The following is a 141,794-nucleotide window of genomic DNA, read 5'->3' as shown; positions in this document are numbered from 1 at the left end:
GTGTGTGTGTGTGTGTGTGTGTGTGTGTGTGTGTGTGTGTGTGTGTGTGTGTGTGTATATATACTTTTTTTATGGGTTAAAAGTTTAACCCATAAACACTAAATGTCACAGGCAGCTTTCACGGATGACTCGGAGGCTGAAGTAAGGGTTAAAGACTCGCCCATTCTTCTGCAGAGATGTCGGTCAACCTGACCCGCGGGAGGAAGATCCGCCAAAAGGCTGGAGGCAAAGTGAAGCACGTTCATGAGCCGTCCGTCAAGGATGTGTCTGAACACAGTGGTGTTGCCAGAAGTGAGTGCATTACAGTCTCAACATTCTACTATCACTGCTGTAACATGTTAGCCTATACAAATTAACCTCAAATTGAAATGAACTTTGCTTCAGTGTGACAACTTGCAGTGGTGTAATGTAATCTAAGTACATTTACTTAAGTACTGTACTTAAGTAATAATAATGAATTGCATTTTTATGGCGCTTTTCTAAGTACTCAAACTTACTCAAAGCGCTTTACAATAAATAAAGCGCTTTGAGTAAACCTTTGAGGATTGTTTACTTTATTGGAGTATTTCCATTTTTCAATACTTTTACTTCTACTCCACTACATCTCAGAGGCAAATATTGTACTTTTGCTCCACTAGAATGATTTGAAAACTTTAGTTACTTTGCAGATATAAATTAATCTATTATGAAACATACATGAACCACTTTAGCCCTATTTCATACATAGGCTGTTTGAAAATAGCAGATCTACAAGCTTACAACGCGTCGCATCGCAACGCGTGTAGATCTGCTATTTTGAGCTTGTAGATCTGCTATTTTCAAACATTTTTGTACTTTTACTCAAGTAAATTTTGAATACCAGACTTTTACTTGTAACGGAGTATATCTTCATTGTGGTATTGATACTTTTACTTAAGTAAAAAAAATGGTACTATTAGTTTAAAGAAAATAAACATGTTCTACTAGCATAAGTACACTACTACATGTATACACTACATGTGCTGTATATGAAAGTAATGTTAATTGATTAAGTAATGCCATTTCTAAATGTAGCATAATAGCCTTTTTTGATCAAACAATGCCTTTTTCCTTCAGTGAGAAACAGCGGAGGCAGCATCGATCATCTCTCTCGCTACATGAAGGCACTCAAGGCCTTCCAGGAAGTACATTCCATGAGGGCCGCTTTTGGACCGCGGGGGAGTCGCCCCGTACGTCAGCGACCGCAGAGCTCAAAATGGCGTCTCCAAGAGGTCTACCACCCAGGAACGACAGAGAGGAGACGCTGGCACCGTACGCTGATACATGTCGTGCAGCCATGTCTGTTGACATCAAAGAGAAGATACCCAAAATGAAGATCGACGAAGAGCTGCTTCCTTTTGCCCTGATGCGGTGATCTCTTTCTACCCCCCCCCCCCCCTCCCTCTCTGCGTTATACTCGTGGGATGCATAGCAAGTGTTGCAGTTCAATTTTCATCACCTCCTCCACCCATCATTTATGGGTAGGTGGCACCTATGGGTAGCCTGGCATTGGCCAGACCGATAACGTGGATTCACTCTCACTTTCCTCCCCCGGTATCAGTCTGGACTTCGGCCCATAGGGAGCGAGCAGGGACGTCACGGGCTCTCAGAAGGTGGGGGGGGGGTGGACTTTCGGCGGACCATACCCCTTATTTTACACTTTGGCTATTCAAAAATAGCAGATATACAAGCTCATAGCGCGGCACCGAGTGCCGCGCTATGAGCTTGTAGATCTGCTATTTTTGAAAAGGCGTGAAAAACAGTTGTGACTGTCAAATGTAAACAAATTCTGTATTTTCAAAATGTCGTGTTTTTTGGGCGGATTTTGTTAGTTTGTTTTCGTGTTTTGGTTACTTTATTTCGGTTTTAGGGTTAGGTTATTTAATTCTTATTTTTGCTTGATTCTACCGATTTATTACCAAAATATATATATATATACATATTTTTTTTTCAAAAAGTGGGGGGTATGAAATCACGGATCTGTGAGAGTGAGGGTGTTGCGTCGCAATCAGAAAATGATCAGGCCAACCAGTGACTACGTTTCAACTGCTGTCCGTACAACAGTGAAAAGCATTAATAAAAAAAAATCTGATTTCTCATACTCGCTCCCTATGGGCCCAAGTCCAGACTGATACCGGGGAGGAACGTGAGAGTGAATCCACGTTATCAGTCTGGACAATGCCAGGCTAACCTATGGGTGGCACAGCCTTCTTCCAACTGAACAAGATACATTTTAGCTAGTAATAATCAAGAGAATGCTACATAGCCTTTAATTAGTGTGGTTTTCAAACATTTCCTTACCCGTGAAGGTCCATTTGGTTCCATTTGTGCACTCTCACAGTTATGGGGGTCCGTGGCCCTAACGCATAGCAGACTGGGGACCCTCGAAATTAAAACCTTTGAGAATTACTGGTGTTGAGTGTATAGACCCTGTGTATAGACACCTTACGACGTCACACTGGTTGCAAGCGTCATACTGGTTGCAAGCGTCATACTGGTTGCATATGAAACCCATTCTGTCAGGTCTCGCTAGGGCGCGCAGCACTAGCCAACACACAAGAGGGGGTTGGGGTGTGCTGAAACCAGCGCACCCCGAAACAACAGGTTGAGAATTGATTGCATGAAACAATCACCTGTGCGTCCAGTCTCAATGTTAGTAAACAAATAATTGGTCTATACTGTAGGCCTGTGTAAGACTTACAGTCTAGTGCCCCCTGTAGGGCAGAGACGGGGAGGCAGAGGGGACACGACATGGGAGCAACAGAAGAGCAGTTGTGGAGAAAGTTTTTTACTTAAGTAAAAGTATCAATACTGCAATTTAGAAATACTCTGTTACAAGTCCAGAATTAAAAATACAAAAGTATTGGTATCAAAATGTACTTAAAGGACCAAAAGTAGAAAGTACTCATCATGCAGAATGTCCCATTTCACAAGTTTTCAAATGTGTAAAATGTATACAAATCTACAAGCTCAGATGTGTCGCATCGCAACACATTGTGAGCTTGTAGATCTGCTATTTGCAAAAGGCCGAAATGTATACAGGGCTGAAGTGGTTTGTAATAATAATCAAAATCTAACAACAAAAGTTTTCAAATAATTGTAGTGGAGTAAAAAGTAGGAATAGTTTTTCTCTGAGATGTAGTGGATTGGAAGAAAAAGTATTGAATGTTGGAGATACTCCACTAAAGAAAAAACAATATCTCAAAATTGTACTTGTTTACTTTACAACACTACAGAAGAGACATTCAAATGCAATTTTTTTAAATGTTCATAATAGCAGTCTGGCACTAGATGGCGCTACGTATGTATATTGGTGTAGTTGACACTAAAGCAGGCCTCTAGCAGAAAGGTGACTGGATAAAGGATGGCTGTCATAACACGTCTATAACAACACACAAGGGTTTTAACAGTTGCACACACTGGCACACCGTTTCAAAGCTGTCATTGACTGGGAGGTGAGCTGACAATTGTATTTTCGTATACATAGTGTGTATATAGATGTTCAATACATAAGTACATACTTATCAGAGAGTCATACAGGCCTAGTAGTCACTGTAACGTTTCTTTAAACTAGTCTTGTAGTTCATAGGCAAATGAGTAGCCTACTGCATTGTTTGGCTTTGATTATGAACCGTTTGATAGATATTTCATTTATGCATCATTATATGAATTAGCCCTACCACTCTTTTTCTGTGTTTGATTTTCTGAAATAATGAACACAAAGTATGTTTTGTCAATATACAAACTATCTAATGTGAAAACCAGCGGTGTAAAGTAACTAAGTACATTTACTAAAGTACTGTATTTAAGTACACTTTTGAGGAAGTTTCACTTCACTGGAGTATTCCCAATTTGTGTGCTGTCAGAGGCAAATATTACACTTTTACTCCACTACAATTATTTGACAGCTTTAGAAAAAACAAAACATACATTAACCACTTCAGCCCTATATATATATATATTTCGGCCATTTGAAAATAGCCGATCTACATGCTTGCACAATGCGTCGCACTGCCACACATTGTGAGCTTGTAGATCTGCTATTTTCAAAAGATGTGTATACATTTTGAACCTGAGAAATGGGACATTCTGCACAATGAGTACTTTTACTTTTGGTACTTTAAGAATATGTTGATGCCAATACTTTTGTATTACCCCTAACCCTTATGTCTGGCATTACCTTTGCACAAAATAACCGGATTTCTCATACTCCAACAGCCTACAATACCAGGCATATGCAGGGTTAAGAATTAAGATCAATTGTATTTGTAAAAGGAATGAATAAAATAATGAGTCTCATCGTCCAATGCTAAACATGATGAGATGTTTCTGCTGTATTAACACTATAAATCTAGGCTACTAACAATTTTAACTAACAATTACAACATTTGACGAAAGACCTGGAAAATGTATAGGTTGCTATAGAGTCTACAGTATGAAAAATGGTCTTGTTTCTAGAGATCTAAATAAGACCTGTTACAGACCAGCTATCGCTTGCAGAGTAGCCTAATAAGTTACACTATCTCTTGAAAATCTCTCTAAAAAAAATAAGGCAGCAAATTAAGTTAATTATTTTTATTTGGGCCCAGTGTTAAAGCAGCACTATATAACTTTCCTCTTCTACCCCGGATTTGAACCCGGTTTTCCTGCTCAGGTGCTGACATTTGTACCATTGAGCTAATAGAGCCTGCCTGCTTGATCAGGGGATAAATGTAATCTTGACCATCAGGTCAAAATCCGTGTCAGATCCTGTGTCTAGGTGAGACATGACCTTTGATACGATCTAAATGTCTCAATAGAAGAGCAGGGAGACAAAATACAACCACCCTGATTATATAAGTTATATTGTATTTACATACTCTACCATACAGATTAGACAAAGTTACATAGCGAGGCTTTAACAGCTATATGTGAGACATAATTCATGGGTAAAGGCTACTAGATAGAAAACTATTTTTGGGTTTGATAATTATATATACGTACATGTATATTAAGAGAGGAAAACCTAATCTAACATCATGAGATGCTTGCATGACATCTTTCTTTAAATAAATAAGCTGCCAAAATAAAATATATATTTTTTATTTAGGACGTAAAAAACAAAAGCAAAATGTTTCTATGTTTTATTTTGGTCACTCCAGCAGGAAACTTTGACATTATTGCCCCCATTTAGAATAGTTACATTTGTACACTCTTACAAATGGTTACATTTTTCTATCACAATTAAGAGGTCAATAAATCACAGCTTGAACCACAGGCATCATTACTGCAGCCAGACTTTGTCTTATTAACCACATGGACCCTAGAGTCCTGAAAATAGCAGCTTGTAGAGAAAATGAAATGAAAGAACGCAAAGAGATTTGGTGTAAAAGGGAGGGAAACAAGCCTTGGGGGACCCCCGGTCAAAAGTAGGAGATCTGCAAGCTCGAAACGCTTGCAGGTCGCTTGTAGATCTGCTACTTTGGGTGCTAGGGCGTTAATTTATGATCATCATGAATTCATCATTTGTATAGCATTATGCATACATTACTAAGCATTATCAAACAACGTTTCAACTATAAACTATGTAGCATTAGTTAAGCATTTTCTACATCACTGCTCCCATCTCATTTATGAATGTTTTATGGGCCAGATGGGCTCACACAACATGACTAGTAACTACCTTGATAAATCCCGAGTTTGAGTATGAATAGGTGCATAAAACGTGTATTAACACTCACTAACCCCGTCTAAATATGTTACATATTTTTTACATACATAATACACATTTTATAAACACTTAATCATACTCAAACTCACGATTTATTAAGGTAGTTACTAGTCGTTAATGATGTCTTTTGTGTGAGCCCATCTAAAGTCAGGACTATCTATGCCTTATAAAGCATTTATACATGAGATAAAAGCAGTGATATATATAACTAATGCTTAACTAATGCTAACTAGTGTATAGTTGAATAATTAATGCTATGCAAATGATGAATTCATGTAGAATTCAGTATACTATTGCTTAACTAATGCTCAATAGTGTATAGTTATTACAAAGTGCTAACCAAATCTTGTATGGGGGTCCCTGGCACAAAATGTTTTCAGACGGGGGTCCACAGCCAAAAGCAAGTAATTTTGGGGGTCCTTGACATGAAAACGTGACAGTTTAGTGAGTGAGGGGAGCATGGCCAGAGGGTAGAATAAAGTGTGCAGCCCACAGATAGGTAGAGGGCTCAAACGTTGTGTATATTTTTAGAAGGAGTTTGGGGGGCAAGAGAGAGATACGCCATTCTATATCTATGTACTGTATGACAAAAAACATACGTTGCTGCTCCTTATCAGCAGACAATATTCTATCTTTGTACCAACCTTGCAACTAAACTAAAAATAGCTCATTTTAGGGCTGGTGGCTGCAGCTTCTGCCAGAGCTGAACAGAGTTATGGATGAACTGCGTTAGAGAAGAAATCAAAAGAAGAAATCAAAAGAAGGAATCAAAGAATCACAGGACGTTCAGACAGTTTAAGAACATTATTGTGCTGTATAAGTGGGGAGCAAATTGTGGTTTAAAATAAAATGTGCCCATTATAATGTCAGTCAAAAAACATGGCGTTTCAGTCTCAGATGGTACCGAATTAAAACAGGATGGTCTGGTTGAAGACTAAAAGTTTAGTTATTTTGGTTGCGACGCGTGGTGAGCTTGTAGATCGGCTATTTTCAAACAGCCTATGTATAAAATAGGGCTAATGGTTAATGTTTGTTTTTATATCTGCAAAGTAACTAGTAACTAAAGTTTTCAAATAATTGTAGTGGAGTAAAAGTACAATATTTGCCTCTGAGATGAAGTGGAGTAGAAGTAAAAGTATTGAAAATTTGAAATACTCCAGTAAAGTAAAAAGAATACCTCAACTGCACACCTGTCTGTCTGTCTGTCTGTCTGTCTGTCTGTCTGTCTGTCTGTCTGTCAATCGCTCCTTGAGGGGGTTCCAGGGAGTCCCCAGCAAAATTACATGTTGTGAGCTTGTAGATCGGGTATTTATTTTTTTGAAAAAATATGAAAAATAAATGTTGTCACATGAGGGTCTGTGGCCCTCGTGCCGCGTTGTGAGCTTGTACATCTGCTATTTTCACTACTTAAACGCTTACATTTTTTATTTATAGAAATAATTTGATTTTATTTATGAACTACTTTTGAAAAAAAAACATTTTTTTATTTATTATTTTTTGAATCTTTTGAAATAAGAAATAATACACTGTTTGGGAAACAGTGTAAGTGTAGATATATAGTAAAAGCTGCTCAGAATGGATGAGGCTGGCAGCTGTGATAATGGCAGGATAACTATCAGAAGTGCTATCTATCAGTGGCAGAGAGAGAGCATAGAGATGGTCAGGGTGGAGTCTGTCTGTCTGACGTTCTATTTTTATCACCTTTCCTTCCATCTTTTAACCACTGGAAACCTGGCCTCACTATGTTGGGCATATGGGCATTACTGTATAAAAGACACTTTTATCCAAAGCGCTTTACATAGATTGTGCATTACATTCACACACACACACACACACACACACACACACACACACACACACACACACACACACACACACACACACACACACACACACACACACACACACACACACACACACACACACACACACACACACACACACACACACACACACACACACACACACACACACACACACACACACACACACACACAGATGGAGGAGGAAACCATGCAAGGCACCAACCTGCTCTTCGGGAGCAATTAGGGGTTCAGAGTCTTGCTCAAGGACACTCCAACACTTAACTCTGGGGGAGCCCGGGATCGAACTGGGAACCAGTGGGAACTATTCTTTGAAAGGATGTAAAATATTTTCCACATTTTGCTACAAATAACTAAAATAGCTGATCTACAAAAAATAGAAGTAATGTATAAAATATGGCTAAGGCAGGGGTCTTCAAGTTTTTTCAGGCCAAGGACCCCTTAGCTGAGAAAGAGATGAAGCATGGACCCCCAATGGCTTTTGGTATATTTCAGACATACTGTACACCTGCATTACTTGGTAAACTTGACTTTGGCTCTGTACTTGGTCTGCTCCTTTTTCCCTTGACACCAAACCTCTCTGCCGAAAATAGCCGATCTACAAGCTCACAACGCCTCACAGAGCGAGGCGATCTGCTATTTTTGGCTAAAGTTCTCATCAGAATAGGGATGCTAGGGTTTAAGTGGTTAAAGGGTCTACACCATGAATTTTAACTTTTTCTTCATTTTTGTGTGTTTTTGGTCTCCCCCACCTCTCTTCTGTTCCAACAAATACCCGACTTCGAGCATGCAGGCTTTCATAGGCTATCTGTGTTTTTTATGTAAATTGGTCTGAAAACAGTCCGTCAGATTTGTTCGTCTGGGAACAATTCCTCCCGTTTTTCAGTTCTAACCAAAAAAAAAAATCCAAAAAAAAAGTTTTTTTTTTTTTTTACATTTTTAATTCTTTTTACATTTTTTCTTTTTTTTTTTTTTTTACTTTTTCCACACAGAACCAGGACATAACATGCATACAAACTGGCTCAATAGCGCCCCGTGCCAAACAGGACAATGTGGTATTGCAGGTGAAAGTGCTTTATAAGCCAGAGAGAAGTTAGTTGGAATGAGTATATCTGAGGCTTGATTTAGGCTCAAACCTTTTGAAAAACGTTTGAGGGACATAAACAATATGATATCAAATATTATTATTAATTTTTAAATTCATGGTGTAGCTCCTTTAATATTTAAAAAAAAAAAGGTTCCTATCATATAAAGATTTGGCGACCCCCCTGTGGTAACTCTGAGGACCCCATAGGGGTCCCGGACCCTTGTTGAGTATAGGCATAGAAGGACTATAGCAGGGGTCTTCAACAGGGGGTCCGGGACCCCTAGGGGGTCCTCAGAGTTACTACAGGGGGTCCGCCAAATCTTTGTGTGATAGGATTTTTTTATTTTACCTTAAACTTGAACCCTAGCATCCCTTTTCTGAGGAGAACTTTAGCCAAAAATAGCCGATCTACAAGCTCACAACGCCTCGCGCTGCGAGGCGTTGTGAGCTTGTAGATCGGCTATCTTTGGCAAAGAGGTATAGGTGTAGAGGGAAAAAAGAGCAGACCAAGTAAAACAAAAAATGGTGAATCTGAAACACAATTTTATACGATACAGAGGGGGTCCCTGCTTCATCTCTCTCTCAGCTAGGGGGTCCTTGGCCTGAAAACGTTGAAGACCCCTGGACTATAGGCAATAAAACCTATCATGAGCCCTACCATGAGCCAAAAGTTTGATCATTTTAATTCTACCATTTCTGTGTTAACTTGTGAAATACGTGTGATGGAAATACTTGAGCTTATTTTTGTCAGCTTTCCTTCCAACAGAGGTTGATGAGATGGACCAGCTGAGCTTTGCCAAGCAGCTCCTGATGCAGTTGAACCAGCAGAGATCTAAAGGCTATCTGTGTGACGTGATCATAGTGGTGGAGAACGCCTTGTTTCGAGCCCATAAGAACGTCCTGTCAGCCAGCAGCAGATACTTTAAATCTCTGCTTCTGCACGACAACCTCATCAACCTGGACACAGAGATCATCAGACCCAACGTCTTCAAACAGGTGAGTTCTCCTGCAGCAGAAAATCGAGTTTGATTTGTAATTAAAAAAATCACACCCAGTGTGAAGTGGGCGGTGTGTGGTCATCACAACATGACTCACTTTAAAAAAAAGGATAATGACTTTTTTTTAAGTCCATACTGATATTCATAGGGCTGCACTGCTGTGTCATGTGTTTCGCTAGCCAATCACAGTCCTGAATTTGCAAAGTCAGCCAATCACATTACAGCTAGTGGTGATGACACTAGCTGTAATGTGATTGGCTGACTTTGCAAAAGTATAGATTTGCATTGACTGTGGAAGGGTTAGGGTTGTAGACTGCGTTGTAGACTATTGGCCAATCACGGTGCAGGATTGGTCAGTGTCCAAAACTCACTTATAGGGGGCGGTTACACCGCCCCAAAAACGACCGCTTAAGTCCTATATAGTTCTTCGAAAATAGACAATCTACTATTAAATAGCGAAAATAGACAATCTACAAGCTATATTTGGTATTATTTTTATTTTTTTTATATATTCGGAGAAATTTGCCCAAAATAAGGATAGCATACATTCATTAAATTGTTAAATTGTTATTATTATCAAACATATCAGACCGTCTACATTTCCCTAAAGGATGCATGTATTTAATTAAGCCATTCAATCCGGGAAAGAATCTGTATCATTTTAGATTTTAGCTATATATAGTGTGTGTGTCATGATTAAAAAATAATAATTGCAGATATACAAGCTCATAGCGTGTCACTTCGTGCTTGTAGATCTGCCATTTTTGAAAAATCATTAAAATTTGTGCAAATATATATTTAAAGCAAACATTTTTTACTCAAATCTTTGCTTCTGTGGATCCCTGGAACAAAACATTTTGAGATGGTAGTCTGCAGCCACATACATACAGTATCATTTTGGGGGTCCTTCACATGAAAAAGTTTGAGTCTTTCAGAAAACTGTTAGGATTTAGAAGACATTCTAACACACACACACACACACACACACACACACACACACACACACACACACACACACACACACACACACACACACACACACACACACACACACACACACACACACACACACACACACACACACACACACACACACACACACACACAGCAAATCAAGCACTGCATTTGAGAACCAACTCAACAGCATGAGAGTGAACCTTCCTCTCTTACGTTTCCAGGTGTTAGACTTCATCTACACGGGCAGCGTTCCCCACCCTGACCGCGTCAGTGACCAGGGCGTGGCCGACCTCCTCGCGGCCGCCTCCTACCTCCAGGTGTCACACCTGGCAGCCTTCTGTCACAGAAGACTCAGAGCGCCAGGCTCAGGCAGGACTACTCCCCCCACCTCCTCCACTGACCTTCTACAAGCCCCTCCTCCTAACGGGCACCTCCCCCTCATCCCCTACCCCTCCTCCAACAACCCCAGAACCAACCACGGCCACCACCTCTCCGCCATGTCCACTGGTGTAAAGTAACTGAGTATATTTACTCAAGTTCTGTACTTAAGTACACTTTTGAGGAATTTTCACTTTAATGGAGTATTTACAATGTTCAATACTTTTACTTCTACTCTATAATATAGGCTACTTTTACTCCACTACAATTATTTGACAGCTTTAATTACTAGTTACTTAGATTTAGATTATCACAAAACATACATTAATCACTTCAGCCCTATATATATATTTTGGCCATTTGAAAATAGCCGATCTACAAGCTCACAATGCGTCGCGATGCGACGCATTGTGAGCTTGTAGATCTGCTATTTTCAAAAGATTTTTATACATTTGAAAACTTGTGAAACGGGACATTCTGCATAATGAGTACTTTCTACTTTTGGGTACTTTAAGTACATTTTGACACCAGTACTTTTTACTTGAGTAAATTTTGAATTCCGGACTTTTACTTGTGGTCCACATTGCAGTATTGATACTTTTACTTAAGTAAAAAAATGTGAGTATACTTTTTTCCCACCACTGTCCATGTCCAGGGGAGCGGAGAGGAGAAGGACAGCCCAGGAGGGACACCACCGGAGCAGGGACACAGGGTCAAAGGACGAGGTGTTCAGCTCACGCTGGGCCTCGCTCCATCCCTTTGAAGGAGGAGAGATGGTGGACACCAGCAGCGTTGAGATGATGAGAGACCTGGGTCTGGACCTGACCAGGAAGAGTCCAACAGGTAGGGCTGTCACCATGTGATGGAAAAAGTACTCAGATATTTGACTTAAGTAAAGTGGTATCAATACAGCAATTTAGAAATACTCTGTTACAAGTAAAAGTCTGGAATTCAAAATTGACTTGAGTAAAAGTACAAAAGTATTGGTATCAAAATGTACTTAAAATTACCAAAAGTTAAAGTACTAAAATGTTTGAAAATAGCAGATCTATACATGCGACGCGTTGTGAGCTTGTAGATCGGCTATTTTCAAATAGCCTATGTATAAAATAGGGCTAAACTGTTTTTTTAATAATGTAATAATTGATATCTTGATAAGTAACTAGTGACTAAAGTTTTTGCCTCTGAGATGTAGTGGAGTAGTGGTAAAAGTATAGACAATTAGAAATACTCCAGTAAAGTAAAAATCACACCCTGTGTGAAGGTAGCGGCGCCTTTGATACATTTTGTCATCGATATGTGTTTATAATGTGTTTATAGCCACGTGTCACGTGAAGCTTGACCAATCACTTTGTTGACGGGTCTGACCAATCAGAGCGTTGACGTGTCTGACCAATCAGAGCGTTGACGTGTCTGACCAATCAGAGCGTTGACGTGTCTGACCAATCAGAGCGTTGACGGGTCTGACCAATCAGAGCGTTGACGGTGAACACGGACAAAGTCAGGTATAGAGCGGCTAGCGCCGCTAAAAATACCTGTACTTAAGTACAGTACTTGAGTAAATGTACTTAGTCCCTTTACACCACTGGCGATTCTGTAATAACAGTGACAGGCCTACCAACAGGCGTTGGTGCGGCTACAGAGGAAGTGAGCTTCCTAAACGGTCTGATGGGACCGTCTCACCCTCCTGGCTCCAACACTCCCACCAGCACCAACACCAGCCCGGCTTCACCTGACCTCCGGAGGCAGGAGGAGAACACCGAGCGGAGACACAGCCTGCTACGACGACCAAAGAGCGCCGCGGAGCGGCAGCAAAGGGCCGCTCATCATCGCAAGAGGGCCAGAGCCTCCGGCGGAGGCGAGGGCCCCTCGTTGCCGAGAGCGCTCCTCAACGGACAACCAGGGAGGAGTCTGGAGGAGGAGGAGGCCAGAGATGAGATGATGGTCCATGGAGAAGATGATGGAGCGTCTCCGGAGGAGAGAGCAGGAGATCTGGGCCCGGCTCAGGAGGAGGTGGGACCAGATTTCTCTCTAGGGTTGTCACCATTACATTACATTACATTACTGTCATTTAGCAGACGCTTTTATCCAAAGCGACTTACAATAAGTGCATTCAACATAGGTAGGGAACGAAACTACTAATCACCAGAAGTCTTAAGTGCATTTTCTGCAAAAACAAGCAACCAAGAGTATACCTAGCGCTAAGGTAAAAGTGCAATATATCAGCTACCTACTTTCTTAAACACATGAGACAAAATAGCAAAATCAAATGAGCACGAGCTAAAACAAATAATTGTATCGACTAAACAAGATCCGATAAAACAATACAACAATAAAACAAGAGTTCGTACAACTAGTAGGCCAGGCAAAGAGGAAGGGTAGTGTTTCCTGAAGAGGTGGGTTTTCAGTCTGCGGCAAAAGATGGGCAGTGACTCTGCTGTCTTGACTCCTGACATCAGTGGGAAGTTCATTCCACCACCGTGGGGCCAGAACAGAAAAAAGTTGTGACCGTGTCGATCGACTAGAAGGACCCTTGAGCGACGAGGCAATCAGTCGCCCCGAGGTGGCAGACCGAAGTGGTCGGGCAGGGGTGTAAGCATCGACCATAGCCCGGAGGTAAGAAGGAGCTGTTCCTTTCACTGCCCTATAGGCTAGCACCAGGGTTTTAAACTGGATGCGAGCCGCTACGGGGAGCCAGTGTAGAGAACGGAGAAGGATGGTTGTGTGGGAGAACTTGGGGCGGTTGAACACCAGACGAGCCGCAGCTTTCTGAACAAGCTCCAGAGGTCTGATGGCAGATGCCGGAGCACCAGCGAGGAGGGAGTTGCAGTAGTCCAGGCGGGAGATGACAAGAGCCTGGATGAGCACCATTACAAATTTAAGTTGACGATTAATTGTCACTCAAATAATTGCGATTAACGATTTCATTGTGTGTTTGGCCATTGAACACTGGAACATATGAAGAAAAACAATCTAAACTTGCACAGGGCAGATATGACAAATAACTCAAAGTTATAAAGACATATTTAATAATTTTATACATGTAAAAATAGCAGATCGACAAGCTTACAACGTGTTACAAAGTGAGTACATCACAAAGTGAGTACATCACGAAGTGAGTACACCACAAAGTGACACATTGTAAGCTTGTAGATCAGCTATTTCTGCATTTTTTTAAATATTTTAAAATGTGTGGAAAATGTTGAACATGGAAACGATTATGACGATTATGCTAAAATAGCAATTAGACGATGATTTAATAATTGTGACATCAGGCATAGTTCTCTCAGAATTTTTACTTTCATAATGTTTCCAAAATAGAGGAAAATAAGTCGATCAACAAGTTGCTTGACTATTTTCTCTTTTTTAATGACGTATCTTCCCATTCCGGTGGTTGTGGTTATGATGGACCCGTATAGAGAGGTACAGCCTGTACTCTAACTGCATGCATGGCAAAGAGCTACTTTATTTCAACACGTTTGACAAGGTTTTTCCGATCCCCAATGTATCTTCTTCAGGTCAGTTTAACCTTTAGACCTGGACGTTTAGACCTGGCACGCATCCGTGTCACTTTAGATTTCTTTGGCTATTTTTGAAAAATCGTGAAAATTATTTTTACTTTTTATTTTTCCAAAAAATTGTTAGGATTTAGATTTTTTTAGGCGCGGCCCCAGGTCTTAATGGGTTAAGGAACAAGGTGTTTGACAGACAGAATATACAGGAAAATGTGGGCGTATAGAAAAAGCAGGACAGAAGGCTGAATGTAACGACTGAGGTTGGTCGATCACTCAGTGGTATGAATAAATAATTGTAGTACTCCATTTAGTACATGGAGGAATCACATGATAGCAGCCACGCGAGGACGCGTCTTCACATGACATGCTCCCCCGGAAGTGTCTCTCGACAGACAGGATATACAAATACACTAGAATAATGGCCTGTCTAGGTCTGTGGGTTGTCACCTGACTCTAACATTCCCTTCAACTCTTAACAAAATCCATCACGAATCAATTTTTGCAAAACACATTTTGTTATATCACTCCTTCATATTTGGTCCAAACATCATGCAAATCGGTACGCAGGATCTCTATAGTCATGTGATCAAGACGGATCTGTCCGACATTTCATATTCCGCCCTGATTGGCTAAATTGGCCTCCAAAGTTTGTACTGTAGGAGTGGTCTGTTTTTTTTCTCTATGCACTCTTGATGTGTGTGTACTTACATTGCAGGAGGTCTCAGCGAATCACATGGAGCCTTGTTGTGGTGACATCATCAGCATCCAGAGGGAGAGCGAGGAGGGAGGGGCCGCTACCTGCAGTTACCCCCGGTTCCCACCAGGGGGGCATGATGACGATGATGAGCCTCCTGTAGGCGACAACCTGTACGTTTGCATCCCGTGTGGACGAGGTTTCTCCAGCTCAGAGCAGCTCAACGCTCACGTAGAATCACACACTGCAGAGGAGCTCTGTGTGAACGTCAAAGAGGAAGAAGAGGAGGGTAAGTGTCTAAAGCAGAGGAGAGTAGCAACCTTTTTGACATGAAGGGCCATGTTTTTATTTTCTTGATAGTCAATGTGCCATATTATATCACCCTTAAAGGGATATTTCACTTTCAAAAAAACTTTTGGTCATTTTATCGTCTATTCAGGCTTTTGTGAGCCCCCCAGACCGTTTTTAAGTTTGCTCTATTCAGTATTTAGAAATTTTATATTCATTTTATCAGACACGCCCCCTTCCTATACAAACCCATTGTAACTTCAAACTCCATTTTAACCATGTTAGATTCATCAAAAACACCCGTCCTTGGTTCACCCAACTCATACTGCCCCCCTAATACGCGAGGGGGCCATGTTTTTTCAATCACTTTTTTCATTTATTTTTAATATGTTTTTTGAAAAATGTAATACAATAAAAAAATAAAATAAAATAAAATGATGAAATGAATCGGAAAAACACGGCCCCCTCACGCATTAGGAGGGCAGGATGAGTCACCAGAACCAAGGACGGGTGTTTTCGATTCATTTAAGATGGTTAAAATGAAGTTTGAAATTACAATGGGTTTGTATGGGAAGGGGGCGTGTCTGATAAAATGAATATCAAATATCTAAATACTGAATAGAGCAACTTAAAAACTGTATGGGGGGTTCACAAAGGCCTGAGTAGACGATAAAATGACCAAAAGTTTTTTTGAAAGTAAAATATCCCTTTAAGTTTAATGACACCACATCTGAGAGAGAGAGATGAAGCAGGGACCCCCTACTCTATATTGTATAACATTGTGTTTGAGATAAACTTTTGCTGCTCTTTTTTCCCCTCTACACCTATAACTCTTTGCCAAAAATAGCCGATCTACAAGCTCACAACGCCTCGCAGCGCGAGGCGTTGTGAGCTTGTAGATCGGCTATTTTTGGCTAAAGTTCTCCTCAGAAAAGAAAAAGGATGCTAGGGTTCAAGTGGTTAATGTAAAAAAAAAAAAAAATCATATCACACAAAGATTTGGCGGACCCCCTGTATTAACTCTGAGGACCCCCCTAGGGGTCCCGGACCCCCTGTTGAAGACCCCTGCTCTAAACCTTGGAGGTCCTCCTTCTTACATCGGACACACAAACCCTAACCCTGAATACTTTTCGTACAATGAACATAGTTGATCTACAAGCTCACACAGCACGTCTCAATGCAACACATGTGTGAGCTTGCAGATCAGCTATTTTCACTAGCTCTGGAACTTCTTTTGAAATCTTGAAAAATGTAGATTTTTTTTTTTTTAAGAGTATTTTTGATGATAATTATAATTACCCCAAAAAATCCAAGTTAGGATGTTGTGCAACATGTTTAAAATGTCATACTACCTCCAAAAACAGACATGATGGCCTCACGGCCTCCCTGTGATATCTGGCGCCCCCACCAGGCCGGGGGCCCGGCCCCGGTGGACCCCAGGTCTGGAAACACCGACGTAAAAGATGAGGAGGAGGAGGAGGAGGAGGATGCTGCAGACCCCGAGAAGAACCCGCCAGAAGATGATCATCATCATCCCACCAAAGAAGAAGAAACGGACGCAGAGCGTTCCCTCCTACACCACCGCCACGTGTGTTCCGTGTGTAACCAGCGCTACGAGGACGCCGCCTCGCTGCGGCAGCACGAGAGGAGCCGCCACTGGCCGCTCGCCGGCGCCGCCCCCGCCAGGGCCTCCTTCCCGTGCGCGCTCTGCGGGAAGCTGTTCACGCAGCGCGGCACCATGACGCGCCACATGCGCAGCCACCTGGGCCTCAAGCCCTTCGGGTGCCCCGAGTGCGGCATGCGCTTCACCCGCCAGTACCGCCTGACGGAGCACGCCCGCGTCCACTCCGGGGAGAAGCCCTACGAGTGTCGGCTGTGCGGCGGGAGGTTCACGCAGCAGCGCAACCTCATCAGCCATCTGCGGATGCACACGCTGCAGAGCGCCTCCTGAACTCCCCCCGCTGCTTCATTTAGGCCAGCGGTTCCCCTAATGTTTTCAGCTGAGACCCAAAAGATACATTTTGGTGTTCCAGATCTACAAGCTTTTTTTTTGTGTCCCAGATCTACAAGCTCGTAGCGCGGCTATGAGCTTGTGATCTACGCGCTATGAGCTTGTAGATCTGCTATTTTTGAAAAATCGTGAAAATGTGTGCAAAGCGAACATTTGTAACTCAAATCTTTGCTTCTGGAGGTCCCTGGAACAACATATTCCTACAAATGTTCGCTTAAATATTTGGACACATTTTCACGATTTTTCAATCGTGAAAATCTACAATCTGCTTGTAGATCTGCTATTTTTCAATATCCAAAGAAATCTAAAAATGACACCAATGCTTTCCCGGTCTAAATGGCTTTTTAAAAGCCTTTAAGCTATAATTAGGCTAAGTTTGAACTTAGTGTGAGGTGGAGCAACTGGCTCCAGGTGCCTGACGCCGTGCCCTGCCAACCTCATCCTTCTCTCTCTGACCTTGTCTGTGACCTGTGGTACAGTAGGTCCATGTGACACCTAGTGCCACTCCTGAGCATTCTTGTGTTCTTCTGCCAGCAACAGAAACGCACACATTTCAATGGAGTTCTACATAGATGCCCATACACATGAATTATGCCCGTCATGAGGACAACAGATAACTGGTCACTTGTAGTGCAGCTTGATAAAAGCTTTTCAAATTCATAAAAATGTATATATTTTTTAATTGAAGAAAATACATGTCAACCGAAACGTATTTGCATTTCTTTGTTGGGTTAGTAATGACATATCCCAGTGTTATTTTGTTTTTATCTGAGATTTAAGATGATTGTACTGTGTACCCACTTGAACGTATTAATGCAAATCAATTAGCCTGTTCTTATGAATAATATTCCACTGACATTATGATCAGGAATGCACTGTTATAGAGGGTCAAGTCAAACATAAAGTTGTGAAACTGTGAAAAGACAAACTTGGATGTATAAAATATAGCATACATGTGTTTTCTCCTTTTGAACGTTCAATGTAACTTACTTGCTTGCTTTGTTACACAGTCATATACATTGAATCTTTGAGTTTAAATGAGTAAATGATCGTTTTTAATAAAACACTATACTTTTTGGGCCTATTTTTTTATCACTGATGTAGTGAAAGGCAGTGATGTGAAACAGACAGAACAGAATGGTGAACACATTTAATCTGTGACAGAGATTTGAACAACTGATTCATCACATAATCAAAGAAACGCCAGAACAGGTACAGTTACGGTACTTCTCTCTACAAACAACACTAACGTCTGATTTATACTTAGTTGTGTGTGTGGCTCATGTCCCTCCCGAATCCCCCTGCACCACAAACAGCAGATCTACAAAGTACAAGCTCATAGCTGGTGTGAGCTTGTAGATCAGCTAATAATGTGTATATATACCAGTGGTTCTCAAAATTGTTCATGTCAAAAAAAAACAAATGGATTATGTTCTGGCCCACGGAACCCCATCTGGAAATATTAAGGTCCCAGGGCCGCCAGAAAAACAGATTTGGGCATTAAACATTTTAAAACATATCAAAAAAAGATCACAATTATTCAAGATGTTTCAAAATCACATCGCGATCCGTTGTCAACTTTTTGTAGATCTGCTATTTTTGAATAGCCAAAATATTAAATATGGTCAAAGTGGTAAAATGTATTTCGATGCCAGTATACAGTATGAACACATTTTGCTGGGGACCGCCTGGACCACCCCCTCCCACCCCTCAACGACCCCTGGGGGTCCCCGGACCCCACTTTGAGAACCACTGATGTATTGTTATGTAACTCTAACCCACGAGCAACTACAGTAACTTATCAGAAATAACGGGCAAAGTTCATTTACCCACGATCACACGATCACTGACAGACGTGCACACGGTTACGTAAACACACACACGCACACGCACACACACACTCAGTGGTGGAAAGTAACTAAGTACATGTACTCAAATACTGTACTTAAGTATTTTTTTTAGGTATTTTTTACTTTACTGGAGTATTTCCAATTTTCAATACTTTTACTCCACTACATCTCAAAACATTTACTTTTACTCCACTATGATTATTTGAAAACTTTAGTTACACACGTTAACCACTTTAGCCCTGTTTTATACATAGGCTATTTGAAAATATCAGATCTACAAGCTCACAACGCGTTGCATCGAGCTTGTAGATCTGTTATTTTCAAACACGTTAGTACTTTTGCTTTTGGTACTTTAAGTATATTTTGATGCCAACACCGTTGTACTTTTACTCAAGTAGCATTTTGAACACACGTCTTTTACTTGTAACAGAGTATTTCTACATTGTGGTATTGCTCCTTTTACTTAAGTAAAACATATCTGAGTACTTCTTCCACCACTGGACACACACTCATAAAACAGACTACACAACCACATGAGCAGAAAGTATCAGGTGTTCAAAACACATCTTACAAATATACAGTATTGCTCAATTGGGGGGGGGGGGGGAGAGATATGAACTATAGCGTCAGTCATTCAATCAATAAAAGATTGAACTTATATCAAGAAATGTCAACCATGATGATGAATACAGTAATAACACCTCCCTATACTGTCTGTCTTTAGTTTTTACAAGCAATTCAAAATATGTTTTGAATACTTAAAGGGTAAGAGCACTTTGGTAGAGGTTCGGGTTGTGTAGTTACCTTGCCATGATGTAACTCCAAAGGTGGGCAAGAAATCAAAAATAATTGCTCCATTGATTAGAAATTGATAATTCACAATATGCTCCTCATTGACTTACATTGTACGATAAAACAGCTCTCAAAGTCACTCTTTTAGCACATCAACGAACGCAAACAAAGCTGATTCAGACAATATAGAACATCACCAAACCCACTACTGTTTATTTTTTTAATAAAAATGTCAACTTCCTGTTCATTTTACTATTTGAAGATCTGGATCCGGATCCGTGGATCCAGTCCAGGTTTTCTACTTATTAAAAATGGCAAAATCAGCAGGAAGTTGACATTTTTATTTAAAAAAAAAACAGTACTGGGTTTGATGATGTTCTATATTGTCTGAATCAACTTTGTTTGCATTCGTTTACGTGCTAAAAGAGTGACTTTGAGAGCAGTTTTACCGTACAATGTAAGTCAATGAGGAGCATATTTTGAATTATCAATTTCTAATCAATGGAGCAATTATTTTTTATTTCTTGTTCACCTTTGGAGTTACATCATGGCAAGGTAACTACACAACCCAAACCTCTACCAACGTGGTCTTGCCCTTTAAAGGGTTCACCTTCTAAATAAGATCATTACCGACTCACACACAAACACACTCACACACACGTAAGAATTCACAGAGATACAGTGTTCCACACAGGATTTAGTAAACCATTATTTGTCGTACACTACACACACATGGATATGGATCATAATATACAGGGTTGGTTATATTGCATAAGGTTGTGTTGTTCTCAAGTATAACACTATTGTTCTTCCGTTTGTGCCACAAAGTTAAAGAGAAATGGCTTCTTTTTTTTTTAGGTCATAATAGTCTTTTTTTTTTTTTAGTAACAAGAGAAACTAGCAAAACCCCCAAATCTCAGAGCTTCAAGTACAGATTTGGACATAAAGGTCATATTATTATTAATGTCTCTGTTGTACACAAGAGTGGAATGTGTCTAAACAACACCCAACATAATGATAGTAAAGGGTTAATAGGCAAACATGTAATAACGACGCTCGTATCCGGACGAAATAAACGTTTTTATGGTCAGCTTAAAAACAAGAAACAAGACCTATACGGTTAATAAAAGATATTTAAAGATAAACGCCTGACTGACTGTCGTACGAACGTGAAGAAATAGCCGATCTACAAGCACAGCTTGGAGATCTGCTATTTTGGCCGCGTGACATCAGCGTCCTATGCGTTTAAATCAAGTATACAGTGTTAATAGATGAGATAGTTAATTTCCACCTATATAACGACATGGTTAACCCATTAGACCGGGAGAGAATCGGTGTCATTTTTAGATGTCTTTGGCTATTCAAAAATAGCAGATCTACAAGCTCATAGCGCGGCACCGAGTGCCGCGCTATGAGCTTGTAGATCTGCTATTTTTCAAAAAAAATCTTGAAGGTTTGTGCAAATCTTTTGAATATGTATATTTTTTTAAAGCAAACATTTTTTACTCAAGTCTTTGCTTCTGGGGGATTCTACAAATGTCTTCTAAACCCTACAGTTAAAGAAAAAAAACGTATTTTTTAATATCAGTGGTTCTCAAACTTTTTCATGTCAAGGACCCCCAAAATGATATGTACGTGGCCACGGACCCCCATTCTCAAAACATTTTGTAATGTTCCCTTTAAAAAAAACAAAAATACTAATTTTCACGGTTAAAAAAAAAAAAGCCAAATTAATCTTAAAATGACACAGATGCTTTCCCGGCCTTAATGGATTAATGAGGTGATACTGCAGCTAATGACCACTAGGGGGGGTTTGATCACAGCTCTATCAGAAGGAAGGAATGGAGCCTGATAAGTCTGACTTCAAAAGTAAACATCAGCAAAAACAAGCCATTACTATGTTTTTAGTCACTATCCTAACTTAGCTTTGTTCCATCAAATCAAAGACGGTATGTTTGGATCGTTGTGTGATTTAGTAAACAGGCATGCAAACAGCCCCGAGGTGAAAAAGGTGACAACATGTTGTTTTCTTTCGGGTCAGGTGTCACACAATTGCCCTATTTGGGTTCAAAAAGGTGACTGTAGCTGAAAAGTGACACTTTTGCATGTCTGAGTAAATAATGGTATAATAATTTGAATTTGATTTGATGAATCAGCTTTAAATGTAAACTGGAGAGAGAAATTAAATTGATTGTGTACTTATGATTTAAGTAAATATAATCTAACCACTGATAATCCTATATAGCTGACCGGGGTCCCCCAGGGTTCTATGCTAGGGTTCGCCTAGTATTTCCTTCAACGGCCAAATGCGGCTATTTTCCCGCGAAGATATTTGATGTGTATCAAAGACAGACACGACACTAGCACAGAGCCCTGAGGGACTCCGATTTTAAGTGGTTAACTGATCAGTTGATTACTTTTCAGTTTGTTCTATTCAATCAGAGTTGTCCTGATTGTATACAGATGAGACCAATGTAATACAATGATATATATATATATATATAAAGTGCTTAAAAGTGAATGACAGCATCATCATAAATAACAATATATTGGAACCTGCGTTTAACAAAACTAAATAAAAACAATAGTGGCTAGAGTAACTTCATGGTCATCTTACCTAAACTGTGACACTCGTCGTGTAGGCCAGGGGTCTTCAACGGGTTTTTTTTCAGGCCAAGGACCCCCTAAGCTGAGTTAGAGATGAAGCAGAGACCCCCCACCCACTACATATTGTATACATTTTTTTTCCTATGGATTAGTGTTGACTTGAATTCATGGATATATTTTTTTGTTTTTGTCGCATTCCTAGCCAATAATTTGATGTCTCCTTTGTGTCTCCTACCGGAACCGCTGCTTAAACTTGTACTTGATCTGACCCCCACCCCAAACACCAAATCTCTTTGCTGAAAATAGCAGATCTACAAGCTCACAACGCCTCGCGCTGCGAGGCGTTGAGAGCTTGTAGATCTGCTATTTTCGGCTAATGTTCCCACAAGAATAGGCATGCAAGGGTTCAAGTGGTTAATGTAAAAAACAAAAAGTTCCTATCACTCAAAGATTTGGTGCCCCCGTAGTAACTCTGAGGACCGCCCTCGGGGTCCCGGACCCCCTGTTGAAGACCCCTGGAGTAGGCTTTTGTTGCGTCACAAATTAACAGCAAAACACAGAACGTTAACAACAACAGCGCTATAATAACAAACTAAAACCTATAAAAGGGGGCGTACGTGATATTTCTTTTGGTCAAAGTAAGTGTTAAATAGCTGTATATTATAATAGTAATAATCACTATAGACCACCGAAGTCCTGACGTCACTCGTTCATCCCCAGGTTCGTAAAGTAATTTCTCTATGGAGAATAACATTGGGTCATCATAGAATCGTCTCATATAAGAATTGTGGTCCAAAAATAAACAAACTGTCTCTGTGATATTGTCAGGGAGGAGGTTCTGTATCGTTTATGATAGTCAGTCACTCATATTTGATACAGTCTGTTTCTGGCGAAAATGTAACTAATTCGGCGGAAGTAACATTATCGTTTTCTCAGCGTCAGTTGATGCTTCATATCCATAAGAGTCAAACCACGGGGTCATTTGTTTATTTTTGGAACACAGTTCTTATTTGACGCGATATTAAACACGTCTATGGGATTCAGAATGGGGGTGGAAAACTGCGAACCAGGTAGACAAACCAAGGATGTGTAAATTACGTCAGACTTCGGTGGTCTATAGAGTGTTTATTCAGTACCAGGGTTCTCACCATCTCTCCAACTCTTAAAGTAAAACGGAAAATACATTTTCACGTCGGGATACCGACTTTGTCCATTCAAGAGAGAGAGAGAGAGATCTCATTACAGTACAAGGATACAGGATACAAACGAGTGAAAGTGGAAAGTAATAATAAACAGGAATGAGCAGACGGAAATTGGAAATGGAACTTTATAAAAAATGTACCCAGATAAATGCTCTTTGTGAGGTTCTCTCTCCCGATTGGATACAATTTGGTATCCCACAGCTGAAACATGAATCTTCTGTTTTACTAAAAAAGCTGAAGAGACAAGCCGAGAGAGAGATCCATTACTGAACAAACACTCTATAGCAGTGGTTTTCAACCTATTTCATGCCAAGGACCCCCAAATTGATATACATTTGGCCGCGGACCCCCATTTGAAAATGTTTTGTGCCAGGGACCCCCCAGAAGCAAAGATATCAGTTAATTTTCGCTTAAAAAAAATATGAATATTCAAAGATATGCACACTTTTTCAAAGTTATTCAAAAATAGCAGATCTACAAGCTCATAGTGCGGCACTCGGTGCCGCACTATGAGCTTGTAGATCTGCTATTTTTGAATAGCCGAAGCTAAGTGGTTAAAAATGATTGTGACGCTATGTTAACTCATTTTGCTGGGGACCCCCTGGTACCCCCTCAAGGACCACTGGTGGTCCCCGGACCACTGGTTGAAAACAACTGCTCTATAGCAATGATTTACTATCGGAATATAAAGCTTTCACTTTATAACTAAAAACAAAACGTTTTTATTTTGGCATAAAACATATCACATAAACCCCATTTGAAAGAAACACACGTTCCGTTGGTGATAGTCAAGTGGTTCTTTGACAAACTCGAATGTTACAAGTTACACGTATTATCACCCGTAACGCGACTGTGTTTTTTTGTTTTTTTGTTCTATTCTCTAAACTTTATACAGAATTTCAATAACAATCAAAACTGCGCTGGAGGAATAATCTCAGATCTCAGACAACGCGACAAAAGTGTTGAAATTATTGTAACGAGGCAGCCAGCTTGCCTCCGTTCTCGCCACTAGAGGATATGCTGTGTCTCAACTATTGCACACCTCTATATTGCTTGTTTAGTATTTTGTCTTCATTGCTTTGATATTTAGAAACAGTGGTTTTAGAACAAGCGGTTCTCAAAAAAATAGCAGACGTACAAGCTCGTAGCGCGCCACTTCGTGCCGCGCTACGAGCTTGTACGTCTGCTATTTTTTTGAACATTCACTGAAAAATCTTGAACACACTTTTTTTTTACCAGCGGTTATTTTAGTCCTATTTTGTGACGTTTTTTTTTTTAAATCGGGAAACCAGGATGACATTGTAAAGTTCATCCAGTACGCAGTAAAGATTCTCAGTGTTAATTTAAATATTTTACCAACTGTGAGAGGGTACCAAATGTAACCACAATACACCCGGAGTTAAAGGTTTCATGACATACTGGTTTTACAAAACATTAAAGGTCTTTATCATGGTCCTTCAAACGTGTATTAAAAAGGTTTTAACTGAAAAAATCCACTCCAGTGAGCCATGACAGGTTTGTTTCTCTCTGTGTTCTGAGGGCTTTTCAGCTGCAATGAAAAAAAAAAAAAAAAAAACGTATTTGCCTGCGAGTGTCGCTGTTGAAGGATTTTGCCTGTCAATCATCGCCTCTGCTCCCCCCCCCCCCCCCCCCCCCCCCAAAGGAGAAGGATAGGGGAGGGGAGGAGAGGGGCGGGATCAATGGACTGTGACATCAAAGTCAACGGGCCAATCCCAACACTTTTCTGAGGCTAATTATTCAGAAAACCCCAGACCACAGAACATACACTGAATGTTAAAAGTTCATTTTTTGGGGGTGTAATTGAGGTCAGAAAACCTATACAATAAATTAGAAATTTGATGTCATGAAACCTTTGAAACACTGAGGATTTTACTGTGCACTCTCTACTGAATCAAAGCTTTGCGTCCTAGAGGAACCTTCCCACGTTTTGAGCAGAAATGGTCCCGTTTCTGTACAGTAAGTAGGACGTTAGGCAGCAGGTACAGTAGGTCCTTCAGTATGGAATCTGGTTCTGGTAATACTGGAGCATGTCGTACGTTTTGCTCCTGTTGAGAAAAAAGAAAAACATACAGATCGCTGTATTTGTCATTTTGTTTTCCATCTGCAAGCAGCTTCAGGGAAAAATGACTACGAGATTATGTTTCTACTAGTTAAAGACAGCAAATAAATTCGTAAAACAATAAATAAATACTGCATCAATCCAAATGAATAGATCCTAAATAATTCATGTCATAAAAAAAAAAGCATAACCAGGTAAAAACAGTAAAAGAAAAAAAAAAATCAACGTTTTCAGGCCAAGGACCCCCTAGCTGAGAGAGAGATGAAGCAGGGACCCCCTACTCTATATTGTATAAAATTGTGTTTCAGATTAAAGTTTTTTTTTTACTTAGTCTGCTCTTTTTTCCCTCTACACCTACAGTATAGCCTCTTTGCCAAAAATAGCCGATCTACAAGCTCACAACGCCCGGCTACTTTTTGGCTAAAAGTTCTCCTCAGAAAAGGGATGCTAGGGTTCAAGTGGTGAAGGTAAAAAAAATATCATATGACACAAAGATTTGGCGGACCCCCTGTAGTAACTCTGAGGACCCCCTAGGGGTCCCGGACCCCCTGTTGAAGACCCCTGTAATAGAGTATTATTACATTTTGTGAAAATATCAACATGGTGTGTATTAATTCTTGTGTGTGTATTACTCACTATACAACAGGTAGTTCCGACCAAGCAATCTGATTGGTTGAAATAGCTATCTAGCCGTGCTTCAAACCAGCATGATAGCACGGGCCTAATCACATTAATAAATCACTCCGCACTGCAGTCCGCACCTGATTAGACCATATATGGCACAGCTGTGCTGTGACGTCACGCTGTCCCACGGTATGAAAACAAACAGACAGTAGCCTGACCCACCGCCGCCACCGGTGAACAAACAGATCTACAAGTTCACAACGCGTCGCCATCGCGACGTGTTGTCAGCTTGTAGATCAGTTATTTTGGCCACGTGACACGGTCGTGCGACGGAGTATATAGCCTACTGGAATCAGCTGTGTTGATGAGACGGTGCGTCAGAGCGCTGCTACAGGGACTATTTAATGTCTCAGTCAAATAAACTCTTCTCTTTACAGGGAAACGGATAATAGCAATAATGACGGTAAAGTACACCCTCTCGTGTAATATTGCTTAAGTGTCAATGTCATGCTCACTGCAGTAATAGGAGCTTAAAACAAAACATTGAAAATGAACACTCATGTGGCAGTAAAGAAAAATAAGGGATTTATATCAATTATATTAAAAAAGTTCTTGTGTATCTTACCTGCTGCTGAGGAAACAGCTCTGTATGATTTTGATGATGTAGGCTGCTGCTTCCTTCTCACTCATCTGAGGGTTAAAACGTCCTCTGAAAAACAAACACACACACACATGGTCTGTGTTGACAGTAAAAGCCTCATTTATACTCAGTCGCGCGACGGTGTCATGTTGGCGAGAACAGCCGAGCTTGCAGACTGAGCTTGTAGGTCTTCTATCCTCGGTGCAAGACATCTTCGCAAGACCAATTGAGGCTTAAGAACCGTGTTGATTTCATCGACTAAAACTATGACGAAAAATGTTTGTCAAACTACCTTTTTTCACTGAGGAAAACTAAATAAAAACTAAATAAAAACTAAATAAAAACTAAATAAAAACTAAGCTACGATGACTAAAACTATGACTAGATAAATTGACAATTTCGTCAACAAATAAAAACTAGACTAACATGTTAGTGAGGGACTAGAGGAGAAGAGATCCAGTAGAACTAAAAGACAAGTCATTTGATGCTTGGTTGCGCTCGGGTGTTGCGCTCTGACAATAGCGACGCGTTGAGCTTGTAGATTGGCTATTTTCAGTATGCAACAAGTGTAAAATCAGCCCCCACACACACACACACACACACACACACACACACACACACACACACACACACACACACACACACACACACACACACACACACACACACACACACACACACACACACACACACACACAGCTGTAGTACTCACTTGAGGAGTTTAATGGTTTGTCCCCTGAAACATGGCAGTCCAGTGTCCAACATGAGAGTGACCAGAGAAACCACAGCATCCATGTACGGTCTGAAGGTCACAGTGAGACACAGGACATAACATTATGTACGGTCTGAAGGTCACAGTGAGACACAGGACATAACATTATGTACGGTCTGAAGGTCACAGTGAGACACAGGACATAACATTATGTACGGCCTGAAGGTCACAGTGAGACACAGGACATAACATTATGTACGGCCTGAAGGTCACAGTGAGACACAGGACATAACATTATGTACGGTCTGAAGGTCACAGTGAGACACAGGACATAACATTATGTACGGTCTGAAGGTCATAGTGAGACACAGGACATAACATTATGTCAGCAACAATGTTTAGAAACCTTGGCATCCACTGCTAACCACCTAGCATCCACATAGTAACCACTTTAGGAACCATTGACCACTTAAAGGACGACTTCACCCATTTTCAACCTTATATGTGGAACCGAGTCAAACTAAATTTAGCGCCTCAACTCCTACAATCACTACTACACTATAGACATTATAAAACAGATGTATTGTACACTAACTACAATATAGACATTATAAAACAGATGTATTGTACACTAATTGTACACTAACTACAATATAGACATTATAAAACAGATGTATAGAGCACCGAAGTCTGACGTAATTTACACATCCTAGGTTTGTCTACCTGGTTCGCGGTTGTCCACCCCCATTCTGAATCCCCATAGACGTATTTAATATCACGTCAAATAAGAATTGTGTTCCAAAAATAAACAAATGATCCCGGTGGTTTGACTCTTATGGATATGAAGAATCAATTGATGGTGAGAAAACGATAATGTTATTTCAGCCCAATTAGTTAAATTTTCGCCAGAAACAGACTGTATCAAATATAAGTGACTGACTATCATAAACGATACAGAACCTCCTCCCTGACAATATCGCCGAGACAGTTTGTTTATTTTTGGGCCACAATTCTTATACGAGACGATTCTAAGATGACCCAATGTTATTCTCCATAGAGAAATGACTTTACGAACCTGGGGATGAACGAGTGACGTCAGGACTTCTGTACTCTATTGTACACTAACTACAATATAGACATTATAAAACAGATATATTGTACACTAACTAACTACACTATAAACATGATAGAACAGAGGTATGGTAGCTCATAACGTGTCTCACCGCACGGCCAGGTATCCGCGGACACACATCTCCATGAACCATTTGAAGGGGGTGGCCTCCATCTTCCCGCCCATGATCATCACCATCTCGTCGGTCAGCTTGATGTCCGGCTCCCAGCCCAGGTTACCTCCAGGAGAGCTCTCAAACATGAAGCCAAAGTCTGTGCACACACACACACACACACACACACACACACACACACACACACACACACACACACACACACACACACACACACACACACACACACACACACACACACACACACACACACACACACACACACACACACACACACACACACACACACACACACACACACAACACACACACAATTATCCAGCTTATTAAACGGCTACTTAATAAATAAATTGAGCCAAAAGTAACAACAAATCGAGGTATTTCCTTGCTTAAGGTAATGAAAGTATTCCATACGTGTTGCGCTGGCCGTCCGTCCAGCTCAACACGGTCGCCTCAAAAAACAAGTGTTGATCAAATATAATAAATGTCCGGTTACTGCATCGTCTATTTCTCGCTTCAAATGTTTTCAAAAACATTCTTGAGAGCAACGTTTAGTTGTAAATGACACGGTGTGTTTGTTTACATGGCTGTCATGTTGGGTACAGCATACATTTCAAGCAGCGCAGGTTGATATGAGCAGGTGCTCTGAGTCTTTGATTAGACAGGTTGATATGAGCAGGTGCTCTGAGTCTTTGATTAGACAGGTTGATATGAGCAGGTGTTCTGAGTCTTTGATTAGACAGGTTGATAAGAGCAGGTGCTCTGAGTCTTTGATTAGACAGGTTGATATGAGCAGGTGCTCTGAGTCTTTGATTAGACAGGTTGATATGAGCAGGTGCTCTGAGTCTTTGATTAGACAGGTTGATATGAGCAGGTGCTCTGAGTCTTTGATTAGACAGGTTGATATGAGCAGGTGCTCTGAGTCTTTGATTAGACCGAGGGCTGTTATTGAGCTCATCGGTCATTATCCAGAAATAACACAGTGCTGGATTCAGCGATTGACCAATCAGAATCAATAATTAAACCAAGCCGTGTAATATATTGAGGTATTTAGTCATAAATATGCTGATATTTTATTTTGTCCATATCACCCAGCCCTAAAAAAAATATAGCTTGCCATAATTATTATAGCTTGCTTCCACAAGCTACTGGTTGAAATCTGAATGACCAGGCTTCGCATGACGTGTGTCCCTTCTATGTCCCTTCTATGACGAAAGGGGGACAGACTTTTTTGGCTGGGGGCCGGGGGACAAAGTGACCATGGCCATGTATGGAGAAAACGGATACAAAGCCTCATGTAAGCCCGACCCCTTGGGTCTGACAAAAACCTATAGCAACACATGTTGCGTGTCAAATACCAAAACAATCAAATAGATGCATCATATAATGCTGTGTATAATATGTTCAGACTTGCAGTGGCGTGCACAGACATTTTGAGGGGCAGGTGCTCAAGTAAATTATGCTTTTTTTTTGTTGACTTGGTCTGCTCTTTTTTCCCTCTACACCTATACCTCTTTGCCAAAAATAGCCGATCTACAAGCCCACAACGCCTCGCAGCGCGAGGCGTTGTGGGCTTGTAGATCTGCTATTTTTGGCTAAAGTTCTCCTCAGAAAAGGGATGCTAGGTTTCGAGTGGTTATGGTAAAAAGAAAAATCATATCACATAAAGATTTGGCGGACCCCCTGTAGTAACTCTGAGGACCCCCTGGGGTCCCGGACCCCCTGTTGAAGACCCCTGCTGTAAACTGAAAAAAAAAAAAAAAAAAAAAAACTTTTTTTTTTCTTTCTTTTTTTCAAAAGGGCACTTCTGGTCAAGAGGGCAAAGGGCAGGTGCTCTAGCACCATCTAAAGTCTATCTGTGCACGTCCCTGCAGACTTGGTATTTAGGTGATATAAAGAACATGTGCAGTACCTATATGGATGAGATGGCCCTTGCTGTCCAGCATGATGTTGCCGTTGTGTCTGTCTTTGATCTGAAGCAGGAACAGCAGCAGGCTGTAGGCTGCCATGCTGCGGATGAAGTTATAGCGCGCCTAGTGGAGAGAGAGGGGACGACAATCACACATGATTTAAAGCAGGGGTCTTCAACGTTTTCAGGCCAAGGACCCCTTGGCTGAGAGAGAGATAAAGCAGGGACCCCCCATTATATATTGTATTAAAAAAATGTTTCCTATAGATTTCATAGGCAGCTTTCATAGACTTGTTTCACAGCACTATCATGTTGGATTCATGTTAATGTGTATTTCCAGACATTTAACCATGCTCTTAAACAATACTTAGTAAACCTGACCTTTCACTCTGTACTTAGTCTGCTCTTTTTTCCCCCTATACCAAACCACTTTGCCGAAAATAGCAGATCTACAAGCGCAGTGCGAGGCGTGTTCTTGTAGATCTGCTATTTTTGGCTAAAGTTCTCCTCAGGAAAGGGATGCTTGGTTGAAGTGGTTAATATAAAAATCACACAAAGATTCGGCGGACCCCCTGTAGTAACTCTGAGGACCCTCTAGGGGTCCCGGACCCCCTGTTAAACCTGTTAAACCTCTGATTTAAAGTATTTATGAAGTTATAGCGCGCCTAGTGTGGAGAGAGGATGACAATTACACATGATTATTGATTTGAGGTCTTTAGACACAGTGGTTTTCAACCTTTTTCATTATCAAGGTCCATTATTTATTTGGCATTTGAGCCACGGACCCATCCTTTGATGAGATTTAGACTCTCAAAACGACCCAAAACGAGTTTGTCCACAATTCCATCCATGCTGTATTGATGTTGGTTCCATAGGAGAGATAACAGGCAAATGTTGATCAAAATAACAATTCTTCTACATTCTCTAATTGTGTGACTTCTTGTAAATTAAGTAATGCAGATGTTTAACAATAATTTAACTATTGAGAGTGTAAAGTGAAACCAAATGGACCCGTCTCAAGAGTTAAAGATCTATAAGGGTCCATTTGGTTACCAACTATCCATCATTTAGCTGGGGACCACCTGGAACCTCATCAAGGACCACAGGTTGAGAACCACTGCTTTAGACACCAGGGCTGTGTTTGTCCGAGTAGTTTAGTTCCGGACACACACACACACACACACACACACACACACACACACACACACACACACACACACACACTTTAGAGCAGTGGTTCTCAAAGTAGGGTCTGGGGACCCCCAGGGGTTCTTGGGGGGGTAACAGGGGGTCCCCAGAAAAAAATGGTTAACAAAGCATCACAATAATTTTAACCACTTTAACCATTATGTTATACTTTGGCAATTCAAAAATAGCAGATATAGATCTGCACATGTTTTGAAAAATCGTGAAAGGTGGTGCAAATCTTTGAATATATATAAATATATATTTAAAAACATTAAGCGTTTTTTAACTCAAATCTTTACTTCTGGCGGTCCCTGGCAAAAAAAAAAACGTTTTCAAAAAGGCGTCCACGGCCAAATACATATCAATGTGGGGGTCCTTGACATGAAAAAGTTTGAGAGCCACTGAGATAGAGGGTAAAGATGTGAGGGTAAAGGGGTAGGTAGGGGTTAAATGAGGATCATTTCCACACCTTCTGGAAGGCCAGGGTGGACTCGTCTCCGTACTGGTTCCTGAAGTAGTCGTACATCCCGAAGTCTGTCTGTCTGCCCAGCTGGTCCCTGGACTTACAGTCCGGGATGCACTCGATCACACCACACTGAAACACACAATGTGTATGTTATGTCATCTGTAAATACAGAATGCCGCAGCACGCTTGGTCTTCAACCAGCCAAAATATTCATGTCTCCCCTCTTCTCCACTCCCTCCATTGGCTCCCAGTTACTGCCCGCAGAGAGTACAAAACATTTATGTTGGCCTACAAAGCAACCAAAGGTATGACACCTCCGTATCTTCAAAGCCTGATCCAACCCTACAACCCCTCCCGCTCTCTCAGATCAGCTAACACAGGGAAGCTGACAGAACCTTCGCTAAAACATCCGGGTCAACGCTCCACACGTCCCTGACTCTTCTCCCTTCTGGCTCCCAAACTACTGTACATGGAATGAACTCCTCCATTGCAGTTAGAACTGCAGACTCACTACCAATCTTCTGCTGTAATCTGAAGACTGTCCTCTTCAGACTCCACCTTAACCTGTAGCACTAGACCTAGCCTCGATGACCTTGCAGGATTATGCAAAGGCTTTAATGTTATTTGGACAGATGACAGGTCATTGTTGACCTGGCATCCTATAGTGTGTATAGTTTAAATGTACAGATTATTGTTTTTTTAAATATTCTACTGTCAGACTGATGATAGGTTCTTGGTTTACCTACAGTATGATCCTACATTATTATTTCTATGCATTTCATGTATTACCTTGTGTTGTCCTTGCTTACTGTATGTAATCACTCTGGATTAAGAGTGTCTGCTAAATGCCTACATTGTACATCTGAGAATACACAGGGGTAGGGCTGCAACAGTTCATGAATCTGGTTGATTAAATAGATTATCAAAAAAATTAACAGTTTTAATAAAATAATACATTTTCGGGGGAATAAAAATATAATTTATTAGTTTTTCTTTCTATTTTTGTGTTGTCATTATAAGTGACAACATTTTTCAAAGTAGCTAAATATAGCCGATCGTTGTTGCATGGGGCATATATCTAATACAGGGGCATTTAATACACGGTTCCCACACATTTTTACCAATGATTTTCCAAAACTTTTCCAGAATATTTAACCAAATTTCCAGGCCTAAATAACAATCATTCAGCGTAATACAGGAGTCTCTTACTCCTATGTGCAATGCCTAAAGACAGGCAGTGTAGCAAAAATAAAGCATATAATGGTATAATTCCATTCCAAATTTCGTACCAAATTTACTAACTAACTACGCAACACTCTGCAGCATGTTGTAAGCTTGTACATCTGTTCTTTTTTGTCACGTCCGGTATACATTAGGCTGCAATCACGCAGCCCGTTCAGCGAAAAATGTTACATATTTCGTGTTATATACATGTTTTGGAAAACGTTTTTTATAAACAAAAATCAATAGCCAAAAACAATGCATAGCCAAATATTTTTCCAGGATATTCCAGGACCCTTGATGAATTCCAAACCTTTTCCAGGACTGGAAAAGGTTTTTTCTAATTTCAAAATATTTCCAGAAATGTCATGACCGTGGGGACCCTGTTAATATGATGACAGAAGGTTCTAACCCCCCGGGGAAGTAGTATAACAGAAGGTTCTTACCCCTGGGGCAGTAGCCACCACCCTGTAAGGGAACACAAACAGATCCAGTCCCACCAGCTGGAAGATGTTCTTGAACAGACCGATGATCTGCAGAGCCAGCATGTCCTGCAGGGGGCGACAGAGAGAGAGACAGACAGACATGGGGTGAATGACAGAACAGGGACGTGCACAGATAGACTCTAGGTGGTAATAGAGCGCCCGCCCTTTGCCCTCTTGACCAGAAGTGCCCTTTGCCCTCTTGACCAGAAGTGCTCCGCCAAATCTTTATGTGATATGATGTTTCTTTTTTACCATAACCACTCGAAACCTAGCATCCCTTTTCTGAGGAGAACTTTAGACAAAAATAGCAGATCTACAAGCCCACAACGCCTCGCGCTGCGAGGCGTTGTGGGCTTGTAGATCGGCTATTTTTGGCAAAGAGGTATAGGTGTAGAGGGAAAAAAGAGCAGACCAAGTAAACCAAAAAAAGTATAATTTACTTGAGCACCTGCCCCTCAAAATGTCTGTGCACGCCACTGTGACAGAATGACCTAATGAAAAAATTCAGAGGTCAAACTGGCTTCCTTTACCAGAAACAGGTCCTGTTTTTCTTTTACCAGCAGAAAGACTATTGTTCAATCTGTAATAATGTCTGTATTTGATTATGGGGATACACTGTATGTGCATGCTTCACTCTCCACACTGAAGCCTCTGGATGCAGTCTACCACAGTGCCTTGCGTTTTATTACTGGTGATGATTATCTCACCCATCACTGTATTTCATAATAAAATATAAATAGATAAAGTGGGTTGGCCATCTCTTGCAGTTCGTAGAGAGCAACATTGTATTGTATTTATTTATAAGGCCTTGTGTGGTAAACTTCCTTTATACCTAACCTCGCTTTTGGAACCAAAGGTTACTGGTCACTCAACACGTTCACAAACACACTAGTCAGGTTCACTATGTAAAACAATATACTTTCGTTCAAAATTTGTGGAGATTAGCAAAACTATACATTTTTTTTATCTTCAGAACATGGGGAATCCAAAAATCTATGTTTGCATTTGCACAGACACCTGCATGTCCGCCATATTGGACGTTCAAAATGGCCGCCATAAAATATATAATTTGTGCTACCTTGGCTTCTAGACGACATAGACAGTTAATTAAATATGCTAATCCTATGTTTTCTGGGCCAAGGAATCCAATAGAGACCTAAAGGATAGTGCACAGGGACTTGCAGCAGCGCCCCCTAGGGGATGGCCATGGAAATGCAGGTTGACTATGTTAGAAAATATACTTTTGTTACGAATTTTTGATTAGCAAAACTATAACACTTTTGGAATCTTCCGAGCATGGGGAATCCAAAAATCCTTGTTTGCATTTGCACATATACCTGCATGGCCGCCATATTGCATGTTCAATATGGACCACATAAAATATATAGTCTAATTTGTGCTACGTTGGATTCTAGACAACCAACCTTAATTAAATATATTTTCCAGGTCAAGGAGTCCAATACAGACCTCAATGTAGTTCTCAGGATTATAGAAAAGCAAGAAAACAAATGTAAATGTAAAACATAGTGTTTATAGTTGTGTAGTATCAACACATCATTGACTTTACAGGTTTACAGGTGTAAAGAAATGGGTGGAAAAACCCTTTGTTTCTGTTGTTTTCAAAGAGAAGAAAAGAAAAGAAGAGGGGGGGGGGGTCGGGGAGAGCAAGGAGATCTAACAGTAATAGAACACATGTCAAGGATATACAAGTGGCGTAAACCAACAGATACAGTATGTACATGAGGTTAGACATAAGGCGAAAGGGCCTACTCTGTGTGGAGTTTGCATGTTCTCCCGTGTCTCCTAGGATAGTTAATACCCTCACAAAAACATGTAGTAATCCTGGTCACTATACTTCCTCCCCCTGGTCAGCCGGGGCGCCTGATGGAGGGGAAGGGAACTGGTTGGAATAACGTGTTCCTTCCACACGCTACGTCCAACCAGGGAAACTCCCCCCTGTCAGGTGACAAGAAGGTCAGTTGGCTCTCATGCATTGAAGGAGGCATGAGCTCGGCCTTGGCCTCCCTAGGCTGGTGGGGGGAGTGTAGTGCCCAGGATCACTTAGCTAATTGGCACCGGGTGAAAAAGGGGTTACAGAATCGAGCGATAAAAATTAGGGGGGAAAAAGCCACAAGGTGCAAGGTGGTGACACTTTGGTAGGTCTACATTAGCAACAGGTATGATATTAGACATTAAGGTGCAAAAACAGTATGAACGATTGAACTATATACATACAATATCTACTAGATCTATCATTCAGGAATATTCTTTTACAGCTCGTCATCACTGTCTGGGGTGTCATTTTCAGCATTACAGACAGTCTGTGTCGTTTTCGCAGTGACTTCCACACAAACAAAGTTCTGTGCAAACAAAGTTGTGTCCCCTGCATGACCTTCTCTGGGTTGTCCAATGGGTTTTGCACTGACATCTGACCACTAACAGAAACTAACAGAGGAAGGCGACCTAACACAGGAGGTGAATGATGCATTGGCCAACTTTGTATGATGTACTGCCCAAGGGGCATCCATATAACAAACATTCCTGACCTAAGGTGGTATCTGTTTTGCAAACATCTGGCATAAAGCAGCAAGTTGCCTCCTACCGTTGGTGCCCTTGAGGAGAACATTGAACGTGTGCATGATCAAAGTAGGGTGTGGTGCCAAGCCACTGTGACGTGGCAGAGTCTTTTTGACGCGAACAGTCTTCTCCCGGGTGGTTGAAGCCAGAAGGGGGCGAGGGGCGGGGCTGGCGGCAGGGGCAGGCAGGAGTAATGCTAGTGCTGAGATGCTCTCAGCAGCAGGAGGAGCAATGTTCTCACTAAATAAGTGTAGAGGAATATCTTGCGGAGTTTCAATGTTAATATGTAAATATGGCAACTCATTTAGATTTAGGTTTATGGTTTCCCATGGACTATAGCAGTTGCAATTTCTCTTCTTTCATAACATAATCCCCACACCAAGAGTGAAAAAAGAAAAAAACGTTTCAGTTATTCGGTCCGACTTCACTGTAGCCCATAGTAGCCTTTTCATACGCGATATGTGAAAGTTTATAATATTTAGAGAAATTGAAAAATGTCAAATACAAAAGTAGTCGTAGTAGTGAATATTTATTTTTGTTTCTCATAAGCGTGCATCCGTTGTATTTTTGTTTCTCATCATCCGTTGTCCGTCAACAACACAGCCGTCTGTGCCTCGACGTTTGCGCTCTGTCTCAGCTCGCTTGATGCCTTCTGGCTTCAACCACCCGGGAGAAGACTGTTCGCCTTTTTGACCCACTCAAACATGGAGCCATGGTGAGATACTACCTACTACCACAAAGGTTCCTCCTGCACCACAGGCCATTGTAGAGTTGGTCAGATGTCAGTGCAAAACCCATTGTACAACCCAGAGATGTTCATGCAGGAGACACAACTTGCACAGAACTTTGTTTGGAAGTGACTGCGAAAACGACGCAGACTGTAATGCTGAAAATGACCCTCCTAACAGTGATGAAGGGCCGTAAAAGAATGATAGATGATATTATTGTATATAGTTCAATCTTATAACTTGTCAATACTGTTTTTGCAAGTTAATGTGTAATCTCATGTACATACCTGCTGCTAGTGTAGACCTACCAAAGTGTCACCACCTTGCACCTTATGTCTAATCTCATGTACATACTGTATCTGTTGGTTTATGCCATTTGTATATCCTTGACATGTTTTCTATTACTGATAGATTGTTCTCCTTGCTCTCCCTGCCCTCTTCTTTTCTTTTCTTCTCTTTGAAAACAACAGAAACAATGGAGTTTTTCACCCATTTCTTTACATCTGTAAACCTGTGGTGTAATAAAGTCAATGATGTGTTTATATTACACAAATATAAAGACTATATTTTCCATTTACATTTGTTTTCTTGCTTTTATATAATAACTACATTGAGGTCTTTATTGGACTCCTTGACCTGGAAACATATTAACTAAGGTTGGTTGTCTAGAATCCAAGATAGCACAAATTAGGCTATATATTTTAGGTCGTCCATATTGAACAATATGGTGGGCCATGCAGGTATCTGTGCAAATGCAAACAAGGATTTTTGGATTCCTCATGCTCTGAAGATTCCAAAAGTGTATATTTTTCTAATCCAAACTTTTTAACGAAAATATATTTTTTAACATAGTAAACCTGAATTTCACTGGCCATCCCCTATGTGGCGCTACTGCAAGTCCCTGTGCACAATCCTTTAGGTCTCTATTGGATTCCTTGACCCAGAAAACATTGGATTAGTATATTTAATTAACTTTCTATGTTGTTTAGAAGCCAAGATATCACAAATTATGTATTTTATGGTGGCCATTTTGAATGTCCAATATGGCGGACATGCAGGTGTCTGTGCAAATGCAAACATAGATTTTTGGATTCCCCATGTTCTGAAGATAAAAATAAAGTATTGTTTTGCTAATCTCCACAAATTTTGAACAAGAACACATAGTGAACCTGACTACACGTTAGATTTACCAGTCCACGTAAGAGCAGTGAACAAGGAAAAACTGCTTTCATGTATTATGCTCCACACAAATGGAACAGACTTCAGACCTCTGAAACTGATGTGATTGGTCTCAATAGAGACATTCAGGGTGCTTCTTGAGGGCACACTACATAGTGACTGTACCCGTTTCATGTAACACTGTGTTTATTTGCATCTGATTTTTAAATCTCTGTGTTGTTATCCATGTCCTCACTGTATTGTCTGATTCACCGCCTTTTGCCATTATTTTAATGTTGTTTTATGCTTCTTCTTTTCTTTTTTGCTTTAATGTTAAAGTTGTGACATTGTAATGTGGTTCAAATGTTTGTTATCATGACGTCCTTGAAAAAGAGAGCTTTGCTCTCAATGGGTTTCCCAGAATAAATAAAGGAAAAAGAAAGAAAGAAAGAATGGGATTAGCTTAATGTGTAACAATGAATGAATTCATCTTAATGTGCAAACATAGTTTTCTCACTCAACAGTAAACAAACCAACATACAGTATAAGTGTATACAGGGTGTCTGCACAGTTATAAAGTGACAATTTAATGACGTTTAAGACCTATTTAATACATACACATTGCGAGGCGTTGTGAGCTCGTAGTTCGGCTATTTTCACAAAAATGTATCCGTGGAACCGAATCAAACTAAATGTAATGCCTCAACTCCTACAGCAGGGGTCGGCAATAGGCGGCCCGCGGGCCGAAATTGGCCCCCCAGAAATAATATCTGGCCCGTGAGATAATTTTGAGAATTTAATTTTTTTGAAAAAATATATATATATATTTTTAGAAAAATATTTTTAGATTTTTTTTGGGGGGGAGGGATTTTATTTTTATACAGTATCAGACCGATAGTCTCACATATAGGCCGCTATTATATCTATTATATCCAAATACAGAAACTATCCCCACCTAAATAATGACTATTACTCCATGTTGAGAGTGGGTACATCCACACATGTCCGTAAGCTAGCGTGCAACGGTACGCTGGCTACGCGACGGTAGCCCCGTCCACTCCCATGTTAAAAAAAAAACGGAACGGTACTTCCGGTTTTAAACTTAACATGGGAGTGGATGGGACTTCCGGCGTCCGTACGGTAACTTGACGGAGATATGTGGATGCACCCAGAGAATGACAGCGGGGTATAACGTGGGCGGCGCTCGCTCAATGACATGAAAAAAAGTCAGTGGACACTGGACAGCACTTGGTGCTGAAATAGCAAACAAGCAGTAGTATGGTATGAAATAAAAACACAGTTCAGTAAATCATTCAAACTGTATCTTTACTAATAGAAACATAAATGTGACAGAACAGCAATGTGACGGCGCATTCTATTGCGGTGGAAATCCTCCAAGGCCCCTTCCATCTCTGTGGCTAAGGGACGTCATGTCTTTGCTGGAAAAGATTCGTTTCTCTGTTAAGGGCACCCCTGCTAAATTTGCCCATAAGTGGAACCCCTTTATTAACTATTTAAATTCCTTACAGACATTACACAGACATACCGATCTGTCCACTCCTCTCTAAACACTCTGTTTTCACTGTCAACTTTCCTCTTCAAACTTTTCGATAGCGCCATTGTTGTTGTTTGTATCTCGCTCACTAGCAGCAGCTGAAATGTTTTCTGCAATCAAGCGACAGACTGAACAAATAACAGCGAGCGCCCCCTATGTATTTTTTATTTAGTTAGTAAATGGCGCATTGTAATTATAACTAATGTAGCGCTCGTTTCAAGAGACTCTGAAATCAAGCACTCCATGATCAAATGGATTCATCTTGGTCTGATTTTAATTCGGTTTAATTATGTTAATGTTCACATTGTTGGTGCCATCAGTCACATATTAGTAAAGATACAGTATGAATGATTTACTGAAAAGTGTTATAAAAAAAGTATTAAAAATTAATGTTAAAATAATTATAAATACTTATTTCATAGAACCTGAACCCACTTTTGAAATCATGCACTCATAAACACGATGCATTTTAAAGGATTTATAACATTTTATAGCTAGATTAGAGGAAAATGGAGAAGAAAAAAAAAATCACCAGAAAAATCGCCTGTGCTGATATTTAAACCGGAAAAAATGTTGATTTATATTGGTCAAACAGAACCGAATTAGACCCAAATTAGACCCGAATTAGACCGAGTTAGACCCGAATTAGACCGCGAACATGCGCGCGCGTGCATGTTCGCGGGGAGGCCCGGCCCGCGATGGAATGTCTGGGAGTGATATTGGCCCTAGGCTTATCTCAATTGCCTACCCCTGTCCTACAGTGTGTGTGTGTGTGTGTGTGTGTGTGTGTGTGTGTGTGTGTGTGTGTGTGTGTGTGTGTGTGTGTGTGTGTGTGTGTGGGGGGGGGGGGGAATCAATGTTAATTTAACTCTGAGAGTGTACAAATGGAACCAAATGGTTAGGGTCCATTTGGTTACATGTGTCATCATTTATTTAACTCACGACCATGTTCACATGGTATGCAGCACAGATATCATATAGTATTCATACAGACATAGCAAAAGGCATGGCAAGCCTTATTTAAACAGAGGGAGAACGTTTTCCATAAAAGCACTTAGTTTATAGATAACTCTTTGCTTGTCAGATTGCAGTAGTAAAATTAGTTTCAGTATAGATGATAGATGGGCGAGTTATATAATACTTTGGCAGATATTTTTGTCTAAAATTCATAATGATAGTATTTTTACACTCAAATCTCCAACTTGATTTTCATTACATAAATTGCAGAACCTCTGGCTTCATTCAAGTCCTCTATATCTACCAGTAATCTTTGGGATTCTTGTGTTGTTCTAACCTGAAGTTACAAATGGCCTATGGTCTATTCTTCTGGTTCTCACACAACAGACATTTTTCCAACTTAAACTCTTTGTACTCAACATAAATGTCACATGATGTCATATCATTAAGTTCACTTTGCCACTTTTGCAGAAACTGATCTTTCAACCTTTTGTTCGACTGTTCGTTTCAACCAGTCAATGTTGTTACATTTCTGTGTGAGCCAGATGTAAGACATACCACAGAGTCGTCCAGTATATGCTTCACCTGCCAAACCCATGGTGACGTATATACACCTGTATTAAACAGGTTAAGCAGACAGTCGTACATTAGTCGGCTCAATTTGCTCTCTTTTCCTTCGAGCAACCGGGCCCAATAGCCCATGAGTCTCTTTTTAACTAGAATACAAATTGGGTACCTCCCCAGCTCACCATACACCATATTACTACATGTGGTTGTTTTTACTTGTAGGATGTACTTGAGGAATTTAAGATGTAATTTTTCTAATCTTTGTACACTCTCAGAGTTACAGACCCATAAGGGTCCATTTGGTTCCTAACTATCCATCATTTAGCTGGGGACCCCCCTGGAACTCCCTCAAGGACCCCTGGGGGTCCCCCGGACCCCACTTTGAGTGTACCAAATGATGTACACAATGATGAGAGAGAAGTAGAGTGATTGTGAAGCATACCTGTCTGCAGTCGTCGCCCACTTTAAAGATGGCCGCCTGCCACATGACCCTGCGCGCGGCGTCCGTGTTCTCCTCGCCGTCGTCCAGAGAGTCTGAGGGACACCTCATGCCCTCCTTCTCCAGCTCGCTCACCCCACAGCGCTTCACCTTGAACTTGGCCAGGTAGGGAGCCTTGGCCGCACTGCATGATGGGAACAAACAAACAAACAAACAACAAACATCATACATACTGTACTGTGGCGGAATTGTGGATGGATCAGTAACTGATGAGGCGATATAGGAGTCGAGACAATATTCTGGGTCAGGGGTCTTCGACAGGGGGTCCGGGACCCCTAGGGGGTCCTCAGAGTTACTACAGGGGGTCTGCCAAATCTTTGTGTCATATTGATTTTTTTTTTTTTACCTTAACCACTTAAACCCTAGCATCCTTTTTTTATGAGGAGAACTTTAGCCAAAAATAGCCGATCTACAAGCTCACAACGCCTCGCGCTGCGAGGCGTTGTGAGCTTGTAGATCGGCTATTTTTGGCAAAGAAGTATAGGTGTAGAGGGAAAAGAGAGCAGACCAAGTGAACAAAAAAAGTTTAATCTAAAACACAATCTTAAAAAATATAGAGGGGGTCCCTCCCTGCTTTATCGCTCATCTATACAATATGTAGTGGGGGTCCCTGCTTCATCTCTCTCTCAGCTAGGGGGTCCCTGCTTCATCTCTCTCTCAGCTAGGGGGTCCCTGGCCTGAAAACGTTGAAGACCCCTGTTCTAGGTGGTGATGGTTACCCTTTAATTTACATGAGATCATGAGGAGAAGTACGTGTATCCTTTAAAACCGGGTAAGCCTCTGTGTAACTTTAGATTTCTTTGGCTATTCAAAAATAGAGGGGGTTCCAGGGGGTCCCCAGCTAAATGATGGATAGGAACCAAATGGACCCTTATGGGTCTGTAACTCTGAAAGCGTACAAATGGAACCAAATGGACCCTTATGTGTCTGTAACTCTGAGAGTGTACAAATGGAACCAAATGGACCCTAACGGGTCCATTTGGTTCCATTTGTACACTCTCAGAGTTAAATTAACACATTACATTTTATTTTACAATATAAATTGGGGTCCCAGAGATAGAAATGCCAATTAAATGGGGGTCCGTAGCCCTAATGCATGTCAAACTGGGGGTCCTTGAAATTAAAATGGTTGAGAATCACTGCTAGAGCCGTTAAAAAAATCGTCTCTTACGGGGGTCCCTGGCTTATCTTTTCAAATGGGGGTCCGCGGGCTAATAAGTGTCAATTTGGGGGGTCCTTGACATGAAAAAGTTTGAGAACCACTGGTGTAAAGGTACAGTAGTACTATCAACGAGCACAGGGATCAGACCATAGTTATATTGTAGCTCTGCTACAAGGACAAGCTGAACCATAACAGGTAGGATGTAACATAAACAACAGCTGTCAAGACATCTTGGCAGCTTGGCTGCCAAATATCATGTCATATCATAAAGGGTCTACACCATGAATTTTAACTTTTTCTTCACTTCATACTGTGTGTTTTTGGTCTCCCCCACCTCTCTTCTGTTCCAAAAAATAACCGACTTCGAGCATGCAGGCTTTCATAGACTATCTGTGGTTTTTATGTAAATTGGTCTGAAAACAGTCCGTCAGATTTGTTCCCCCTGCCTACGTCACGTCAGGGAACAATTCCTCCCGTTTTTCAGTTCCAACCAAAAAAATAATAATCTTTTTTTAAAACATTTTTTTTTTCATATTTTTTTTTTTACTTTTTCCACACAGAACCAGGACATAACATGCATACAAACTGTCTCAATAGCGCCCCGTGCCAAACAGGACAATGTGGTATTGCAGGTGAAAGTGCTTTATTAGCCAGAGAGAAGTTAGTTGGAAGGACTATATCTGAGGCTTGATTTAGGCTCAAACCTTTTGAAAAACGTTTGAGGGACATAAACAATATGATATTAAATATGATTATTATTTTTTTAAATTCATGGTGCAGACCCTATAATGTATCATATATGTACTATAAGTGATGGTAAAATATAAAGCTTAGATATTATAAACACATGGATTAAAGCAGAAATTAAATCTCACGACTGAAGAATGTTTGTATGCTAATGTGATAATGTGCGATTTGTGTGTTTTAGGAACACATTGTTTTTGTGTGAGGACTGCGGAGTGCGGATGAAAATTTGCATCATTGCTAAATCTGGTGTATTTAAATGACATGAATGTGTATTGTTCATTAGTATGCGGTGTCCCGCCTAAATAAACACATAAATAAAAGTGAGCTCACCTCTGCATAGGGGTTCCTGACTTGTAATCAATGTCCAGGACTATGGCCTCTGGGTTGCTAGGCAGATAGCAGCCTAGAGAGAGACACCACCCCACACACACACACACACACACACACACACACACACACACACACACACACACACACACACACACACACACACACACACACACACACACACACACACACACACACACACACACACACACACACACACACACACACACACACACACACACACAGAGTGGTCAATCGCTTTATTTTGTCGTTTGTCGGGCAGAAAGCTCTTATCTCCATATTTTAACGTCTTATACTCTCTATAGCATCACACTAAAGTATCCATAAGTAGCAGATCTACAAGCTCAAAACGTGGCGCAAAGTGATGCGTTTTGAGCTCGTCGATATGCTATTTTGAATTTGAATCCTGAAAAGTAACAGTTTTGGACATATGACTATACTGTATATAAATATATAACAGACATCGGAATTTGTCGTCTAATCATTTTAGTTGATTTAGTCGACAAACGTGTAAAATTGTGTTCATTTTGATATCAGCCTTTTCAGGTTGGTCAGGACGAGAAGTGAACGTTATAAAGTTGATTTCACAATGGCTATTATAAGTTATAAGAGTTGCTGCATGGAAATAAGCATAAAGAGACAGTCTTTGGCAACTAGGGTCAAAATAACAGACAACAACAGCCCTATGCTACTTTACATCAATCAGTAAACAAATCAGTACTTTCACACAGAAACATGTTCACAGACATTCCCTTAGTTAGGCTACTGCTACTGTAGGTCTTATGAGAAAATAACATGTGCATGTTTATCAGAGTTGCAAACCACTTCCTATGACTATGATATGGTCAGCACGGTTACCTGACTGCAGTTTGATCTCTGACAGGGCCTTCAGACAGGCTCGCTTCCTCTCATCACCCTTTGGGACCGACCTGAAGAAAAATATAAACACACACCAGGGTCACAGGCTGAATAACCAGAACCATTCTTATTTCCAACAGACAGATAACTTACATTACATTCATTTAGCAGACGCTTTTATCCAAAGCGACTTATAAGTGCATTCAAGTTAGGTAGGGAACGAAACTACTAATCACCAGAAGTCTGAAGTGCATTCTCTTCTAAAACAAGCAACTAAGAGTATACCTAGCGCTGAGGTAAAAGTGCACTATATCAGCTACCTACTTTCTTAAACATAAACGTACACAGAATAGGTAGTTCTGACTAGAGTTCTCAAATTCTGCCCGAACCGAGTCGTTCTATCTATCACCCCCAAAACAGATTTACTCAGATATCTAGTTTGTCGCCGTCTGACCTTCCTAACGCGTGTTATAAAAAAAATAACTGGCGGAAATTGCCAAAACTCAAACAATCGGCGAAAGTGGCCGTTTTCAAGATGTTTTGGCTAACTGTTCCTGGACCTTCTGTTCTCTGGAACAGAAGGTCCAATCTGCTCAGTTCAAAGCTTGTTGGATGCGTGACTTTGAGGACATTAAAGCACATTATTTTACAACCCAGAAGAAGGGGTGAAAAGGGAGTATGCGCTGGGTGAACAACTCCATATAGTACAAGTGGATGGGCGGAGATTTCCGGGGGCCCTATCTATTATTTTGACTCTGACTCGGTGCTGCGCTATGAGCTTGTAGATCTGCTATTTTTGAATAGCCCAAAGTATAAAATAATGGCTATGAAAATCTAAAATTACACAGAATGCGTTCCCCCCGGTCTTTAATGGATTAAGTGGACAACACCTGTCACCAGAGGCTGTGTGTGAGACAGACATACTTGATGATGGCAGAGACGTTGGTGATCTTGTTGAAGAAGTCAAACTCTCGTGAGTAGAAGTCCTTGGCCGGACCGGACAGCGAGCCAGTCATCTCCTCCACCATCTGCTCCAACAGCTCCCCGATGTCAGCTGACACACACACACACACACACACACACACACACACACAGCAAACACAATTAACGTGGGGTGACGGCTTGTGAGCTTGTAGATCAGTGTTCATTTCGTTGAGTAAAACTATGACGAACAATGTTCAACTATGATGAAAAATGTACAAGCTGAGCTTGTAGATCGGCTATTTTCGGCACACAGCTAATTATAAATCGCCATTGAGGCCCGGCAAAATACATTTTAGTAGACTAAAGGCGACTAAAAACGTATGATATTTAATCAACTAGAACTATAAACAGATTGATGTAAAGAGTCTCACGGTCTTTGTGGTGGGCCTCCTCATCCAGGTAGATGTTGGTCTTCATGTTCCAGATGAACTGGTGGGCCAACAGCTGAGAGGTCTGGGCCGCCCAGAGGATGTACTCTCTGACATAACCCATCTGTACACATGATTATAACACATAACCATCTGTAATGTATACATGATTATAACACATAACCAACTGTACACAGGATTATAACACATAACCCATCTGTAATGTATACAGGATCAGGATTATAACATGTACTCTCTCACATAACCATCTATACACAGTATTACAACAAACTAGGCATGTTGGGGATATCGGCATTTTTTTTGACGATATCCGATTTTCCAATATTGTCCAACTCTTACTTTCTGATTCCGATGTCAACCGATACCGATATATTCACCAAAACTAATGTCAGGTGACAACATGACATAATCTGCTGTCGTGGAATGAACACATTATGGCTAATATTATAATACAATTAGGCATTATGTGTCAATTCCACGACAGAAAACCATTACAATGATACAGTATGTGTGATAATAACATGATGAAATGATACAGTATGTGTGATAATAACATGATGAAATGATACAGTATGTGTGATAATAACATGATGAAATGATACAGTATGTGATAATAACATGATGAAATGGTACAGTATGTGTGATAATAACATGATGAAATGGTACAGTATGTGTGATAATAACATGATAAAATGATACAGTATGTGATAATAACATGATGAAATGATACAGTATGTGATAATAACATGATGAAATGGTACAGTATGTGTGATAATAACATGATGAAATGATACAGTATGTGATAATAACATGATGAAATGATACAGTATGTGATAATAACATGATGAAATGGTACAGTATGTGTGATAATAACATGATGAAATGATACAGTATGTGTGATAATAACATGATGAAATGATACAGTATTTGTGATAATAACAACACAGTGAACTCTGTGATTGTTTAATAATCACCTTATCATAGCGGAGAGCCTGGACGATCTGAGGGATATAGAACAGGATGGCATCCTAAAGAGAAACAAACGTTAGCTGAAAGAGCAGGTAACTTTATGTCTTAAAAATAAACTTTAAGACTACCTGAGAGTAACTGAGATTGTGCACTGAAAAACCAAACCAAATGGACCCATGTTCAAAGGAGAATCACTGCAACGTGTCTGCAGAATGCAGGAGTGTACCCATGACGTCAAATGTCACTTGCTTGTATTAATAGAGCACCAAAGTCTGATGTAATTTACACATCCTACCTGGTTTGCGGTTTTCCACCCCCGTTCTGAATCCCCATAGACGTATTTAATATCGCGTCAAATAAGAACTGTGTTCCAAAAATAAACAAATGATCCCGGCGGTTTGACTATTATGGATATGAAGCATCAACTGACGGTGAGAAAACCATAATGTTACTTCCGCCGAATTAGTTAAAGTTTCTCCAGAAACAGACTGTATCAAATATAAGTGACTGACTATCATAAACGATACAGAGCCTCCTCCCTGACAATATCACAGAGACAGCTTGTTTATGTTTGGACCCCAATTCTTATATGAGACGATTCTAAGATGACCCAATGTTATTCTCCATAGAGAAATGACTTCTACGACCCAGGGGATGAACGAGTGACGTCAGGACTTCGGTGCTCTATATCATCACATTATTATGGCCCCTACAGCAAGGGTTCCCAAACCTTTCAGGCAGCGACCCCCCCAAAATAATCATATTTGAACTGGGGACCGCCCCACCCTGAGAAGCACTACAGAATTGTAGGCATTACATTTAGTTTGACTACAAGCTCACACACACACACACACCTGCGAGGCGTTGATTTGTCTCAAACAAGGGGTTAACTTCGTTCTACTGCTATGCCACCAAAATGTGGAATGCCCTACCAACAGTCATACAAAAGTGTGAATCTTTAATCTCCTTCAAAACCGCTCAAAAAGAGCACTTACAGACAGGAGGCTGCAACTCGGAACTGGCCCCTGTAAAAAGTACTACTCGTTCAAAATCCTCTTAACCCATTCAGACCTGTGTCACTTTTTGATTTGAGCTAAAGAGCATTATTTTACACTTTGGCTATTCAAAAATAGCAGATCTACAAGCTCATAGCGCGGCACCGAGTGCCGCGCTATGAGCTTGTAGATCTGCTATTTTTTTTAATTGTGCAAATCTTTGAATATATATCACTTTAAAGGGAACATTTGTAACTCAAATCTTTGCTTCTGGGACCTGAACTGTACTTTCCTGTGCTTTTTTTTTTGCAAACTGCTAATAAAGTATTCAATCAATCAGACCCTCAGTTTGTGAGCCAGTGTCCTACAGAGTGTGAGTGTTAGAATAATACAGAGTGTGAGTGTTAGAATAAAGGCCAACATGAGTCATCAGCTCACCGGAGGAAAGGAGCGCAGCACTTTGACTCCGTACTGAGCGGTGAGCGGATGAGGAGGGTACATGCTGCTGAAGTAGGACAGGCCAGTGGGGGGGTCCGCTGGGGCCCAGCACAGGATGTGACTCAGCTCCGGAGAGTCCGCATCGATGGTGTGCCACGTCACCAGGAACTGGAGGAGGAACGACACAGAGAATACATGCATGTACTGCAGCATCCGAAAAAAAAGTATAGTTTATTTACCTTTGATAACTGGAAGCTCTTTAAACAGGCATGTGCCGTGTTATAAAACTTTACATGGTTTATGCCCGCCTCCTATGGAAGGAATTTAGAAAACGGAAGCCTGACACGGACATCAGTACAACCACCCAGTCGCCAGTTATTATATTGTATTATTAATATATTATATAATAATCACCAGAGGGGATTGTGGAGGTGCAGTCTTGTCTAGACGCTCTTTGTGCAAAATTCCTTTTCACTAACATAAGAGAGAGTCCATCCTTTACATCTTTTAAGGTCCAACTAAAAGCATGGATCATGGACAATCAAACATTTTTAAATAGGGGATTATGTCATTTTGTTTTTAGTTTTCTTGAGTGTCTTGTATTTTAGTTCAAAACAAACCTTTTTACTGTTGTTTTTTCTCTTCTGTTTGTACCCTTTTAGTAATGTATATATGTGCTCTTAGTCTTTTTGTAATGTTGCTTGTTTTCTGTATGGGGACTACGGATGGAAATTAGCATTCTTGCTAAATCCGGTGTATTTACACGGCATTGTATGTGTGTTGTTCATTAATATGCGCTGTCCCTTCCAAAGAAATGCATAAATAAAAAAATACAATCATCTGTTCGCTTAGAGGCACCATAGACCGCTGGTTCTCAAATACATCTTAAAAGTAGGGATAGTGATATTTTTTGGTTAAAAGTTAAACTAAAAGTTGTTTGTTAAAATGTTAAAGCTCGTAATCATTGCTATAGAGTGTTTGTTTAGTAACAGGAGTCTCCATGTCTCTCCAGCTCTTTAATAAACAGAAAATACATTTTTAGGTACAGTAGGTGTGACTAAATGTCAGCCAATCAGGAGAGAGTACACATTTATCAGCTTAATTTTTTATAGTGTTCCAGTTCCAATTGTGTGTCTGCTTATTTCTTTATATCGTCACTTCAGATTTCACTTGTTTAATCTGTATCCTGACTGAGTTCTCTATCCTGATTGGATACAATTGGTATCCCGACCTGAGAATGCATTTTCTGTTTAATAAATGGAGACATGGAGACTCCTGTTACTGAACAAACACTCTATAGCAGTGGTTCTCAAACTTTTTCATGTCAAGGACCCCCAAATTGACACTTATTAGCCCACGGACCCCAATTTGAAAAGATAAGCCAGGGACCCCCATAAGAGAAGATTTATACGGCTCTAGCCATAAAAAAAAATAATTTCAAGGACCCCCAGTTTTATATCGTAAAATCAATGTTAATGTAACTCTGAGAGTGTACAAATGGAACCAAATGGACCCGTTAGGGTCCATTTGGTTCCATTTGTACAACCTCAGAGTTACAGACCCATAAGGGTCCATTTGGTTCCTGTCCATCATTTAGCTGGGGACCCCCTGGAACCCCCTCAAGTACCCCTGGGGGTCCCCGGACCCCACTTTGAGAACAAACACTCTAAAAGCAATGATTACTTTCAGAATATAGAGCTAATTAACACGTATTATATTATTTGAACTTCCCCTACCGGGGGTCCTCAACATGAACAAGTTTGAGAACCACTGCTTGAGCACTGACAACATTCAGCCACTAGATGTCACACCTCTGGTTGCATAAGGTTTGTTACGTCTCTGATTTGCGTCTATGAGCCATGCTGTCATGTCAGTTTGGAACATTCTAACACGATGGCTGCCTCCCAATCATTGATTTAGCACAAAGCCTTTTCAGAGGGGGTCCGTCGTGGCCAAATCATTCTCAATGTGGGGGTCCTTGAAACAGTTTGTGAGAGCCACTGAGCATAGTGAACGCCATCAGGCCGCCGCCCGTACCTTCACGGCCTCGGGGACGTCGCTCACGGCTCCGGGGTCCAGCCTCACTAGTCTGGTCACCTCCGCAACGATGGCCTCGTTCTTAAACCTGGTTCATAGTATAATAATAACACTTTATTTATAATATAGCACCTTTCAAAATGGTGTCACACAGTGCTTTACACATGAGGCAGGGGAACACAAAGAGCAAGCAGCATGACAAGACTCAATTAGTAGGAGTTTCCACTGAATGCTAAACTAAATAAATACAAATACAAAATAAAGTGTGTTTTAAGCAGGGATTTAAAGCAAGAGGCTGATTCAGCGAGCCTGATCTCCAAGAGCAGTGCTGCATTCCAAAGCGTTGGAGCTCTGGTACTAAAAGCAGATCTACATCTGCTATTTTTTAACATGTTTTAAACATCTTGAAAGTGTTTGAAAAATGTTGAATCATTGTGGAGTGGAGGGGCGGTGTTTGACAACAGTTTTTTTTCTTTTTTGATCTCTGACGTTACCTAGAAGAATCCCTTTAACTTATTACTTAAATATCCTGTATCTCGGCTCCTGTGTACTTTTTTTTTACTATGTATTTTTGGTCAAGACATGCTATTTTCAAAGGCAAGACAACAAATGTCAACGAGGTCGCGATGACCTCGTTGACATTTGTGAAACCACACAGTATAACCCTCAGTGATTAGCAATGATCAGGGGATCGATCACAATGGAGATAAATATTCTGTGACTACTTGAAAAAGGTAAGAAAATCGAAAAATCGCTGGCAGTGGGTAAACGCAGCCAGAAATAAGTCTTGCAGTGAATGAGTTAAGACAGAGAGAGAGAACCTGGCTGGTAGCTGCATGGCCAGGTACGGGGCGATGCTCCAGGCCAGGTTGACGTTGTCCTTCCACTGTTTCTCTGTCAGACTGATGTACTTGGACCTCCAGTTGGCGATGCTGGTCTCCACTGACTGCTCTGTGGCGATGTCCAGCTCATGAGCCGACAGGGGGTTGTACCATGTGGTCAACCGCTCTATCTCACTGGCCTGAGAGAGAGAGAGAGAGAGAGAGAGAGAGAGAGAGAGAGAGAGAGAGAGAGAGAGAGAGAGAGAGAGAGAGAGAGAGAGAGAGAGAGAGAGAGAGAGAGAGAGAGAGAGAGAGAGAGAGAGAGAGAGCAATGAATGCAGAGACAAAGAGAGTGGCATTGATGAAAAAGGCGTGGTTGGGAAAAACAGTCACAGAGTTTGAAAGCGGTGGTAAGACACAAATAAAAGCAGCTTGAGCTTAGATTGACTATTATGCATAATTTATAGGCTTTTGAAAGCGATGAGATATAAAAAAAACATTCCATGGTGTGTATTAAAAATAATTAAGATATTTTTGGGGCTTTTTGGCCTTTATTTATAGATGACAGTAGAGACAGACAGGAAACAGGGAGAGACATGCAGCAAAGATTGCCGGGAACGGGACCCGAACCTGTGCTGCGCCGCCAGGCCACACCAGAGCATATGTGCCCGGACCTCTACGCCAGCGGTCCGGGCCTCATGGTGTGTATTTTCACTCACCAGTAAGACCAGTAACAAGGTGTTCTAACTCACCAGTAAGACCAGTAACAAGGTGTTTTAACTCACCAGTAAGACCAGTAACTCACCAGTAAGGCCAGTAACAAGGTGTTCTAACTCACCAGTAAGACCAGTAACTCACCAGTAAGGCCAGTAACAAGGTGTTCTAACTCACCAGTAAGACCAGTAACAAGGTGTTCTAACTCACCAGTAAGACCAGTAACTCACCAGTAAGACCAGTAACAAGGTGTTCTAACTCACCAGTAAGACCAGTAACTCACCAGTAAGGCCAGTAACAAGGTGTTCTAACTCACCAGTAAGACCAGTAACTCACCAGTAAGACCAGTAACAAGGTGTTCTAACTCACCAGTAAGACCAGTAACAAGGTGTTCTAACTCACCAGTAAGGCCAGTAACTCACCAGTAAGACCAGTAACAAGGTGTTCTAACTCACCAGTAAGGCCAGTAACTCACCAGTAAGGCCAGTAACAAGGTCCTTCGTTTCATGTAGTACTTGTGAAGCTGGGTTCCTCTGTTACTCTTCTTAGACATGCCTGCATGGGAGCAGAGACAACGCTGTTATCAAACATATACATGGTTATTTTTTGCTGTATATGTATTCTGTTGCAAGGGGGAATTTGCTTTTATACAGCTTAACCCAGCAGATGGCTGCTTAGATGAGCACACAGGGGGTTAGGGGTTAAAGTGTGTTGCTCAGGGACACATGGACTGGGTGAGGCAGAGGGTGGAACGGGGCAGCCTTGCGATTCCCAGACAGCCTTTCTCTACCAGTGTTGATTTAGTCGACTAAAACTATGACGAAAAAAAATATCTGTTGACTACCTTTTTTCACTGACGAAAACTAAATAAAAACTAAGCTAATGATGACTAAAACTATGACTAAATATATTGACAATTTCGTCAGCAAATAAAACTGGATTAAAATGTTAGTGAGGGATCTAGTGGAGAAGAGATCCAGTAGAACTAAAAGACAATTCATCATGGGTGTGCGCCGGCGTCACAGACCGAAAATAGCAGATCTACAAGCTCACAGCGCGTCGTGAGCTTGTAGATCTGCTATCTTCGCCATGCAGCTAAGTGAAAATCAGCCATTTCGATGCCATCATGGCCCGCCAAAAATACATTGTAGTCGACTAAATCAACTGTAGATTCAGTCGATTCAAATCCTATGATATTATTTAGTCAACTGAAACGTACTAGACTATAAGTAAAACATTTCAGGCGACTCAAACTAAACAGAATTGTATTCAAAAGACTGACTAAAACTAAATCTGCTGTCGATATCAACACTGCTCTCTACCCACCCTCGTTAGGAGAGTGCCTTGTTTGTGTTCCCTGCCAGGTGTTATTTAATTCATCCATCCACCGCTGCCAGCGGTTTTCAACTTGTTTTGACGATCTCTAGCCGCAGAAGCCACACGACGTGTCGTGCACGCGGAAGTAAACTAAAAGTGTCCGGGGAGTGGGGGAGGGTCTCATCTATCCACTGGAACATTTTTTTTACCGCCAGTGGCGTGCACAGACATTTTGAGGGGCAGGTGCTCAAGTAAATTATACTTTTTTTTTGTTTACTTGGTCTGCTCTCTTTTTTCCCTCTACACCTATACCTCTTTGCCAAAAATAGCAGATCAACAAGCTCACAACGCCTCGCAGCGCGAGGCGTTGTGAGCTTGTTGATCTGCTATTTTTGGCTAAAGTTCTCCTCAGAAAAGGGATGCTAGGTTTCGAGTGGTTATGGTATAAAGAAAAATCATATCACATAAAGATTTGGCGGACCCCCTGTAGTAAATCTGAGGACCCCCTAGGGGTCCCGGACCCCCTGTTGAAGACCCCTGCTGTAAACTGAAAACAAAAAAAAAAAACTTTTTTTTTTTCAAAAGGGCACTTCTGGTCAAGAGGGCAAAGGGCAGGTGCTCTAGCACCACCTAGAGTCAATCTGTGCACGTCCCGCGATCGGCCATTTTGTTTCTATCGCCCATTGAAAATGTCTTTGTTTTCACAAAAAAATGAAAATAAATCTGAGCTATAATGTGTTTTTCTACAAATCCTAAACCGTCAAATCCGTCGATTCCTTCTATCAGAGTCTGTGGATCATTCCTAAGTTGTGTTAGAGCGCCCTCTTGTGGCATTGTCCCCCCAAAAAAAGGGAATGTGTTAAGTGTTTACCTGACTTCTTGGAGGTGGTGGACACGCCACTGGACAGAGGGTAGGTGTTTACCTAGTCTCGCGTCACCAGACAACTATTCCACAATCTCTGAATGCTATATAGAGTCTGGAACTCCACTTCCCGAAAGCCGTGTAACGGAAGTTGTTCAGACCGGAAAAACATTCGACCAATCACAACGCGGTGCCCGCGGACCTGTAGTCCCAGTGGAAACAGAACCGAGGCGGAAGCATAGTCATAGGAGCGGTAGATTCATGTTATTTGTGCGAGGATTGTTTATCACAGAAAACTGAGAAAGGTATCATGGAATTAACGCCGAAAAAACTGTGAAAGAAGACACTAGTAGACATAAACGATATTTATGCGATTCGTTGATTCCAGTCGGACTCCTTTGCGCCACTGCACAATGCTAAAACGGAAGTGGGTTGGGGAGGGGCATCCGCTTTCCCCTTACACATTATCAGAGCTTCCGAGTCCCAGACTATATGCCGGAAACATTTGTAAATTGTGGGAGGCAACAGTCTGGCCACGCGAGACTAGTGTTTACCTGACTTCTTGGAGGTGGTGGACACACCACTGGACAGAGGGTAGGTGTTGATCCAGCCTCCCTGGCCGCTGGCTTGCGAGCGAGAGCTAGAGTCATTGTTCCGGAGGTCAGCGGCGTTCATCACCGAAAGGCTGTTCAATGACGGGTCCTGATTATCTACACACACACACACACACACACACACACACGATGAATTAATTCGCATATAAAAATGAGCTTGTAGATCTGCTATTTTTTGAACAGCCAAAGAAATCTATAAAATGACACAGATGCGTACCAGGTCTTAATATATTAAATGACAGAAAGAGGACAGACATCAGAGACAGGCTCCAGCTCTTACCTTCATACAAGAGTTATGAATTATTATGACTAAATTAAAAAATCTTTATCTTTGATCCTCAAACTCATTTACGCACTTATAATCTCTTGTGCTTCACCTTTTTCCACTTAACCTGAAAATATCCTGTTCCAATGTGATTACGTTATTATTACAATTAATCACATTAACCCCTGGCGTACCTATTTCTATCAAACTATTTCAAGATTTGGCTTAATGGGAGGACTATTTCACCCAAAAAGTGACTTATTTATCAAGTACACAAACCATGAACCCTTGAATTCAGGAAAAAATCTCCATGAATTCAAGGCTTCATGGGGTGTGTAATTGATAGAAAATAAGTCAATTTTTGGGTGGTTAAAGCAGCACTATGTAACTTTGTTTCAATGAATACATTTTGTCCAATCTGTATGGTAGAGCATGTTAATAGAATTTATTACACGGCTTGGTTGAATGCTTGATTCCGATTGAAATTCCTGATGAAACACCTCGGCTCTGCCTCAGTGTTTCATCATCCTGTCGGGGGCTATTTTTCAACAACAAACAACGAACAATCATCCCTTGCATAACTTATATCATTGAGGTGGTTGTATTTAGTCTCCCTGCTCTTCTATTGAGACATTTACATCGTGTCAAAGGTCATGTCTCACCTAGAAACAGGATCTTCATTTTATCCCCTGAGCAAGCAGGCAATGACCTTCCACACGAAAGACTTACTCTCTAAACCAGTGGTTCTCAAACTTTATCATGTCAAGGACCCTCAAATTGACACTTATTAGACCGCGGACCCCCATTTGAAAATATATGCCAGGGACCCCCATAAGAGAAGATTTGTACGGCTCTAGCAGTGATTCTCAAACATTTTAATTTCAAGGACCCCCAGTTTGACATGCATTAGGGCTACGGACCCCCATTTAATGGCATTTCTATCCCTGGGACCCCAATTTATATTGTACAATCAATGTTAATTTAACTCTGAGAGTGTACAAATGGAACCAAATGGACCCGTTAGGGTCCATTTGGTTCCATTTGGACACTCTCAGAGTTACAGACCCATAAGGGTCCATTTGGTTCCTAACTATCCATCATTTAGCTGGGGACCCCCTGGAACTCCCTCAAGGACCCCTGGGTCCTTGAGGACCAACGCTCTAAACACTACACCGTGTGCAACAACAGCATACATTTACAAATCATTTACATTGACATATTTGGCGGTGAGGCACATTCTGAGGAATGAGATGACTGCATTGCAACTAGTTCTTTAGTCCTGTGGAGTGAGAGATGGTCATGCTTTTAAAGAGGAGGAACATCCAGTAGCATCACATATACAGTAGGTGCATCGAACCACTTGTCTTGAACCACCGATCCTGGAACAGAGGTTATTGGCGGGTGATGACGGCACGGGACCCCAAGGCGAATCTGATCCAGAATCTGTGGTTAAGAGGGCGTGTCTACCTGAGGTGGAGTGGACGGCGTGTATGGAAATGAGACGATGATTCTCTGAGGTCCTCGGGGAGAGAGAACAGAGGAGTGAGTATCTGGGTGGGTGGTGGAGGAGGAGGAGGGAAAAAACACACGTTTTCAATGTGCATGTGCTTTTTTCTTTTTCCTTTTTTAAGGTTGCCTGGCTAATTAGCCAAATAGGCCTTAATACATTATAATTTGTCCTCTATAACTAAAATAAAAACATGTAAACACCTTAAATATTGTATTTATTTTAGAAACAGTTCATCTTTCCGGGGCAATGCCCGTTGCAAGTTGATGTCATTTGCCCATGCGTGGTCTAGCCCTATGGAATTGATGGAATGCATGTGGGAAAAAAAACATTTAAATTATTGATTTGAAGCTCATACTAACTCATTGAGTGCCATTGACGTGTTTCACGTGTTTTACCGCAATGGCGCTGGGTGCCATTGCGGTGTTTTTTGAAAAAAAAAGAAAAACGTTCATAACCCAAGATATCATCATTTGAAGATTTGCTGCTCCATTCACTTCTTGTTTAACTCATTACTGAAAAAGGCTCCTGAGCACTTTTTTTTTACTATGTATTTTTGGCTGGCACAGTTTGCAATAATTTTTTTTATTTCATTGGCACTGAATGAGTCAACCTTAGGAAGTATTAAGTTGTTTTTAATTTTCACATGCAGTCCATACATTCCATAGGGCTAGACCACACATGGACAAATGACATCATCAACTTGCGACGAGCATTGTCCCTATTGAGTGAAAGATTCTGTTTCTAAAACAAATAAAACATTTAAGGTGTTTTTAATTTGACATTTTAGTTATAGAGGACATATATATAATGTATTAAGGCATGTTTGGCTTGTTAGCCAGGGAACCTTTTGACCAAATTGAGGAGAGGGGGCGGGTCGATGTGATGAATACAGTAAGTCATGCATTTTAATACAGCTGACAAATTTGTGCTGTTCCTCACAGCTGGAAAAGAATATTAATAGACAGAAACGGTGAAAAAGCAAAGCAGTGACGTTAGTGTGACAGACAGTTGGAAAAGAGATTGAAGAATTGAAGCCACGGACTCATTGTGGTCCACCCGGCAGCATTGCCAGATTTTGCAAGAGAAGCAAGCGGCCAGGTCCAATGAAAACAAGCCCAAAAGAAGCGACTAAACTACGTTTTGCCACTTTACACCGGCTAATTGAAAATAGCAGATCTTGATAGTGTTATTTTCTTGACATGAACAAACAACATTAGGAAACAAGCCCAAATAAGCAACTACACTTTAGAAACAAGCAACAACAACAAAAAAAACGCAACTCGTAGCTATCAATATTTAAAGCGACTTTACAGAAAAACAAGCCAAAGTCGCTTATAATAAGCAGATATGGCAACACTGTCCCCCGGTCCAACACAAAGCGACTTGGACAGTCCTGTGTGCCTGTAGCCATGAAGCTCTACAATCAAGTAGTCTCAGACCTTGTGTCAATGGAAGTATATCCATATGTAAACAGCAACATATCGTATGGTTTGACTTTGTATCGTATCGTTTTGCAAATAATGCAAATAATTGATTGTATTGATACCAAGTACTTGTGCGTTGTATTTAGCAATTTTAAGAAGAAAAAAGGGAGAGAGGGGTTTAATTACTTTTCCATTACATATCACTACACTTGGTCTATGGATACATGCAATACAATGTCCATGTATTTGCCAGAGAATCACTGTGTTTACTCATTTATATCCATAATATATTTTTTCCCTTAAATAACCTGCACGTTTCACACAGATTTAATTTCTTTGCTATCTCATATCCCTATCTCAAACATATAATCACTGGTGATAGATTGTACATTTATTTATACTTGTATTTATTCATAGAATCTACATTATGTTGACTCGGTCAGAGGTCACCCTATGTGTAGGGTCAGACTCTAAAGGATCGTCCACACAGAGCACCGTCACTATTATTATAACAATGATTGCCGTTCACCACGGTTGTCATTGTTGCTGTGATATCTTTATAGTTATAGTGCTGCTAGGCCTATAAAGTAGTGTTGATTTTTACAACAATTTTATTTAGTTTTAGTCATAGTCTTTTGAATCAAATTCCATCTAGTTTTAGTCATATTTTAGTCATATTTCAGTTACTGTTGGTCTAGTTTTAGTTGACTAAATATCATAAGATTTTAGTCGACTAAATCTACAGTAGATTTAGTCGACTAAAATCTTATGATAATGTATCTGAAATGTATGAAATGTATCTTGGCGGTGCCTTGATGGCGTCTTAATGGCTGATTTTACATTTGTTGCATGCTGATAATAGCGGATCTACAAGCTCACTACGCGTCGCAGCGCGACGCGTTGTGAGCTTGTAGATCTGCTATTTTCAGACCGCAACATCCGAGCGCAACCAAACATAGTTTTTATTTGTTGACGAAATTGTCAATACATTTAGTCTTATAGTTCTGGTCATCGTAGCTTAGTTTTTATTTCGTTTTTATTTAGTTTTCGTCAGTAAAAAAAGGTAGTCGATGAACATTTTTCGTCATAGTTTTAGTCGACGAAATCAACCCTGCTATAAAGCCTATTTATTTTAAATCTCTACTCTTACCTGTACCTGCTAGGGCTGTGCTCAATCAATCGATACGGCAACAATCCTATCGTATTCCTTGCCGACAATCGCATCGATATGGCAGGAAATGCAGTGTGACTAAAACTTTTATCTATCAAAACATTATTTATTTGTATTTCTTTCCCTGCTTTTTGTTTAAATGTTATCAACCAAGTTTTTCAAATTGATTTGGAAACTGGTCTAGGACTCTGCATAAGTACATTTTGTAGTTTTAAAATCAAGGCGTATCGCGATACATATGGCATCGTGGCCTCTGTATCGTGAATACGTATCTATGGTGAGGTTGTAGGCGATACCCAGCCCTGGTACAGTACCTGCTGTTTTTCATGCTTATTGCTGTTGCTGCCAGAGCATGTGAGCGGAGCGGAGCGGTGAGCGGAGCGACACGATTTTGACGTGAGCGCGGAGCTGGTTATAAAAAGGTTGGAGCGCTACTCAGAGCGAGGACCGCCTCCCGCTCCAGGCCGCCCTCGCGGGGGCCGCGCACCGAATGTTTGAGCATGCCCGGTCGCACGGACTCAGAGACACACAGACATCCGCAGTGCACAGCGCACCGAGATGTCATTAGAATTTCTACTTTCTTTTTCTTTTCTTTTTTTTACTGTTGAGCGACCCGGTTTGAGCGGAGCGTGGAGCGAGATTTGCGCAAATCAACGTGAGCGAGGAGCGACGGGGAGCGGAGCGCGGGGGGGTTTAACATGAGCGAATAGCGAGCGGCATTTCAGCCCCCTGGAGCGCGGAGCGGCATTTTCACCCGCTCCGCTCCGCTCACATGCTCTGGTTGCTGCTATATGACACCTGAATGTCCCCCAATGATATAAAACTGGCGGCACGCGGGCTCCCGCGAGGAGCTTCCTTGTGGCCCATGGCCATATTCAAAAAAAAAAAAAAAAGTTTTTTTTTTTTTTTAATTTTCATAATTATTATTTATGTAAATATATGTTCGTTTTTATGTTATCAAAGTTAAGACAGTACAAATTATTTATCCTTCATTAGTACTTGAAAGGCCATCTTTCATTGGAACTTAACTTAGAACCTTAAATAGAACCGAATTAGACCGAATTAGACCCGAAAAAAGGTTGATTTATATTGGTCAAATAGAACCGAATTAGACCCGAAAAATTTTGCGCGCGCAAATTGTGTGGGCTCATGCACGCGCGCGCCCCAACTCCAAATTATTTTACAATTGTGCCCCCCTGCCTAATCTAGTTGAATACCCCTAATCTTATCTTGAAAAGGGACAGGAAGGACAGAACAGAGAGGTGTGAATATAAAGGACAGGAGAGACAGAACAGAGAGGTGTGAATATAAAGTGAGAGCTAGGTTTGTGATGAGAGAAGCAGAGAGATGAAACACAAAACTGAAAAGAGCAGTGGTGGAAAGTAACTAAGCACATTTACTCAAGTACTGTACTTAAGTACAATTTTGAGGATTTTTTTACTTTACTGGAGTACTTTCAATTTTCAGTACTTTTACTCCACTACATAGGCAAATATTGTAGTGTTACTCCACTACAATTATTAGAAAACCTTAGTTACTAGTTACTTACAAAACATACATTAACCATTTCAGCCCTATACATTTTGGCCATTTGAAAGTAGCAGATCTACAAGCTCACAATGCGTCGCATTGCGACGCATTGTGAGCTTGTAGATCTGCTATTTTCAAAATATTTTTTATGCATTTGGAAACTTGTGAAATGGGACATTTTGCATAACGAGCACGTTCTACTTTTGGTACTTTAAAGGTAGGGTAAGTGATTTGCTTTGGTTAAAATAATTGTTAAATAGCTCTATATTCTGATAGTACTCATTGCTATAGAGTGTTTGACCAGTAAAATGAGTCTCCTTGTCTCTCCAGCTCTTTATAAAACAGAAAATGCATTTCCGTTTCCGTTTCAGTTTCATTTCCAATTTTATCCAACCAGGATAGAGAACTCAATCAGGATACAGATTAAACAAGTGAAATTGGAAGTGACGACACTAAGAAATGAGCAGATACAAAATTGGAACTGGAACACTATAAAAATGAAGCTTAAAAATGGGTACTTTCTCCTGATTGGCTGAGATTTTGACACCTACCGAAAAATGTATTTTCTGTTTATTAAAGAGCTGGAGAGACGAGGAGACCCCTGTTACTGAACAAACACTCTATAGCAATGATTACTATCACAATATAGTGCTTTAACCTTTTAACAAAATACTTGTTTTAACCAAAAAATATCATTTACCCTACCTTTAAGTACATTGTGATACCAATGCTTTTACTCAAGTACATTTTGAATTCCGGACTTTTACTTGCAACAGAGTTCTACATTGCAGTGATACTACAGTATATTGATACTTTTACTCAAGTAAAAAATGCGAGTACTTTTTCCACCACTGGGTAAAGAGACAGACACATGCATCATCATTCAGCAGCAGTAGCACAGTGTGTGAGGATAATATAACAGCATCAAATTTGACATGCTTAAAAAAACATGCTACTGCGCCCGCAGTGTGTTTCCCACTGCGCGTTCCAGCTTACTTAAGAGCGATATCGGAGAGGTGCTGGACACGATAAGCGATCCGAATATGCCGGCAGAGAGGCTGCTGGGGGCCGGCGTGGTACCAAGCTCACCGGGGGGCACCAGCTGGCACGCCGCCAGGTACTTCTTGTCGGACAGGATGCTGGCGTAGAAGCGGATCATGATGCTGATGTCCTCGCGCAGCCGCTTGTCGCCCTGCGTGGGGAACTTTGGAGCCGCGCTGGAGGAGAGACGGGAGGAGATGTTAAGCCACTTAAAATGGTTCTCAAAGTGGGGTCCGGGGACCCCCAGGGGTCCTTGGGGAGGTTCCAGGGTGTCCCCAGCAAAATGTGTTAATATAGCATCACAGTCATTTTAACCACTTTAACCTTTTATACTTTGGCTATTCAAAAATAGCAGATCTACAAGCTCATAGCGCGGCACCGAGTGCTGCGCTATGAGCTTGTAGATCTGCTATTTTTCTAAAATCTTGAAAATTAGGGATTTTTTAAAATATATATATATATAATGTTTTAGGCAAACATTTTAACAAAAATCTTAGCTTCTGGGAGTCCCTGGCACAACATATTTTCAGATGGGGGTCCGCAGCCAAATATATATCAATTTGGGGGTCCCTGGCATGAAAAGGTTTAACACAATGGGTGCCAAAACCGTATATATACGGTTTTGCAAAGGGTGCAAAAAGTGACGCGGAGTGCCAAAACCGTAATGGTACATTTTTTGTGTTTTTTTTTTTTTTTTTTTTTTTTTTCCCACACGGGAGGGGCTAGAGCAGCTCTGGGATCACCCATTGTGATCCTGAGAAGGATAGGCCAGATGGATCACCGAAAAAAAAACATGGCTCCCCATCCACTTCCTGTCTATTTCCTTCTTTTAAACGTCTGTATCTCCGAATCTGTTTCCGGTGGGGAAAACCGGTCATGCGCGATTGCTCCCCGTTGTAACTCGCGAGTGAAATGTAATCGTTCCAGGATGTAGCCAGGGTCATGGCGCTACATGAATGCATGCTTTTTTTTATGAGGATTTGCTCGTCGTGGAGTCTACAGCTTTAAACAGCAAAGTGCAGTCAATGGGGAGATTGCTGGCAACCACGTTATTCTGTTATTAAATGTGTTAAGAAGCGCTGCTATAAACGTCTTCATACAATGGACAGCGAAAATAGCAGCACGCGTCTGCTGTAAGCAAAAATCAGGCTTAATTGACTAAAAACTCAGCACACCAAGGACCTTCTGTAATAGTTCAAGATCTAACACAGTACGCTCTGACCTGAATATGTCTTAGTCCTAAAAAGGTTCTGATAATGGTGAAGTCTATTTTCTTTTTCTTCTCTATAAACAATGTCTAATTTGACAAATTATGGTTAATGTTAGTTGATGTTAACATTCCAAAAAACACAAATATATTATATAATAAAGGCAATAGACTTTTATCCCCTCTATAGGCCTTTTACTATATCTTTATCAAAGGTGCCAATAATTGTGGAGGTGGCTGTAGTCCGGAGCAGATGGGTTCCGGAACAAGCTCCGTTTACACGTATCATCACACAACAGTGTCACATGCCTCAAATAGCCAATGTCCAAAAGTGTGTAGCGACACGCTGTGAGCTTGTAGATCGGTTATGTCCAACTGTGCAGCACACAGTCTTATGACCGTGTATAAACCAAGCATCGGTCAACCACAAGAGGTGGAAGAGAGAGGATTTGAGGACGACTGTGTTTGCATTTTGTTTTGTTTGTACCTGAAGTAATCAAAGGCAGTGGAATAGATCTTCTCTCTGAGGACGTTCCTTATGGTGGCGTTGGTGACCACGTCCGAGTGCAGCAGAGACAGACCCAGAGTCAGTAACCTGTGGTACAGCACAACACATGGTGTTAACACAGACAGACCCAGAGTCAGTAACCTGTGGTACAGCACAACACATGGTGTCAACAGAGACAGACCCAGAGTCAGTAACCTGTGGTACAGCACAACACATGGTGTTAACACAGACAGACCCAGAGTCAGTAACCTGTGGTACAGCACAACACATGGTGTTAACACAGACAGACCCAGAGTCAGTAACCTGTGGTACAGCACAACACATGGTGTTAACACAGACAGACCCAGAGTCAGTAACCTGTGGTACAGCACAACACATGGTGTTAACACAGACAGACCCAGAGTCAGTAACCTGGGGTACAGTACAACACATGGTGTTAACACAGACAGACCCAGAGTCAGTAACCTGTGGTACAGCACAACACATGGTGTTAACACAGACAGACCCAGAGTCAGTAACCTGTGGTACAGCAAGGCAAGGCGGTTTTATGTGTAAAGCACATTTCAACAACAAGGCAATTCAATGTGCTTAACACAGAACATCAAGCAAAGGAAACACAATTATTCAATGACACTAGGATACATAAAACCAAAGAAGTAAAAAAATACAGATACAGTTAGAGTGCAGAAGAGAAAATAAAAAAAAAAAGTAACTCAATCAAAGGCTTTTACACTCTCAAGTTAAAGATCTAATAAGGGTCCATTTGGTTACCAAATAGACAGTCTATAATTGACTTGCAAACAGACTCCTATTTATTTTCCAACACAACTAAAGGTTGTGTTTGAAAATAAATAAGAGTGGCAGCAGACCTACAGTTCTCTGAGGGTTTGTTCCACAGAACCCTAATAAAGCGCTTTTGATATCAAATATACAAATGCCCAGAGTGCTTTCAAAGTGAACCAAGCACTTATTGTTGCAGGTTCAAACGTCACGTCATTTGCGTTATTTATTAGTACAAATAGCCTAACAGAAATAACGGTCCTTGTCATTATCCCTTACGTGAATAATAATAACATGGTAGGTGATTTAAAACTGTAAGTGTGTCTGATGAAGTCAGCAATCATTAAAATCTTACCATTCAGTAGATTCGATGTGTGTGTGTGTGTGTGTGTGTGTGTGTGTGTGTGTGTGTGTGTGTGTGTGTGTGTGTGTGTGTGTGTGTGTGTGTGTGTGTGTGTGTGTGTGTGTGTGTGTGTGTGTGTGTGTGTGTGTGTGTGTGTGTGCGCGCGTACATGATTTCGTGTGTGATATCTCTGTGATAACACAGACATATTTACATCTTTCACAGCTAATATACCAGATGTTGTTCTGGTTGATGAAGAGTCCAGAGAAGTGTCTGTGTTAGAGATAGCATGCACCTTTGACCTTAGCCTAGAGGAGGCTTTTATGACCAAGGTCATTAAATACCAGCCACTCCTACATACCATCTCAGAGCTGGGCTATAGGTGCAGAGTATTTGTTTGTATATTTGGCAGCCTATAGGATATTATACCCACAGACTGGTTGTTAGAGGGTTTTAACAACTGCCCAAAAATGAGGCAAAAAGGCTGGAAATGTACAGTACTGCGGTGTCTCTGCTATAATTGGTAGCTGCTACATATGGCGGAGACGTCTGTTACTTATGTTACTTAATGTATCATGAAGACATATGTAAAAGGTTTCAATCAATATGTCATGATTTTGTGAATGTAACCTTCACTGTACCTTTAATATATGTGTCCCTGTGTGCTCTCCTTTATGTGGACATGAACACATTGTTAAAATGTCTGTCTGTCTGTCTGTCTGTCTGTCTGTCTGTCTGTCTGTCTGTCTGTGTGTGTCTGTGTGTGTCTGTGTCTGTGTCTGTGTCTGTCTGTCTGTGGGCTCATGTGTTTTGTGCATGTGTGTGCGTGCGCGCGCACGTGCGTGTGCGTGTGTGTGCACCTGAAGCGTGGTCCTATGGCGGCCACATGGCGGTTGAGGCTGCTCTTGGTCCCTCCCACGCTGAGCGACAGGGAGCGTTGCATCAGACTGCAGAAGATCTCCACCTGGTCCTCACTGGAGTACTTGGCTATCTCAAACCTCTGGACCAGGAACTGGATGAAGAGAAGCATCATGTCACACAATGCTGAGCTCCACTGATCTCATCCCCCCCTCAGATTGGGCACAAACATGGGGATGAATTCATTCTACTGTTATGTCACTAAAATGTGTAATGTCCTACTATACCACCATAGCCTCGCGTGGCCAGACAGTATCACACGACACACTGCGTGGATATTAGTCTGGTCCCTATCAACGATAGATTTTTTCCCAAGGGGCGGTTACAAAAAGATCCAAACGGACTCTATTGGTTAGACCTAAACCAATCAGAACAATGTTTCCTTGTACGAACCAATCAGAGCAGTGTTTCCTTGTACGTCATTGCTCCAAATAAGGTGATAAGCCCGCCCACATCTGGATACTGGGCCCTGATTGGTCCCTCACGACTTCGGAGGGAGAGAAATGAAATCTCTACTGAGGGGGGCCAGACCTAATCTGCCGAGGGCTAAAGTGCGATGCAATTTTGCAAAGGCAGATTCGTCTAGAACCAGGCTAAAACCACCAGATATCACAAAGTGTGACTCCCTACCCTCATTCAAAACCCTCCATAAAAGAACACCTGTCTGTTATTTACAACTCAGACAACCAAGTATAGTAGAATTTGAAGAAATATACATTGTGAGGACCGTTTTTCTGGTCCTCGCAAGACAAATGGTTGTTTTATAGTAAATTGGAATTAGCGTTAAAAATATATTTTTTTAGTTGCGCGCCAGTGTCATGCACCGAAAAATAGCTGATCTATAAGCCCACAACGCGCCGCAGCGTGACGCGTTGTGGGCTTGTAGATCTGCTGTTTTTCGGCTTTAGGCTTACGGTTAAAAATGGCAAAATGTCTGTCCTAAAGTGTTGATGTCCTCACAAGTATAGTAATACAAACATGTGTTATGCAAAACAAGTCTCCTTTTTTTCCCTTTTTTTCTTTAGAGTAGCCAATTATGTTTCGCACCTTTTCTCTCCCCAATTTAGTCACTATGCACTCCCCGCTGACAGTTGCCGCCCCAGCCCGTAGGACTACGTGCAAAGACCATTATCACCCTCCTCCCCGCCCGGCTTCTCTCTCCCGAACGCGGGCCAATTGTGTTCGTGTAGACGCTCGACAAAGCCGGTTGCACCACCGGCGTGGATTCGAACCCACAACCTCCGTGGTGGTGGGCAGGGACCTTACCACTGTGCCACCCGAGCGCCCTTAGACAAGTCTTCTAGCTTGCCAAAAGAAATTATCCCCCCCCGGTGTATCTGTAAATATACTTTTATTGCTCCTAGTATTGATTATTTCTTGTATACGGTAGTATTGTTTGTCTTTATACGTCTCGATGAATTGAATACACAGGACCACAATGGAAACGAGTATTATTGTAAAACTGTACCTCTGGCAAACTGTTATAAGTATTCAATCAATCACAAACTTTGGGACAACATGAACGCCACACACACACACACACACACACACACACACACACACACACAGTGGCTGACCTCTATCCAGATGTAGTGTGGTGTAACATCTGGAGGGCAGGGGACCGGCTGGCTCTCCTCAGAGGCAGCCAGAGGGTCGGCCTCTACCTGAGCGTCAGAGAACAGGCCCATCTTCAGCTCCACCGTCATCTGCCACGCCCCCGCCATCTCACGCATGAACTATCACACACACACACACACACACACACACACAGAGACAGAGTCTGATAGATGCTAGTGCATGAACACAAATACACATTCTACTTAAACTCACTTATATTTCGTTGCACGACCCTTTCTTTGGACAGAAAAGGTGTTTCCAACTGAGCAGTGTTGATTTTGACAGCAAATTTACAGTTGATTTAGTCGACTAAAATGTGTGTTGGTGGTGCCTTGATGGCGTCGTAACGGCTGATTTTACACTTGGTTGCATGATGAAAATAGCCGATCTACAAGCTCACAGCGCGTCTCAGCATCTGCTATTTTCAGAGCGCAACACTCGAGCGCAACCAAACATAAAATGACTTGTCTGTATCCAGTTCTACGGGATCTCTTCTCCACTAGTCTTAGTTCTACTGGATCTCTTCTCCACTAGTCTTAGTTCTACTGGATCTCTTCTCCACTAGTCTTAGTTCTACTGGATCTCTTCTCCACTAGTCTTAGTTCTACTGGATCTCTTCTCCTCTAGTCTTAGTTCTACTGGATCTCTTCTCCACTAGTCTTAGTTCTACTGGATCTCTTCTCCACTAGTCTTAGTTCTACTGGATCTCTTCTCCTCTAGTCTTAGTTCTACTGGATCTCTTCTCCACTACTCTTAGTTCTACTGGATCTCTTCTCCTCTAGTCTTAGTTCTACTGGATCTCTTCTCCACTAGTCTTAGTTCTACTGGATCTCCTCTCCTCTAGTCTTAGTTCTACTGGATCTCTTCTCCACTAGGCTTAGTTCTACTGGATCTCTTCTCCACTAGTCTTAGTTCTACTGGATCTCTTCTCCTCTATTCTTAGTTCTACTGGATCTCTTCTCCACTAGTCTTAGTTCTACTGGATCTCTTCTCCTCTAGTCTTAGTTCTACTGGATCTCTTCTCCACTAGTCTTAGTTCTACTGGATCTCTTCTCCACTAGTCTTAGTTCTACTGGATCTCTTCTCCACTAGTCTTAGTTCTACTGGATCTCTTCTCCTCTAGTCCCTCACTAACATTTTAGTCTAGTTTTTATTTATTGACGAAATTGTCAATATATTTAGTCTTGTACTTGTCTAATACTTGTACTTTATTGCGTTCTGGTGCAGTGCGCCGAAAATAGCTAATCTACAGCTTAAGTCTACCTTAGAGCAGGGATGAGCTACCGTCTCTTTTTCATCTACCAATGATGTGATCAGATCAGGCTATAATTGAGGTGATAAATTGAGCTGATCTAAAGCAACCATTATGAACCATTACGGTTTGATGTGCATAAAACATTTCTCACCAGAGAGTCAGAATTTATCTGACCTTTATTACTCAAATTCAATTATTGAGTCATTCGGGTAAGTGATCATGTGCCTGAAAAGGTTGTCCACCGTTAAATTACCAGACAGACACACACCAACACATAACAAATTGGCCAAATTGTCAAATATTCCGTAAGAAAGAGGCAGACATTGTGAAAATAGCCGATCTACAAGCTCACAACGCCTCGCACTGCGAGGCGTTGTGAGCTTGTAGATCGGCTATTTTCACAATATTTATCAATGGAACTGAGTCAAACTACCGTAAATGTAATGCCTCAACTCCTACAATTCCAAGTGCTTGTCAGGGTGGGGGGGTCCCCAGTTCAAATATGATTATTGTGGGAAGGTTGAGAACTACTACAGAACAGTACAGTACAGTACGGTACGTACAGGTACTTCCACTCCAGTGCGTGCTGCCAGCAGCCATTCCCAGCAGGCGATGGCCGTCTCCATGCCGTTCTCCGTGAACATCCTGAGAGGAGACCAACACAGATGGTGCAGGAGCTGAGGGTCACATTCTACAGCAGATGACACACAACAGGAGGGAATAAAAAACACACAATTCAAGTTTAGTATATTTACACCAGTGGTTCTCCGAGTGGGGTCCGGGGACCCCCAGGGGTCCTTGAGGGGGTTCCAGGGGGTCCCCAGCAAAAGTATAATAACAATTTCATTACAATAATAATTTCTACAACAAAGTATAACCCCCAACAGCTTGTGTCTGCACAAACATCATTGCCATGCAACGGATTTAGATTTGTTCTTCAAGTTGGTCAGTCTCATCTACGAGCAACTCTGCCCGTCTTCCTTTTGTCGTTTCTGACACTGCGATGGACATCTCACAAAATAAATCACAAACCCCTTGTGAGCTTGTAGATCTGCTATTTTCTCGCGAATGTCTGCCAAGAATAGACATACTATAGGGTTCATGTGGTTAAAATAACGTAAATGATAAAGACAAACACAGACAGACAGACAGACCTTTGGTGCTGATGAGCAGGGCAGCCAGTTTGAACATGGCCTCTGTGAAGGACTCGGGGTGACCGCTGTCCAGGGCCTCGCCCATCTGTTTGACCAGCAGCCGGCTCAGGTCCGAGTGGCCTCGCACCGCCTGAGAGAAGTTGATCATGCCCGACACCTGGAGACAAAGAGGAGAGAAAGATGAGGAGGAATAGTCAAACAGTATGCAATTAAACGGATAGTTCACCCAAAAAAATAGTTTTTTTCTAATTGATTAGACCAGCGCACCGATAGGCAGCGGTTCTGGTAGGAGAGACAAAGGAGACTCTTTGTGTCTCCTACCGGAACCGCTGCCGATCATCCAATTATCATGAATTGAAGTCTCCATGGGGTGACTAATCCATAGAAAAAAAGTCATTTTGGGGGTGAACTATGCCTTTAACTTCAAATATTTAGTCAAATATTACAAAACAAATATGTTGCTATACACTGTACAGTACATAGCAACAGGAACCCGAAAAGGGGTTCCCGTCCTGAAAGCTATAGTTACAAATAGGGGTTCCCGCCCAAAATGGGTTAACCTTTATTTTTTAAGTTTATCTTAGCGATAGCTTCATCCAGTGCTGATCTTCAGGGATGTGATTGGGTGGGTGGGGCTTTACCTCTCCAGCATATCTGTTCCTGAGGTTGAGAGAAGCCATGAAGTTAGAGTAGTCCTTCTTCACACAGGCTGGCCTCTCTGTCAACTGAGTGGTCTGTGGACACACAATAAACATTTATTATAGTATAGAACACAAATTCAATGGTTCATGGTTCAATGCATCTTCTTTATACTGTATGTATTATGATTCATGCACTTTCCTTCATTCATAGTAATATTAGCATTTTGTTTCTGTTATCAAATGTACTTTTCTATATTGATAGGCGATGCATTTATCATGAGCACTGTATTGAATTAGTTTGTACTTCTTACTTCTCCAGAGTTTTTTTTTGTATCACTTCACTTACATATATTTGATGACTGAAGAACAACTAAACAAAGCTAAATGAAGGGAATGAGCTTTGGTGTAAAGTGTGACTCACCCCTAGTGTGGTGCTCTGTCTGTTGTATCCAGCAAAGTGCAGGATGCTCTCTGTCGCCATGGCCAGTCCGGTGTGTTGAGACAGACCAGACACCCAGTTCTGATGCTTGTTCAGATACTCCTGGAACATAGAACACATTGAATTAGTAGAGGTGTAACAATATAGTAACTGCATCGAAAAATATCATATTGTTTGACTTTGTATCGAATCGTTTTGCAATGCAATTAGTATATTTTTATCAATACTAAGTACTTGTGCGTTGTATTTAGCAATTTTAAAGAAGAAAAAAATCTCCAGGTACTTAGTTTTCACACAGATTTTTTGGCTAAATAAACAGTTACTATATCGATTTTAAATCATTGAATCGAATCGTATCGTTCTAAATTAACCTGTCCTGTATCGTTCATGTATCGTATCGACAACCAAGTAACGTGATACGTATCGAATCGTTGTTAAAACGTATCGTATCGTTACACCCCTAGTTATTAGAACAAGGGCAACCCCCTTCAGGCCATAATGGTGAAATTACAGTTGTATTACTGATGTTATCAGAGACCAATACGACCTAATGAACGTAATATTTGTATGAATGTTAATGCTCTGACAGATAGAAAAAAATAATAAAAAAATAGCCACCACGAAATCAGGAATCTCATTTTAAGGAGGACATGTATTTGTGTAAACTCTGTCTATCTTTGCACCGATAACACCCAATAGCAAGGAGCAAACAGGCCGGCAGATAGATTACCTGCAGGTGAGATTTGGTGACAGACGGTGCCCATTTCATGGCCTCTTTCAGGATCTCTCCACAGCGAGCAGCAAAGTCCTTCACTATGCTCTGAAATCACACACATTGAGTAGATTCATTGCACAGATATAATGGAACAGCAGTCCCATTCAATTCAACACAATCATGTAACATAGTTAACCCATTAAAACTGGGAACGCATCTGTGTCTAGATTTTAGCGCTGGCTATTCAAAAATAGCAGATATATACATGCTCACAGCAAGACACTTCTTGCAGCACTACGTGCTTGTACATCTGCCATTTTTGAGTGGTGCCAACCACTCCTACATTTGACTTTGTCCGTGTGTCCGTATGTCCGTCCGTATGATTGGTCAAGCTTCACGTGACACGTGACAATATGTTGTCACGTGTCACGTGACAACATATTGTTGCAACCAGTTACAAGGATGCAACCAGTTACACTTTCAAAGGCACCACTCTCTTCACACTGGGTGTGATTTTTTAAACATTTTTGATAGATCTTGAAAGTGTGCGAACTACTTGTTTAGAAGGCAGAATCAGCCTCAGGTCTTGGGTTGAATAATGAACAGATGAATGTATATTTTAATGTTAAACAGTAGAGCTTTTCCTACCTCTCTGGCCTCGTACGTGTCGGGGACCGTCACTCTGTAGGGCGTGTCTGGAATGTCGTAGTACGGCTGGTCTTTGTGAATGTCCTGAAACATATAGAATCAATGGCATCACGTTGACAGATGTATGTCATGTTACACTTCATTTTGATTGATTGAATACTTTATTAACAGTTTGCAAAGACAAGCACAGGGAGGTAAAGTTCAAAACAAGGTCTGTTAAGAGGATTAATCTCAAGAAAGCACTATGACTTGTTTCCATTGGGGTCCTTTGTACGGTACTCAATTCATCGGAAAAAAAATATGGATAAGTAGATATTCAAAGGATAGCATGCAGGAATACCACATTAATTAACCCTGGCATCCATATTTTGGCCAATAATAGGCAAAAGATCTATATGCTAAAGTAAAGGTGAAAAGCTCACAAACGTGTTGTGCGCTTATACAGTAGATTGGCTATTTTCTTTTTAAATATTTTTCTCCCCAATTAAGTCGTTATGCCAATTCTTTCCTCCCCCACGCACATTACTGTGTGTTATCACTGCTGTTGCATCACCCTCCTCCCCTCCCCCGAACGAACACGGGGCCGATTGTGTTCGTGTAGAGTAGACGCTCGACAAAGCCGGATGGCACTACGGCGGAGGATTTGAACCCACGGCCTCCTCCGCGGTGGGTGGGTGGGTGGTCAGACACTTTAGCGCTGCGCCCACCCGTAGCGAGATCGTCCGCTTTCATGCAACCGCCATCGTATGACTCAGCATATAAAGTAGGGTTTTAAGTGGATAATTGAAGTACGGAGTGGGGTTTTTAAAGCACTTACAGCACTGAGGGAGAGAGAGAGTGTCTGCAGGATGTCCAGCATGGTCCTCAACACACGGCCGCTCCACAGCAGATGAGGGAAACTGAAGATCAAGTAAATATACCGTTAACCCATTCAATCCGGGGACGCATCCGTGTCATTTTAAGATCTCTTTGATTTGAGCTAAAAAAGCATTATTTTACACTTTGGCTATTCAAAAATAGCAGATCTAGCTCATAGCGCGGCACCGAGTGCCGCGCTATGAGCTTGTAGATCTGCTATTTTTGAAAAATGCATGAAAATGCGTGCAAAATCTTTGAATATAATATTTTTCAAAGCGAACATTTGTTAAATATTTTTGCTCCAGGAACCTCCAGAGGCAAAGATTTGAGTTATAAAAATTCAAAAAATATATTATATGTATTCAAAGATTTGCACAAAATAATGTTAAATAGCAGATCATGAGCTTGTAGATCTGCTTTTCTGCTTTTTTTATAGCCAAAGTATAAAATAATGGTTAAAGTGGTTAAAATCTAAAACGACAGATGCTTTCCCGGTCTTAATGGGTTAATACTGCATTTATGATTATTTCATATATATTCAAAGTGTCGTTGCATGCACTGTCAAGGGTCTTTCTGTTTTGACTTGCAGTTTCTATTGCACTGTTTGGTTTAAAAGGTATCAGTCCTCTTTTAGACACATTACTACATTATGAAAGTATTATATTTAGCAGTCTATGTTTGTGAGAGTATGTTACAGTGGGTAAAAGAGATATCTGCATAATGATGATTATTGAAAACTCTAAGCCTTTTTTACAGGACTTAATTTAGATTTGGGTGGACCAGTGTGCAAGCATCGACAGTCGGCCATATAGATCTTTTATTTATGGGGGTCCCTGGCACAAAACATTTTCAGATGGGGGTCCGCGGCCAAATACATATGATTTTGGGGGTCCTTGACATGAAAAGGTCTTGAGAACCACTGCTGTAAGAACCCCTACAACATCAACAATGATGTGTCATGTCGGTGAAAACAGCACACATGCATGTGAATTTAAACTCTCACGTTTCGGCCAGTCCAGAGAGGTATTTGTCGGCCACCCTGCGGATCCTCTTATGGATGTGGTTGAAGTTGACCAATAGGAACTGTGCGTGGCGCTCCAACTCCTCCTCGTGGGCCTTGGTCTTTGGCTGAAAATAAAGTTTCACATGACATTGTGACGTCATGGCGTCTTATCATATACAGTGTTGATTTCCTCGACTAAAACTATGATGAAAAATGTTGGTCGACTATCTTTTCTCACTGACGAAAACTAAATAAAAACTAAACTATGATGACTAAAACTATGACTAAATATATTGACAATTTCGTCAACAGATCGTCAAACTAGACTAAAATGTTAGTGAGGGATCTAGTGGAGAAGAGATCCAGTAGAACTAAAAGACAAGTCATTTTATGTTTGGTTGCACTCAAGTGTAAAATCATCCATTACGCCATCAAGGCACCGCCAAAATACATTTTAGTCGACTAAATCAACTGTAGATTTAGTCCACTATAATCTTATGATATTTAGTCGACTAAAACTAGACAAAAACTAAAACATTTCAAATGACTAAAATATGACTAAAACTAAATGGAATTTTATTCAGAAGACCATGACTAAAACTAAATACTAATTTGTTGTCAAAATGAACCCTGATTATATGGGCATCATAATCAGAACACATCATGCCACAGAGCCTACAGTATGTGCAAAAGGTGTAAAGAAGATCCCCCTCACTTTATCAGCCATCATGTGCAGGAAGATCTCAAAGACCTTATCGCCGACCGCGATGACACACTGCATCATGCCTGCAGAGAGAAGATGGTCAATGGTTTCAGAGGAAATAAAAGGTACCTAATATACATGTGACAGAGCGGTCACTCATAGGGCTGTGAATCGTCTGCTATCTCACGATTCGATTCCGATTCTTGGGGTCACGATTCCGATTTTTATCGATTTTTTCAAAACAAACAATTCTCGATTCAAAAGCGTTTTTTTCCGATTCAAAACGATTCTCGATTCAAAACAGGATTTCAGGATCTACTCCAATCTGCTGGCATGAGAACAGGGTACATTTATGTAGCTTTTATAATTGTAAAGGTTTTATAAACTGATAATAATGTAAACGCACAAAGGTAAATCCAAGTTCCTCCCAAAAAAATAAATAAAAAACGTTTTTCTTTTTTTTTTAAATGAGAATCGTTCTGAATCGTCCAACAGTAGAATCGCGATTCGTATTCGAATCGATTTTTTCCAACACCCCTAGTCACTCACTGACACTGTGACTCTTACCAGACTTGTCCTTCTGTATGGCCCGGTCCTCAAAGTAGCGGAACATGACCTGGAAGCGATCGGAATCCAAACAGGAAGTCATCCTAAGAGATGATGAGAACGCATTGAGGAGACATGAAGAAGTAGGCATCGTACATGTACTGTATCAGTAATGTACAGTAAGTGCCAGTAATGCCTTATTACAACGCAACGCAACGTGTTGTGATCTTGTAGAACAGTCTATTTTCAGTGCGGGACACCATCATACGACAAAGTATAAATCAGCTCATCAACTTAACTCAAAATGACGTGTTTAAAAACGTTCAGAACCCAAGATATCATCATTTGAAGATGTGCTGCTCCATTAACTTCTTGTTTAACTTATTACTGAAAAAGGCTGTATCTTGGCTCCTGAGCACTTTTTATTTAATATGTATTTTTGGCTGGCAAAATGTTTAAAATAGCAAATCTACAAGCTCACAACGCGTCACATCGCTTTTGGAAAAAAACGTTCAGAACCCAAGATATCATCATTTGAAGATTTGCTGCTCCATTCACTTCTTGTTTAACTTATTTTTATTTACACTTTTTATTTACTATGTATTTTTGGCTGGTACAGTATGCAATTAAGTAGCTCCGTACGTACCTCATGTACTCCAGCCTGTACACTGACAGTAAGTAGCTCCGTACGTACCTCATGTACTCCAGCCTGTACACTGACAGTAAGTAGCTCCGTACGTACCTCATGTACTCCAGCCTGTACACTGACAGTAAGTAGCTCCGTACGTACCTCATGTACTCCAGCCTGTACACAGACAGTAGGTAGCTCCGTACGTACCTCATGTACTCCAGCCTGTGTACACTGACAGTAAGTAGCCCCGTACGTACCTCATGTACTCCAGCCTGTACACAGACAGTAGGTAGGTGGACATGGCGAAGTCCAGCTTGTTGACCAGAGCGCTGGCTTCAGGAGGAGGGTCCAGCAGGTTGATGATGGTACTGCGCAGGTCATTCAACTCAGCCTGAAAACACAATGCAACAATCAACCATTAAACCCACATGTTGTTACCCTGGCGGCAATTGTTCTGGGCATGTCTTATATGCTGGTGCATGCTGGTATACCCTTATCATTCTTTAGGGTTAGGGTTAGGGTCAGGGTTAGCTCTGGTCCATAGCGTTAGAAGGACTTCTCCTTAACGCTATGGGACTTTCGATCCTTTCTCCTCAGACCCGCGGCACCACAGGCCGCCCGGCCTCTACGTCTGTAGTAAAAAATCAAACATACACTTTCGCTACTCGCCAAAACAAAGACGCTACTTAGAGGGAACACTCTGAGCCCCCCACCGCACGTCTCAAAATAAACTTTTTGGCGAGAAAATAAAATATTTCACCGGAAGGAAAACATGGTTACTCCACTTTTTTCTTCCGGTGAAATATTGTTCAGAGTGCTCAGAATGTTCACACTAAGTAGAGTAGGCTTTCAACTCTATAAAACCGTCTTTGTTTTGGTGAGTAGCGAAAGTGTATTTTAGATTTTTTACTACAGACTGCGGTGCGGGCGCAAAGGCTCGAAAGTCCCATAGCCTTAAGGAGAACTCCTAACGCTATGGACCGGAGCTACGTCAGGGTGTGTACCCTTCCTCACTGCAGTGACGTGTCGTTTGTAATAGGGTTAGGGTCAGGGTTAGGGTCAGGGTCAGGGTGTACTCCTTTCCTCACCGCAGTGACGGTGTCATTCTTCAGGGCAGAGTTGTACTGCAGCTCAGAGCGGAGCGGCTCTCCACTGGGGAAGGTCAGGAGGGGAGATTTGGTCGCTATCTCACACACTCCCTCATACCACTCCTCTGGCCACAGACCTGGAAGGGTTAAAAAAATAAAAAACAGAATTATCAGAAAGATTATGCATGAAATGATTCGGATATTAGCCTGATATTTTGTCCCAATTAACCCATTAAGACCTGGGACGCATATCTGTGTCACTTTTTCATTTGAGCTAAAAAGCATTATTTTACACTTTGGCTATTTTTGAAAAATCACGAAAAAGTGTGCAAATCTTTGAATATATATATATTTTTAAAGCGAACATTTGTGGCTCAAATCGTTGCCTCTGGCGGTCCCTGGAACAACATATTTTGAGATGGGGGTCCGCGGCCAAATACATATCATTTTGGGGGTCCTTGACATGAGAAAGTTTGAGAACCACTGACAGCAACATAGGTTTTTTTTCTCCAAAAAACTGTCATTTTGTAGAGTCGGTCTCAGGTCTTAATGGGTTAAAAACACAAGAGCTAATATTTCACTGGATGGATTCATTCAACATGCACTGAAGATACGATGCTCGTCCAACCTGATCCCTCCACGGCGAAGCCCATGACCACGGAGTAGAGCCAGAAGTCCCTGAACAGCTTCTGCAGACGTGGCTTTGCTTCTTTGATGGGAGGCAGCCTCTTAGTGAGCTACCAAGAGACACAGAGAGGAAGAGTTAAAGCTGCACTATGAAACTTTCCTCTTCTACCCCCGGATTTGAACCCGGTTTCCTGCGCTGACATTTCTTTTCCATTGAGCAAATAAGAGCCCAGCCTGCTTGCTCAGGGGATAAATGTAATCTTGACCATCAGGTCAGAATTTGTGTCAGATCCTGTGTCTAGGTGAGACAAACCACCCCAATTATATAACCCATTCAGACCGGGAATGCACCCGTGTCATTTTACATTTCTTTGGCTATTCAAATTTGTGCAAATCTTTGAATATATAAATTATATTTTTTAACATTTGTAACTCAAGTCTTTGCTTCTGGAGGTCCATGGAACAAAATATTTGACAAATGTTCGCTTAAAAAAATAATATATATATTCAAAGATGCACACTTTTTCACGATTCTTCTAAAATAGCAGATCAACAAGCTCATAGAGCAGCACTCGGTGCTGCTCTATGAGCTTGTAGATCTGCTATTTTTGAATAGCCAAAGACATCTAAAACTAGAAAATGTGCTCCTCGGAGCACAGGTCTCCGCCAGTACTGTTCCTGATTAATCCTGTCTTACCTATTTATATTACATATTGTCACGTGTCACTTGACCAATGTTAGCTTGGCTGATGGAAGCTCACTTCAAAAAATATAAATGATCTTTTGAAGTGACACACCGATTTATAGGTTTCTATTTCGTCATGCGTCTCGCTAGCCAATCAAAGCACACCCTTTCAACATATGGTCACGTGTCACGTGAAGCTTGACCAATGTTAGCTTGGCGGACACACGGAAGGACGAGACGAAAACATACTCTCCACCTCTGGCGGAGACAATAACAGAGATGCGTTCTCTGTCTTAATGGGTTAAGTTATATTGTATTATTATTGTGGAGAAAATTACATTTGATTCATCTATGCAGAACAAAATTCGTAAAGGAGGAGTTCACCCAAAAAATGACTTATTTTCTATCAATTGCACACCCTATGAAGCCTTGAATCCATGGATTATTTTTTGTTTTTGTTGCATTCCTAAGCTGATAATTTGATTCCCGTCTCCTACCGGCTAATGTATCCGGTAGGAGACACAAGGTAGATTATTTGTGTCTCCTACCGGAAATACACACAGTCATCAAATTATTGTCTTAGGAATGCCACAAAAACTAAAATAAATCCATGAAATCAAGGCTTCATGGGTTGTGTAATTGAAAATAAGGAATTTTGTGGGTGAACTCCTCCTTCAAGTCCTAAAAAGTTGAAGAATATTCACAATGTGTGAACATATTGGGGGGGGGGGTTACTTCTTTGGCAGAGTGCACAAGAAATGTGGTGCTTATATATCGGTCCAGTGGTTTGCAAGATGAAGCATAATTATTATCAGGAAGCTGTTATTATGAGTACAGGTCAAAACTATTAAAATGATGTCAAGTACTTACTACAGCAATAACTGGAATTAACACGCCCAGGTTCCCAGCACTGCTTGATGCCTAGGAAACAGAGAAGTACAAGAAAACTGAAGTATAGGGTGTGCGTGCGTGTGAATCTACTAACAGTCAGTAGGTCACGCTTACCTCGGGACTTCAGTCCTATAGTATTGTAAGAGTATAGAATTTGTCTATATTGGTAAATATGTGCACCCAATAATTAGCCTGGTAAAGCCCCTCCCTCCAGAAAATCCATTTCCATTTGATTTCAGGAAGGAGTCTGGCCTGAAGGCTTGTCTGGGCGTTTCTAGCCCATTACCAAATGGACGAGCCTATCAGCGTCATCGCTCATCGTTCTGTGATTGACAGCGAAAGTCGGCCAATCAGGTGGCGAGTTCGAGTGAACCCGAATGGAACCGAGTGCAGCCTGAATGCAGCCGACCAAAAACGAACGGCAGCCATCTTTTTTGACCGCAGTGTTTTCTACTCTCTTTTAAAACTTCAAAACGCTCTCAAACTTCTATTTTGAGGCACGGAATTTACTTTTAAGATATCGTTTGGATAGAATTTAGTTGTTTAACTTCATATATGTGGTCAATTAATCATGACAGAGCCTATTTAAAAATATAAATTCAGAGAACCGGCAGGGGCGGGCAGTGACACGCATGTATCCGAATAAGGCAACCTATTTTGGGCATGGCCATCTCAAAAGTCCTGCTGCGTCACATTAGTCTGGAGGTGGTAAAAATGCACTGGCTGAAGGGGAACACAGCTGATTGGCTGAAGGGGTTGTCAGTGAACGGTATTACTCCCGCCCAACTCCAGCCCACAGCCAAATTGCCGAATGGGCGATCATGCCAGACTCATTCCTGAAATAAATTACAAGGGGGAGGGTTTACCAGGCTACCCAATAATGATATAGTAAATAAAATAAAATAAACAGTCCATAACTTTTTGTACTCTTGTAAATCTTGAAATAATAATGTGTATCCGTCACAAAGAGCACATATGTACTTGTCTTCCGACACACCAGTGTGCCTGGAAAGACAGGTTTGAGACCCACTGCGCGGCGTAGCGTACCTTCAGTGCCGGACCCTTGTCTGAGGCTCTCTCGCTGGCTCTCTTGCCCTCCAGGCCCAGCTGGACAAACAGCTCCAGAAGGTTGACCAGCAGCTCGTCCACCATGTGTTCAGCCTGAAGGTTGGCTGCTATGTTGGCCAGGGCATTGATCACAGCCAGGGAACAGTGTCTAATAGAGACCAGCAGAATAACACATTGATCACACAGCCAGGGAACAGTGTCTAATAGAGACCAGCAGAATAACACATTGATCACAGCCAGGGAACAGTGTCTAATAGAGACCAGCAGAATAACACATTGTTTTTTCCACTTTCAATGTTAATTGCTGGAGTTCAATACTGTCCTCTACTCACTGAATGTGATGAAAAGAAAGGAAAGACATCCATGCCCTGTGTTGGGCAGGAGCTGAGCCAAGAATAATAGACTAAACTAAATGCTAAAGACATGGCCACTATCATGAATAAACACAATTTCCACAGACCCTGCCCTCAAAGAGCATGTGTCTGTCCGCACCACCACAGGTGGTCTTCAACAGACCCCAGAATCTGAGAAACATGTTGGTGAGGCCTTACTGTCCACCTAACCCCCCCTCTCCCCCCTTCCATCTCCCATTCCTTTTTGAGGCTTTGTAGAATAAAGTACAGTTACTCCAACACTACTATAATCATAAGTAATGATAAGAACATCACCTGTATCCATGGTCTTTGTAGTCTTTGTTGGAGTAGACCATGGAGCTGGCCTTCACACTGATCTGCTGGAACAGGTTCCACACCTCCTGGTAGATGTATTGCTGGAGTACAACAACAAACACATGATGCTCAGTATGCAGAGAGACGTGCTTTTATAGAGGACTGCAATACTTCATCAAATACATAATAAAACATAATAATAAATAATACAATTCATTTTCTTCTTTTTTTTTTACAGTAACAAAAATACAGAAAGTTGCAGATATACAAGCTCACAGCACGTCATGAAGCAACACGTTGTGAGCTTGTAGCTATTTTCACATGACTCTGTTGTAAGACAGACAAAGTATAACATAGGGCTTAAGTTGATAAGAACCCTAAAAGTAGCTTGTCCTATGTTATGGAGTTATGTCATAGAGAGTTATGTAGGCTACACAACCTGGCTGGGTTAAGGATATAAACCCGACGCTCCAATATTAACGTGGCGGCACGGAATCACAGCATTCCGCCCGAGTCTCATGTACCGCTACGCTACGGAAAGACGAAGTTGGGCGGGCGCATGTGTGTGTGTGTGTGTGTGTGTGTGAGAGAGAACGAGAGAGCGAGAGAGAGCGAGAGAGAGAGAGAGAGAGAGAGAGAGGCGTGTGCGTGTGCATGTGTGGCGAGCGGGGGAAACATGCTTTTTTTGGGTCGTATTCTGGTTCTTCATGTCGTGAAGTCGGGCGTTTTGTGAATATTTAAGGGCGTGTTATTTAAATGACGCTCGTTTTCAGACGTGAGATTTATCAAGACTGGGACCAAATGTCCGCTCGGATCGGCTGTGTAGGATGCGTTGATAAATGTGACTTCGACGTTGGTGTACGGCCGAATATATGGAAAACTATACGCCGGTTTATACGCTGCGTTGATAAATGAGGGCCAATATGTGTAGCTAGCTGTAGTTAGACTGATTTTATGTTTTTCTTTTCTTTAAAAAACAAATGGTATTTATTGGTTGTGTATTTTGTCATTTGGTATGCGACATGGACCTCGCGTCTGAAACACAGATTGAAGTGAACACTGACGTTGCCTGTGATGACCATGCAGCCCAGCTGGTCAACGATCAGCACGTCCAGCTGGGAGGGAGGCTGGCAGAACTTCTGCTGGAGAATCTGCAGGATGGGCTCCATGACGCGCGGCGTGTCCCTGAGGGCCACCGCGATGTGACCCAGAGCTCTGATGGTGTGATCCGGGATCAGATGGGCGTCCCTACGGAGAAAAAAAAAGGCAAATGGTGGAAAAAGTACAAAAAATGTTCTTTTCCGGGTGAAAGAAAAGACGATCGTCCGGCCCCTCCATCCAGACAGCTTTTTGTTTTGTTTTGTTTTGTTCACATCCTGGGTCGACGAAACAAGGTATTAATTCATACTTGGCAGTTAATGTGATTTTTCAAAAATAGCAGATATACAAGCTCATAGCGCGGCACCGAGTGCCGCGCTATGAGCTTGTATATCTGCTATTTTTGAAAAATCGTGAAAATGTGTGCAAATCTTTGAATATATATATATTTTTTTAAAGCGAACATTTTTAACTCAAATCTTTGCTTCTGGGGGGTCACTGGAACAAAATATTTTGATGGGGGTCCGCGGCCAAATACATATCATTTTGGGGGTCCTTGACATGAAAAAGATTGAGCACCACTGATATAGAAAACAAACGTTTTTCAGAAAACTGTTGAGATTTAGGAGACATGTAGAATCGGCTTCAGGTCTCAATGTGTTAACAAGAGCTTGTGACTAAATAATAACTGAATGGGATCCGTTGGAACACTGGTTGTTTTTTCCATGTCCTGTAAAGTATAACAGTTTTGGACATACACAGGTTTCTAACCAACAGCGACGTTAACTATTACACAGTAGGCTGCTCAGACACAATGGTACTTTAAACACTTGAAAAAAGGCCGCAGTGTCGAAACGTCTTATTGCTGCTGAGTGCAGCGACAAAAGACGAACGGCAGCCATTGTCGTTTGTGCGAGTGCCGTCACTTCTTATTTTCGGCTTTAAAACGCTCTCAAACTTCATTTTTGAGGCACGGAATTTACTTTTAAGATATCGTTTGGATAGAATTTAGTTGTTTAACTTCATATATGTGGTCAATTAATCATGACAGAGCCTATTTAAAAACATAAATTCAGAGAACCGGCAGGGGCGGGCTGTGACACGCATGTATCCCAATAAGGCAACCTATTTTGGGCATGGCCGTCTCAAAAGTTCCGTTGCGTCATATTAGTGACGGAGGTGGTAAAAATCCACTGCAATTGGCTGAAGGGGAAAAACGATCATTGGCTGAAGGGGTTGTCAGTCAACGGTATTACTCCCGCCCAACTCCAGCCCACAGCCAATATTGCAGAATGAGCAATCATGCCAGACTCACTCCTGAAATTAAATGGAAATGAGATTTCTGGAGGGAGGGTTTACCAGGCTAGCGAGCCTCCCCCTTTTTCATGATTCTGTTTTTGCAGTTTGGCTCAGCACCCAAACAAAACGGAGGATGTGTGTTATTTTTTCTTTGAATACTTTAACTGATTACCTGCCAATGACGTATATATACGTCTTTGAAAAAAAGAACGGCAGCCATCTTTTTTTTTTTTTTTTTTTTTTTTTATAATTTCAACCCTTTTCGAATTTCGAACAGATTAGGAGCTAAAAATGTTCAAAGATTTGCTGCTCCATTCACTTCAATGTTAAAATTCAAACGGACAAACAATTTACATTGTTTTTTGGTTTAAAACTACTGGTTTTGAGCTATATTCAAACATCAAACAACACATGTTAACGAGGTCAAAATGACCTCGTTGACATTTGTGAAACCACACCTGAATCATCTGTGATTAGAAACCATCTGGGGATCAATCATACTGGAGGAAAAAAATCTGTGGCTACGCGAACAGGTACCAAAATCATGGCAAAACCCTGGCAGAGGCTACAGACTGTTCTGAAAAAACTCTGGCAGGCATTGAGTTAAAGACAGTCCGGTGCCACAGCAGCACACTTTACTTACTTGTCGTTTTCCTGGTAGATGTAGAGGCGGTTGGAGAGACTGGCGAGGAAAGCTTCGACGATGACACTGTCCATCAACAGCCCTGCTTTCAGACACCTGAGGGAGAAGACACACTTACATGTAAGCACAAAAAAGTATGGCAACCTGCAAGGAGTATTTACTGTACATGTTCAGTGATATCAGTGGCGTGCACAGACATTTTGAGGGGCAGGTGCTCAAGTAAATTCTACTTTTTTTTGTTTACTTGGTCTGCTCTTTTTTCCCTCTACACCTATACCTCTTTGCCAAAAATAGCAGATCTACAAGCCCACAACGCCTCGCAGCGCGAGGCGTTGTGGGCTTGTAGATCGGCTATTTTTGGCTAAAGTTCTCCTCAGAAAAGGGATGCTAGGTTTCGAGTGGTTATGGTAAAAAGAAAAATCATATCGCATAAAGATTTGGCGGACCCCCTGTAGTAACTCTGAGGACCCCCTAGGGGTCCCGGACCCCCTGTTCAAGACCCCTGGTGTAAACTAAAAAAAAAAAAAAACATTTTTTTTTCAAAAGGGCACTTCTGGTCAAGAGGGCAAAGGGCAGGTGCTCTAGCGTCACCTAGAGTCTATCTGTGCACGTCCCTGAGTGATATACATGTAGAATAGGACTGTTCAGTGATATACATGTAGAATAGGACTGTTCAGTGATATACATGTAGAATAGGGCGGTTCAGTGATATACATGTAGAATAGAACTGTTCAGTGATATACATGTAGAATAGGGCGGTTCAGTGATATACATGTAGAATAGGGCGGTTCAGTGATATACATGTAGAATAGGGCGGTTTCTCACCTGCAGATGTTATCGATAGAGATGTCCCGTAGCTGCTCATACATGGAGGGCTGGCTCTTTCTGCTGGAATGGGAGCTGAGGGTGGACTGGGAGTGTTCGTTGGTCACGTGGATCTTTATCTCACCGCCCCCTTTAAAAACACACCGTGTTGAGGAGACAACAGTTACTGCAGCTTCAAAGGATGTTTGTCTTGTTTTATTCAGATGTTAGGGGTCATCATGAAAACAAAGAAAGTGGGGGCTCGCAACTCACTCACACTGTGATATGTGTGTGTTTTCTTCATACCTGTAGTGTACTGGCTGTGATATGTGTATGTTTTCTTCATACCTGTAGTGTACTGGCTGTGATATGTGTGTGTTTTCTTCATACCTGTAGTGTACTGGCTGTGATATGTGTGTGTTTTCTTCATACCTGTAGTGTACTGGCTGTGATATGTGTATGTTTTCTTCATACCTGTAGTGTACTGGCTGTGATATGTGTATGTTTTCTTCATACCTGTAGTGTACTGACTGTGATATGTGTGTGTTTTCTTCATACCTGTAGTGTACTGACTGTGATATGTGTGTGTTTTCTTCATACCTGTAGTGTACTGACTGTGATATGTGTGTGTTTTCTTCATACCTGTAGTGTACTGGCTGTGATATGTGTGTGTTTTCTTCATACCTGTAGTGTACTGGCTGTGATATTTGTATGTTTTCTTCATACCTGTAGTGTACTGGCTGTGATATTTGTATGTTTTCTTCATACCTGTAGTGTACTGGCTGTGATATTTGTAGAGCTTGACCAGGACAGGAGACGGCACCACAAGGAAGTCCCTCAGTGACGTTGTGACGGAGTGGGCCACCACGGGGAAGCGCTCACATAGACGACCCAGGCCCTGAACGCGCACACGCACGCACACACACACACACACACACACACACACACACACACAGAGTAACAAAGAGAATGTGCTTCAGACAAATGTGGGTAGAAGGGCTCGGTGCTCAACAGAGGGACAAGATGAGTATAAAAATAACAACACCTGGGCACTTCAAAAGAGTATCCAAATAAAATACTGGAGCACTCCACTGGGTCTGCAGGGGTGACTCACCCCAGATATCAGGGGTGACTCACCACGGATCTTTGACATGAAGAAGGTGAAAGTGAACTCAAAGTGAATCGTTGGTGTAAGAAGATATTACCTGTAGACAGCAGATGAGCAGAGGCATGTGAGCGATGATGACTTTACTAGACGTCTTGGACTGAAGCTTCTCAGACAGCTTGGTGCACAGGTTCTCAGCTCCTGGTGACAGAAACGTAGGGGTGCAACACTTAATCAAACTTATACATTATTTTCCCATATTATTATAAAAATCGTCCCACCTACAATATCCACAGGTTGATATAAATAACTAACTGTACTACATGGTAGACATGAACGTAACGTAGCGTCTCACCCTGCTCCTCTGTGACGGCCCACACCATCAGGTCCACACAGACAGATATACAGTATAATAATATACAGTATAATCAGGGGTGCACATAACTATTTAGGTCGGGGGGGGGGGCTGCTTCCAAATTCCGCCGATTTTCGCCGTTTTCTTTTTTTACTCACGCCGTTTGGTGAACCCCCCCAAAGTTGGTGCCCTGTGCTGCGCTGCTTTTATCCGCCTGATTGGGACGTTCACGGCATATTTTGCACCATCACGGTGCGTTCATCATCGGTGACGAGTGCCTCTAACAGCCGCTGCGTGGGCAGCGGGCTGCGAGTCGCAGCCTGTCTGTGTGTGAGGATGCGAGGCTCACACAATCACAGCATGCGTCCCCTCCCCCTGCGCCTAATGGCTGTACATGGGGCCGACGCGTGCTTTAGCGTGATTGTGTGAGTGTGGCTTCAGGAAGTAAATCTCCAGGCTTTTATTTTTTATTTTTGCTAAAAAATAAAAGCTTGGAAATTCCTGTCCCAGCTGTTGGTACGCAAAAGCGCCTCGTGTCGTCTGATGTGCCGCGCATTATTTATTTTGGGTGTGCATGCGCACCTGTTATGTGCACCCCTGAGTATAATAACATGGTAAACACTCACCCTGCTCCTCTGTGACGGCCCACACCATCAGGTCCACACAGGCGGCGTTGGCCTGGCAGCGCAGCTTGAGAGGACTCAGGTCGCTCTGCAGGTACTCCACATCGTGGAGGATCCTCTGCAGCTCAGACTGGCTGCTGCTGAACTGCTCCAGGACAAAGTCGTGGACGTCCTTCACGTAGCCCGTCTGCAGGTCTGACCAAATAGACATGAATATGTTATTATTATTATTGTCAATGCACAATGTGATTGGTATTTAAGACAGTGTCCTCCATACCCTTATACCTGGCTAACTACTTCACCAAAGTGAATGACATCCACAGCACTAGAGGGAGCGACTATGATCTGGAAAATAAGCCCAAATATAGAACAAACATGGGAAAGTTCTCATTCTACTACTCTGCCACCAAAATGTGGAATGCCCCGACACCATCCATTAAAGCAGGGGTCTTCAATGTGTTTCAGGCCAAGGACCCCCTAGCTGAGAGAGAGATGAAGCAAGGACCTCCTCTATATTGTCTGAAATTGTGTTGCAGATGAAACTATTTTTTTTTTACTTGGTCTGCCCTTTTTTCCCTCTACACCAAACCACCAAACCTAAAGTTCTCCTCAGAAAAGGGATGCTAGTGGTTAAATGTAAAAAATATCTTATTTGCCGCCCCATCTGTAGTAACTCTGAGGACCCTCCTAGGGGTCCAGGACCCCCTGTTGAAGACCCCCGCATTAAAGGATGGGTTCTTTCAAAATTGGCCTGAAAAAACACCCATCAGGAGACCACAAGAAGAGGTAAATGTAAATTACCATAGAGAGGTCATTCACTGCTGCCAATTTTCCTTTTTCTCCTTTTTATACATACTAGTGTTTTGTATTTGTTGATGACATGTATTATTGTGTAAATCTTTTATGCTATATGTTGATGAATTGAATACATATACTGTACTACCACAATGGAAACAAGTCCCCAGGAGTTTTTTGTGTTATCCTTGTTCACCTGTTTCCTAGACTGTGAGTTTTCCACTTCCTGTCGATTTCATTGGATATCATTGGTCATCTGACCAGTTTCATTGGATTTCATTGGATCAAATCGACAGGAAGTGGAAAACACACAGCCTAGGAAACAGGTGAATAGCCTAAATGTCTGACTGCAGTTCAATATGTATGTCATATTTATTATTGTTGCTGTTGTTTTTAATGCGCATGGAGTATATCGTTTACATAGTGAACTGATGACCAACATGAAAAATTGCAAAGTGAAGTGAAAGTTGACATTTCTGACTAATAAATAATTCAATCAATAAAAACAAAAAGACTAGCAAGAGAGGTCATTACTAGAGATGTGTTCTTACCTTTCAGGTTGTACAGGGTGTCTCTCAGCATCTTGAAGACGGCCACATACATGGCATCGCTGAACGTTTTATAATACACATGGATGCCTGGGTTCAACTACAAAACAAAGAGGTTTTAGAATACACATGTATGCCAGGGTTCAACTACAAAACAAAGACATGTCACATCAAACAGTGAAACCTGAACAGTTCCAAAATAAAAGGCCTTTCAAACATTGTTGTTCTGAGACAGAATAATTATGTTCAAACAAACCTCTATAACTTCAGTCAACGTGTCGTCTAGGGATTTCAAAAACGTTTCAGAGACGAGCTGTTCCACCTGTTCAAAGGGAGAGGAAAAAGGTGGAGGTTCAAATCTAAAACAACAGATGCTTTTCCGGTCTTAATGGGTTAAATGAATGATCCACAGCACTCTCAGAATGGGTTTCAGGGGCACGGTGGCGCTGTCGCCTCACAGCTAGAAGGTCCTGGGTTCGATTCCCACAGGGGGACGCTGTGGGCGCTGGGGGCGTGTTCTCTCCTCCGCGTCATCAGCGCCCATACCCTAGGTGGGGTTGGTGAAAGGGCCTACTCTGTGTGGAGTTTGTATGTTCTCCCAGTGTCTCTCAGGGTAGTTAATACCCTCACAAAAACATGTAGTAATCCTGGTCTCTATACCGCCTCCCCCATGACAGCCGGGGCGCCTGATGGAGGGGAAAGGAACTGGTTGGAATAACGTGTTCCTTCCACGCGCTACGTCCAACCAGAGAAACTCTCCCCTGTCAGGTGACAAGGTCGTCAAGCATTGAAGGAGGCATGAGCTCGGCCCTGGGCTCCCTAGGTTGGCAGAGGGAGTGTAGTGCCCAGGATTACATAGACAATTGGCACTGGGTGTAAAAAATGGGGTTACAAAATCGTGGGATAAGAATGTAAGGAAAAAATAATAATAATGGGTTTCAGAGCATGTATACTGTGATAATGCAGCAGCAGCATTCATTGAAACAGAATGTGTTTCAATGCCTCCGTCAGCGTCGAAGAGATGATGATGACGAAGGCCTGAGGGGCAGGAACGTGTCGGGTATCAATGACTGCTGCTGTCGCATATTAAAGGATTTAAAAGCTATTCTGAGAGCGGATTATTCTCCTGATGTTTCTGCTTAGAGTCAGCTGCACCCTGCTGCTCTTTTTTTCTAAGTTCTGTGGGTTGAAGGCACAAAGCCTTGGGACTACTCCCAATGTCTAACCAATGAGTCATTGAATCAGGCCGCCAGTCGTACGCACAGGGTTCCTTCTTAAATCCTGCACACAAATTGTGCATCCTCAAATTGGGGTCCAGGGAAAAAAACGTATTCTTTCTTCTACTTGAAAAAGACAGAAAGGGTCGAAATGTTGGGTCTGCTGTTTGTCGCAAATAAAAACCTTTGAAGGGTTTAACAAGTGAGTTGCTACTGAGCCCTGCTTTGATCTTATGATTCTGTTCTTACAGTTTGGCTCAGCACCAAGGAACGGAGGACGTGCGTCATTTGTTCTTTAAAGCGGTGGTTTAAAACGTTTTCATGCCAAGGACCCCTAAATTAGACCCTCGAGAAAAATGGGGACAAAAATCCTTGATTATGCGGCCTAAAATCCTTGATTTTGCGATGAAATATGCAGGTGCATGCGTGCAATTTTATGCGGTGAAATTGCGGGAAGTTGCGAAATGTGCGGAAAGTTGTGAAATATGCGGCAATATGCGATATGCAAAAAGTTGCGAAAAGTTGGGAAAAATGTGAAAAGTTGCGAGATATGCGGAAATATGCGAAGCGCATATTATGCGATGCGGCCTTTTTGAAAAAACGTTACCCCGGCAAAATGATGCGCCATTTTGATGATTATGCGGTAAATTCTTCTTTTTATTTATTTTTTTCTTCCAGAAATATTTCTGAAGGGTCTACTAAACTGATAAACATTTGGCCACGGATACCCATCTGAAAATGTTTTGTGTCAGGGACCCCCCCAGAAGCAAAGATTTTAGTTAAAAATGTTCGCTTCAAAAAAAAAATATATATATATATATTCAAAAGATTTGCACAGACTTTCAAGATTTTTCCAAAAACAGCAGATCTACTAGCTCATAGCCGCGCTACGAGCTTGTAGATCTGCTGTTTTTGAATAGCCAAAGCTAAGTGGTTAGAATGATTGTGATGCTATGCTAACTAATTTCCCCTGGTACCACCCCCCGCAAGGACCACTGGTGGTCCCCGGACCACTGGTTGAGAACCACTGCCTTAAATGATGATGATTGAACTGACCATGGTCAGGAGTTGCCTGAGCATGTCCAGAGGGACGTCGAACTCTCCGGTGCTGCTTCCAGTGAACAGAGGAGAGACGGAGAAGCTGGAGCTGATGGTGGAGAAGTAGTAGTCAGGGTCCACAGCACTGCCGTCAGGGAGGTATGAGCCTGAGGGGAGAGAAATACACACATGTTCAGACAAGATGAAATGAAACATATTGTCTCTGCACGTATAGGGCAGAACCTCTCATCTCCACGTTCTAATTTTGTTTTGTTAATTAACGCCGTACTTGATCATACTACAGCGTCACATAAAAGTATCAAAAGTAGTAGATATACAAGCTTGTACTTTACTTTTTTTTAATTTTCCACCAGACAGAGACGATATACTTTTCATGCTTTCATTTCTAAAAAAATGTTATCCCACGATTTTGTAACCCCATTTTTTTACACCCAGTGCCAATGGTCTATGTAATCCTGGGCACTACACTCCCTCTGCCAGCCTCGGGAGGGCCGAGCTCAAACCTCCTTCAGTGCATGAGAGCCAACTAGCCTTCTTATCACCTGACAGGGGAGAGTTTCCCTGGTAGGACGTAGCGCGTGGAAGGAACACGTTATTCCAACCAGTTCCTTTCCCCTCCATCAGGCACCCTGATGGAGGCAGTATAGTGACCAGGATAACAGCATGTTTTTTGTGAGGGTATTAACTACCCTAGGAGTCACGGGGAGAACATACAAACTCCACACAGAGTAGGCCCTTTTGCCAACCCCACCTAGGGTATGGGCGCTGATGACACGGAGGAGAGAACACGCCCCCAGCGTCCCCTCTGGGAATCGAACCCAGGACCTTCTAGCTGTGAGGCGACAGCGCTACCGACTGAGCCACAGTGCCCCCTGTTTTCATGCTTTAAGACCAGTGGTTCTCAACCAGTGGTCCGGGGACCACCAGTGGTCCTTGAGGTGGTTCCAGGTGGTCCCCAGCTAAATGTTGGAGAGTTGGTATATAGACCCTTACGGGTTCATTTGGTTTCATTTTACGCTCTCAAGAGTTAAATTATTGTTAAACATCGGCATTACTTCATTTACAATTATAGAATGTAGAAGAATTGTTAATTTGATCAACGTTTGCCTGTTACAGTATCTCTCCTATTGGTACCAACATCAATACAACATGGATGGAATTGTGGACAAAACCTTATGCAACCATAACAACATATTCTAAGTTTTGGGTTTGAGAGATAAAACTCATCAAACGGTGGTTCCGTGAATAAATAATGGACCTTGATATGAAAAGGGTTGAAAACCACTGTTTTAGACTAGAGCATATCAACACGCACACGCACGCGCACACACACACACACACACACACACACACACACACACACACACACACACACACACACACACACACACACACACACACACACACACACACACACACACACACACACACACACACACACACACACACACACACAGTTAGGACTGTTCCTCTTACCTTCAAAGTAGTGAGCAGGATGGTCAGCAGGAGAGCTGGGTGTTAGACCAACTCTTTCTGGACTGCCCTGGAGAGAAGGAGCGATGCGTTGTGAGCTTGTAGATCTTCTATTTTCACTACTTAAAATGTTTTTTTTTTACATTCAATTTTATGGAATTTCTTTTTTTTTTTAAATCCCCCCCCCAAAAAAAACTTTAATTTCTGAGAAAATCTTGTAGGAAAATGGAAAAAAAAGGGATATTTACTCGCAACTCATACAAATGGGTCCCGGGGTCTCGACCCAGTGTTTGGGAAACACTGGTCTAATGTATATCAAACTGGGGCTTCCTCGAAATGACTGCTGGCACTGGTGGCTATAGACAAAGTTTTTTTTCTGGCACTGAATGAGTTAAGGAGACACCACTGTGAGACGGAAAGGCTCGTCCGTGTCCTCTATCTATATCACAGCAGGTACAGTAACACCATGATACTTAATGAGTTAAGTATCATGGTGTTTCATATCTACCGTACCTGCTGTGATATAGAGGACACGGACGAGCCTTTCCGTCTCACAGTGGTGTCTCCTTAACTCAATTTCTGCCAATCACGCATAAATACGATCTATTAAATAGCGCACTTGGCCGCCAAGATCGCATAAATGCGTTCTATTGAAAAAATTGAAACAAAAATGGGAAAAAAACATTTTTATTTTTTTTTTTCAATTTGACCCAAAGACCAAGGAGATATGATTTTTCGAAGGTCTAGACTCCTATCCACTTCCTTGTTAACTCAAAACTTTAAAATTCTGTATCTCGGCTCCTGAGTACTTTTTTAATTTCAATGAAAAATCTCTGGCAGAAAACAGCAAAAAATCTGAAATAATTAGGGCAGGCTAAGTGTTAATGAGTGTTTCATATACGGTACACTGTACCTGTTGTGATATAGAGGACACGGAGGAGCCTTTCCTCCTCACAGTGGTGTCTCCTCCGTGGCACACGCTGAGCAGAGAGCTGGGCATGATGGAGCGGAAGTCGTTGAAGGACCTCCGGCGCGCCGAGTCCCCGTCCTCCCCCGAGGACCCCCCCATCAGAGGGGCCTGGGGCCGCGGGAACAGCTTGGAGAGCAGCGGCTCCTCCGTGTTGCTGTAGCGGCCGAACGCCCGCGCCACGCCCAGCAGACAGGGCACCGTGTACCGACACAGGTACTCTGGATGGTGAACCGGAGAGGAAAAACATAAAATCACCACATTGATACATTAAGACCGGGAACTTACGATTTCGTTATTCAAAAATAGCAGATCTACAAGCTCATAGTGCGGCACCGAGTGCCGCGCTATGAGCTTGTAGATCTGCTATTCATTTGTTTTAAAATCGTGAAAGTTTGTGCAAATCTTTGAATATATATATGTTTTTAAAGCGAACGTTTGTAACTCAAATCTTTGCTTCTGGGGATTCTACAAATGTCTTCTAAAGTATGTTGCTGTAATCAGTGGTTCTCAAACTTTTTTTCATGTCAAGGACCCCCAAAATTATATGTATTTGGCCACAGACCCCCATCTCAAAAATGTTTTGTTCCAGGGACCCACCACACGCAAAGATTTGAGTTAAAAATGCTTTAAAAAATATTTATATATATTCAATGATTTGCTAAATTTTTCAAGATTTTTCCAAAAATAGCAGATCTACAAGCTCATAACGCTACAAGCTGCAAGGCGTTGTGAGCTTGTAGATCGGCTGTTTTTGGCGAAGGGGTTTGGTGTAGAGGGGACAAAAGAGCATGTACTTTTGGTTATTTGGCTACAGTATGTGGCTGTGGGTGTCACTCAGTTTGGAGAAATAGTTAGTCAGGTATGAGGGTATTGAGGGCATTGGGGGGCAAATGTCTATGGTCTATTAACCCAGTGAGACCTGAAGCCGATTCTACATGTCTCCTAAATCTCAACAGTATTCTGAAAAACCTATGTTTCTATATCAGTGGTGCTCAATCTTTTTCATGTCAAGGACCCCCAGAATCATATGTATTTTGCGCCGGACCCCCATCAAAATATTTTGTTCCAGGGACCCCCAGAAGCAAAGATTTGAGTTAAAAACGGTTCGCTTTAGAAATATATATATTCAAAGATTTGCACACATTTTCACGATTTTTCAAAAATAGCAGATCTACAAGCTCGTAGCGCGGCACTCGGTGCCGCGCTATGAGCTTGTATATCTGCTATTTTTGAATAGCCCAAAGTGTAAAATAATACTTTTTAGCTCAGATCTAAAAATGACACAGTTCCAGGTCTTAATGGGTTAAGGTGTCCAGTGTGTGTACCTTTATCATCATGGTCCTCCAGACTCTTACAGATGTCCTGTAGAACCTGCATGCTGTCCATGATGGCCTCCAGGATCTACATCAAACATCAACAAAGGTGGTAGAAGTTATACGTTTTTGTTCAAATAAAAACGTTTTTTTTTAAGTTAGAGCTCTATATTTCCTTAGTAATCATTGATATAGAGCACCGAAGTCTGACGCAATTTACGCATCCTACCTGGGTCGTGTTTTTTTCCCCATTCAGAATCCCCATAGATTTTTATTGCGTCAAATAAACAAAAGATCCCGACGGTTTGACTCTTATGGATATGAAGCAACAACTGACGGTGAGAAAACACTAATGTTACTTCCGCCGAAATAGTTAAATTTCAGGAACAGATTCAACTAGAAAATGTGCTCCTCGGAGCACAGGTCTCCGCCAGTACTGTTCCTGATTAATCCTGTCTTACCTATTTATATTACATATTGTCACGTGTCACTTGACCGATGTTAGCTTAGCTTCAAAAAATATAAATGATTTTTTTAAGTACATTTACTTTTTATAGGTTTTTATGTCATCATGCGTCTCGCTAGCCAATCAAAGCATTGGTGACAACATATTCTTCACGTGTCACGTGAAGTTGACCAATGTTAGCTTGGCTGAGACGGTCGGACACACGGAAGGACGGAGATGAAAACATACTCTCCACCTCTGGCGGAGACAAATATGAGTATCAAATATGAGTGACTGACTATCATAAACGATACAGAACCTCCTCCCTGACAATATCACAGAGACAGTTTGTTTATTTTTGGACCACAATTCTTATATGAGACGATTGTAAGATGACCCAATGTTATTCTCCATAGAGAAATGACTTCCACGACCCAGAGGATGAACCAGTGACGTCAGGACTTCTGTGCTCTAGAGTGTGTTCAGTAACAGGGGTCTCCTCGTCTTTTCCTGCTATTTAGTAAACAGAATATATATGTTCAGGTACTGGGGATGCCAATTTCATCCAATGAGGAGAGAGAACTCCACAACGATCATGTATTACTAGCTTCATTTCTATAGGGTTCCAGTTCCACATTAGTGTCTGCTCATTTCTTTTGTTTCATCACTTCCAATGTCATTGTGTTATCCTGTATGTAGAAAGAGTTCTCACGCCTGATTGGATCAAATTGGTATCCCAACCTGAAGAGATGTTTTCTGTTTACTAAAGAGCTGGAGAGACAGACAGACCCCTGTTACAAAACAAACACTCTATATCAATGATTACTAAATGATTATAGAGCTATTTAACAATTATCTTAAAGGAGAGTTCAGGTCATTTTAGGTGTTTGCTTTGATGTGTCGCTAATCACAAGTTGGTCCTCGGTGTTGCCAGATTCTGTGAGAGAAACAAGCAACCAGCTCCATGTCGTTCTGCATGAACGGCAGCTCATAAGGGACATTCAGTGCATGTTTGAGTGTCAGTTCACTGCATAATGAGGATTAGCGGAAAAAAAACGAACTTTGGAGCTGCTAAAATAGGGGATTTTCGTTTATACACATTTCTCCATTATGCCAGTGGAAGGGGTCTCCACAATGGACAACAGGGGCTTCTATGAAAAAAGTCAACTGCCCCTGGTATGTTGGTGAGTGATTAGCGACACATCAAAGCAAACACCTAAAATGACTGGAATTCTCCTTTAACAGACTAGTCCCTGTAACTAAACCAAAAGGGCAACACTTCATACTTCATTGAACACACACGCACTCTCTCTCACACACACACACACACACACACACACACACACACACACACACACACCTGTCCACGTAGGGTTTCATCCCGCTGGGCGACATCTGAGAGCAGTGTCACCAGAGAGAAGCTGAAGTTCTCTGCTACAGGGAGAGTTTCTGCACGGCAACAAACATGGACATCCATTATTAAGAACATGCACTGTCTTCAATGTAGTGAAACATCATGTATTGATGGTTATATCACCACGTTCAACCCATTAAGACCTGGAACGCATCTGTGTCATTTTTTGATTTGAGCTTTTTAAAAAAAGCAGTATTTTACACTTTGGCTATTCAAAAATAGCAGATATACAAGCTCATAGCGCGGCACCGAGTGCCCCGCTACGAGCTTGTAGATCTGCTATTTTTGAAAAATCGAGAAAATGTTCGCAAATTAATATATATATTATTTTAAAGCGAACATTTTTAACTCAAATCTTTGCTCCTGGGGGGGAACAACATATTTTGAGATGGGGGTCGGCGGCCAAATACATATACATTTTGGGGGTCGTTGACATGAAAAAGCTTGAGCACCACTGATACAGAAAAGTATGTTTTTCCGAAAACTGTTAGGATTTAGAAGACATTAGTAAGAATCAGGTCTTAATGGGTTAAGCACAGCCTATGTTCAGGGACTGCAGATGAAAGTGAGATCTTTGTTAACTCTGACTGATTTACATGGATGTGAAAACTGAAATGTTGATTCATTTGCACTGTCCCTGATGAATAAATAAATACATACATAGCTGGAGCACACAGTACATGCTGTACATGTGGCTATGTGGTAACTCTACTAATAACTGTATAAAACAGTGTTGATTTTGTTGACTAAAACTATGACGAAAAATATTCGTCGACTTCCTTTATTCACTGACGAAAACTAAATAAAAACTTCTTCTTCTTCTGTCGTATGTCCTTAGACCTTCAGCTCCGTTGCAGCAAGCCAGTCCAGTGTGTCATTGTCTAGGTCAATTAAACCACGATCACCATTAGGTGGCCGGTATTTGGGGCAGCTGGTCATAACGTGTTCCACAGTCTGTTTAATAAAAACTAAACTATGATGACTAAAACTAAGACTAAATATACTGACAAAATTAACAAATAAAAAACAGATTAAAATGTTAGTGAGGATAAGACTAGTGGAGAAGAGATCCAGTAGAACTAAGACTAGTGGAGAAGAGATCCAGTAGAACTAAGACTAGTGGAGAAGAGATCCAGTAGAACTAAGACTAGTGGAGAAGAGATCCGGTAGAACTAAGACTAGTGGAGAAGAGATCCAGTAGAACTAAGACTAGTGGAGAAGAGATCCAGTAGAACTAAGACTAGTGGAGAAGAGATCCGGTAGAACTAAGACTAGTGGAGAAGAGATCCAGTAGAACTAAGACTAGTGGAGAAGAGATCCAGTAGAACTAAGACTAGTGTAGAAGAGATCCGGTAGAACTAAGACTAGTGGAGAAGAGATCCAGTAGAACTAAGACTAGTGTAGAAGAGATCCAGTAGAACTAAGACTAGTGGAGAAGAGATCCAGTAGAACTAAGACTAGTGGAGAAGAGATCCAGTAGAACTAAGACTAGTGGAGAAGAGATCCAGTAGAACTAAGACTAGTGGAGAAGAGATCCAGTAGAACTAAGACTAGTGGAGAAGAGATCCAGTAGAACTAAGACTAGTGGAGAAGAGATCCAGTAGAACTAAGACTAGTGGAGAAGAGATCCAGTAGAACTAAGACTAGAGGAGAAGAGATCCAGTAGAACTAAGACTAGTGGAGAAGAGATCCAGTAGAACTAAGACTAGTGGAGAAGAGATCCAGTAGAACTAAGACTAGAGGAGAAGAGATCCAGTAGAACTAAGCCTAGTGGAGAAGAGATCCAGTAGAACTAAAAGACAAGTCACGTTATGTTTGGTTGCGCTCGGGTGTTGCGCTCTGAGAATAGCCGATCTACAAGCTCACAACGCGTCGCAGCGCGACGCGTTGTGAGCTTGTAGATCGGCTATTCTCAGTATGCAACAGAGTGTGAAATCAGCCATTACGACGCCATCAAGGCACCGCCAAAATACATTTTAGACGACTAAATCAACTGTAGATTTAGTCGACTAAAACTAGACCAAAACTAAAACATTTCAGATGACTAAAATATGACTGAAACTAAACTGGAATTGTATTCAAAAGACTATGACTAAAACTAAATCAAAATTTGCTGTCAAAATCAACACTGGTAAAATCTAACGCAAACATAAATCATGATCACTCTGTGTTAGGTAACGTTACCCCTTCCTTTGTGTTCTGAGCTTTCTTCAATCCACTGGACTCTGGTCAGCCCCTTAAGCAGCGTCAGCAGGTAGGGCAGAATGCTCTCTATGTGCTGCAACACCAGAGAATTCATTACACACAACGTCGACAGTGAAAAGAAGACATTTTGTTAACACCCATGTTTACACGTGGATGAACCCTTTAAGACCGGGAACGCGTCTGTGTCATTTTAAGATGTCTTTGTGGCTATTCAAAAATAGCAGATATACAAGCTCATAGCGCGGCAAATCGTGAATATGTGTGCAAATCTTTGGCTACATACATTTTTAACTAAAGAGTCTTTGACATGAAAAAGTTTGAGAACCACTGATATTATAGCAACATAAGTTTTTTTGTTAAAAAAAAACTGTTAGGATTTAGTAGACATTTGTAGAATCCCCCAGAAGCAAAGATTTGAGTTACAAATGTTTGCTTTTAAAAAAAAATATATATATATATATATATATTCAAAGATTTGCACGAATTTTCACTGTTTCAAAAGTAGCAGATCTACAAGCTCATAGCGCTATGAGCTTGTAGATCTGCTATTTTTGAATAGCCAAAGAAATAAAAAAAATGACACACATGCGTTCCCGGTCTTGGTGGTGATGATGATGTGTTGGTTCATATTATACCTGCAGCTCAGACTCCACCAGGAAGATGCCCAGAGCGATGACCGCATCCCTCCTCCTCTCATCCAGCTGGAAGACTCCTCTGAAGTCCACGGGGCACATGCACTGCAGCTTCTGGACCTGTGTGGACATGAGGGAGCAGCATTTAGTTTAAAAACACAACTAAAGACTCTTCTGTTTGCCGTTGCCTTTGATTTTGATTTTTCTTCTCTCTTCTGCACTGTAACTGTATCTGTTTATTTTGACTTCTTTTGTTTTATGCATCCTAATCAGTGGCGTATCCAGGAATGACATTTCAGGGAGGCAAAACTGGGCCTGACTGGGCCTGGCCGATGCTGTGCGGGCCACATGCGCGCAAATTAATTAATTAATCAATTCTGTTTTTTTCCTTCAATTTCCTCAAAATAGTAAGTCAGGTGTCTTTGAGATTGACAGGTGTCACGGTGGTCCCATTGATTCCCAACTAAACTATAATTCAAACAACAGTAGCCTAACAACACACTCCAGCCTTTACAGCAGTGGTTCTCAAACCGTTTCATGTCAAAGACCCCTAAATTGACACTTATTACCCCATGGACCCCCATTTGAAAGGATAAGCCAGGGACCCCCATAAGAGAAGATTTTTATAGCTCTCTAGCAGTAATTCTCAACCATTTTAATTTCAAGGACCCCCAGTTTAACATGCATTAGAGGCTACAGACCCCCATTTAATGGCATTTCTATCTCTGGGACCCCAATTCATATTGTAAAATCTATGTTAATGTAACTCTGAGAGTGTACAAATGGAACCAAATGGACCCGTTAGGGTCCATTTGGTTCCATTTGTACACTCTCAGAGTTACAGACCCATAAGGGTCCATTTGGAAGTACCCCTGGGGGTCCCCGGACCCCACTTTGAGAACCGTGGCTTTACAGCACCATAATACTGTGTTGATAATCTACTGGTTCCATGTCAACTTGTGACTTTGTCACTAGTTGTTGCAAGTGAACGCTCGCACTAGTGATGCGCGGGTCAGGTTTTTTCATAACTCGTCCCACCCGCCCGCCCGCCCGCCCGCCCGGGAGCCCAACCCGCCCAAAAAAAGAAGGGGAAAAAAAGACAGCTTCTCAACACACAAGCACGTCCATTCTATTGCTTTCCAGAGAGAGAGAGAGAAAGAGAGGGACAGAGAGAGGGAGGGAGAGAGGGACAGAGGGAGGGAGAGAGGGAGGGAGAGAGGGACAGAAGGAGGGAGAGAGGGACAGAAGGAGGGAGAGAGGGACAGAAGGAGGGAGAGAGGGACAGAAGGAGGGAGGGAGAGAGGGACAGAAGGAGGGAGGGAGAGAGGGACAGAAGGAGGGAGATATAATAAATAGAGAGAGCGCGCGCGCGCTCAAGAGAGACAGAAGGTATGTTGTGGTGTTTTTTTCTTCCGTGGGTTGACCCGCTCTGCCCGCCCCGTGATAATTGTGTCGTAGTCTATAGAGCGCCGCAGTTCCGCCACTTCCTGGTGCCGCAAGTAAATACTCGATGCATTTTTCCCATTGACTTTTCCAAAAATATTTATATCAATCAATTTAAGCCTAGAATCAAGCCATCCAGGATCCTGGTGAATCATGACCATACAACCTTTTTTTCTGTGAATGTTTTTATTTTATATTTAATGATATGATATACTATATTTAATAAATACCCTTTGTGTTGCCGTTTTCAAAAAAGTTTTTTCACAGAATCAAACGATTTATGGTCATGGGGTCTCTGTGCACTTCACAACACTATGTATTTTGTGTTGTGAAGTGCACAGAGACCCCTTGGGGTGATGTTGCACTATAAATAAAAATAAACTGAAATAAACTGATGATTCACCAGGATCCTGGATGGCTTGATTCTAGGCTTAAATTGATTGATATAAATATCTTTGTAAAAGTCAATGTGAAAAATGCATTGAGTATTTACTTCCTGCACCAGGAAGTGGGCGGGAACTGCGACGCTCTATAACCCGTCCGCGGTTCAACCCGCGGGACCTGCGGGCTACGGGTCGGCCCGCGCATCGCACATGCGCGCACGTGCAATAGTCGCAAGTCACGTCACCTTGGTAATTCAATTCATGAATCCATTCTCTTTTAGACTGATTCAGGACATCAGACAGTACCCTATGCCTCCTACAGACCACAGTACTTCACACACACACACAATGGACCATTGATATGCACGAGTCGGCAGCTTGCGTAGCTTATTGGTAAAAGGTGCGAATGGGGCGGGGCCAATGTTTCTATTGTTGTCGAAGGAGCAGATTTTTATTTTTCTCTCTGCCTCCGTCTTTCAGCAGCAGCTAGCCTGGACCAGAGCTCCATTGGCAGGGCCAAGGAGGCCAGAGCACACATCATCTCACTGTTTTTCTAAGGGAGGCGAGATCACACTCAGGGTGACGGCGAGCACCCTGGCCTCTGGTCCTAATGTCATTGTAAAAGTGTTGTTTCCTTTGCTTGATGTTCTGTGTAAAACACATTGAATTGCCTCGTTGCTGAAATGTTCTACACAAATAAAACCTGGCCTTGCCAGTGAGAGAACAATGAGACTCTGTTCCAACATCAACCACCACTAACTCCTTCCGTTTCAGTCAGCAAAGCACTTAAGACCCATTTCAACCTGCCGTCGTCCCTATTTTGTGTGCATGTCATCATCTTTAAAGGAGCTACTGTACACCATGAATTTAAAAAATAATAATAATATTTCATATCATATTGTGTATGTCCCTCAAACGTTTTTCAAAAGGTTTGAGCCTAAATCAAGCCTCAGATATACTCATTCCAACTAACTTCTCTCTGGCTTATAAAGCACTTTCACCTGCAATACCACATTGTCCTGTTTGGCACGGGGCGCTATTGAGCCAGTTTGTATGCATGTTATGTCCTGGTTCTGTGTGGAAAAAGTAAAAAAAAAAAAAAAAGAACAAATTTTAAAAAATCTTTTTTTTTTTTGGGGGATTTTTTTTTTTTTGGTTAGAACTGAAAAACGGGAGGAATTGTTCCCAGACGTGACGTAGGCAGGGGAACAAATCTGACGGACTGTTTTCAGACCAGTTTACATAGAAACCACAGATAGCCTATGAAAGCCTGCATGCTCGAAGTCGGGTATTTGTTTGAACAGAAGAGAGGTGGGGGAGACCAAAAACACACAAAAATGAAGAAAAAGTTAAAATTCATGGTGTAGCCATAATGCATTTAAGGTTTTGACAAAACGTGTTGCATCACGTTACCTTGGAGATCAGCTATTTATATATATTTATTGTTATTTTAAAGAACAAAAATAGGGCTTGTGTGGTAATATGTCCTACAACGTATAATAGGGTCAACTGAAGACGGAGCATAGAAAGAACCAAAAGCAACTTGTCAGTCAATCAGTACTATCTAGTGCAGGGGTCTTCAACAGGGGGTCCGGGACCCCTAGGGGGTCCTCAGAGTTAATACAGGGGGTCCGCCAAATCTTTGTGCGATATGATTTTTTTTTTTACATTAACCACTTGAACCCTAGCATCCCTATTCTGAGGAGAACTTTGGCCAAAAATAGCAGATCTACAAGCTCCCAACGCCTCGCAGCGCGAGGCGTTGGGAGCTTGTAGATCTGCTATTTTTGGCCAAAGAGGTGTTTGGTGTAGAGGGAAAAAAGAGCCGACCAAGTAAACAAGAAAAGTTGAAACACAATTGTATACACTATAGAGGGGGGTCCCTGCTTCATCTCTCCCTCAGCTAGGGGGTCCCTGCTTCATCTCTCTCTCAGCTAGGGGGTCCTTGGTCTGAAAACGTTGAAGACCCCTGACCTAATGAGGTATGACTCCAAATGTGGGTGAGGTTTCAGTGTGATCACAGCCATTTATTAAAGTTAAATATTTCGAAAAGTAAGAAACATACAGCGTGTGAAATGAACTGAGTGGAAGTACTTCTGTGGCCCACAGGCAGCCTGCATACTAAGTCTGGCGCCGATCGGTCCAGCTGTTTGCGAAATTGGTGCAGGAAAGAAGTGTCGATTTTGTCGACGACCTTTTTTCACGGACGAAAACTAAATAAAAACTAAGCTATGGTGACTGAAACTAGATATGCTGACAATTTCGTCAACAAATAAAAACTAGACTAAAATGGTAGTGAGGGACTAGTGGAGAAGAGATCTAGTAGAACTAAAAGACAATTCGTTTTATGTTTGGTTGCGCTCTGAAAATAGCAGATCTACAAGCTCACAACGCGTCGCGCTGCGACGCGTTGTGAGCTTGTAGATCAGCTATTTTCAGCTTGCAACCAAGTGTAAAATCTGCCATTACGTCGCCATCAAGGCACCGCCAACATACATTTTAGTCGACTAAATCAACTGTAGATTTAGTCGACTATAATCTTATGACATTTAGTCGACTAGAACTGGACTAACAGTAAAACTTTTCAAATGACTAAAATTAGATGTGATTTTATTCAAAATACTATGACTAAAACTAAATCAGAAATTGCTGTCAAAGTCAACACTGCAGGAAAGTCACACACATGCACACTAGGGCTGGTGAATTCATATTCGAATATCGAATATTCCTCGAATATGGGGAAAATAATATGTATATTCGAATATGAAAATACTCGATTAAAACGTTTTTTTTCTTTTTTTTTTTTTTGACAGGGACAATACAAAAAACAATGCATCAAGTTATAAAAACAAACAAAAGATATGTTTTATTGGATCCGAGCACTCGATACATTGTTTTTTTGGATTGTTTCTGTAAAAAAAAAGTTTGAAAAATATTTTCTTTTGAAAAAAAAAAATGTTATAATAATATTTGAATATATTTGAATATCTGCCAATTTTTAAGACCAATAGCCATGCCGTAAACAATATCCTTTACCTCTCTAATTTAATAAACTAATGGGTTTATCATAGTACTGAATAAAGCTGTCTTTGTCCACAGAAAAAAAAGAACAGATTTGATGATGTTCCATTAAGGATAATAAGGATAGCAGTGATTTGGTCAAACTAATGTGTTTTCAGGAAAGCAGCCAACCAGGCAAGCACAACATAAATCCCTCCCCCATTAACCCATTAAGACCGGGAAAACATCAGTGTCATTTTAAGATTTCTTTGGCTTTGGAGTGCCGCGATATGAGCTTGTAGATCTGCTATTTTTTGAAAAATCGTGAAAATGTGTGCACATATTTTTATATATATACATTTTAAAAGGGAACATTTTTGACTAAAATCTTTGCTTCTGGGGGGGGTCCCTATTACAAGATATTTTGAGGTGGGGGTCCCACGGCTGAATACATATCATTTTGGGGGTCCTTGATATGAAAAGGTTTGAGAACCACTGATATGGAAACATACGTTTTTCAATAATCTGTTAGGATTTAGAAGACATTTGTAGAATCACCAGAAGCAAAGATTTGAGTTAAAAATTATATATATTCAAAGAATATGCACAAACTTTAACGATTTTTCAAAAATGAGCTTGTAGATCTGCTGTTTTTGAATAGCCTAAGACATCTAAAAATGACTTCTTTCCCGGTACTAAATGGGTTAATTAGCCCAACAATAAGGAGGATAAGTTGGAATACTCAGGAGGATTAAACCCTGACCCACATAGACCTCAACACTGACATAATAGTCAGAGTGAGATTCAAGATGAAATACATCACAGACTACTCTCTCTAATGCTGATAAATGTTGTTGTTGTGCTGCAGTGAAGCTGTTGTGTCTAGTAATGGTTCTCAACCAGGAGACCGGGCCTCTCCATGGAGCACGACCGTGGATTTCTACTACCACTACACTATACTGTATATTATCTTAACATTCTTATACAGTGTTATACCATTATATACTGCATACACATTATTGCTGTACTATATTATATTATCATATACTATCTTACACTATTATATTTGCAACTATTGTTATTGTTACTACTTGTACTGTATCTCTTTCTGTCTCTCCTCTGTCTCTCTCTCTCTCTCTCTCTTCTTTCCCCCGACACGGTCGAGGCAGAAGGCCCCCACCCTAGAGCCTGGCCCCTCCCACCCTAGAGCCCAGGGTCTGCCTGACGTTTCTTCCAGTTAAGCAGTTTTTCGTTGCCACTGTCGCAAAATTGCTTGCTCAGGGTGGGATGTCGGGTCTCTTCTCTACATGTAAAGTGTCTTGAGACAACTTGTTGTGATTTGACACTTATATAATAAAATTGAATTGAATTGAACCTGGGTTCCGTGGACCGCCGGGGGTCCAAAACGGACCCTTACTTTTACAGGCCGTTTTAAATGAACACTGAGGATTTTACAGTGTAGAGAAAATATTATCATCTTCTAAGTCAAGTGTGTAGCGTCTTTGAGATTGACAAGTGCCGGGATGTCACGGCAGTCCTGTTGATTCCCAACTATAGCCTAAAGTTAAACTAGAAACGACCATAAAGCAACAACACTCTCCCAGCCTAGCACCATAATACAGTGTTGATAATCTACTGGTTGGTTCTGTGTCAATTTGTGACTTTGTCACTTGTAGCAGCTCGCTCGCACGCACACGCGCATGAATCCATTCTCTTTTAGACTCCTTCAGGACATCTGACAGCAGCCTATACGCCTCCTACAGACTACAGGACTTCACAGGCAACACAATGGATCATTGATGGTGGCAGCGGTGGCCTAGTGGTTAGAGGGGCGGCCTTGATACCGGAAGGTCCCCTAGTTCGATTCCCCAATTCATCACATCAATCATGAATCACCGCTGAATAGCCCTTGAGCAAGGCTTCCATGCAGGGTCCGGCTGGAAACAAGCTTCGTGCTTAGTCCGACACCCTGGGTAAACAACAAACTTTGCTTTTTTGCTTTGCTTTGCTTGATATGCAGGCAGCTTGTGTAGCTTATTGGTAAAAGGTGCGAATGTGGCAGCCAATGCATCTATTGTTGTCGGGGGAACAGATTTCTTTCCTCGCCATCTCCCCATCTACTGTGCATTTCCTCTTTAATGTGCAAAACACAGCATAATGACATCTACAATGCACTGTTGTTGCAACCGGTTCACAGTCTGCCAGTGGTCAGCGATCCTTGTGAATTTAAGCCCAGTGGTGCAAACGTTTTGTGTGAACTTCCTCTCCTTCTCCTTCTCCTTCTCCTTCCTCTTCTTGTGTTTCTGCTTTCACCCTGTTAACAACCCATTAAGACCTGGAACTGTGTCATTTTTAGATTTGAGCTAAAAAGCATTATTTTACACTTTGGGCTATTCAAAAATAGCAGATATACAAGCTCATAGCGCGGCACCGAGTGCCGCGCTACGAGCTTGTAGATCTGCTATTTTTGAAAATTTGTGAAAATGTGTGCAAATCTTTGAATATATGTATATTTTTAAAGCAAACATTTTTAACTCAAATCTTTGCTTCTGGGGGTCCCTGGAACAAAATATTTTGATGGGGCTCCGCGGCCAAATACATATGATTTTGGGGGGTCCTTGACATGAAAAAGATTGAGCACCACTGATATAGAAACATACGTTTTTCAGAAAACTGTTGGGATTTAGGAGACATGTAGAATCGGCTTCAGGTCTCAATGGGTTAATCATCATCTGTCTCTCTGAGTGCCTGCAGCTCTAAGTTTAATTTATGACTCGACATGTTCATAACATACTGCTGTGCTCACACGCGCGCGCACACACACGCACGCGCGCGCGCGCGCGCACGCACGCACGCACGCACGCACACACACACACACACACACACACACACACACACACACACACACACACACACACACACACACACACACACACACACACACACACACACACACACACACACACACACACACACACACACACACACACACACACACACACACACACACACACACACACACACACACACACACACACACACACACACACACACACACACACACACACACACACACACACACACACACACACACACACACACACAGGGCGGCCATAGCTGAGTGGTTAGTGATCCCGCCTAGGGAGCCAGAGGCCCTGGTTGCCGCAGGTACGATTCCTGGCCAGGACAGCATATGTGTCGATGAAATGAAATTTGTCCCTGAGCAAGACTTTTAACCCCTAATTGCTCACAGGTTCTCATTAGAAACAAGTCCGCAAGGACTTTCATGAACGACCTGTTAAAAAGGAACTATTATTTTATTACACACACACGCACCTCCATAAATCGTCACTCTCTGCAGCAGTGCAAAGTGCAAAAACCATGAAGATTATGATGAGTTTTAACTAGTAGTTTACCAAGTTAAATGGGAGTGGCTCATTAAGTCCTAACGGTTTTCTTGAAAAAAGTATGTTTCTATATCAGTGGTTCTCAAACTTTTTCATGTCAAGGACCCCCAAAATGATATGTATTTGGCCACGGACCCCCATCTCAAAATATTTAGTTCCAGCCAGGGACCCCCAGAAGCAACGATTTGAGTTAATGTTTGCTTTAAAAGAATATATATATATTCAAAGATTTGCACACATTTTCTCTGATTTTCAAAAATAGCAGATATACAAGCTCGTAGCGCGACACTCGTAGTTCGGCACTCGGTGCCTGACAGTGCATCGCCGGTTCAAGTCCCCTTCCCGGCGATCTTTACCGCATGTCTCTCCCCATCTCTCTCTCTCTGCCTATCTCCACTGTAAAACTATCAATACAAAAGGCAAAAGGCCTAAAAATATCAAAAAGAAAAAAGAAAAAAAAACAGAGTCAGGGTGCTGATATTGTGCATGTTGGCTCACTGGAAATCAAAGTGTGGTCCAGGGACCCTCACGGTTCTTTGGGGGTGGGGAGGGCTTACGGGCGTGTAACTCTGAGAGTACTAATGCAGTGGTTTTCAACATTTTTTCTACACAGTACTATCATCAGTGTTCATTTAACTCTGAGAGTGTACAAATGGAACCAAATGGACCCAAATGGACCCGTTAGGTCCATTTGGTTCCATTTGTACACTCTCAGAGTTACAGACCCATAAGGGTCCATTTGGTTCCATTTGTACACTCTCAGAGTTACAGACCCATAAGGGTCCATTTGTACACTCTCAGAGTTACAGACACACACGGTTCAATTTGGTTCCTGACTATTAATTTGTCTGGGGACCCCCTGGAACCCCCTCAAGGACCACTGGTGGTCCCCGGACCACTGGTTGAGAACCACAGTACTAATGGATTGGTGCATTAGAGCCTATTAGCCTACACTGGAGTCTTAACACCCCCACGCTGCAGTAACCAGTTATCCCATAGCTTCATGTCTCTGTCTGACTGGTATTCTGGCTGTAGCTACAACATGACAAACTGGTTGTTGCATAATAATACATAATGGTATGGATGGTAGTACCGTGGCCAGATGAAAGGTATTTTACCTGTCCTGTAAGACAGTGGTTCTCAACCTTTTCAGGCCGTGACCCCCCATAATAATCATATTTAAACTGGGTGGGGACCCTCCAAAATAATCATATTTAAACTGGGTGGGGACCCTCCAAAATAATCATATTTAAACTGGGGACCCGCCAACCCTGATAAGCACTTAGTGGAATTGTAAGAGTTGAGGTATTGCATTTAGTTTGACTAGGCTCCACTTAATTATTGTGAAAATAGCTGATCAACACAAGCTTGTAGATCAGCTAATTGTCACATGTTTTGCCTCTTTCTATTATTTGACAATTTTGGCCAATGTTTGACCAGTTTTTACTTTTTATAGTATAGTTTGTTGATTACATATGATGCAGTAATAGTCTTTTTTTTTATTTCTATATTTCCAGGTATTATCAAAGGTCCTTAAATTGTCCCCCCCCCCCCCACACACACACACACACACACACACACACACACACACACACACACACACACACACACACACACACACACACACCCCAAATCATGAGGGGCGACCCCCAGGCTGAGAACCACTGCTGTAAGATGTTGTTTTGAGGACATATTTGAGGACATATTTGAGGAGGACATACACAGTATTTTAGGGACAGAGACATCATATTATCCAGACAACAGAATACAAGTTAAAGTGGGAGGTTCCTCCTCCAGTGTAACAGCCCCATCATGGTTATAAGTTACACTTATAAAATACTATATTAATTTAACACAAAAAAAACACCAACAACTTTGTAATTACTATAGGCTACATACATACATCCTGACCAAAACTACACACATATATAATATAAAACTACACTTTTAATAACAGACATGTATACATGATGTTGTAGAGGCTCGTGTTTCACAATGTTGACACTTTGTGTCTCAATAATAATAACAATCCACTCAGACGCCGTCCGTCGCGCGCCGCGCACGGAAACAGCAGATTTACAAGCTCTCCGCGCGTCGCGGTTCTAGCTCTACGTGAGCTTGTAGATCTGCTGTTTTTCGGGTCAAAGCTATAGTATTAGTATTAGGTCGCCCCTCTCACCTTGTGTAGCGGCGCGGGCCGGTGGGCGGCCAGGGATCGAGCCAGAGACAACACCGTGTTGAAATAGAACCCTCTCGACGCTCCTCCGTTCAGAGAAGACATGTTTGATGTGACAATATAACACTATCTATGACATTAACATGTTTATAGATCTGCTCCAGAGAGGACAGACCTTACACAGCTGACATCAACAACTAATGGCTACGGCGAGCGCCGAGGGTCAAAACTATATCCGTACGGCAAGCACCGAGGTCCAAACAACAACAGTGCAGCTTTGTAGTGTAGTGGGGAGGAGGAGGATGGAATGGCTCACAGATCATCACCTCAATATATACAGTATACCTAATTGGCACTAAATTAAAACATTACAGGAGGGTAATCACTGGCATACTGGCATAAGTTATTTTTAAATACTATAATATATATTTTTTAAACATAGTCAATTCAATTAAGTCCCCTCACATTTGTATGTAAAACACATCCTGCACATAATTCAACATTCATTCAAACTCTGAACTCTGACAGCATGGACAGTGGGTCTGGGAGATTAGGTTAGGTGGGTTTAATGAGTCTGATGATCATAAATACATCCTGGTGTATTTATGAAAAAACATTTCAAAAGAATAACATAAATAAATAAAGCTTGCTATGCATTATGGACAATCCAAATCAATAGGAAATATGACATTTTTATGTGATGTCATAATTAAACGTAATTTTGATATGGCATACTGACTATCAAGAATATTAAAAAAGGCACTTCATGTCAAAAAGATTGCTGACCCCTGATATGTAGTAGTAGCAGGAGCACTGGGGTACTGATTTTCTTTTGGGAGAAAGAGGCTTATGTTGTTTATTAAAATCTCTGCTGACACATTTTCAATGGAGCCAACTTACATATATATTCCTATACGTGGAAAAATAGGTAAAAAATATATGTTTTTGAAATTATGTAAAAAAGGAACATGTTAAATAATGAAAAAAAGTAAGCAATAGAATCAAATCCATTAGTTAGTGGTGTCTGTGTTACTATCTGAATCTTTGTCAGTAAATCAATACTACTCCATCATGAAACACAGTACAGAAAATATATTTAACTGATAGAGACGGGAGAAAGAGAGATAGAGAGGGAGTTAAAGGCCATTTCCAATCAAATCTGAATGATACAATATTGATATTTGTCAATAAATGTCACTTTGAAGGATGTTCTCACAACAATGTGTATTTCCAGGTAGAACACTGCCATCTTGTGGCTGTTTGATGTATCTCTACAAAAGGAAAACTGCATGGTTTGTATTTAAAGGTCACAGGTCACGACTGGGTTATTTTAGACACATCTATATGAATGTCAGTGGTGTAAAGTAACTAAGTACATTTGCTCAAGTACTGTTCAATTTTGAGGTACTATTACCTAACCGGAGTATTTCCAATTGTCAATACTTTTACTCCTACTCCACTACATCTCAGAGGCAAATATTGTACTTTTACTCCACTACAATTATTAGAAAACTTTAGTCACTAGTTACTTTGCAGATATAAAACATTATAAAACATGCATTAACCTCTTTAGTCGTATTTTACAACTTTTATGAGTACGTTTTCTACCACTGAACATAGTCATAGATAAATATATTTTGTGTGGTCAATATGTTTGACACAAGCCGTTGCCTGGGGGGGGGGGGGGGGGGGTTAGTGTGGAGACAATTTGTCGCAAATGTGTGACGCGTCAACCAGAGTATTTAAAAATGTTGCTTACACTAAATCAAGCTAATCGAGAAAAAGCACTTTCAGCACCATGGACAGCTCGTCAGGTCAGGTGTTTTCAGAACCATGGATAGCTCCTCAGGCCAGGTGTTTTCAGAACCATAGACAGCTCAGGTCAACCGCCACAGCATCGGTTCTCAAAGTGGGGTCCGGGGACCCCCAGGGGTCCTTGGAGGGGTACCAGGGGGTCCCCAGCAAATGTAGTTAATATAGTGTCACAATCGTTTTAACCAAATTAACCATATTTTATACTTTGGGCTATTCAAAAATAGCAGATATACAAGCTCATAGCTCGGCAAAAAACGTGAAAACTCAAATCTTTGCTTCTGGGGGTCCCTGGAACGATATATTTTGAGATGGGGGTCCACGGTCAAATACGTATCATTTTGGGGGTCCTTGACATGAAAAAAAGTTTGAGAACCACTGCTCTAGTCTACAGTGTAGAGGACATGGTATTCGTCTGGTTTGTGTAGAGTCTACACAAACCACACAAATACCCTGTCAAGGCGGATGCTTTAAATGTAATACAAATAATAGTAATGCTAATATTAATATTATTAATAATAATAATATTAATAATACAGCAGAACACTCATTTTCAACATGATCAAACTGTTTGTAACAATTAAAAACAACAATGTATTTTCAGGTCAACATCCATGTTTTATTAGTGAGTGTTGTACAGTATTAGTGACAGCATGCTGTCTGCAGACAGAAGGCACATCACATCCACAGCCTGATGACCAAGGCAGAACAGCCTTGTTGCACATTCAGCATTGGCATTAATCTCTCAATGGAACGCTTTCTTGGAGACGCATCTTTTTTTTTAATTTGGCAAACAACATTGGATTGCCCTTTTTTTTTTATTAATCCATTAAGACCGGGGTCATTTTAAGATTTATTTGGGCTATTCAAAAATAGCAGATATACAAGCTCTGAGCTTGTAGATCTGCTATTTTCTTTTAAATCATGATTTTCTTTTGCGAATCTTTGAATATATATATTTTTAAAGAAAACATTTGTAACTCAAATCTTTGCTTCTGGGTTAATTAAAAAGGACGAAAATCTCCAAAAATCTGTTTGGATTTAGAGAACATTTTTAAGACTCGACCTCAGGTCTTAATGGGTTAACTAAACACAATCCTGGAATGGAAGATTTAACGAGAAGGCAATTAAAAGTAGTCAACAAATCATTAAAAGTAACGGAATGAAGGCCAATATTGTTTTGGTGAATTACTTTGCTTAAAAGTAAAAAAGTAAATCTGCAATAAAGGCCTTAACCCCAAACCCAACACCTCTACCATGGCTATTAGAAGAAAAGCACCATTCTTGACATTTCTTTAAGACATAAAAAGGAAAGAAACATGAAAGCAAAGTAGAAATCCCATGAAAATGTTAATTATATAAGTAAAAAAAATACTGCAGATTCTGTCATGCATTAAACATCTGAAGGTGCTCTAGAATTGTGTACATTCAACAAGAATTTGACCGATAGAAGTCTTTGTAAATGAATCATACAAATACATAGTAGGCACTTGTATTAGGAACTTAAAAAGGCAACTAAAGCCTGATCTACAAGCTCACGAGGTTGTGAGCTTGTAGATGAGCTGGTTTCCGGTAAGCAACACCTGTCGCACAACTGAGTATAAATCAGGCGTCAATACATTTCTGCGACTGTTAAATGTAAATCACCTGACAGCATCTCTACAATCTCAATTCCGTCGATTTGCTTGACAGATATTTGAATATATATATTTCATCTCTATTCAAAATACAATCCTCATAAATGCTTGATGAACGTGAACGTGAAATTAAGTAAGTAAGGCATTTATAGGTTTTAATTGCATCCGTCGACAGAAATCAACTAACAATCACACTTCTATTATCATCGATAGCCTATAATCTCTCTGTTTTATTAATCCACTACTTGCATATACAAACTGGTCCTTAAAATAATTAGTCTGCTGACCATCTCTTCCCTCATTTCAAGTATAATCAGTGAACATTAGCTACTGTACCTCACATTAAGTTGGAACTATTGTATTATCAATTATTATAATTATTATTAACTATGTACAACATAAGATCAACGTTCTGTAGAAGGCGGGCTCTGATGAAACAGGTCTAGACCAGAACGAATCCTTCATTCCTTTCCCTGAGCTCTAAAGGAACGTCCCTGTTATTAGAAATTAAGATGAGAGGCTACAGGTGTAAACAATTAACGTTGCAATTATCTCCTGCGTTGGCCTATCCCACAGATATGGATTAGAGTGGCTGGCTTTAGTTCTACATCAAATGACTCAACTTAAAACGTTAGTTGTTATGGAGGTAGATATTATTACAACCTAAAGCAGGGGTCTTCAACAGGGGGTCCGGGACCCCTAGGGGGTCCTCAGAGTTAAGACAGGGGGTCCGGGACCCCTAGGGGGTCCTCAGAGTTAGGACAGGGGGTCCGCCATATCTTTGTGTGATATGATTGTTTTTCTTTTTTTTTACATTAACCACTTTAACCCTAGCATCCCTTTTCTGGGGAGAACTTTAGCCAAAAACAGCAGATCTACAAGCTCACAACGCCTCGCGCTGCGAGGCGTTGTGAGCTTGTAGATCGGCTGTTTTTGGCAAAGGGTTATAGGTGTGTATAGGGAAAAAAGAGCAGCAAAAGTGTATCTGAATGTTATACAATATAGAGTAGGGGGTCCCTGCTTCATCTCTCTCTCAGCTAGGGGGTCCTTGGCCTGAAAACGTTGAAGACCCCTGACCTAAAGAGTAGCGTTGTTGCTGAGACAGGTTTGGGACTTTGGCTGTTGGAGGTCCTGTCCTTTAGCTTTTCCTGCTTGTGTGTACTCATCACTGTGGGGGGTGTGTGTGTGTGTGGGGGGGTGTGGGGTCCCACTTCAATCTGTCTTCCAGACCTTGTTGAGGATCTTCACGACTTCCTCATAAATAATGAAGACGATGGCCACGTCCATACACACACGACCCAGTCGAGGTACGGTGCCTTTGTAGAAGCTGCATGGGACATAGGAGGAGGAGGAGAGTCATTAGCTTAGAACAACAGTGGTTCTCAACCAGTGGTCCTTGAGAGAGGGGTTCCAGGTGGTCCCCAGCTAAATGATGGAGAGTTGGTAACCAAATGGGCCCAATAATTTATCTTTGCTTTTACATTTTTCTATTGTATTTTTGTTGTTAAATGAGGTGAGATTAACTTTACAAACCCCTCTGGATGTTCTAAATCTCATCTGCACAACCCACACTTATGCTGTTGTTGCTTCATTTGTTATTGTTTCATGTATGTATGTGATGTGTATCTTTTGAAGCAAACATTTTAACTCAAATCTTTGCTCCTGGGGGGTCCCTGAAACAAAAATATTTTACAAATGTTCGCTTTAAAAAATATATATATTCAAAGATTTGCACAAAGTTTCACGATTTTTGAAAAATAGCAGATCTACTTTTGAATAGCCAAATAAATCTAAAATGACAGAGATGCGTTCCTAGATTGAATGTGTTAAATTGTGTTGTTTTCTTTCTTCTTTTTTTGGGATAATTTTTATCCCTCGATTTTGGTTTTGTAACTAGGGAGGCCAGGGCCGAGCTCATGCCTCCTTCAATGCATGAGAGCCAAATGACCTTCTTGTCACCTGACAGGGGGGAGTTTCCCTGGTAGGACGTAGCGCGTGGAAGGAACACGTTATTCCAACCAGTTCCTTTCCCCTCCATCAGGCGCCCCGGCTGACCAGGGGGAGGCAGTATAGAGACCAGGATTACTACATGTTTTTGTGAGGGTATTAACCATAGACATATAAAGGTAGACGCCTCCTTCGGCTCTGAGGCTTTGGTATCGTGGGCGCCATTTTAGCGTAGGAAAGCTGTGGGCAAGCTTCCGCGTGTGTCACAGAAGGGGGCGTTCGGTAGGCCAATCAGAGGCAGGTGGGGGCGGGACAACTAGATTCTGACAAGTCTTAGAAAAGACGCACTGTGATTGGCCAGTAATCAACGCGCTGTGATTGGCCAGTAGTCACTTTGAGTGTCCGTTCTCCTACGCGAAAATGGCGGCCGCGATACCAGTTGCTCCAACGAACTGCAGAGGCCAATGAGGTATCTAGGTTTCTATATCTGTGGTATTAACTACCGTAGGAGACACGGGGAGAACATGCAAACTCCACACAGAGTAGGCCCTTTCACCAACCCCATGTAGGGTATGGGCGCTGATGGCGCGGAGGAGAAGACACGCCCCCAGCGTCCCCGGCGGGAATCGAACCCAGGACCTTCTAGCTGTGAGGCGACAAGTTGTTGTTTTCTTTCTGAATGCACCACTTCTACTACTACTCCTCCCTCCAAACCCGTTGCATACGGCATAAGAACTTACGCTGCAGGTCCTTCATGCTTCATGATCTGCGTGGCACAGTCCAGAGTGCTTTTGTACTTGTGAGCCTCCAGACCCTGTTGAATAACAAACACATGTTTTACTATTTAGCATGTTTGTAACATGCAGTAGTTTTCTGTTTAGCTCTTTTTACCTGGTTTTCTCCCCAACTGTTTAGTCGTCGTTATGCCCATTGATTGCCTGCCCGCAATTATACGAACTACAAGCTCACAACGCCTCACACTGCGAGGCGTTGTGAGCTTGTAGATCGGGCATTTTCACAATGTGTGCCTCTTTCTTGCGTAATATTCGACAATACAATCTTTCACATTTTTTTTTACACAATATCCAGACAAATGACAAAATTCCCTGTTACACAAATCCAGTATTTTCTTCTCTTTCATTTTATTTACAATACTGTGTTTTCTCTTATCCTCTTTTCAATACAGTTGCAAAGCTATTTTTTGCAATAATTATTTTATTAAATCAATTTAAAGAGTCACCAGTTTGAATCGATGTAAGACAAATCCTTAATGATTATTATGATTTATATTATGTGTCAGCTGTGGCTATAGAAGGAAGTGTCATACCTGCATCCTGGTCTTTAAAACATCCACAGGAGTGTTTCCAAACACACTGGCAGCTCCAGCGATGGCTCCAAACAGTCCAGTTATCAACGGATTCATTGCCTTGTTAGGATCGTCTCCTAGATGGTTCACACATAGAAAGCTACGTTATTGAGATGAACATGAATGTGTTGAACATGATACTATGGTATGAAACCAAACATATGTGTACGCACACGCACACACACACACACACACACACACACACACACACACACACGCACACACACACACACACACACACACACACACACACACACACACACACACACACACACACACACACACACACACCTTTGTACCAGTTCCTCATTCCAGTCATGACGTAGAAGCGGATGGCCTGGTTGGAGCCCTGCTTCAGGATTGTGGCCGTCAGTCCCTGGTACGTCCCCTTCAGTCCTGTTAGTAGAATAATAATAATAATAATGATAATAATAATGATAACAATCAGTCCCTGGTACGTCCCCTTCAGTCCTGAGGACACCATCAGTTAAAACAGCACATAAAACAATGTGGAGATCTAATCTAAACCACCTAATATGCGAGACAATGTGAGTCATCTTCTAAATATGAAATGATAAAATAATAACCAAGAACATCGTTATAAACATACTTATAATGTATTACAATCTGCTTATAACACTGTATAATTATAGTTATAAGAACTCATCAGTGCTTATAATGCTTTATAACAACAATCATAACACATTATGAAGCATTCTATAATGACTTAATAATGTCAACTATTATAAGTGTCTCTATAATCTTTTAAAGCAACAAATGATCACTTATAGTGGCTTATAATGACAGTAAAATGCATTTTAACAGTGATTACAATGCATTATAAGGGTGATTATAAAGCATTATAATATATATATATATATATATATATATATATATAATTATAATGTCTTACAACTATGAGGATTAACTTGGATTGCATTCAAAGCGTCATAATAAAATGGTTTATTATGTATTATGATTTCATTATGAGTACTTATGAGTGCTTATCAGTGGCGGCCTTTGCTATGTTTCACCCGTTTCAATTGAAACGGGCCAGCTCTGGGTGTATGATACAACATGTGCTGGGTTACAGTAAATGAACAGCCTTACCCTGAGTTCTAATGATCTCCCTAACCCCATGGAAGAAGCCTCTGTACTTTGGGTTTGCTGAGGTCTGGTCATGGATGAATTTCACCTAAAACATAATATACATACAGTGAACTTAAAAAAAAAAAAAAACAGAATTGAAAACAATATAAATAAAAGAGACTAAGTCGGTCAATATTTGAAGCCATTTTTGTTGTTTTTGTCGATATCTTTTTGATATGTTTGTGTGACGCTGTAGTTAGTATGATCAAGTACGTATAGGGCCAAAATGTTCTGTGTGGCTGGAATTCAACAACATCACAGCGCTCGCAACTCACTTTTAAACGCTCCAAGCTTTATTCACAGCAGCAGACGTCCAAGTGAACGACATTTCAAGCGTGCAGTCTTTGTCAAGCCACTCACATTTAAAAGGGAGTTGCGAGCCCTTTGTTGGTCTAGGATTTTACTGCCTTTGCACATTGCCTCTCAGCACTGAAGGTGGAGGATGTGCATTGTCTTTGTCTGTGACTGTAATTCAGCTGTGTGTCACTGCAAAGCCTTGTGAATATCCAACATAATGCATTGAAGGTAGAAATATTCAATATAGCTGGTAGAACAAGTTTTAGATTTTTGGCATGGTGTTAGGTAAGGTTTGTTCTTTTTAGATAAAAGGTCTCTGCCTGACAGCAACGATATATAACAACATACACTTTTCAGAAAATGGATTTAGAAGGCATTTGTAGAATCGGCCTGAGGCCTTAATGGGTTAATAATGCAGGGTGTAAAGGGCTGTGAGCCATGTGGCTGACCTTGACCGTCTCCATGGGACAGACCACCACCACAGCCTCGGCCACGCCGGCCCCCAGACCACAGAGCATCCCTCGGGTGCTGTCCAGTTTACCAGACTCATCACGCATCTTGTTACTGAGGAACTCAAACACCCCGAACCTGGAATCATGGAATGACAAAACAGAGCCAACGGTATATAGCAGTGGTTCTCAAACTTTTTCATGTCAAGGACCCCCATATTGACACTTATTAGCCCGTGGATCCCCATTACAAAAGATATGCCAGGGACCCCCATAAGAGAAGATTTTTATGGCTCTAGCAGTGATTCTCAACCATTTTAATTTCAAGGACCCCCCAGTTTGACATGCATTAGGGCTACGGACCCCCATTTAATGGCATTTCTATCACTTGGACTGCAATTTATATTGTAAAATCTATGTCAATTTAACTCTGAGAGCGGGTCCATTTGGTTCCATTTGTACACTCTCAGAGTTACAGACCCATAAGGGTCCATTTGGTGCCTAATCTATCATTTAGCTGGGGACCCCCTGGAACTCCCTCAAGGACCCCTGGGGGTCCCCGGACCCCACTTTGAGAACCAATGTATATAGCATGCATTATGGAATAAAGTCAAAATAAAATCTCATGACTGAACCACTTTGTCCCAAATCTGTGATTTGTGACTAGTTCTCCGTTTCCTAAATACAATGAACAAAGTATGTAAGATGACGATGTTTAAGGTATTACATTCTAAAACCCATGTTGCTGCTGTTCTACATACAGCCGACCAGTTGAATAAATCACAGATTGAGGCTTTAAGCTTTTATGAAATATCCGACACCGTTCATGTTTGTGGAAGGATTTTTTGTTTTGGGGGATTTGACCCTTTGTGCAACATGGGGCAACCCATGCGTCAAAGGCCCATATAACTATATAAGACCTCCCCTCACATACCCCTGATATGCAGCCACGGCCATTCATGTTCATTTGCGTAGTTCCTTGGGCTTTTGATATGCAAATCGCCCTGGCTGGCAGTATTTCATTGTTTTGTTTTTTTGTTTCGGAAGGTCTCTCTCTCTCTCTCTCTTTCTTTCTCTCCTCTCTCTTTCGTCTCCCTCTCTCCCCCTCTCCCCTCTCTCTCCCTCTCTCTCAATCTCTCTCTCTATCAAACTGGAAATGATATCTACTCTATTAAAATAATTCTGGGGGGGGGGGACCCAAAGCCCCCCTACTTACTTATGGAATCTAATGACTGGAATCAGTGATGATGATGACTGAGAACTTTAATCCATGAGTATGGTAATAGGTATGTGTGTGTGTGTGTGTGTGTGCGTGTGCGTGCGTGCGTGCGTGCGTGCGTGCGTGCGTGCGTGCGTGCGTGCGTGCGTGCGTGCGTGCGTGCGTGCGTGTGTGTGTGTACCTGACAGCTGCCTTTGGTATGGATCCATACACCAGTGAGCTCAGGCCTCTGTACAGACCCAGAACACCATGACTCCTCACTGTCTGCTTCACACAGTCACCTGGGAGTGAGACAGCAGGACACAGGTTTGGATTGATTGATTGATTACCCTAAAGCAGGGGTCTTCAACGTTTTCAGGCCAAGGACCCCCCTAGCTAAGACAGAGATGAAGCAGGGACCCCCTATATATTGTATAATAGTGTTTCAGATTAAAGTTTTTTTTTTTTACTTAGTCTGCTCTTTTTTCCCTTTACACCTAGAGGCTTATATATAAGCCTCTTTGCCAAAAAATAGCAGATCTACAAGCTCTCAACGCCTCGCAGCGCGAGGCGTTGAGAGCTTGTAGATCTGCTATTTTTGGCTAAAGTTCCCCCCAGAAAAGGAATTCTAGGGTTCAAGTGGTTAATGTAAAAAAAAACTAAATCCTATCACACAAAGATTTGGCGGACCCCCTATAGTAGCTCTGAGGACCTCTGATGTTGAAGACCTCTGCCCTAAAGAATTGCATTTTTATGGCTCTTTTCTAAGCGGCGAACAGTCAACACCAGCGTCCTCACTTTCCCCACATTCACACACCAATGGTGTGCCAAAGCTAGCGCCGGCGAGGGTTCAGAATAAGTGTCTTGCCCGAGGACACTTCGGCATGCGGACAGGAGGAGCCGGGATTCGAACCGCCGACCCACGGATCATTGGACAACCCCGCGCGGTACCTCCTGAGCCACAGCCAACCTTTAATGCAGGGGTCTTCAACGTTTTCAGGCCAAGGACCCCCCTAGCTGAGAGAAAGATGAAGCAGGGACCCCCTCTATATTGTATAAAATTTTAAGTTTCAGATAAACTTTTGCTGCTCTTTTTTCCCTCTACACCTATAACTATGCCAAAAATATTATTACGAAACATACATTAACCACTTCAGCCCTATATACATTTAGGCCGTTTGAAAATAGCCGATCTACAAGCTCACAATGCGACGCATATTTTTGTACTTTTACTCAAGTAAATTTTGACTTTTACTTGTAACGGAGTATTGCTACATTGCAGTATTGATACTTTTACTTAAGTAAAAAAAAATAGTACTTTTTCCACCACTGCATAAGTAAGACAGGAGGGTAAAGGTCAGAGCCAGGTGAGAAACCAGGATGTAATAAATGCTCAAACTAAAAGAGCAAAAGTGTCTTCTTGCTCCTTATCTCGGCCCTTTTATCATTTTATGATCACACCATTTATTGCAGCACCTTATTAGGGTTGTACATTTAGCAGTCATCACATGTTAAAAGCATGTTAAACCTTTACTACATTGAACTATTAACTAGGTTAACTCTTACAGTATATAATTCACAAGTCTATTGTCTTAAAGGTGACCTGAAGCATATAGGATACAACAGGGTTATGAAGGAAATATCTAGAGATGTTTTATAGTCTGTGCCCCAATAACTTGGAAAGCCTATACGTTGTAATACCCTTCAATCCGGGTAAGCATCTGTGTCATTTTAGCTGTTGCTATGTATATCAGGGGTCTTCAACAGGGGGTCCGGGACCCCTAGGGGGGGTCCGCCAAATCTTTGTGTGATAGGATTTTTTTTTTACATTAACCACTTGAAGCCTTGCATCCCTTTTCTGAGGAGAACATTAGCCAAAAACAGCAGATTCCTCTACGGCGTAGAGGAAAAAAAAGAGCAGCAAAAGTTTATCTGAAAAACACTTTTATACAATATAGAGTAGGGGGTCCCTGCTTCATCTCTCTCTCAGCTAGGGGGTCCTTGGCCTGAAAACATTGTAGACCAGTGATGTATATAGTAACATGCATTTTCTTTTGTTTTTAAAGTTTTTCAGAAAAATTAGGTTTGGATTTAGAAGCCGTTTTTTTAAATCTGTCTCAGTAGTCCAGGAAAACTAGCGTATTTTGGACCAAAATCAAATAAATTGGACAAAATCAAAGTAATTGTAACAGAATGTTTTTCTTCACAGACCATTTCTATAAAGTCACCAGAACAACATACTAAAAGTCCTAAGAAATCCTAGTTGCGGAAATATATTTAATTGCCACCAATCCAAGATGTCCTCCAGTTATTGTCAAAAAGCCATGTCAAATTATGGTGAGTCCAATTTCCATTCCTGGAATTTCAATTGACTTCCAAAAACATTTTGAGGTGAGGAATTAAGATAAAATAGCCTGACTGAAGTGCAAGGGAGTCCATGTTTTTTTTTGCATGTGCATCTCTATGTGGCTTTTTGACAGTAATTGGTGCATGGACTTGGATTGATGCCAATGAAACATATTTCCGCAATTTCTTAGGACTTTTAGTATGTTGTTCTGGTGTCTTCATAGAAATGCTCTGTGAAGAAAAAACATTCTGTTACAATTACTTTAATGTGAAACGATAGTTACATAAACTGTGCTCTGAGATGAAAGCAGACAAGCGGCAGACAGACAGACAGACAGGCAGACAGACAGACAGACAGACAGACAGACAGACAGGCTGCAGACAGACAGACAGACAGACAGACAGACAGACAGACAGACAGACAGACAGACAGACAGACAGACAAACAGACGGACAGACAGATGGACAGACAGACGGACAGACAGACAGGCTGCAGACAGACAGACAGACCAAAGTCCAGCAATTCTCTGCTAACAGATAACAGTTAGAAAGTGGGTCAATGCACCTACACAATGGATCTACAAGCTCACCTACACAATGGATCTACAAGCTCACCTACACAATGGATCATTATGCATTAGTGATTCACGGTCTATACGGTCTCTAAGGGATCTACAAGCTCAAAACGCGTCGTTTCGCGCCACGTTTCCAGCTTGCCAAATACATATCATTTTGGACAAGTTGGAGCACCACTGATATAGCAACATACTGTTAGGATCTATCAGGAGGGGGACTACAAGGGGAGGTACATGTAAATTCCCATCTCTTTTGCACATACATATAGTGCTGTTTACATTTCTGACCAATAAAGTATTCAATCAATCAGCCAAATGGTACAACATTGTATAAGGTAAAACATGTCAGAATAATAAGTCATGGCTAACAGAACAGAAGACTCACCGACGCCTTTGAACTTGGGAGGGTTGGCCTTCTCGTCCAGCTGCAGCTGTGTTTTCACGTACTCGGTGGGGAAGGTGATGCAGATCTCTATGCCTCCTGCAAGCCCGCCTGGAACACATGATCACACCGATCACCATCACAGACCCAGCAGGACACATGCATATCGTCTATGTCCAGTGTAAACCTCATATGAACCAAGCTGTTACTTTTCAGGGTTCAAATAAAACCAGAAAAAGGTGATCCTCGGGGGACAGGTCTCCCACCAACAGGTCAGGTATAGGTTATTGTGGGCCAGCAATGTTTGCAATTCGCCAATCAGGATGTGAAAAGGGTGGCATTTCTTCCTCTGCTATACTGTTCACGAACCCGCCTACCAGTGACATCATCGATGATGGAGAATCCAAGCTAATAGAGACTTCAGGCTTTCTATTCCTGGAAAGTTATCATGCTATAATATAAGCCATTGTTTTTTTTCGCATTAACTCGTAGTACTCACAGACTGCCAGCATGTTTACAGCTTAAACATAGGAAAAATATTATTGTTTTGTCCGTTTATTTTTTAACATTGAAGTGAATGGAGCAGCAACTTTTTGGAAAATGTTATCTCCTGGTTCTTTGTGACGAACGGAAAAACGGAAAAACCCAAAAAATAAAGATTAAAAAAAAAAAAAATCTTTAAAAAAAAAAATGTTTTAAATAAAAATAAAATGATATCTTGTTTGGAAAAAAAATTAAAAAAAAGAACTGCCTAATGATGTCATTGGTAGGCGGGTTTCTGAAGTGTCCAACATTCCTCATCCCTACAGGCAATGTTTCCACAGATGTGTGAGTACAGGTGTGCCTTGAGGTTGACCTTTGGTGTGTAGACATGTCGTGGCCTCGTGGGCACAAAAAGGTTTGCAAACCCCTGTATTATACCACAGCTATGGTATTTAAGGCATGCAGCGTTGTCAACAAGTCAACAACAACCACAGACACATCTGTAAATGCGGCTGTAAATGTAAATTAGCCAAGTTGCACACTAAGTTATATTCTTTTGTGAATGTTTTTGTGACCGTTTTTTTTTTTTTGTGAATGTTTTTTGTTTTTTTTTACATTTTTAACTAATCAATCGATATCCTTTTTGTTTTGTTTTGAAAACACCATGTTTCATTTAAAATGTTAAACATGAATGTAGAGACTGTATAAATGATGTTAAACATGAATGTAGAGACTGTATAAATGATGTTAAACATGAATGTAGAGACTAGGGTTTAACACCGGGATTCCCGGGATACGGGAATCCCGGGAATCCCGAGGTTATTTACCGTCCCGGGAACTGACTCCGGTTCCCGGGATCCCGTTTTTTCTTTTTTTTTGTTAGAAATGAATACTAATTAGTAGAAAGGCCTATCTACAGCGCGGAGGAATTACTATTATAATTAGCCAAGTTACTTGCCGCGTTGCCGACCAGGGCAGGGTCCCATCGTCCCGTTGTGAACCAATATGTGACGCACTGAATGTAACAGTAATGAACAAATTAAAACACAAGTGGCCGTGATGCCCCATGTCTGCCCTGCGCACGCTGATTTCAACGTTTCCTCTGCTGTCAATACGGTAGACACCAGTTGACTAGTTGATATTCAACATCAAGTGAAACGCTGCATAAACAGTGGGTAGGTTTTTTTTTCGAGCCTATATTCCAGCTTAAAATGCGCGCAAGCCAAGCAATGCTTTTGATAGAGAGACGGGAGAGCTGGAGAGAGAGCAAGAGAGAGAGAGAGAGAGAGGGAGAGAGAGAGCGAAAGTAGGCTATTAGACCGATGTGGTCCGATTGTTTTATCATCATTAATGTAGCCTACCCTACCTACACTTGCATTTTAGAACGTTCAAACTACCATTTACTAACTACCCAACAAGTGAACTGCACAACAGCTGTCTGTCTCATTGATTGTCAGTGGCAGCGGGCGGCAGCGCGTGCACATCAAAATCACACTACAAAACCCGACATTTGATCAACAACAAAATATAGATTAATACATTTGACAACATACAGCCGACATCCCAAAATGGAGTCTTAATATCCAGCAAGTAGCCTAGCCTAATATAAATTAATAACTGCAAACAAATTACAAGTTTAGGCTATCAAATCAATATCCTACAAAAGTAGAGATAAGCTGTGACCTCACCGGCGCTCTGATGGACAATAAATAAATAATCATTTTGCAAACAACATCCATGTTCTGTTCTCTTGTCAATAATGATACAAATGGAACGTTTATTTCAGCAGCTAGAGTTTGACATTGTTTGAGTGCGTTTTGGCTGCACAGCGCAGCTCCTCGTTTAAGTTAATCGTCTTCACCCACTGCTTGCGCAACAGGGCAGATCTCCGCCAGGGCACTATATTATATTTATATATTATATTTATTTGATTTAAAAAATCAACTTAAGTCATTATTAGTGCAAGTTCATAGGTGGACACTGGACACAATAGGGACATTTGGGCACCTCGATGTAAAATTGGCTATTTAAGTATATAAATGCATTTAATAGTGGGCACTTTTTTTTTTTTACCCTTTAACGGGAATTCCCGGGAAGCCCGGGAAAAGGTCTGAAAATTCCCGGGAATTAAAATTAGATATTTCCCGGAAAATGTTAAACCCTAGTAGAGACTGTATAAATGATGTTAAACATGAATGTAGAGACTGTATAAATGATGTTAAACATGAATGGAGAGACTGTATAAATGATGTTAAACATGAATGGAGAGACTGTATAAATGATGTTAAACCTGAATGGAGAGACTGTATAAATGATGTTAAACATGAATGGAGAGACTGTATAAATGATAAGAGAACAGAATGTCCGACGCATCATCCTTGCAGAATGGTGCGGTTCCACCTTAAGAGGCAGTGGGTTGTCACATCTGGCGTTCAACAGCAAACAGAACGGCAGCAGCTCATTGGCTGAGCTGCAGAGCGAGTGATTCTGCCTCCCACATGATGACACTCCCCCCTGGGGGTGGGTGTGGGTGGGGGGGGGTGTACAGTACTGTTACTGTGTAGCTTTCAAAACACTGCCTTAGTAACATAACATACTGTGGTTATATTTCAACTAAGATGTGCTAACTATTAAACCACCACAGGCACAAATTACAAAAGCAATGAGAATTGTTTTGGAAGTTTGGAAAAAACTCCTACTCAGATTCAAATGTAGAAGTATTTTCATATCAAATTAGGAGCTAAATTTTATTATTTTTGATTGCACTTAAATTAGTGTACATGGGGAAAACATAAATTGTCATTTAAAAATGACAAATATGACACAAATTGTGTTTTAACTGAGGCATGCTTCAGTGTGTCATGCAGTGCAATCCAACACATCACTGCACACAACAACATGCAGGGGTCAGGCCAATAGTCCAAAATGTCAAAGGTTTAGGATTCTTTCTTAAAAACAACATGGTTTTAATATTTCGCGCTGACCCACTCACACACACAGACACACACACAGACACACACGCACACGCACACGCACACACACACACACACACACACACACACACACACACACACACACACACACACACACACACACACGGTACAGGTAAAAAGCTGAAAAACAAAACACAGTGTCTTCACCAAGTCACAGCAAAAACATTTCTGGTGCCAAGAGATCATCAATCAATCATGGTCAGTTTTGATACAAGGGTGACACACACAACCCCGGCATTCCTCTGGTTAGAAGATGCTTTACAGCCAAATGAAGCCAAAAGAAACCCTGACAAACAGAACATGTCATCACCTGCAATCCCAAGCCTTCATCTAGTACCTTCATTCCTAAGCTGGACAGAAGAGATGCAACTATTGTATTAAGTTCAATTAACATATGACTGATGTGTATGTGAGGGCACACTGTGTGTATATACAATACATTATATTATAAATACTGTATGTCATGGTGTGTACAGAGAAACACTCTGTTACAATTAAGTAAAAGGCCTGTGTTCAAAATGTTGTTACTTGAGTAAAAGTACAAAAGTATTGGCATCAAAGTATACTTAAAGTACCAAAAGTAAATTATTCTCAAATAGCTTAGGTACAAAATAGGGCAAAAGTGGTTAATGTGTGTTTTATAAAATAATAATTGATATCTGCAAAGTAATGCACGTGTGTGTGTGTGTGTGTGTGTGTGCGTGTGCGTGTGCGTGTGCGTGTGCGCGTGTGTGTGTGTGTGTGTGTGTGTGTGTGTGCTGAGGTCGACAGAGCAATGTGCTTGGTCATCGTGGTTCACAGAACTGAGATATATATAAAAAAAGTACTGCAGTCCCCAATCCTCTTTCTGACTGTTAAAGCTGAACTATGTATGCTTGCTCAGGGGATAAATGTAATCTTGACCATCAGGTCAGAATTCGAGTCAGATCCTGTGTCTAGGTGAGACATGACCTTTGACACGATCTAAATGTCTTAATAGAGGAGCAGGGAGACAAAATACAACCAATTATATAAGTTATATTGCATTAGCATTCTCTACCATACAGATTGGACAAAATTACATTGTATTAATTAAAAGACAATTACTTAGTGCTGCTTTTTAGGGGATCTGCATGGGTCATTAGAAAACACCTACAAAATACCTTTACATTTGATCATGTTAACACAGGGGTCTTCAACAGGGGGTCCGGGACCCCTAGGGGGGGTCCTCAGAGTTACTACAGGGGGTCCGCCAAATCTTTGTGTGATAGGATTTTTTTATTTTACCTTAAACTTGAACCCTAGCATCCCTTTCCTGAGGAGAACTTTAGCCAAAAATAGCAGATCTACAAGCTCACAGCGCCTCGTGCTGCGAGGCGTTGTGAGCTTGTAGATCGGCTTGTAGATCGACTTTTTTTTAAAGTCCATACTGCTATTCATAGGGCTGCACATGTGTCATGTGTTTCGCTAGCCAATCACAGTCCTGAATTTGCAAAGTCAGCCAATCACATTACAGTTAGTGGTGATGACACTAGCTGTAATGTGATTGGCTGACTTTGCAAAAGTATCGATTTGCATTAACAATGGAAGGGTTAGGGGGTATACAAATCTTTTGGTCGGTGTCCAAAACTTACTTATAGGGGGCGGCTACACCGCCCCAAAAATGAAAATAATAATAATAAAAAAGTCAACACTTGAGCAGGAAACCGGGTTCAAACCCGGGGTAGAAGAGGAAAGTGACATAGTGCAGATGAAGAGTTCAGCTAAGTTCAGTTGTAATGCATTTAAAGAGACATGCATAGAAAACAGCCCTGGTACATCCTGTACCAACTGACTGTATACTGTAGCATAGTAACTGCTGCTGCTGCTGCGCAGATGATGAAATAACAAGAGGTTCCATCCAGTGGTGTAAAGTAACTAAGTACATTTACTCAAGTACTGTTCTTAATTACACTTTTGAGGATTTGTTTTACTTACTGGAGTATTTCCAATTTCCAGTACTTTTCCTTCTACTCCACTACATCTCAGAGGCAAATATTGTACTTTTACTCCACTAAAATTATTTGAAAACTTTAGTTACTACTTTGTAGATTTAGATTATATTATTACAAAACATACATTAACCACTTCAGCCCTGTATACATTTTGTCTATTTGAAAATAGCCGATCTACAAGCTCACAACGCGTCGCGAAACGAAGCGTTGTGAGCTTGTAGATCTGCTATTTTCAAAGCATTTTTATGTGTAAACTTGTGAAATGTGACAATCTGCAAAATTATGACTTTTACTTTCAGTACTTAAGTATATTTTAATGCAAATACTTTTGCACTTTTACTCAAGTAAAAAAAAGTTTGAATACCAGACTTTTATTTGTAACAGGGTATTTCTACACTGTGGTATTTGGTACTTTTACTTAAGTAAAAAATGTGCGTACTTCTTCCACCATTGATAACAAGATAGTTCCATCTTAAAAGTATGGACCCCCCCCCCCTCCCTTCCCCAGCCCCATGACAAGTCTAACTTCCTGTATAGTAGCTCTATTCTATAGAGTATAGTAGTTAGTGGTACTAGTTCCTGCTAAGATGACACAACCATGGCACACACACACACACACACACACACACACACACACACACACACACACACACACACACACACACACACACACACACACACACACACACACGGGCTATAACTGTCTTGTAATTAGACATGTACACTACACTGGGTTTAATGTAGTTATAATAACAGTTAAAGCCCCATTGAGAATGATCAGCATGAATTCCTGCATCTTCTTTCAAACGACCAGCAGCACCAAATGATAGCATTAAAGAGCTAACACTACGATCAGCCCTGAAACATGACTGTCATACCATGACAGTTGTTCCTATTTTTAATGTTATTTTACATTTACAACCCGTACATCTACATAAACGTTCAGATTTCAAATACAAAGTGCTGATGGCCACGGATGTTACAAGTTAAAGCGCTGGGATCTACGTACCCGTATTTTCTGTATTGTTCAATAAAAAGCTTTTTAATCCGATCGCCAGCCATTTTTTTCGAATTTTCGAATATGCTTTCAACTACGCGACCCTATCGGTTGGGAGGTGTATTGCACCCTAATACGCTATAAAACAAATTTAAAATGGCCGGCAATCGGATAAAAATGCTTTTTATTCAACAATACAGAAGATACGGGTACTTACACCCAGGCGCTTTAACTTGTAACATCCGTGGCCGTGGGGTCAGTACTTTATATTTGAAATCTGAACGTTTATGTAGATGTACGGGTTGTAAATGTAAATATGTCAAAAGACAAGAACAAGTAGCGCCATGACGGGTGTGACAGACGAGCGTCATGTGAACCATGGCTAGATCAGTACACTACTCTGAAATGCACGAAAGTAGCCAAATATATGCTTAAACATGTCATGTGCTATAATATATTCAGTACAGAATGCTTATAATATTAAGACAATGGATCAGACATTTAGATCTCATTCTAAACAGATAGCTTGGAAGAGTTCAAACTGTTGGCGTGCCTTCACTCCGCTACTTTGTAACAACAATGTCACTTACATTGTTGTTACAACACAGTAACTTTGTAGCAAAACTGTTCTTACCTGCCATGATGGCTTTTCCAGGGTGAGTGAGTTTGGCTTTCCCTGCAGGGGCTGCAGCCGCCAGACAGCGGGGTCTGTGGAAGGGATCGAACCGAGGAGGAGGGCTTCCAGACATGGTGGGGTTTCTGTAGTGAACCCTAACTAACACAACAAACTAAGAGTTTATTTCAGCAGACTCCTGCAGATCAGATCAGATCAGATCCATGCATCCATGCAGCCTGGTGCTTGGTGCAGAAAGAACAGCCTCAGGGCTGAACATTGGACTAAAGGACTTGGTTCCAAATGTTCACAGACTGATAAAGAAAAGGAAGCCTGTGTACTTTTACACAGTGAAGCCCCCCCCTGACCCCCTGATCTCTCTCTCTCTCTCTCTCTCTCTCTCTCTCTCTGGTTCAGAGGCTGATAGAGTGGACTCAGACTGGACTCAGTGTGCACGCAGCACGCAGCACAGCGCTGGACTGACTAGGTTCAGGGCGGGGCACGGGGTTGCCAGATTGTGCGAGAGAAATAAGCAACCCAAGGTCTAGGAAAACAATAAGCACAAAAGAAGCAACTTAATAGGCCCCATGCCATGAGCACTTTTAAACCTATTTGCATTTGAAAATATCTACAAACTCAGAGCGCGTCGTATGGTGATGCGTTGTGATCTTGTAGGTCTGCAAAAAAAAAAAAAAAAAAAAAAATCTTGGAAAAAAAGGTGCAAAATGTGGAATATTTTTGAAATATTTTAACAACACAAATCTGGTTCGGTGATCCACTCCCTGACTTAACATGTTTTCAGATGGGGATACGTGGACAATTAAATACAAATAAACAACTACACTTTATAAACAAGCCCAAATAAACAACTACACTTTATAAACAAGCCCAAATAAACAACTACACTTTATAAACAAGACCAAATAAACAACTACACTTTAGAAACAAGCCCAAATAAACAACTACGCTTTAGAAACAAGCCCAAATAAACAACTACGCTTTAGAAACAAGCCCAAATAAACAACTACGCTTTAGAAACAAGCCCAAATAAACAACTACACTTTAGAAGTAAGCCCCCAAAAAAAGCAACCCGCAAACTACCAATATTTACAAGCCACTGGCAAAAAAGCCAAACGTCGCTTATAATAAGCAGACATGGCAACGCAGAGCAGTGGTGGGTTCAGGGCGGGGCTCAGTTGGTTTTGTAGCTCTTAGATGTGACTGTGGGCGGGGCTAAAGCTCAACTTGTTGACTCCTGACTGTTGACAGTAAACAGTCACATACTGAAGTGTGTAAACCAGTGTTTCTCAAACCTTTTCATGCTAAGGACCCCCACATTGATATGTGCTTCAGGGACCCCCAGAAGAGAAGATATATATATATATATATATACTTTTTTAATTAAAATATTCTCACATTTCCCACAAGAACTAAACAACATTAAATTGTTACATCTGCATGAAATCCAATCACCACTCCCTCATCATGAGGAAGGGGGATAACAAACACAATCAATTATCATAGACCTCAGAGCTATTTTCTATGTGCTGCAAACCATTTGGAATTACAGTAGCTAGCCTGTCTATATACTGTAGCAGTATGCTGCCAGTCATGTTCTGTCACAGATGTTTGACAATGGAAGGGACGTATGGAGAAGGATCCAATCCATCTGACATTCTGACTTGTGATCATGGTGATCATGACATGTGGCTCCTGAGTCCTGAGCCACAAATGTTATCACAAAGGTCCCAGCAGATACCTACAGTATCTTGATTGATTGATTGATTGATTGGTTGGTTGGTTGGTTGGTTGATTGATTGATTGATTGATTGATTGATTGATTGATTGATTGATTGATTGATTTAATATTTTATTAGACAGAAATGTAAGACAGCAGGAGTACTGTGGTCAAACACATTGTCTAAAAGGATAACGGCAAAAAAGTCCTCGCGATCTTGTTTCCATTGGGGTCCTAGGTATTCAATTCATCAACATATAAAAAATAGCTCTAAACATTCAATATCGTCACATGTACACAGCAGTGTTCAGTTTTGAAGACTAAGACTAAAAGACTAAGATTTTGATATTTAGTCGACTATAAAGACTAGACTAAGACTAAACAATTTCAGATGACTAAAATATGACTGAAACTAAATAGAGTGTTATTCAAAAGACTAAGACTAAATCAGAACTTGCTCTCAAAATTAACACTGGTACACAGTAGGGAAAAGGGGGGGGGGGTAAATAAAGTGGGGGGGGGGTCGCCTGTCCAGGGAGAAGTGATAACTACCCCCTCCCCCCCTTTGGCCTCCTGAAAGCTAAATGTTCAGGGTGATCCTACAACATTATCACCCACATGTTCAAGATCATAAGACCTGCCTGCTCTCTTCCTCCCAGAGCACACAGAGAGGATTATATTTGCACTGATGAACCTGTTGATACTGAGTTTACAATGAGCTTGATGAATATTTTGCGACCAGATGATTTTAGAGTGTCATCAGTGTTTAATAAGCAGACAGAGTGTTTTTGTCCTGTTGACATTGAGTCCTGTTGACATCACAAGATCTCTGTTTTTTTTCGAGGGAGCCCAGTGGCCAAGATAAGCAGCAATTATAGTGTTGTGGTGGGAAAAGTACTCAAGTTTTTTTTTACTTAAGTAAAAGTATCAATACTGCAATGTAGAAATACTCTGTTACAAGTAAAAGTCCGGAATTAAAAATTGACTTGAATAAAAGTACAAAAGTATTGGTCAAAATGTACCAAAAGTAGAAAGTGCTCATTATGCAGAATGTCCCATTTCACAAAGTTGAAAATAGCAGATCTACAAGCTCACAATGTGTCACATCCCTCAATATTGTACTTAAGTACAGTACTTAAGTAAATGTACTTAGTTACTTTCCACCACTGCTATAAACTAACAATGCCAGTCTATAGTGATGCTGATAGTAGTGCAGACACAGACAGACAGTGTGCATGCAGCAGAGGCATGCATTCAGGGGGCGGGGCAAGCGTTTCCGCTTCAAAGCTGTGAAATGTGAGCGTGGCAATAAAATGATATCATAATTATAGTGTATGATACTACCCATGCTGATAGTAATGTGTCAGTCAGTGTGCACGCAGCAGAGCAGTGGGTTCAGTGTGGAATACTAATCATTATATTGCACAGCATGAAATAAACATTAGAAGCACATAACGCACACAGTGTAAACTCACAGAAGCCTCAAGTATAGACAAGGAAACAAAATCTAGCTAAAGGAAGCAAATAACGTCTGATTTGAATCTGCCACCAAAACCCAAATCACTACTTATTTGAAAGTCATTTCATGGGGTTCAGCTCATTTAGCAGCAGATCTGTCCAAACGTGGTTCCATCAAATGAAATGATTTTAAAACCCCAACTAAAGTACACGTCAATACATATAAACGTGTGAACAAGCTGGACTATTAGCCTAAAATGTATAATATGGATAACCTGGTATTACATAGTGCTATTTCTGTGAGACACCCTTAACAAGCTATGGGACTGCATGCAGTCACTACACTATTCCCTTTATCACACCTGGTTGTTAATGTTTAAATATTATGGCATGCTATATTTTGGTTGAGAAGAGATATATTGTTGTTGTTACTGCTGCTATTTCCATCAGCTTTAAGTAAGTAAGTGCTGAGCCTATCTCCTGTTTCTGTAGCATGAGGCAGCTTGAACATGATACTAGTATACAGTATGTCACAGGGACTTACCCCCCAATCCAATCCTTGGTGCTGAGGAGGCATTGGGTCCCATATTATAGTCTTTAGTATGACCCGGCCGGGGGATTGATCCCCAGCCTCCCGATTTCAGGATGGACACCCTAACCACAAGGCCACCACAGAGCTGGTCACTACCAGCGTTGGGCTATATTAAACCCAAGAAGTTCTTTGTGGTTTTCTCCTCCTCCTCCTTTTTTTTTATTGTGAATCAATATGTTTTCACATCAACATCCAGATCTGCCTGTTCTCGTGTTCTCAAGTGAAGTGGGGCCATTCATCCAGTCTCACCTGTCAACCATCACATCTCAGCATTCATCCTTCAGCAGTCAGCACTTCTGGTGGGTTTTCTCCATGCAAGAGGATCCCTGTGCCTTTGTCTCTGCCTGCCCCACTTGTGCCCATGAATAAAATCTCCCAAGAAAAAAAAAACGTTTCAAGTTTCCAGGCAGCAGACTATAGGTCCCACCACCCCTACAGGAAGACTGCACAATACATGCTTTAGTTCTATCCCTGAAGACCTGTCTACAAATGCTTGGCTGGAGGCATCCTGGAAGCAGGAATGGGAGTCGGCTGGACCCACACGTATCCACCACTACACTCCGGGACAGCCGGTTGAGGAGATCTACCACGGCTGCAATGGACCCTGCATGCTGAACCGCTTGTGTACTGGGGTCAGCTGCTTCAAATCAAATGGTCTATGAAGAAGTGGGGCCTGGCGGACAGACAGCATGGGAGGTCAGGGAACTTGAGCAGACTGCCGACTACATGGCAAACACCTGTCCCCTGTATTCACCTTATTCTTGGCCCTTTTCTGCTGCTTCATTGTCTCCGCCAGGCCGAAAGGCATGGCGGGAGTATGTTTTGCCCCCTGCCCGTCCGTCCGTCTGTGCTGCGAGACCGTCCATTAGAGAATGGCTGAGGTAGACAGACTGCAGTCCTGTCTGTCTGTAGTGGTAATATACATATTTGTCAATGAACTGTGAATTAAAGAGAAATCAATTATATTTCATTTAGTATAATACTTGCACTTATTGTAGGCCTATGTGTTGGAGCTCTCCTAGGGGCATTACATTTACACTCTATTTCCACTCCAGGTGAAAACTTACAGCAGTGTAAAAACCACTGAAGAGACACAGCTGCAGCTAATCAAATAAATAATGGGTATGTTACATTTTAATACTGTCTATCATGCTTGGCTCTGAACACACCTATGAACATCTAACACACACATTATTCATATGTTGGTGCAGCTGTGTTGCTTGTTAGTCTGTCATGTTTTTAATCTGCTGTAGTTTTACCTGAAGTGGAAACAACAACTTATTTGGGACCTATTTGGGATGTATTCTTCGCCTGGCAACAAAGGTGGTCAAAAGAGTAAACCAGAGAACCAGATTTATGGGCAGTTTCCTATTTTGTCAACAAGAATGCCCTCAGGACCCTCTCAGGGGCCCTGATTCAGCCCCTTTTTCACTATGCTTGCACCTCTTGGTACTCCAACACCTCAGTGGCTTAAAAACTCACCTTTCTGGAGGCTAAAAGAGGAGGTAATACCATTTTCCCGTTTGACAGACAAACCCCCCCCCCCCCCCCCCTCATTTTTTGTACATATGTTATTTATTTTATATATTTTTTTGTTTGTACATACAGTGTTATTTTTTTCCCCTGTATTTTTGTGTTGATATTTGAACTGTTTGGTTCCTACTATATGTCTACGAATTGAATACCAAGGACCCCAATGGAAATAAGACGGACCTTTTAGACAAAGTATTATACATGTAATTGTGCTGTTTAATTTTTTTTGCCTAATAAAATATTCAATCAATCAATCAATCAATATAAATGATGTTATTATAGAACATACATTAACAACTTTAGTCCTATTTTATACATTCATGCGACGCGTTGTGAGCTTGTAGATCGGCTATTTTCAAATGTTAGTACTTTTACTTTTGGTACCTTAAGTGTATTTTGATGCCAATATTTGTTCTACTTTTACTCGAGTAACATTTTGAACACAGGGCCTTTTACTTTTGTAACAGAGTATTTCTACATTGCAGTATTGATACTTTTACGTATAAGTAAAACATGTGAGTATTTTCTCCACCGCTGTAGGAAGGGTGTGATCTGAAGGAGAACACATGAGTGTGTCTCTGGTGGTGATCCGTCTGGAGCTAGCAGACCAGTCTCCTTCTCCTCAAGGATTCCACTATACAATAACATACTGGTACAAACTGTACCATTGACTCTGTATTGCAGTCATAGACTGAAGAAATACAAATAAACACTTTTAATACACATTAAAGGATCTATTCTACACCATGAATTTACAAAATAATCTTTAATATTCAATACCATATTCACATATTTATGTCCCTCAAACGTTTTTCAAAAGGTTTGAGCCTAAATCAAGCCTCAGATATATACTCATTCCAACTAACTTCTTTCTCTCTGGCTTATAAAGCACTTTCACCTGCTATACCACATTGTCCTTATTTGGCACGTGGTGCTATTGAGACAGTTTGTATGCATGTTATCTCCTGGTTCTGTGTGGAAAAAGGAAAAAGGAAAAAGGAAAAAGGAAAAAGGAAAAAGGAAAAAGGAAAAAGGAAAAAGGAAAAAGGAAAAAGGAAAAAGGAAAAGAAAATGTTTTTTTTGTTGTTTTTTTATGTTGAAAAAAAAAAGAAAACTGGAGGGATTATACAAAGTAGGTATTGCTTGTGACATCATGGGTGGGGGCAAATCAGTTGGCCTGTTTTGAGACCAATTTACATAAAACCCCAGATATGCTGTGTAAGCCTGGGTGCTGAAACTGTGGTATTTTTGGAGATAGAAGAGAGGTAGGGGAGAACAAAAACACACAAAAAAGAAGGAAAAGTTAAAATTCATGGTGTAGTCCCTTTCTACAATCTACAAGCTCACAGACAAGCTTGTAGTTTGACAATTTTTGGTGAATTTTAACCCCATGCATAGGGATGCCCGGGTTCAAGTGGTTTAATATTTATTAGGCAAAAACTGCTTTATCCCCCCTTCCAACTGTAATGTTTCTATACAAACATTTTGGTTTCATGCAAAATAAACACAATTTCTAATGTTTCAACAATCTTAACAGAGGTGAAATAAAGGCCCCTTTATCCTCAACAAAACACATTATAATCTGTGTCTCAGACAGCTACAGGTTACTAATCATTCCTACAGTCTTCTCCCAGGTGACCCTACACCCCATCACCCCATTACAAAGCAATGCTTTCTGGGCTATTAGAAAACCCTATATAATATTGACCTGAGTTGCACTGAACTTGGTGCATTATTTTTCAATCTACTCCAAATCCCTATAGTCCCACATATTGTCATCATCATTGGATCATTGGAACACAGGTTATTTTTTCCTCCCATTTCCCAAGAAGTACTGATCACACAAGGTTTCTACCTGACAGTGACGATATGTGAACACCACAGCTGTTAACGCATGAAGGCCAATCAAATGATGCCAGCTGTGAAGACTCCCTCATGTGGAGCAGATAAAAACACACACAGACAGCAACACACACACTTCAAGAAGACCTCAACCCAAGATCCACTGACACAGACCCTTCAAGAAGACCCCGACCCAAGATCCACTGACACAGACCCTTCAAGAAGTCCCCGACCCAAGATCCACTGACACAGACCCTTCAAGAAGACCCCAACCCAAGATCCACTGACACAGACCCTTCAAGAAGACCCCAACCCAAGATCCACTGACACAGAGACCACCTCAGGCTGACATGCTGCTGGTTCCTCAACTCCTATGCTTGCTGGGCCTGACACTAGGTAAACTAAAATAATGATTCTTAAATGATTCTTTAAAACATCATATGGTTCAATATGGCAGTGGTTCTCAAACTTTTCTTTCAAGGACCTTGATATACATTAGCCCACAGACCCCCATTTCATACTTTCAAGCTTTTTATCTTTTTATTCTCTGAAAAACCAATCCATTTAACTCTGAGTGTACAAATGTAACCAAATGGACCTGTAAATTATTTGTTAACATTTGTACACTATCATAGTTACACAACTGTAAAGGGTCCATTTGGTTCCTAACTATAGCCAGTAGCCAGTTAGCCCCCCCCCCACCATGTTGCACCTTATGTCTAACCTCATGTACATACCTGCTGCTTTACATATACAGTATGTAGATATAACATATCTATTTCTAGTATACAGTTTTTTTAAGTGGTTATTGGTTCTTTTATAAAACCATTAAAGTAAAGCGGTTCAAAAATGGTTCTTCGATGGCATCACTCTGAAGAACCAGTTTCGGTTCCATTTGTCACCTTTATTTTCTTGTGTGTAGGCACTGTGCACGCTGCTCCCTCCATGAAGCTAGAACGTGGATCCTGTCCAATGTTCTGGTACAGCTTCAATGGTCGCTGCTACAAGTACGTTGCTTCAGATATGATCTGGACCCAAGCAGAGTGGAACTGCCTGGGTCAAGAAGCCAACCTGGTGTCCATCCACAGTGACGAGGAGAACAACTTTGTCCTAAACCTGATCCAGAACTTTGACCCACTGATGGGATGGACCTGGATTGGACTGAGTGACACTCACAGGGGGGATGGATATATGTGGTCTGATGGCTCCAGATTGAGCTACACCTTGTGGTATGATGGGAACGGAAGTGGTGCTGATGAAGAAACCTGTGTGCTTACAAGCTACAGAAGTTCTAAATGGGGTGACAGGGTATGTTTTCATGGTTTTCCTTCTGTGTGTAAACTTCGTACAGTCTGTCCCTAATGAGTGGATTGTCTGATTCAACCACTGACATGTACTATATGGTCTCCATAATAAAAGTACATTAAATATATCGATGTGTTTACTGGTTCAATCATTTCAGTGTGTCTCCATTGTGAAGAACATTCATATAATAAACTCTATTAGCAGCGCTGGACAAACCAGTACTTGAGTCAAAGTAATAGATACTCCTGGTCAATTATTACTCAGTTAAAAGGTGAAAGTTCCACAGTCAACTTCGTACTTGAGATAAAGTACTGGAGTACTTTGCTTTTTAAAAAAGTATTTAAAAGTACATGCTTTCACAAATAATTAAGTATTCTAATTCAATTTTTAAAAATGAATTGCTGTATTGGAATTTAGACATTTTCAACAACAACACAAATCAATAATAGTCAAAGTAGCATGTGACAGGTTGTGAGCTTGTAGATCTGCTATTTTCACTCTATTTGAAATGGATCAAATGGAACTGTCCGTCTCACAGTTAAATAAACACTGAGGGTTTTACAGTGTGTATCTTTGGGTCCAAAGATAAAGAATGGTTCAATGTGTCTCTCAGAGTTACAGACCTGTAAGAGTCCATGTGGACCCCTGGTGGGCCCCAGACCAGAGGTTGGAAATAAATGTAACACTGATATATGAAATAAATGAATATAATACTGATATATAAAACCATTAAAGTGACACTTGTTCTGCTTAAACGACTAACAGCCATTTTAAATGCTTAATATAATATTCAAATAATATAATCTTACTTTAAATATGCATGTTGCATAATGCTCTCAATGTGTCAACATGTTAATTATACTTAATTGGCACGTGAGTTAGTGCTTGTTAAAAGCTTGTAAAAATGTTATTAAGAGCCAGTACCTCCACAGCCCACTGGGTGGTGCTGTGAGACCATCCAATAGACTAGAGAATGGCTCAGTGGTAAATTAATCACACCATTCTGCTCCATTATGGACAAGATGCATCTTTATAATTTACATCCATGCTGCAGCCTGCATGCTGTGTTCATGTGTCAATCAATCATCTTTATTTACATCCATGCTGCATGTTGTGTTGATACACTCGTTTAGATGGTTGATTCCTAGTTTCCTACTGAATAAACTAATGTTTGAATTATAACATTCCTTATGTAAAGTGTGTGGATTTGGGCTGGAAAGTTCACTGGCTCTACATAACTCCTACACCAGTGTGCCTGCTAAAGCTCACGAGGAGCAGATGTCACAGCCCCTGTAGCCTGGCCTACCAGGGCCTGTGTTGTGTCTTGTGTATTCGTGTCTTTGTGTCTGTCACAGGGCCTGTAGGTTGGGGCATTGGGGGGCCAATCAAGTGCATTGGGAGCACCTTGCCAGTATAACATCAGGTGTGTACCGTTCATGTGTTTGAGACATGCAAGGGCTGTTGTCTCTCCAAGGAATTGTGCATGTAAACTGGATATGGAATGTGAGTATAATTCTATGTACATGGAAAAGAGCTTTATGCATTTCTGCATGTGATGTGAATTCTGTGTAACATTCTACATGTTTATGTGCTGACATTTAGTGTACAGCTAAAGCTGAGGGAGTGTGGCACTTACAGAGTCACATGGTAATGTGGTTTGTTTTATCTTTACTTTTAATATAACACTGTTTTTTGGATATTTGTGTATTATGAGTTAACTGTGTTTGGTATTTGTTCGTAGGGTCATGTGGAGTGAGCGGCCTAGGTTTGACCGCTGTTCCTTTTTTCTTGATGAGATGAGTGTTTCCTTTGTAGGCTAGTTTGAGTACATGGCACAAGTCAGCTGGCCGGCTACCACAATCGAGCATGGTTTTGCTCCTAGAGGTAGACTTATGGTGAATAGAGTGTGGAGTTTCTTAGCTGGTTTGACCAAATTTCTATTTGTTTGTTTGACAAACCATCTTCCCCATCGTAGCTAAAACACATAACCCAGCTCTGCTTGCACTCTCTTTGTATTGGGCTGCCATAGAGGTGAGGGGCTTTGCCTTTGTACACTATTTGGACTGCCGTGTGCAAACAGGGCATTGGGCCTTTTCGTTTGTAGTGCTCTATAGCATTGGTTCTCAAAGTGGGGTCCGGGGACACCCAGGGATCCGTGGGGGCGTTCAAGGGGGTCCCCAGCAAAATGTGTTAATATAGCATCACAATCATTTTAACCACTTTAACCTTTTATAATTTGGCTAGTCAAAATTAGCAGATATACAAGCACCGAGTGCTGCGCTATGAGCTTGTAGATCTGCTATTTTTTTTAAATCTTGAAAATGTGCCCAAACCTTTGAATATATATATATTCAAAGCGAACTTTTGTAACTCAAATCTTTGCTTCTGGGGGGGGGGGGGTCCCTGGAACAAAATATTTGAGATGGGGGTCCGCGGCCAAATACATATAATTTTACTTGACATGAAAAAGTTTGAGAGCCACTGCTCTACAGAGTTGCAGTGTTGGCCTTGAGGTCAAGTGTAAGGTGCTGTGTTGTCGTGTGATTTCACCCATTTGATTCCCCTGTCTAAGCCTGCAGCCAACAGGAGTGGAGCACAAGCAAGCTGGTTCTTGTGGGAAGCATTTGGGGAAATGTTATGTTTGTCATTGCTCACTTCAGATTTTAAATGAATTTGAAATAAAACTATGTTTTATTGAAATTCCTTATTTGTACTAAATGCTAATAAAGATTGTATATTTTTCTATTATACTTGAGTCCTGCCTGTTGATCATTATAGCAGGGTAACAAACCTTTTATGTATCCGGAAATTTAAAAAAAATTACTAAAACTACACAACGACAACTGTAGTTATTATAGTGCAATATCAATATCAATAGTCATAGGAGTTTAGCCAAGTGTAAGTAATCTATGCTGTGAACAAAATGATGTAAATTATGCCTCTTGTTTTTCTGACATAGTTTGCATGACAATA

General features: G+C 41.3%; 3 protein-coding genes across 5 annotated transcripts; 1 reads left to right on the top strand and 2 right to left on the bottom strand.

Annotated features, from left to right (window-relative positions):
* Window positions 1–24,458: 24,458 nt before the first annotated feature.
* On the bottom strand, window positions 24,459–110,317 carry pi4kaa (phosphatidylinositol 4-kinase, catalytic, alpha a). Of its 2 annotated transcripts, none has more exons than XM_084047867.1 (54): window positions 110,140–110,317; window positions 99,731–99,847; window positions 99,075–99,168; window positions 96,837–96,925; window positions 95,044–95,119; window positions 93,662–93,936; window positions 92,752–92,818; window positions 91,273–91,421; window positions 89,256–89,321; window positions 89,003–89,099; window positions 87,660–87,851; window positions 86,779–86,879; window positions 86,342–86,471; window positions 85,595–85,724; window positions 84,770–84,865; window positions 82,794–82,977; window positions 81,730–81,830; window positions 81,041–81,209; window positions 79,973–80,023; window positions 78,419–78,527; window positions 77,791–77,927; window positions 76,960–77,093; window positions 76,093–76,175; window positions 75,538–75,608; window positions 74,823–74,947; window positions 73,779–73,860; window positions 72,962–73,045; window positions 72,329–72,418; window positions 71,581–71,700; window positions 71,160–71,252; window positions 70,519–70,675; window positions 69,928–70,055; window positions 68,070–68,228; window positions 66,435–66,586; window positions 64,431–64,538; window positions 62,692–62,912; window positions 55,736–55,891; window positions 53,478–53,557; window positions 52,289–52,488; window positions 51,468–51,555; window positions 49,431–49,598; window positions 48,003–48,056; window positions 47,011–47,131; window positions 46,580–46,709; window positions 45,656–45,726; window positions 44,780–44,852; window positions 42,484–42,664; window positions 34,461–34,565; window positions 32,797–32,922; window positions 31,143–31,263; window positions 29,210–29,369; window positions 27,987–28,076; window positions 27,260–27,343; window positions 24,459–25,996 (listed from the first exon to the last, which is right to left on the bottom strand). In XM_084047867.1, exons 1-54 carry the CDS (start codon window positions 110,239–110,241, stop codon window positions 25,945–25,947), a joined length of 6,399 nt encoding a protein of 2,132 aa, XP_083903993.1. In that variant the 5' UTR covers window positions 110,242–110,317; the 3' UTR covers window positions 24,459–25,944. The 2 variants fall into 2 exon arrangements, with proteins under 2 accessions (XP_083903993.1, XP_083903994.1); XM_084047868.1 differs by having other exon boundaries at window positions 62,785–62,912.
* A 2,240-nt stretch (window positions 110,318–112,557) lies between these two features.
* Window positions 112,558–130,721, bottom strand: slc25a1b (slc25a1 solute carrier family 25 member 1b). 2 transcript variants are annotated; one of them, XM_084046243.1, is made up of 10 exons: window positions 130,375–130,721; window positions 123,298–123,405; window positions 120,194–120,293; window positions 118,794–118,932; window positions 118,009–118,093; window positions 117,190–117,369; window positions 116,860–116,975; window positions 116,273–116,346; window positions 114,663–114,912; window positions 112,558–114,248 (listed from the first exon to the last, which is right to left on the bottom strand). In XM_084046243.1, the coding sequence occupies exons 1-9, from the start codon at window positions 130,487–130,489 to the stop codon at window positions 114,798–114,800; spliced, it is 1,032 nt and encodes a 343-aa protein (XP_083902369.1). In that variant the 5' UTR covers window positions 130,490–130,721; the 3' UTR covers window positions 112,558–114,248; window positions 114,663–114,797. The 2 variants fall into 2 exon arrangements, with proteins under 2 accessions (XP_083902369.1, XP_083902370.1); XM_084046244.1 differs by having other exon boundaries at window positions 117,190–117,294.
* A 7,740-nt stretch (window positions 130,722–138,461) lies between these two features.
* LOC311037334 (lactose-binding lectin l-2-like) lies at window positions 138,462–140,577 on the top strand (the record flags this gene model as incomplete). The annotated part of the gene is made up of 4 exons (XM_084046461.1): window positions 138,462–138,783; window positions 140,177–140,181; window positions 140,424–140,468; window positions 140,563–140,577. The coding sequence occupies 4 exons, from the start codon at window positions 138,462–138,464 to the stop codon at window positions 140,575–140,577; spliced, it is 387 nt and encodes a 128-aa protein (XP_083902587.1).
* Between the last annotated feature and the right edge of the window lie 1,217 nt (window positions 140,578–141,794).

Source organism: Gymnoscopelus microlampas (assembly GCF_963454915.1).
Source record: "Gymnoscopelus microlampas genome assembly, chromosome: 21".
Lineage (NCBI taxonomy): Eukaryota > Metazoa > Chordata > Actinopteri > Myctophiformes > Myctophidae > Gymnoscopelus > Gymnoscopelus microlampas.
The sequence above is the reverse complement of the archived record's forward strand: the minus strand, read 5'-3'. Positions and strand labels throughout refer to the sequence as shown.

Bases quoted from the DNA above. Each gene is read 5' to 3' on its own strand.
- pi4kaa (XM_084047867.1), bottom strand. From the start codon at position 110,241: ATGTCTTCTCTGAACGGAGGAGCGTCGAGAGGGTTCTATTTCAACACG. The intron at 48,057-49,430 runs GTGAGCTGATGA...GTTTCTCTTTAG, and splicing joins TGCTGCGCTCCTTTCCTCCG to GATGCCATCCTGTTCTATAT. The intron at 28,077-29,209 runs GTGAGACACGTT...TGTGACCTTCAG, and splicing joins CGCGGATACCTGGCCGTGCG to ACCGTACATGGATGCTGTGG.
- slc25a1b (XM_084046243.1), bottom strand. From the start codon at position 130,489: ATGTCTGGAAGCCCTCCTCCTCGGTTCGATCCCTTCCACAGACCCCGC. The intron at 118,933-120,193 runs GTACACACACAC...CCATGATTCCAG, and splicing joins ATACCAAAGGCAGCTGTCAG to GTTCGGGGTGTTTGAGTTCC. The intron at 117,370-118,008 runs GTAAGGCTGTTC...TGGTGTCCTCAG, and splicing joins GGAGATCATTAGAACTCAGG to GACTGAAGGGGACGTACCAG.